Source organism: Pyxicephalus adspersus, chromosome 5, assembly GCF_032062135.1.
Source record: "Pyxicephalus adspersus chromosome 5, UCB_Pads_2.0, whole genome shotgun sequence".
Classification (NCBI taxonomy): Eukaryota; Metazoa; Chordata; class Amphibia; order Anura; family Pyxicephalidae; genus Pyxicephalus; species Pyxicephalus adspersus.
This window is the reverse complement of record NC_092862.1, coordinates 28,812,724-28,956,902: the sequence shown is the minus strand read 5'-3', so window position 1 is coordinate 28,956,902 and position 144,179 is coordinate 28,812,724. Positions and strand designations below refer to the sequence as shown.

Below are 144,179 nucleotides of genomic sequence, written 5' to 3'. Positions count from 1 at the left end.
ACTGCAAATCAGAAAAAGGGGCCTTAGGCTTTGTACACATGCAGATAATTGTTTCCCAAGATGAATAGTCGTGCTCTTCCCAGGTGAAAATGTAAACAGCGATCCCCAATGTTGTCCATCAATCTCCTCTGGGGCTGGCTGATGAACAACCGATTGGGAATGACAACTGTGCTTTTCTATGGAGGGGAGCACAGTGGGGAGCCACTCACTCATCACCCCCCCTTCATGGAACAGAGTGATACTTGTTCATTCATCTGTCAATGGAAAAGTCTTGAAAGATTGTTTCCAGAGACACTAATCTGACATGTGTATGTAGCTTTGATCTTTGTGTCTGATCACCCTCATCCCAGCTCCTTGTGTTACAATTTACCTATCCATGATAATGATTTGGCTGCCCATGCTGATCACCAATTTTCACAAATATGGGTGATCAGTAAAATCAATAAAAATTTTGTCCAATGGACCATGATGCAATAAGCATTAATTTGCACCTCTTATTATTACCCTCTCTGGCGGTAACCCCAAGTGTGGCTCGGGGTGGAAAAAAACCTGCTGAAAAGGGTAACTTAGAGCCACACTTAGGGTAGCTGAAAACATAAAAAATAAACACTTACCTTGTCCTACCAGCGTCCTCCGGAGTCCTGCGTGTCGGGTCCCATCCTCTGGCCGTGTCCTCTACCTCTGATCTTCCCCCAGAGAAAGCACTGATGTTCCCCGGGAGTTCCCGGTGATGTTGGTGCGTGCGAGGGAGCGTGGTGGGAATTTCAATTTATTTTGTATTGGATTCAATACAAAATACCTGTATTGATCCAATACAAAGCAATCATTATATTTTTATATATATAATTTTGTATTGAGTTCCTTTGCATTGAACTCAATACAAAAAAGCTGTATTGAGTCCAATACAAAGAAATCCTCATATAATATATATATAATTGTATTATATATATATATTATATATGCTGCTGTACATTTATATTACAGGTTTCAGTATTTTTGATTTATTTATTTAAGCAGCCTTGTTTTAACAGATTTTTGTGTTTTTTTTATTTTAAGTTTATTATTAAATTTATTAAATATTGTACATATTTTGGTGAGTTATGCCTAAGAATTACAGGCCTACAATGTAAAATACATTTTCATGAAAGACAATGTACCGCTTTTATAGATATAAATCGAAACAGAAATGAACTGCCCAGGAGATTAAAGTGGAAATAAAATTCTTTTTTGAAAATTTCAGGCAAGTCTTAATTGTAGAAAGGGAAGCTCAGTGCATCATGCTGGGAATGTTCTGGGTATCCTAGGACCTTCAGGGTAGCAGGGACTGAATGAATTCCCATGCAAATGCGCATGAGTTACATCATCATTCCAGCCCGGAAAGTTTTGATGACCAAGAACCAGGAAGAAAAGAAGAAAGAAGATGGTAATGAAGATGTAATGAGGACAGGTGAGTGGAATAAAACATTGCGATCTGGCAAAAGAGACATTGCCTGGTTGTAATTTTTTTTCTAGAGTTCTGCTTTAAAGTGTTTTCTTAGTTTTGCTTTACCACTTCCAGAAAATATAAAAATATCAGATGTGGGGGTGCCTTCCCCTGAGACAATGTCACCTTGCCCTCTAGGGTGTCAGTTTGTCCAAAATGTCCAAAATGTGTAATAAATATTTAATGAAATCTAAATGTATCACACAGCTTTCTAAGCAATGCCATAGAGTTAGGCTCAGTGTGTTTTTCCTAAAACAACCCAGTCTTGTTTTAAATGTTAAATCTGAGCTATTTATATAAAACCCGCTACCAAGAACACCCTGAGCATGTCTGTTTACTGGAATAATCTCTGTGAAGGTTCCTGAAGCCATAAAAATCAAATCATGAAAGTGAAGCTCTGGTTCATGCTTTTCAATCCTTAATTCAGCACTGTTACCAGTATTGATGTTCATTATAAAGTCATTTTGTTACATGAACAAAGTGCTGCAGAGCAGGGGAATAATGCAGATGCAGTTTTAACTTTGGGAGCTTTTGACAGAAACCTGTCCCTGAGATCTCTCAATACGTTCGGTATCCAAAAAACTGACTTACATTTAGTTTGCTAAAGCACTGTGTACGTTCAATAACGTCCCTTTTTAAATATAAAGCATTTTACTGATTACTGCATCTCATTGATGCTCATCTCCTGCAATCTCTTTGCAGACACTAAAGCTTCGTACACACTTCCAATGGTTCTCACCCGATAATCGGCACAGGGCTGATATCGGATGAGAAGTGTGTACAGCGTGCGCCGTTCATCGTCCGAACGACCGTCCTGGCAGATCCAGGGACGATGAACGATGAACGAACGTAATGCAAGGGAAGGGAGAGCCAGCAGCGGGGTGCAGCTCCTTCGTTCTCCCCCTCCCCTCTCCATAGACCAGAACGGTGATGTATGTACAGCACTCATTCATGCATCATGCAGTGCTAGTCGTTGGAAAGGATTATGAAAGATCCTTTTCAACGACTATAATTAGAAGTGAGTACGCGGCATAACTATTGATATGCATTCACTCCAATAATGATACATACCTTTATCAGGACAGACTTCATGAGAATGGTGGATCATACCTGTGCAATGTCTCTATCAGGGGCATATGATACAGCAGCAGTACAGTTAGGGGACAGATGTTCTAATGGCTGGATAACCAGGTATTACTTAAATGAGGAATACAGTTTAAAATTATATTGCCAACATTGCCACATTATCCAGATTACCCCATTAATAATTGTCTCACTGAGGGGCAGTGCTGAAAAATCCATAGCAAATCTCAGCATGTCATGTCAACCAGGGAGCAAACAAAGTCTGCTGGGACTTATAAGCGGCAGGTTAGTTTCTCAGTGCAATTCCTTCATTGTGTCCCTGACTCCACTTGGTCTTGTAAATCAGAACAATACCTTTTGAATATATTAGCCTTACAAGTACTTGTTAATATATTCAAAAGTTATTGTTCTGATTTACAGGGCATCTTTCATAGACAAAACACAGTGTCACATAAATCTTTTCTAAAACAATAATTTAAGTAAACATTAAAAATCTGAAAAATGTCTTTATCACAAATGTGTCAATGTACAAATTCAGTCCCAATATATTGGACACCTTTCGCAAATTCTGCTTCCTCAGGAACCACTGGACTGACATCAAAATAAATTGTTGAATCCCATCTCTATAGAAGGGTCTGAAATGGATCACAAAGGATGCCAATGGGTTTTACCAATACCCTTTGACTGTCATCATTGGAATGATTGAGGAGTTCAATACAAAGCACTCTTTCAACATTGCCCCATTGTTGGACATGCATGATATTTACTTGTATTGCCATATGTTCAGTCCTCACTTGCACTCCCCATTGGTAATCCCAAACATTCTAAAACAACTGAAAGAAAATTCAATTTAAAAAACTTGGGGAAATTAGGGAAAGAAACAGTGAATTACCTCTATTACCTGATCTAGATATCCCTCAGGATCTTCAGGGTACTGCATGGTGAGCCTATCGCCAAATACAACGCTATGTGACTTTCCTAAACCCTATATCTAATGTTAACAGATGACCAAGAGCTTTTGAAAAGCTTCTGTTTCAAGTGACTAAGGCTGCATACACACGTCCAATGGTTCTCGTCTGATATTCGTCTCATGGCTGATATCGGATGAGAACCTGGCATGTGTACAGTGCCTGTCATCTATTGTCTGAACGACCATCCTGGTGGATCCAAGGTTGATGGACGACAAATGATCTTAATGGAAGCGAAGGGGGAGAGCTCGCAGCAGGGTGCCGCTCCGTCGTTCTCCCCCTTCCCCTTCTCCATAGAGCAGAGCGGTGCTGTATGTCGTTGGAAAGTATCGTGAAAGATCAAACGACAATTATTGCACGTGTGTATGTAGCTTAAGGTTGTACATGGGTTGTACAATTTTACTGAGCGAACACAGGCAGGAACATCCCTCTTTTAAAAAGATGCTGGGAAAGAGATCTGGGCCTCTCTTTTACAGAAGAAAGCCTGTAAAAATCCGAAAATGTAATACATAAATTGTCCGGATCTAATAAAGACCAGGTGAGATGTTACAAATTATTTAGTAGGGGGTATAGATGCCCCATGGATATCCATCAGTTTGATTCTACATACCCAGCAAAATGCCGGAGATGTGATCACCCCCAGGGCTCTATGCTTCATATCTGGAGCTCCTGCCCAGAAATAGAAAGCTAATGGGATAAGATATTTAAAATCTACAATCATATTATGGGACCGAATATTCAACTGCACCCGAATATCACACTCTTGCCTATGTTACCTGGCTACTATAAAGCTATTAAAAAGAGGTCTCCTTCAACATTTTATTATAGCAGGCCAGAGGGGAATAGCTAGACATTAAGGCTCTACGATAGCTTCCACTATTGCTGAATAGATGTGTGAAATGAATGAACTTGAAGCTATGGAATCTCAAATAATATGGGAAATACATGGTTCTAAAGATATGTCATGGTACTCTTGGACCCATTATAAAAACCCTCCTGCAATCCAAGCTTATCTGAACTAAATCGGTTTTCAGATATTAACTGTAAATATGTGTACATATAAGGAAAAGTGTACTTACCTTTGTGTTTTTGGATGAGAAATGAAAGGTTGTGTTTTGTGCTATTTTGTCTTTTTGTTCCGCCCTTTTGTTTTATACTGTATTTCTCTTTTTCTGATTCTTCTATTTTTTATGATGTGTTATTAAATTCTTGTTTATCATTCAATAAAAAGGTATTATACATAAAAAATTGAATGCGTTTGGTGCCCCTCAACTCCTTCTGGGGTTTAGGACAGTAAGGTCACTATGCAGTCATTTAGCTATCTGCCACCGAAGATTGGTAAATGACATTGGGTGACTGCTGTACACACCCTTGATTTTTGCCTTATACTGGTGGTCCATGGAAAGAACGTCCTCCTTACAGATAGATAAAAGAAGCTCCCATCCTACTGACTATTCCAAGTGACAATGATACTATGAGGTTATCATCACACATGAGGTAAGTGAGCCAACGCTCAAGGAACCCATACCAACCTCTGGAGGAACCATAGGGATCCATGGACCCCTGGTTGAGAATGGGAGTTAGAAGTTCAGGCATCACAAATGTTGGGTGATCCTATTTGGAGCGTACAATTAGGCTATAGTGATTCCTCTTTCTCCTATTCATTTGCTTTTGTAAACCAGGCCCACTGATGTAAACAGATATTCTTCCTCTCAGTCCTTGTCTTCAGTTATAGTGCTGACACCGACAGGTAAATATAAACAATGGAATGTTTACACAAGGCAGGGGGAAGAGGTAACAAAGCTGCTTCATACCCCCAGATACGTTTCAAAGAAACAATGTATATATAAAAGTACAGATATCTTTTTATCTATCTGCTTGAAAGCTGTGACATTTATTTTGTTTTTATTTTAAGTTCTCTGGTTCCTTGTTTCTCCATTGATCAAAATGCTTAGAAAAATATTTCAAAAAGTTTTTTTTCCTTTACATTCCCCATTTTAGACTCCATGACATCATAACTAGGCCTTTGTACTCTGTGCAATGCAGGCATAATGTTCAACCCAGAAATTGTCTTAGGCTGGACAGGAAGAAATTGTAGGCGTGTGGCAGCCCCTGTATTGTGTCCAGACTTTTCAGTAACTACCCAAAAACAACCGGATGAAAAGTGCTGGGTGGTGCACCCGGTTGAAAGGTAGCTAGGGAGAACCCTGCAGGCAGATCATTTCTAGAGGGATGAGCCAGTATGTCCTATACATGGCTTCCTGATAACTGGAAGTGGTGGCAACACCTACATATTGGGCCTGATTTATTAAAGCTCCTCAGAACTGGAGAAGATAGACTATCATGGGAGAAAGTGATCCAGCAAGCCTGATATGGATCTAATTAGAAATGAAAACATTTGCTAAATAAGCAAATGATTTGTAAGAAATCCATTCCAGGATTGCTGGATCACCCAGACTGTCCCAAGATAGTTCATTTTCTCCAGTCTTGGAGAGCTTTCATAAATCAGGCCCATAATGCTGAGCTTGCAAAATGGAAAGAGCTGACATACAATTAATAAAATGATTGTAAGCTCTTCAGCGTAGGGTCCTCTCCTCCTCCTGTGTCACTGTCTGTATTTGTCTGTCATTTGCAACCCCTATTTAATGTACAGCGCTGCGTAATATGTTGGCGCTATATAAATCCTGTTTATTAATATTATTATTATTATTATTATTAATAATAATAATAATAATAATAATAGTAAAGCTAGACAGAAAGGATTAAATGCTGTTGAATGTCCCACAGCCAGAAAATAAGGTGAGTTCTATCTTACTTTGTGCACACTTTGAAAAGCTCATAGAATGCACCTAAATCAGAGTGTAACAAACGAAGTTTAGCATTAAGACCAAATGCCCACAACACAGGTATGATACTTTTGTCATAGCGTGGTATGCTTAATCTTTTATGGATTCTTTTATCTCTGGGGGTAAAATATCAAAGAAATCTTGTATCAGCGACAGCAGGTGAACATAAATGTAAAAGAAGCTCACCAGGTATGTGAATACAATGTGCCTTCTGTGGAGCTTTATACCTTGGAAATAACAATGTCCCAAAGTTCTCCCCCCTCAGGATGTTTCTGAAGGTGGCCCTCGGCTCTCCCCCTCTTTCCAGCCTCCTTTAACCTCTGCACTGAGGGGTGAAAGAACTAATTGCTTTTCAGTAGTGATTAGGATAATAAGAGAACATTGTTTCTAAGCCGGCCACAAAAGTAGAGGTTTTCCTTGAAAATAAACACAGGAGAGGAAATTTGAAGAAAACCGTGAGGCATTTTCTCTGATCTCAGACTTCTCAAGCCTTGCGTGTGAAAGTTGATTCCTTTCTCAACATGGCCGACAGCATAAAAGAGACATGGGGTCAAAGGGCAGGAAACGAAGGGGAAAAAATGGTTTTCATTAGGAGAAGAAGGCAGGAAAATAAAGGCAACCTAATAAAATCATACATGGTATTTAGTGTGGGATCTCTGGCTAATAATAAATAGGTTTAAAAAAATCCTTAGCAGAATATTTAATATCATCTACACGCACAATGATATATTGGTTCTGAGTGAACACCAAAGGGATGAACTACCCATTGACATCTCCCTGAAAGAGCCTCCATTTAGTTTTCATTGCACATCTGGATAGTCCAACACCTTTTGGGTTCCAATTCATTGATCTGTGTCCAGCATTTATAGGTTCTTCACTTGGAAAAAAAAGTTTTAGATAAATACTTTTAATTTCATATTTTGTTAACTTTGCATATAGGAAACTTGAAGTGATAAAAATTGAGAGCAGGTAGATAACATTGCAGAAGAGGCAGCCTATGTTCTTTCTGTAATAAAACAAACTTACCTAGCTCTTCACAGTCCTTTGTTGAATGCATGCACATGAATGCATGAAATAATTCTGGCATACCTAGGTGCCAGGAATGAATTCCCATAACAGTTTATCTTTAATAAACCAGGCCCTTGGTTGTATATTTGTTGGAATCTGGGTCCATGTATAGAAAGGGCCTGATTTATGACAGCTCTTCAAGGCTGGAAAAGATACACTTTATTTAATCAGTGAAGCTAAGTGATCCAGCAAACCTGGAATGGATCTGATCTAGGATTGAAAACAGTTGCTAACAAATAGCAATCTACTTTTCGGAAATCCATTACAGGTTTGCTGGATCACCCAGCTTCACAGCTGAAAGTGTATCCTCGCCAGCCTTGTAGGGCTTTAATAAATCAGGCCAATGGCTGGGTCCACGTATTCACACAGTCATGGCTGAATTTACTATTAGGAGCAGTAGGTTGGGGCCTATAGGTGGCAGAGGTAAAGAGGTGACTAGCAGGCAGAAGAAACTCTGCCTGTCCTTTCTTTTTCTTCCTTGCCAGCTGCATTCTTTTTTTAACCATTTATTTTGACATGTGCAGCTCAGTCAACAATCTTGGCATGCCATGGGTGCCAGGACAAAGTCATTCATGGAAGGCCATTTAAGATAGCTGAAGACTCTGTACCATAAGAAACCTGGAGAATATATCAGCTGTGGTGACAAAGTAATGATGGGGAGCTGGAACTGGCCACTTTGGGAGGTGAGCAAAAATGCTGAGCCTACTTTATACATTAAGTTTTATACTTTATAATATTAAGCCTTATAGCTGAATCAAAGCTTAGCACACAGGCCATTCAGGCCCTACCACTCCCTATTTAAAGAAACCTTGTCATTAAGAGAAAAAGGGCTGACATTGCTGACCTTTCCTACTGAAAATACTGGTTGCCTGGCTGTCATGCTGGCCCTCTCTGTACCTATATTATTTAACTAAATTTCTGGTCATTGACTCAAGATATTGAGCAATTGTTCAGGGAAGAATATTTTAATTGAGGGCAAATAGCAGAAGGATCAGAGCTTATCATGTAACTGGCCAGTTGTGCCAATCCTCCTGCCCAGCAGCTGGTGACACCATCTACCCTGTGCACAGGAAGAGAATGAAAGAGTAATCTCTGTCCTCCAGCTTCCTCTATAGGAGATGTACACCAGCTTGGTCATTAAAGTAGCCGGGGATTTAGGAATTTTATTTGCAAGACATGACATTTGACATGACAGCTGTTCGGTAGCTTTATATTTGTTGAGATTTTTCATATCTTTATGACTGTCTCCTTTTCTGAATAACCACAGCAAATCTTGACTGAATCGCCTGGATTCTAGTGGCTTATAATAAGTATGGATAGTTTATTTCTTATCACTACTAAAATAATGTTTAGAGCTGAATGCCTTCACCATCTGAATGTGAGCCCTAATTTTTAAATCCAAGAGTTGCCCAATGGGCATTTCCAAGCCCTTAGTAGGTGTGCATGTAAAAACATTTAAAGAAGGAATAATGTGGCTCCCATTGTTGTCCTTATTTTGTCTCTAAATGTATTACCTTCTGAGTCTGTAGATCAGAACAAGTATGTGGCAAGTAAATTCTGAACTCCTAGGTTGTATATATGTATGAAGAATATTGAAGCCACTTTTTCAGCAAGCTAGCCCAGGCCTCATCCATCTTACCCCATGTATTTATCTCAGCACGGGTTGTCTTTCAGTAAAGGAAATCAGTTTATCTTATTCTACACAGAGTTTGGATTTCAGCACAGACAACAGAATTCCATGACGGCCGGCAATGACCCTTACATGAAAAAAATGTCTTTGTTTTCACCTGCACACTTGTTGCTATTTATGTGCATCCTGAGAACTGAAGCTTTCAAGGGCCACCAAGCATGAAAAGCACAAGTGCCTGCCCTAGTTTCAACAGCTGAGTGTTTCAATAGGGATACTCACCTCGTCAGCACAGTTAATCTCATGTTTCCACAAGCTGACAGCGTGTCTAAGTTTCTAGCAAACATGATCATCTGAGAAAGTGGACTTCGTGTTTCCAGCAGCCGAGCAAATGCTAAAGGATTTATTCTTTGTGATAAAAAAAATGGGAAAAACCTTTTCCAAGAAGCAGTTAGAAGCAGCCAATCATTGGTGAAAAAACATTTCTGAAATAAAATATGTACACGTCTTAACTGTGTTATCTGCAGATAAGATTATAGAATAAAGTCAGTCAACAGTTTGTGTTGTAAGAAAACATGAATGTAAGGAAGAATTCCATCTCTTTGCTTGTCATTCACTATTGATATTCAGCTGCGAGTTCAGCAGAGGGTCAGACACTCACAGGAACAAAGTAGAATTAGGAATGTGGTGACAGCAGCAGGTGCTAAAATTCTATGGCTTGTGCTGATAGGACCTTGGGTATCAAAACTGAAGGAAAAGTGGAGCTTTGCCCATAGCGATCAATCATTGCTCTCATTTTTCTAAGCCAGGTGAGAACATTAAAGTGAGCACGTATGATTCCTTGGTGTAGACAATGAAAATTTTCTAGCAGAGCCGCACATTTGTTTTCATGCCCCCTGCATGATTGACCCATCACTTGAAAGTTGATCACCTTTGTTGGATTCTTCCAACTGATCTATACATTTACATTATAGGTTAGTTCAAGGGATTTTATCGGTAGTCATTTTCCATGGGGAAAAAAAGTCCTGGTTGAAGTGCTTGATCAACCATCATTTCTAAGAAAAAAAAGTCTGTAGCCTACTTATGGGTGACCAAGAGAAAAGCCAACACTGCAATCTCTGACACAAGTATATTAAATTTATTATCTCTATACAATGGCACCTGTCAGATGGTAACATATATAAGAAAGTGAACAGTTAGTGGGACTATCACTAAAAAAACAAATACGACTTACCTTTACAGGCAGAAAGCCCTCAATCCCTGTGATCCTAGTCAAGTCAGCCCAGCACTGTCTCGTCTTCCTCCTTCATCCTGGCATGGGCTGGACACCAGGTGCTGCCATCTTCTTCCATCTTTTCTGGGTTCTTATTTCTATATCACCCGATCTCGCACTATGCAGGCATGACATCAGGTGACACGCTCCCAGAAAAATGTAAAAATAAAGTGCTGATCTTATTGTGCATGCGTGACGTATGCATCCAATGAAGCTGTGGGCTCCCCATTCAGTCTTTACCACTGCAGCAGTTGGGACAGAAGGGGGCTCCCCTTCAAATGGTAAAATAAAACAAAATTACCTTATAACCAAACGAACCAATAATTACCAATATAAAATATCTACCCTATCTAGCTTGTTGTATAAAATAAAAGAAATTAGATGACAGGCCCCGTTTAAAGGTTATGTGCCAGAAACTGTAAAAATCGGCAAGCACAAGGATCGGAACAACCTTGACCATGGCCAAAGTATGATGGATATATGATTGGATATGGGCATCTTCAAACAAGCAGATCTTGTAGGGTGTTGGCATGCTATGGGTAGTATCTACCAAAAGTGGACCATAGACTAATTCATAACGAGAGGGTCATATGCACCCATGGTTCATCGATGTGCACAGGAAGGGGGAAGGCTAACCTGTCTAGTTAGATTTCAGAATAGATGCATTGCAGAACTAATTGCTGAAAAATGTGATGCTGGTCATGAGAGAAATCAGGACACAGAGGGCCTGATTTATTAAAGCTCTCCAAAGCTGGACAAGATACACATACGACATTGAAGCTTGGTGATCCAGCAAACCTGGAATGGATCTGCTCCAGAATTCAAATCTTACTTTGAAGAAATCCATTCCAGGTTTGATGGATCTCCCAGCTTCACTGATGAAAGTGTATCCTCTCCAGCCTTTGAAAGCCATAATACATCAGGCCCACAATGTATTGCTGCTTGCTACGTATGGGTTGCGTAGTTGCTGGCCGGGGGGCCCATTCTAATACCTATTTACTGTTAAAAAGAACCTACAATGGCACTGATAGTCAGTACTGGACCATGGAGCAATAGAAAGTGGTGGTCTGCAGAATCACATTTCCTTTTGGATCATATTGATAGCTGGGTGCGTGTGCATTGTTGCAGAGATAACAAGATGCAATACGTTGGAGGCAGTGTGACTATAAGGATCTCCTACTACCATCTTGTTGCCACATATTAGCGGGACATCTTTAGAAGTCTTGTGAAGTCCATGTCCTAACTGGTCAGAGCTGTTTTGGCATCACAACGGGGACCTACACAATATTAGGCAGATGGTTTTCATGGTTTGGCTGATCAGTGTATGAGAGGGGTGAGAGTTGGAGAGGAAATGTTTTATGTAAAAGTAACTCCCAGCTTGTCATTCCCTGGCCTACAGAGCATCCACAACTGAACGAAACATCTTTTTATATGTATCTAACCCCACTGGACCTGAGCTCTGAGCCAGCAGAGGTTTTTATCAGGAATCAGATGGAAATCTGAGATGGCAGCCACTTGATAATTCCAATAAAACCCCCAAAGAACAGTGGGGACCAGGAAAAGTTGAAATATTTACAAATTTGCTTGATATGTCAGAATCTACTAAAGGAGCCAAGGTACTTTAAAGGCGCCTATTGTTTTTAACCATGTTTCCGAATTTCCCCCCCAAGGCATGTGGGAGTCTATAGCTACAAAGATACAATAAACTGAAGGAAATCGAGCCCTGTACACTTCTGTGCAAACACCATAGACCTGCAGTGAGGAAAAACACAGGCAGGCTGGAGCAGTGTTGACATGTCCAATTTCTCTTTGATGAATAGACCCCTCAGACATGAAAGGACACCGTCTGAGACTGCAGGCTAATTCCTGAACATGTTGTAGTCACGTGCAGCGCAGCATAAAGTTCACAGATATAATTATGGATGTCTGAAATTGATCATTTCCCGGGGAAAATTAGGACAATTTTGATAATAATAGACGGCTGACTCTTATCTTGGGAAGCATCTCTTCAAGAATTTTCGGCTGAATCTCACATATGTTATGTTTTGTGTTTCTGGTTTATTATTATGTCCTCTCCCAGCCATGTATTTTACAGTGACTGGCCTAATTACCCAAGAAGTGTCTGTTCTGCAGCTGTCAGTGCCCCGCCACCTCATTGGCTGAACACAGAGACATGCAGGGGTAGTAAATATTAACCCTTACATCACTAGATGCCTTTATAACATCTGGAGGACCTCCAGGCACAATAAAAAAAGAAAGAAACAATAATACTGTATAATGCCGAGTTACCTGGTGCTTCTTTTTAATGAGCCATAGCAAGCAGTGCACGGAAGGATTCAAATCACTTCTTGGCCGAGGGATTTAAGGAGCCTGCTCTGTTAAAGAATATAAAAAAATCCCTATTGTCTGCTCATCACTTTTGTTTATGAATGCATCCATTATGATTTCTGGGAAACGATCTGCAGTAGGTAAAGGTGGCACTTTACATCTGCCCTTACCCTTTCCAGGCTTCTAAAGCAAGCACATGTACTTTATTATTACTTATTAATTATGTTTGATACCGTCCATTGTTGCCATGATATTGGCGTTGTTTGCAGGAAGCGTGAAGCTGAAATCTGACCTTTCAGTTGCTAGTTATAATTGATGATGGATAACATCAGCACACCGCACATAAATATATATTTCTGTAGAAGGGGAAGGCAAAGGGGGCACTGAATTTCCTACACACTCAATTACACCAAAATGCACCAAGCTTTCCTGAAACTTCCCTGGTCTTGGGGTATGAAGCTATGGCCGATGGGTAAAAAAAATATTTTTTTTTTTAAAAGTATAGAAAATTTTAAATGATACCATAACTAGGATTTTACCTTAACAAGGGTGGTTATTGTCAAAAAGGCAAAAGTAAGCAAAGGGGGTTCTGGCCCACTTCTGTAAAATATTACATTTATATCTGAAATAGCACAAATCAAAGCACATATGGTGTAAATGGAACGCAATTTAGTTTTGTCCCCAGTGAAGAAGTGTCTGGAAATTCCCATTTTCTTGTAATAACTGGATATATAAAACATACCATTAAAAATTTTTTCCTATACCTGTTCAATATATGCCAAATTTTCATAATAGGTTAAGCCTACAAAAAACTTCTGCCTGTGATCGGTTATCATTGTTTCCTCTTTGTTATAGAGATGAGGGTGGTGGAGGTTTTCTTTAGTGAATGCTTTGAGTGTATTACTGGCAATATAACAGGGAGAAATAAAAAAGGAAAATAATAAAATAATGTTTCATGTCATCCTTTTTTGGGTTATGTTTTAAAATTAAGACACCCAGCACTGCATTGTAAGAGGTGGAGAGCGGGGAGCCTGATAACCCCTATACCCAAATGTATGGGTCTTCACAGGATACCTTAAGGTTCACCCTATACAGCATCATTGTTATATTTCTAAAACTGTACACTGAAAATTTAAAAAGACTGATAATCAGCCTTTTACTTTACATATTATTGAATATTGTGCTTTTGTTTCTGGAGTCCTTCTTTAAGAGCAGCCCAGTCCATCATACAGCATATGGAGATTGCTGATTTGATTAGATTTCCATTCATTTCCACCACAGGAGGGAGAAGCAGGGACTGTGATGGGGAGGAGGGGGTGAACAAAATAATCCCAGCAGTTTTCATACAGTCATATAATTGCGCCTAGTCTTGCTGTCTGCACCAGCGCTGACAACACAAACCAGCAATTAGCAATAATGCACTGTGGCAACTGGATCCCAGTTCCTAAAGAGACTGGAGGTTTCACCATTTGCATTCAATAAATTATTAAAGGTTGTCAGCTGTTGAGATGAGAGTGGGTAATAATGTGGTTAAAGGCCTACCACATGTCTAATTTGATGTATGCGCACCGAGCCTCGTTACCCTACAAGCCTATTCACATCTGTGGAGCCGGAGCTCCGGCCTAATAGCTAATAGCTGCACAATGAAGAGTACATTAGTTGGATTAGGGGCTAGTTCAAGGTGATTATTAAACCACATGCGAGAAAACAGAAAGGAACAAAGGACCGTCATGTTTTACTGACATGTAATAACAGGTTCTTTTATTAATTGTACTGAATAAAGTATAGGCAACTTTACACTAGTACGGTAAATGCCAGCACCACTGGAGACCTGGAGAATACACGTGGCTGAGTACGTTCATGTGCGGGTCTCTTATTCCAGGCTATGCCAGGGAAAGGGGGGCTGTGCTTTGTCCGACCATTTCTACCTGGAAAAGTAGAATTTCCTCATATTCTCTCAGGAATAAAAAAAAGTGCAGAGACACAAAAGACATCCATTGATATAAATATGTTCCATGTTAAACCTCAAATAAGGGGGTATTTAAGGTCGGTAACTTGATGACAATGAGAGGCCATTAAAACTCCGCAATTCCGCAGATACAATTTTTACTATCTCATTCGTTTTAAATGGCATCCGAAAACACTACAACAATACAATTGTCCTGTAGTGTACAGAAAAACAGGGCCATTTTTTATTATGGCATGTAAGGGGACATTTATAATCAATGGGATGTCCTAATGCAATGTGCATTACACACTCCAAACAATGAAATGGTGTCTATTTATAAATATGTTCACACAACAGTCACACAGCTTTCACGCAGGAATCAGACTTTTGTAATAAAAATCAATTGGAATGTGATTTGTTTATAAATAGACCCTTAGTGTCTTGTGGGTTTTCCTCATTTTGATGTCTGATCAGTTTTGTGTATTGCTGTTTTATATGTTTTAGTTTATGCTACTACTTTTGAATATCATGTTTTTCTTTCATTGAAAAAAAAAAGAAAAAAGGATTAGAGGATAATGAGGAGAGAGGAGGTTCTGTAAACCTTTGTGCTTATTTGCATGATTTTACAGTACATATACCTAAAGCAGATTTTGCACCTCAAAAACAAGATCTGTGGTTTGTTTTGCCCTCTCCCCCACATTGGGAACACTCACCTTGCTTTCAGGATCTCCCAACTGGTGAAATCTGGGGAACATTACTGAGATTTAAAGTACTCACCGTTCTCCTAGACCTCATGGAAGGATGATTACATCCTGCAGCATGGAAATCAGAGGGGATAAGTGCAATTTTATGCAAGTGTACTTACAGCATTTAATAAGGAGGAGGACAGAAAGTAAACAGGGGACCCTGCATGTAGTGTCTCCTTTAACCATGTTTGGTATGGATTTTGACTCTTTATATTTTGTAACTTAAGTCAAGACCTTTGGGTGAAAATAGTTACCACACATTTCCAAATTTTACTACTGCTTTCCATTTACTTTTTTAACCCAGTGATACAACAGAAAGGATGTGTAAATCTCCTGAAAATAAAGGGAGCCTCTGAAAGCTGTCACTAGAACAGATATTCCGGAATTTTTTTCATGTTAGATGTAAGTTATTCAATAGCCTGGATCATTTCTCAACCAGTGTTCAGTGGAACCATAGTATGTTCATAGGGGTTCCTTGAGCAATGAGCACTTTGTGCTTCTCAAGTCAATTTAGGTGACACTAATGATGTTTTTGGCTATCTGCAAGGGAGACATTCTTCCCACCAACCACCACAATAATATACTGTAAACTTAAAGTTATTTCAGGAGTTACCCCATGTTAAAAGGGTAGAAAAAAGCCTGGCATAGACGCCTAAAAGGTATGGAAATTGTGGAAATGTGTTTCACTGTATATTACAAGAATTTTCATTTACGCATATGGAGGTCAAATCAGATAATAAAATGCAGAATTCTATATTTTTCACATCACACTGAAAAGCTAGACCCTGGTGAGAATGACATTTATGAAATGAGATTTTTACTTGTGTTGCAGGTAATGCATGCACTGTGAAGGTGTCTACATTAAAATTTGGGCAAAATATTAGTATTGACCCCTCCCCTCCTGGAGAACAGAAATGAATCCTGGTTAGTCTGCTATCACTGAAATTGGCATCTCTGTTTGGTAGATTCTGTACAAAATCACCATGCAGGAGTAGTAGTCTGGCAGAAAGCACCATTCACCCTCTATGACATTTTTACAAAGCTGACAGAATAAGGACAAGAGGGGTGTGGGAGCAGGTGGCCTAATTGAATGAGGGACGGTTCCAGTGCCTAATGCATGTGACATAATGAGGTGAAAGTACAGCAGAAGGTACATCCTCACTTACACCCCCCATTACCCAGATTTACTAACTGCTTAACTGTGAGCATATTGGTAATTTCAACCTACCTTGTAGCAGCAAAGGAAAGGCAAAGAGCAGCATCAGGGGCCAATCTGATGCTCTGCATTCACACATTCTGGAGCAGAGAGCAGAGAGATGCCCCTATCTGTTAGGATGAATTTCAGCGGTGAAAGTTCTGCACCTTTTCTCCATACTATGAAGGGTTATGGAGAATGCAGCAGGTAGAAAATCTTCTGGGTGTGCAGCAACAGAGCTAGGAGTTTAGCACCGATACCCTCACACTGTATGGAAAGCCAATATGCTTTGTATTTTAGGCTTAGATAGAGTAGGAAATATTTGAAAGATCCGAACTCTGGAAGCTATTTTCATAACTAGGCAAGAGCACAAAGGACTAGGCACCAGTATTACTTTTGGTCTCCTCCAACTGCTCTTTTACTCATCACCAATTCGTAGCTCCTTGTTCTGCACTGAGCCCATTTATGGCTGCAAATTGTGGTAGAGGAAGGGAACTGAGCTGCACTGTAGTGACAACACCAAAAGTCACAAGACTATCAGTCCGAGGCCACAGTACCTTGGGCTAGGTACACACATGCAATGGTTCTCGTCAAAATTGACTCAGGGCTGATATCGGACGGGAGTCTTGCATGTGTACAGTGCTCATCGTCCATCATCTGAACGACCGTCCTGGCGGGTCCACGGACAATGGATGACCAACGATCGTAACGGAAGTGAAGGGAGGGAGGGCGCAGCGGGATGCCGCTCCATCGTTCTTCCCCTCCCTTATCTGTAGAGGAGAGCGGTGCTGTATGTACAGTGCTGGTTCATGCATCGTGCAGTCATTTGTTGTTGGAAAGGATCATGAAAGATCCTTTCCAACGATCATTATCTCACATGTGTACATATCTTTGGATCCCACACTCCACAGGTAAGAAGTTGTTTGCATGGGGTTGCCTAGGCACAGTCACAATGCCAGGAAATGATTGCTAAGTATCAGGAAAAAGTAGTGACATGGTTTTATGTAACACTACTTGCTTGGTATTTTCATTTTCTGCCCCTAATACTTTAAACATTTCTGACTCAGAATGGGTATACAGCTCAGGTGTTTGGCTAATTTCAGAATAACTTGTCACCCAGTTACCTTCGTGCTTCTTTGAAGCGTGTCACAAAATACTGACACCAAAAGATCAACTTTACATCCCGGCAATTCGTTTTTGTAATGCTGTGTCGTTAGAGAGATTTCCCTTCCTAGAAGGTAACAAAAAGTTGGAGGAACTCTTCTCAACAGATGTCCCCACTGAAGGATTGACCTCATCTTAGGGTGAAGAAACAGAGCAGAGTGGCTGCAATGTCAGCTTCTGCCAAAAACAAATTACTTTTCCTATGATTCCTTATGTGAGTTTATGTCATGGATCTGGGTGAAAACATTCATAGTCTCAGGTCTCATAGGGTGGCTACAAATGAAGATCTTCTGAGTAAAGCATGAGTTGTAGCCAGAAGCATTAGGAATTTCTAGTTCTCTGCTAAATATTTAATGTATTTCTGGGGAGTAATACATTTTTTTAGAAAAACTGTAGAAATCAATTATGAGTAAGACATAAAGGGTTCTCTTTTTAAAACATTCCCTGGTGGGAATCAATCACTGTCATTGAAACACATGGACTAGGAAGATTCCCTTTTTATAAATAAAACCTAAATTTTTTTTTTAGTGACACTTACACATGGACCAGATGCACGAGAAGAGGAAGAGAACAAAGTGCTGAAATGTAACAAGCAACTTCAGAAATAACGTTCTAAAAGATTTGAAAATAGTTTTACAGCAACTCCAGCTACAAAGGTCAGGGAAGTCTTCTTTTAAAGCCTATATACGTGTTTGATAAAACTGTGTACATATTGAAAATCCATAGCTTGTCTCCAGCTTTACAACTAGGCTAAGCTATGCCATTGCAGAGGTGCCTGCCTGTATTTACTTCTGTCTCACTGCAGTATATGCATAGAGATATCTGGCATCCCTTACAAGCTATTCTGTAAAGAAATGAACTGTAAAAACAAACCAGTAGTCACTGTAGCAAACATAAAAAATTACAGGTCAGCATTACAAAGTATTTTTTTTTAGTGGCTACACTCCACATTGCCTTCTTGTTACCCTAAAGAGAATAGATAATGAAGAGGACAAGTCTCCAATCCTCTTAATTAGATTAGGGCTCATTAGATTGTGAGCCCCTTTGAGGGACAGCTAGTGACATGACTATGAACTTCGTAAAAAGCTGCTTAATATTATAGCGCTATATAAATACTGTATAATAATATTTACCTAAAATATGTTTTTATTTTGTTTTAGAATAGATCAGCAGGACAGTACAGTGACTGAGGAGTTATTGCTACTTATTTCTGGATTTTTGCAGTTACTAGACCACCATCTAAGAGCTCCTGGCTCTTGGAATTTCAGCCGCCACCAGTCAGATTGTCAATGACAGCCTTGACAGGGCAATGTACATAAGTGCACAGGTTGTGAATGCCTGTGAGCCCAGCTGCTACTACTGCAACACCCAATCCTGCTGGGAAGGTATTAGAAAAGCGTGCAGCATTTGTTTATTGTTCTTGAGATAATGGCATACTTCCGCAGACTCCCATGAAATGTCAAGGTGCGCGAGTTTGCAATCAAAAGGGGCGCATTCCCATCGGCTAGCATCAACTTTCATCAGTGCAAACAGGTGAAAAATGAGATGGAGGAATGAAAGGCATTAGGGTTGCAGAAATGCACTCCATGTACTGTGAGCACATATAACAAAGTATATATAAACTCAATCTCCAAAATTTCATATAAATTTTATAATATTGAAGCAACTTCATAATTAATTATTTTATGTTAAAATACACCGCTGGAGCAATATCTCCCTGTGCTGTGTATGACAGCAATCTGCCCCTGCAGTGGGCTACCAGCACAGGGTATTTTAACTCTTGTTGCAGCATTTGTTATATAAAAAATAACATAAGTCAGAAAAGCATTTTTACATAACTATATATGCCAGTATATAAATTTCCATTTTTATTTGTCATGGGGGAACTTCTACTATAATTACTTTATTCACAGCTAACAGTACATTAGCATGGAGCCCAAAAAGATCATTGGCATCAGTTAAACTGAGAGTTACAAATTGCTTAATGCTCAAGGAACCCCTACCTAATGTACTGTGCTACATAATATGTTGGTACTGTTTAAAAAAATATTAACCTCTGGAAGAACCCTAGTTAAAAAACACTGATATATACTATATTCAAATTCCTGTATTTGTAGCCTGACTATATTATAGTAACGTGTTGAGACTACCTGGACTTAATTTTATAAAACAGCATTATGAATGTGCTATGGATACAAATGTGATTTGGAGGAAGTGTTATAGAGATTGTAGAAGATACTCAGTTTTTTGGGATACATTTTTGTCCTGAATGGGGCTCAAATAGAACACCCAGCTATCCTCTAACTTCTGTTGCTACAATGACAAACAGTATAAAGGCTATAAGGGATACTATTTCCCAAGGCATATCTTTATTTATGATCGCTGTGGATAAAGTCCCACAACATGTAGGGATAATTATCTACACCTATACCCGGAGGCTGGAATCAGATGGATCAAAAGGGAACCTTTCCAAGCAAGTCAGGCTAATTATCCAGTAAAGGAGCAGTCAAAGGAGGATGTTGCGGGGCTGAGGCTTTGAACTTTACTCAGTAGGATTTTCGGAACGTCTCACTTTTTCCTCTGTATTTATGTGTTACATTTTTATTGTCAGAAAGGTGTGATAATTACACAATACTTTCATTAGCAGACAATCCAACTCCATGCCATATAGCAGACTAGAAAATGTCTAATGTACCAGAAAAAAAAAAATTCAGTCTTTAATTTATCATGCACAAATTCCTAAATATGCAAAGCATTGTGTTGCACTGTGGTACTATGCAGTGCTCAGACACCAAGTCCAGGAGCTGCCAATGATAGCTGGTGTTTTCAGAACTAAACATTACAAGTTCCACTGAGATTCAAAAACCCTTCTGATGGGACTCCAGTGATTAAAGAGGAGGAATAAATCATCATGAGACACAGATTACATGGAGCTGGCTAGGAAAGTGGTCTCTAATGGTCAGCACTGCAGCTGAAATAAATGCATATGCTCATCCAACATAGAACCAAACTCAAACTTTCTCTTAGTGGTCAGTTCTTCTCAAGTTCCTGCCAACTTCCTTTTCTCCAGAATATTCATATTTATACTTTTAGGTATTCCTTGCACCTTCTTGCCTTTAAACTGAAGCATTCCATATGTAGCTTGCCCATTACTAATGCACTGGTAATACCTCCAAAACTCCTGTAATATTTATATAGCGCCATCATATTATGCAGCTCTATACAAAGTCCATAGTCATGTCACTAACTGTCCCTCAAAGGAGCTCACAATCTAATGTCCCTACCATAGTCATATGTCATTAATGTAGTCTAAGGTCAATTTTGGGGAGAAGCCAATTAACCTCAGTGCATTTTTCTTGGGATGTGGGAGGAAACCCACGCAGACACGGGGAGAATTTGCAAACTCCATATAGATATTTACTGTCACTAAAATTGTATTCACATTCCATCACATCTGCCAATCTCCCTTCTTTATGCGACAGGGCTGGGGTATGGTTGCCCAGGGTCCTGAATGGTAATGTGAGAAACAGGGAAAAATACCATGGGGTTTTAAATAGTGCTAGGTACTGTATTTCTCAGGGGGCTGATGGTGGAGGAGGGCACATATAGAATGCTTAAAGTTCCTGCTCCAAACCAAATATCCACCCCAAGTAAAAATATCTTTAAATGTGTAAGATTGTAGAACTATAACGAAAGTAAACCAAAGATATGGGAGTATCAAACCTGTCCTGGGTCAAAACTGACCAGAATATTATAAAACATGTATTTAAAAAGTAGTAGAATCATGGCTACCAGATGCAGTGTAAAAAAATCTGTAGGCAAATTATACAAACATAATGAAAATCTGAAAAAAAGGAATGTCATTGTTAACACTTCTAAAATACTGATAGACTGAAAGGTATGACTTCCAATTACAGGTAGTCCCAGGGTTACATACGGGATAGGGACTGTAGGTTTGTTCTTAAGTTGAATTTGTATGTAAGTCGGAACAGTTACATTATTTTAATAAATGCAATTAGGACAGATGTTTGTCTCAACATATTATTTGGCAGCGTGGTGTAAGTTACTGTATAAAATCCTTACTGTGAGTTAAAAAAAAACAAAGCAAATAAAGAAAACAACTTTATGGAGCCTAAACATTCATCAACTTCTGGAGCAAACTGTGCTTTGATATGCAAAAAAACAACTGCAGTTTGTCTTGGTCATGAAGGAGTGACAAAAGGTTGCAGAAGTACTCAGTCCTTATTATTTCTTCTGCACGTCATGCAACCCCCCCCCCCTCAAGCCTCTGTCCTGCACACGAGCGAGCAGGAAAGCCCGTTCTTATCTAGGAGTCTTCCGTATGTCGGATGTTCTTAACTTGGGGAGTACCTGTACTAGTTTTAGGCCATTCAATGATAATGAAACCCAACCACTACAACTAAACAAAACAAGAACGTGCGTACTTTACTCTGGATAAACGTATTAGCTTTAAATGGCAGCTAAGCAAGATTCCCTCTGTAAATCTGAATACATTTCAATGTCTTGAACAAATAATCATAAATCATAATTTTGAATAGTAATCAGGATCTGGAAAGAAGTGCCTGTAAAACACTTGCTAAGTTTGTTAATATTAACATCAGAAAAGTCTTCAGGACAGGTGGGTATGACAGAGTAATTTATAGTGTTTAATAACAGTGTAAATATATATATGCATACCTTTCTCTCATAGCCAACATTCATTTTAGCAATTTTTGCAAGATTAGTTCTCCTGTAGGATTGGATCAGATGGGACAGCCACCTCCACCACCCCCATCCACCTTGTGCACCCATGACCCTGTTTGCCAGTTGTCCTTCCTTGGACCATGTTTGGTATGTAAAAGCCATTGTATACCAGAAACAACCCACAAGGGTTGCTGTTTTGGAGATGCCTAGTGGTCTAGCCATAAAAAATGTTTCTGTGGTCAAAGGAGCTCCTATTTTTCCCCAGTTCCAGAACAACGCCTTCCAGAAGTCCCATTTCTGCCTAAAATACCTGAAGTTAAAGACAAGTTATGAGATAGTCAACTATGTTGGATGCACCTGTCTTGGCCGCTCATTATAAATAGATATATATATGATCTTTCTTTCATTTTTAATTCGCTCTGGCCCAGGGGTGGCTTCTGACACGCCAGCGGCGCCAAGGCTTTCATCGTTAAAGGCAAGTCTAATTTCCCCAATTAAGCTGGTTGACAAGCAATATGACACGTGCCTAGGAGGGAAATCTCTCCTTCACATTTTATCAACATTTCTCATGACTAGAGCGGCCTTTCTATAACTTACAGCTGAGCAGTGCACTTTCCCATGCCGTCAGGGGTGAGGAGGTTAGGACTGAAGCATTGTGCCAGTTGTTTTTCACACAAGAATTCCTGCACACTGCAGTTCAGCTGAAAGAATCCAGCCTGTTGAAAGAGAAGGAGCCCCCTTCTTTGCTCCCACCATCTCTTTAATAAATGCAACGCCCACCACTTGAGTAGGCAGCTCAGTTTAACCCGACATTGATCTGGACAAGTTGCAACACTAATTGGGGAAGGGGAGACCCCCCTCCTCTATTTACCAAAGCATAGAGTCTGTAAATGAAACTTCTCCCTTGCACAAGCAAGTGTTCATGGAGAATGGGGCTCAAAGCGTGATATCACAGACTGCTCTCTAACCCCTGTAGAGATGGAGGGGACACAAGTGGCTAACATGAAGCTGCTATTTACATTTGTCGCACCCAAAACACAGCCGGCTGTTTCCCATGAGAATTTATTTAACCTCACCTAAGAACTACCTAAGGTTGAAGGGGGGCAATACCAACTCATGAGACAAAGCATGTTCTTTCCTTTTCTACAATACACCATAGTAGCTTCTGGTTTTATTTATTGTATATATATATATATATATATATATATATATATATATATAGGCTTTATTTACTTTCTGAGCTATAAAGAAAACTTACACGAATATTCTTCAGGATGGTAAATTCTTTAAGGATTCTGCTATAGATCATCAAGTTGTGGGAACATAATAAATGGCCTGTACATAGGGGTGAAAGGAGATGTTCTGCATGTGCACAGAGGCAGCAACCAGCCAACCCAAAATTTGCAGAGGCAGCTGGGCAGCTTTTAAAGAAGATACAGTGTAATGAGGACAGGAACAATTATTATTTTTTTTGGTGGGGGCTTACTTTAAAGATTTGTGAAAAAAAAGCTTTGGGTTTGCATCAATTTACCAACAGATTTACAGACTTGTAAAATATTTAAAATTCATTGCCAGGCACAACTGAACTGCAGGTGACCTGCATGAAAATGCACAACCTATTTAAAGCAAACAAAGCCCAAGTCCTAAAACTTTTATGGGTATTGAATATAGATTTAGCTCAGAACATGATGGCACTTATGCTAGGTACTAAAAGGATAATTTGAGGAATATCTCTACCTAGTCATTTACCAATCCAAAAAATGACCATGCATTGCTTTTACCAGACATTGCCATGTCCTGAGGGGTTTTATGGCTGAAATGATGATACAAATTCCCATCTCTTAATAAATATTTTCCACCTGGAATTTCCTCCAATTGCTTTACCCCTGTAATTCCTTGTCTGTAAATTTATGGGACAGACAACACTGAGGATGGGACATACTGTCCAGCTGTTACTCACCTTTAATATTTATTAGCCGTTGTTTAAAGAAAATCACCAATTAAACAAGCCAATTAAAGTAATTATGGTGTGTATGGTCAATTGACCTCCGAGTACAGATCTTTAGCAGTACACACAGGAACACAAGAACAACAGGTCAGGTATGATTATCGCAAAACAGACTATGTCTACTTGTGATTTATGAATTATTGGACAGATATCTACTATATAATAAAATTCTACTATAACTGTGCTTGTCTGCTGATATTCTGCATCCAAAGACACTGATGAGCCAAAACATTAAAACCACCATTCTAACATTGAGTAGGTCCTCATTGTGCCATCAAAACAGCATTTCCCCATGATTTAGACACTAATGTCCCCTTTATATGTGCTTTATTGGCAGCTATGCAGTTCCACAGCAATCTTTGATGCACTGAGTATTCCTCTCATGGCCAGCATTACATTTTCAAGCAATTGGTGGGCAGCATTGTGGCTAGAACTCTTCCCTAGTGCAAAAGAAACCAGGAGTAAATTTCAGCTGGACACGGTCTGCATGGAATATGTAAGTTTGCCCTTTTGTATTGGTTCCCTTGAATACTTATTATCAGGTTTGCTCTCTTCCCCCACAAGAAAACGGCCTGTGTTAATTACCTGACTATAGTATGGGCAATGGATTGTAAGCTTCTCTAGGGGGGACAGTTCGTGAAATGACTAGGGGCATTGTAATATTTGTTGACTGTGTTTTCTCAGAACTAAAATGAAGCCAATGTAAAATCATTGTTAATTTACCAATATTTTAGGTGATGCATAGCATTAGACAAATTGGGGGGGAAATGGTTTCAAATGTATCACCAACTGGCAGCTGATTGATGTGCACGGAAACTCTAAAATAGTTGAAGCTTTGAGTGTGTCAATTATACAAGCTGTAACCCCAGTAATTTATACAAAGGAGCAGGGCCTAACAATCACATTCCCTTCATTTTCAGTGGTAGCTGAAAGATAGTACAAAAAAACATTTTCCAGTTAATCATATGGCTCTGAATATCCAAATAACAGTCACACAGACATTCCAAATACATGAATATTTATTGCTGCTTTTCAGATTTCTGCTGCAATGTCCCCAATAGAACAGCGTCTGCTTCCAGCAAGGTTGTATCAGTAACGGCTCCTAGGAATCTCGAAGTCAGCTCCAAGTCAACCAGCTTCAGGCGCACTTTTGTTCCTTTTTGGTATTTTCTGTAAAATACAATTAAAAGAATCAATAAATATGATAAACTCTGAGAAATTTAAATTGTGAAATCCTAAAACTGAACATCATGTTTATTTAAAAAAACAGTATTTATATAGTGCCAACATATTTTGCAGTGCTGTACAATAAATAGGGTAATGGCTTAAATGCATATCAAGGAATGGTTTTAACAGTATGAAAATTTAAAACTTCCTGTCATCCAATCCTAAAATATACATAGTCCTGTGAGATAGCACAGTCAACCTGGTGACTGGACTTTGCTGTATACAAAAAATAGTCAGTTCACCTGCCTACATGTGGGCATGCGAGTGCATTTAAACTAAAGTACATGTAGCTCACCTCATCTCACCTCCCAGTGCCAACCAGGGTTCTCCCCAAACCTTTTAGCTGGGTGCACCACCCGGCACTTTTCAGAAGCCACCCAGCTGTCATCACACAACCAATTAGGCATCTCCTTCAATCTTTGGCCATCTTGATTGGTTGGGATGGCGAAGTTGAAGTTGAAATTATTAGGTCCACTCAGGTCCATTTTCCTTTTCAATTTCAACAATTTTTTTTTTTTTTTTTGGGGGGGGGGGGGCACTTTTATGAGGGGAAACAATTATCCATGATAAAGAAAATTGTGAAAATGAAAAAAAAAAAACTCAGGGAGTTTAAGTACCATAAGGCAACACGGTGGATCAGTGGTTAGCACTCTGGCCTTTGCAGCGCTGGGTTCTAGGTTCCCATCTTGGCCAAGACACTATCTGCATGGAGTTTGCAGGTTCTCCTCGTGTTTGTGTGGGTTTCCTCTGGGTCCTCCGGTTTCCTCCCACATTCCAAAAACATGCAGTTAGGTTAACTGGCTTCCCCCCAAATTGACCTTAGACTGTATGAAAGGCATATGATTATGGTAGGGACATGAAAATTGTGAGCCCCTTTGAGGGACAGCTAATGACGTGACTATTGTACAGCGTTGCGTAATATGTTGGCGCTATATAAATACTGGCTAATCATAATAAGGCTATAATTAGTGGTGCGGTTACCGCTTTCTTAGGCAAGTGAACGTTGCCTCTGTAGATGTTACAAGTGACCTTTTGCCATGGTAGCCCCATAGAGAACAAACGCTTTGAGAAGGAAGGTTGATCTAATTCTGCTCAGGAAGTGGTACCAAAAGAGAAAAAAAAATATGGGGTTACACAAAACCACCACCCCCATCTTTCTATGTATACCTTGTCTCCCCCCCCCACTCTCGTTCATGCATCGTGCAGTTGTTTGTTGTTGGAAAGAACTGTGAAAGATCCTTTCCAAGGACAAATATTGCACGTGTGTGATCGTGTGTAGCCTGAGTGTTAGATGTAGTATGCTCCGCGGTGCAAAAGTGAAAAAAAATTAAATGCATTCATAACCTCACTAGACAATTATGGAAACTAATCCTAATTCCTTAATGTTTCTCTGAGATAGAAAGTAACATAAAATCTCCCCAATCGTACACAATCATAAAATTGATCCGATGTGGCTTTTGATTTTCACATCCAAAAACGTTTTGGTTATGTGTATACTTTATTTATGAGGACGACATGAGCTGTACTCATACAGGTAGCAGGAACCTAGAACCTCCATATACACATCACATTTTATATTTGGTAAATTATGAATGAAGCCAGATCATACGAATCTTAAGAACCTGGATGCCACCATGACCATTTCCAAGTGAGCACATTACAGAGCAAGCTTCAGCATAGGTAGGGGCACATACCACAACATTGTACAAACTGGACTTGCCGAACTAATTTTACAAAACAGTTTGTGTTTTCACATTTTAGTTCAAAAGCCAATTCAGGAGTAATATAAACAAACATTACCAATATTTTCATGCCTATCCTACTAAATCTGTAACATTCTCAGTGCTGACTCCAGACAGCTTTACAAAAAAAAAAAAAGTTTTGAAGAGCACAAATGTTACACACAAATATGTGCACAAAGTATTTTTTCCTCAGTAAATGCCAGGCTTTCATCTCCTTACTCAATTGTTAAATATTTTCCTTGCAATGTTCAGGGATCAAAACAGGCCTGTTTTGCAGCACGTTGCAATTCTGGAACATGAATGACAATTATGCTCACATCTTCCAGCAGAATGGACTTTCTAGCAGTAGCGGATCAAAGTGCTGCTTAGTGGTTTCCTTTTGATCCACAAACAAGGAATAACATGCAATAGAGTGCACATTAAGAGATTATTTAACACCCCCAAGTCTTACAGGATTTATAGGTTGATTTTAAACACACAAAAAAAAAGAAAGAAAAAAAAAAAAGTTTTCTCACTGTGGAAACATAAATAAATGAACTTTTGATCTTGCCATAGTCAAGTGTAGATCCTAGAATTCCTGCTGTAGTGTGTCAAGCAAGTACACTTAAGGCTACGTACACACGTCAGATGATTCTCGTCCGATAATCGCCTGAGGGCTGATATCTGACAAGAATCTGGCGTGCGTACAGCGCTCGTCATCCCGTTCTGGTGGAACCACTGAGGATGAATGATAAACGATCATAATGAAAGTGAAGGGGAGAGAGCGCAGCAAGTGCCAATCTGTCATTCTCCCCCTTCCCTCGCCACAGAGCAGAACGGTGCTGTATGTACAGCGTCGGTTTATTCATCTTTCAGTCTTTTGTCGTTGGAAAGGATCGTGAAGGATCTTTTCCAATGACAATTATTGCACGTGTGTACATGGCCTAACATCCAAGATTATTCAGGGCAGTCATTTATCTGATTAAACTGCAGAGAGTTCATTTCTAAAGCCCTGTACAGACATTCAAGGGATATCAGAAAACATTGCTAAAAACAATCTTTTGTGATGGCTTTCAGTGACAGATGAGCAACAAGTTATGCACACGCACAGGAGTCCTTCCCAATCGGTTGTTCACCAATCCACTGTGGTGGACTGATGAACAGCATCATAGTGGGGATATGGTTACCAAAAGCTTGTTTTGTCCACCAGGGATACAATCAGGATGACTTTCCCTGTGTCTGTCTAGGTTCGAGGTATGGCTGTGTGCGCTTTCTCTTCCTATCTAGAATGTAAATCGATTGGTAACTTGTACTCTTCCTTAGGCTGTGTACACATGTGCAATTTGAGTCTTTTAACACAATCTTTCGTGGTCGATTCCAGCTACAAAGAGAATGAAGGAAAAAACGCTGTACACAGAGTGTCCGTTCTCTTCTTTGAAGAGGGGGAGGATTAGTGATCGGCACTTGGCTGTGCTCCCGTCCCTCGACTTGTATAGTGGTCCTTCCCCATCGGTCATTCATGGATCTGTCCCAATAGATCCATGAACAACGTCAGACGACGTCAGATTCTTGCCACTGACCATTCATATCAGGAGAGAATCCTCGGATGTGTGTAATCTGTCAGACTGTAAGAAGCAGACATCAGATTACATTTAAGTACTTTCTCCACTTGCATAAAAAATACAATTTTATTATTAATATTAGAAAAATAAATATTAAAAATTACAGCGCTGCATTCATTCTTTTTTTGTATCTGCCCCCAGTGTGTATGTAACCAAAATGGAGGGAATAGTCAGGCAATGATGGCACCAAATCACTAAATCAGTTGGGGTCAAAAAGTAATTGGTAAACAGTGAAAGGATGAAATTACATTGAAATATAAATGGTTTAATATTATTGGTTTTGTAAGCCAATTTTTCCAAGGTTGAAATCAAACTAGAAGCTGCCTACAAGCGCTGCAATTATTACTTTCTTTAGCACACACTCTACAACGTGGGATCACACGGATAAAAATTCCTTTTTGATCAAGTAGCAAGTTAGGAGGAAAAGAAAACCAAAGTATTAAATAACCAATGTTTTGACCAGTCATATAAATGTGTACAGAAAGACCTGTTTGGTTTAAAAAGGCGTGAAATACACATTGTATGAGAGGTGTGCAGGTGTTCACAGACCAATGCTTATTAGATTTAACAAATCACAACTCACACAACAGCTGAAAAAAAGGACAGAACCCAATTGGATTTTGTAGTTGATATCTGCCAAATTCATTCTAGGTGTATTAAAAACAAAAAACTATTCAAAAGCTTATAGTTTTTATAGTTTAGGATTATAGTCACAACCTAAGAAGAAAAGACACCAAGTTGTAGAGTAGCACCCTTGTTCTTAGCAAGCAAGAACAAGAAAAAAAGACCCATCAAGTTCAACCACTGGGGAAATAAAAATATCCCAGATATAAACCCCCTATGGACATATGGACATAGTTGATATAGAGGAAGGCAAAAAAAACCCTGGTTCGATTTGCTCCTTTCTGACTCCATGAGGCAGTCTGATTTTTTTTTTTATGTTGAGGAGTTAGGCTGCGTACACACACTCAATACTTGTCGTTAGGAAGGATCTTTCACAATCCTTTTCAACGACAAAAGACTGAAAAATGAATGAACAATGTACATACAGCACCGTTCTACTCTATGGAGAGGGGAGAGAACAAAGGAGCGACACCCCGCTGCCCTTTTTCTCCTTAACTTGCATTACGATCATTGTGGATCCGCCAGGACAGATGCATGAAGGACGTCAGATAAGCGCTGTACACATGCCAGATTTTCATCCGATATCAGCCCTGAGGTGATTATCGAATGAGAATCATCTGACGTGTGTACGTAGCCTTATGGAAGCACCCCGCTCAGTGAAAGAATGTGAGGCATGTGCACACAATCCAAAGATTTACGTTTCCAGAAAAGTTGGTAATTTTTTTTTTTTTTTATAAAAAAGGGGGTTTTGATACATAGCTACTTAAAGGAGCTTAGTGGATTTCTCTACAGTTACCTGGAAGTAGTCCAAACATTATAATGAGGGCGGTTTTATTGCTCAGCCCCCTCCTCAATGAGGGAAAAAAAAAATTCCCCAAACTGTTCTAACAGCAGCAAAACACGGAACAATGGTGGTGAAAGTTGTTCGGCTGTCTGTGTGTGCCTGCGGGGAAGATTATTTTCAATGAAAAGAACAGGCAATTACCGTGTGATACCAGTGTCACCGGCTCTAACTACTGCTCCTTGTAATTTGAACACAAACCCTCAGATACTTTAATCACATCTAATCCAATTTATTAAAGAAATTCTTCAACAGCCTTGTCGCACCTGCATATAAAGACATCCTGAAAATGGTGCTCATGAAAGGCATCTGACATGTCTGTCAGGTAATGTGGGGTATAAACACTGCCCTTTATGACAGATGTTGCCTGCAGCTAAAACATTTGTGGACGGGAGATCAATAGGGAGAGAAAAGCGGAAATGTGGATGCTGCTTATACAGACTCCCATCGCAGGCGTTCAGAGACAAACACAAATGATAGGTTGCTGTAGGCATGGTAATCGTACATAAACCTGTCATTATACCCCGGCACCAAAGTGCTAATCCTTAACACAACTCAGCCTGTCCTGTATTTGAAAAGTGGAAGCTTTAAATCTGGAGATGTTTTCATTAATAAATCCATGGTGTTTAGCCACCAATACTTTTGTGGTCCATCGCCGGTGAATGGATTGTAATGTACAGGTAGCCAATGGAATGATGGAGAACCACAGACCACACATCTGACAAGTTTAGGATAGGGCTATGTACAACACAAAACAAAATATTTTCCTTTTTGTGTGTCTTATATCACCATCTGCTAGGGCACCTATCAAACAATAATCTATATTAATAGTAATTATAATTTCCAGCTGCATTTTTCGTGGGCGGATTACATATCTTGAAGAAACAGAGAAACGGACAAGGGTTTTCTTGGGAGCTATTTATCTTATATTGCAATCACAAACAACAAATATTTCCAATTCTTTTTTAAAAGCGATTAAATATTCTTTGTTGCCTCCACCTCTTTCCAAACACAAGGTAAATGGGGTATTATTCTATACAAACCACCCCTTTTTCTGTAGTAACATCATGAGGATCAGTTACTTGAAACAATAGAGTAACAGTTCTTAAAGCTTTTATCCCAACACGTTTCGCCTTAATGGCTTCCTCAGGGGAACTTGAGAAAGGTAAAATTGGGTCTGCTTATAATCAGAGAAGGAGAGAAGAGAAATGGGTTAAAGCCAAAGGCTTTTAGGAGTCTAGCTTTTATTATTATAAAAACATTCATATGGACAAGGTAAATGTTTCTTGATATAAGTAGGGTAACACAGGGTAATGCCTGTTAGGAAATATGACAATGTGTAAACTGCTGGGGACATATTGTGGAACAACATCCCTTATACCTGAGACTCAGACCTGGCACACTGACAACAGTCCTACTAATTGCAAAGCAGCAGCTTAGTGTTGTCAGCCTGTAACAGAAGTGTGGATACTTCACAAAAACTGTACACAGTGAAGGAAACTGAAAACCAAAAGTATCTATTAAAAAAAAACTTGCTGTGGGCTGTGATAGGTCTAAAAGCAAAAAAAGTTACATATTTTTGTTGAGAAAGAGTACCGGTAATTAGAAAAGAGGAATCTATTAGAATCTAAATTGGGTAATAAACATGCAAAAAGCCAAAAGGCAAAACAAAAAAAATCTTTAAACAAATTCAACCAAAGAAAACTTGAAATAACAAAGAATCAAAGTGGGCTAATTTAATGTTTCCTAATGACACAATTTCTTTTACCTAAAAAAAATAAAAAGTGAAAGAGGCATTCATCTCTGCCATGACAGTCCAAGTTTTTCTTTTCTACCCAGCAACCTCTATTTAAATTTTGAATGCTGCTTGGGGTGTGCTCTTTAAACTCTTTCCAGATTCATGCAAATACAAATAATGTAATTATATATTTAATGTTTTATGTTAATACATTAAAACTGTTCTGTAAATAAAACTAGTGGCACCCCCTGCATATAACACAGACTGGAGGAGGGAGGGCAGAATGATCAGCTAATCAGGCTATGCTGCAGTTCATGTACTAACAGAACATAGAGATGGGGGAGCAGAATGTGAATAGGTTAGCCAGCATGCTGCTGCACTTTCACTGTCCAAAACTAGGAAAGGGGGCCAAGGAGATGACAAAGCTGTATTAGTCTGTCATTTGCAATCCCTATTTAATGTACAGCGCTGCGTAATATCTTGGCGCTATATAAATCCTGTTTAATATTAAAAGCTGTATTGTTTTTATGGAGTAAAGAAAGGACAGGTCAACAACCTGGCTGTGCTTTCTGGCCAGGCAATGCAAATCCCAGGACAGGATGTACAGGAATGCAACTTCCACGGCAGGTAATACAGCTTTCATCTGTGCATTTAGCTGTAACTGTAAACCTCTATAGGCAGTTCAGAAGTAGAGATATTTAAGCTGCAATTGTTAAACATGCACAAATCTGTAAAAAATGTTATTTAAAATAGAACAATTATATATTAATATTGGCTTGTAACAAAGCTCACTGCATATGTAATAGTCATTACACAGGTATGAGTGGTCATATATCAGAATGATAAATATGAGCACTGGAAACAATTTCAGCATTGCTTGCACTATCCACAAACGTGGGATCATATAGACAGCAATAAGCCGATCTCATTATAAGATACGGGCCTTCTCTCCAATTACTGTAACACATCTACATCCAGTATTGTTCTTTATTCTCCTGACAAGGAACAGTCCTTTTACTATGTATGATCCACACTGTAACACTGGTCAGGGATCATAACAGGTGTTGGAAATTCTACATTGCAGTAAAGCTAGGCAGATCACCAATCATTTCTGGGACAGATCTTTTAGTCTGTGGACATCCTGGTGAATGTCACATTGACAAAAACAATGAAGTGAAAGAGGCTTTCATCCTACTCTATTATAGCACAATGTCATCCAAACCAGCACAAGCCCCTTTAGCAAAAATGTGTAGGTGAATAGTAGTCACAAAACTATATTTGTGAGAGCAGACATAAGAACTCTTGGGAACAAATTATGGGGATACAAAAGAATCACTGAAACCCTTGTGACCTTTGGAGCAGGTATTGTTCTGGCTGTGTCAGAGGGCAAAGGTGGGGAGAATTCATTTTATGAATGATAAAACTTTGGTTCAATACAATGATCTATGAAAAACGAAACCCTTATAGCACCCTTCCATGACTCTCAGGGATCAGTTTATCTAGTAATCACTATTTCCAACCAAAATGTCTTAACTTCTAGAATTCTGGGGTTATTAGGCAAATTTCAGAACCCGTGACCTATTAACAAGCATGTAGTATATAACGTCAGAAATCAATTTATATATTGCTTGCAGGTTGACCCCAATAATGAAGCCACTAGATCAGCATGACTGCTACACAACTAATGTCCATCTCCAGGTATTATCTCAGTACAGGTTCCCCTCAGAAAGTCCCAACTGATGTCCACTGGAAATAAACACACATTACAAATTTCTCAGCCATATTGAAAAATAATTAAGATTGACAACCTTCACCTGCTACAGATATTCATTTACAGCTTCATAAGCTTCCAGTTATAGATTTCATAATTATGTGGACAGGCAAAGTTTTCCAATTGTGATTTGGTTTAGGTTAAAAAGTGTAGCACAGCACACTTTACGTGTTACCATGTGTTGCCGTAGCCTGCCAAGGTGCACGAATGAATAATGCTGCATAGACAATCCTTCTATGTAAGGTAAAAATGTTTTTTTTTTTTTTAATGGAACACTGAGGCGATCAAGACTTAACGGGAGCACAGAGCCTCCCAGGATACGTACCTCACGCATCCCGAGATGCTCTTGCTGCTCCTTCTGTGCATTCCCGAGAACAGAACATTTTTCCTCCTAGAGGAAAGAGATGCTGATCTCCCGCATGCGCAGCGAGATTGCCTCTTTTTTTCCCCCTTCACAGCGGTTACGTCACCCAATCGTGCACCTATGAAGACCGAAGAAGACGACATAGATGAAGTTTGAAGATGGTGGCGCCCAGCACTTCCTCTGCACCAGGATGAAAAGGAATTCCAGGACAACGCAGGACCAGATCGTGGGAAGGACCAGCGCCATCGAGGGACCTGCTGGATTAAAGTGCCATTTATTTGTTTTTAGTTTATCTCTGCTTTAATTTACCTGCATGTTTTTGGAATGTGGGAGGAAACCCACTCAAACACGGGGAGAACCTGCAAACTCCATGCAGAAAGTGTCCTGGCCGAAATTCCAACCTGGGACCTAGCGCTGCAAAGGCCACAGTGCTAACCACTGAGCCACCAGGCTTCCCAATATATCATATTTTGTTTGAGATGCACTTTAAGAATGAACTATGACTAATCCGGTTTCCCCCCTTCCCCACAATAAGGTCACCCACCTTTTTCCAGTCTCATAATGTAAAATAAAAGCACAACATTAGCCCATTCTCTTCCATGTCTTTTATTAGACAGGAAAGTAACACTTGAGACACTGCTACCTCGTGGGACCTCCATGACGTCAGAACAGGCATCTTACTGCATGTACAATGCTTCCAATCTATCTGCTCAAAGAGCCAAGGTAACCCATTAGGAAGCTATCCAAAGAGCATATCCCATTGTATGTGTGAGCAGGAGTCCCTTTCTCACCATCTCCCAAGGTGGCTCCACACTTTCCCACAGTATCGTATTGCTGGCACAAACACACGCACGCAGCCAGCCAGCCTAGGTGATAATTCACTCTAACTTAAACCACTTTTTTTTTCTAACTTCTTCTCCAAACAAGGTATTATCTGCGTTTGAAATAGTGGCTGAAATTCCACCGCCTCTCCTGAGAAAAGAACAGGGAGGTTTATTGTGTCCCACAAAGGATTCTTGAGATGTATTGACAGTGCAAGCAATCCACAGCCCTCTCGAGGGTGGAAGGGATTGTTAGCAAAGTTTTCTCACAGAAAAATAAAACGAAGAGAAAGTGGCGCATAGGAAACTTAGCTTGGCGACATACATACTATCAAAACAGACAGACACCTGACAACAACAACAGGCTACAGTGCCCAGCACAAAGCACGACTTTCATAAGTAATCACAAAGAAACACAAACAAAACATGTCCTATTGTGTGGTGATAGTCCAACCACATTCTGGTCTCCCATATGCACATATTTACAGCTCACTGTTTAAACATAGGTGATGGTCTATCAGAAAATTATGTACATTGCATGCTTATTCTGATGGTCAGTCCATGGCTAGCACGATGGCATTGTGGAGCTGGAGCCAAAAGTTTAAATCTCTTTGAGGCTCCACTAAGTGATATTCAGGGAGTCCATAGCCACAATGATGATGATGACGACGAGGCAGGCAGTTGAGCGTTTCTTGACCTTTTTTTATGAGGGTAACCCTGAACAAACGTTCAGGTCTTCAGGGAACCCCCTGCTATAATTACATTGCTCAATAAACAATAGCTTGATGATTAGTGCAGTGGTTGCCAACCTTTTTGGACTGGCGGACCACTAAATTTACCGACTCTGGACTGCGCATGTGAGGAGAGCGGGGTGTCACTCAAATGGGAAGAAACTTCCCCCTCAGTTATGTCATGATGCCAGAACCCGTCCACTCTCCCATCGCAGGTCTGAGCCTGCAGTGGGAGAGTGGGACGGTCGTGTCCAGAGGCAGATTCCGCCCACTTCCTTGAGCCTTCCGTCTGTACAGGGTACGTGGTTCGTGGCTCTGGTGCGTCCGTCCACTGGGGTCTTTCTCCTGACCCCTCTCAGAGGTTCACTGGCCAGTCCACTGGGGTCCTTCTCCTGACCCCTCTCAGGGGTTCACTGGCCAGTGCCATGAACTACCAAAATTTTCTTGGTTGGCGACTGCTGGATTAGTGGGAATAATGCCTGTTACATTGCTGGCCAGTGGGAAGATTGTCACCCTTACAGATAGCCAAAAAGATCACTGGTGTCACCTAAACTCACCTGAAAAGAGCATATTGCTCATTGGAGGAACCCCGAAGCAAGCTAAAAGATGCTCATACTCATGTAAATGTATGAGCAAATTTCCCCTCTTTCCCTCCTATGTGGCCAATGTTTCGGAGACAGGGCACACAGACATTCTATTACTCCATGTCAAAGTTTCTTAAACATCTTTGTACAGGAGGAGGCGTTCTCCGGATGTATTTCTACACCTTTTTACAACCCTTTTTTTAAAAAAAAATAAATACACAAACACACACATTTTAGAAAAATAATAAAACCATTGAAAAAACATATTTTGAATAATAACAAATATAAAACTAACCTCAAAGCTATTTTAGGTTTCTTGTAAGTGTATGGCAATAAGCACATGTAACCTAGCACATGACGCAGAGGTGGGGGAAGGACCCATTCTCCACATTCTTACCCAAGTTGTCTAGTCCACATTAAAGTATATTAGGATGCATTAGAAAGAGCATTTGTTTTTGGTGCCAAAACTTATAAAAGTTTGACCAAATGGGGCTGTTTTATATCCTTTGACAAGCAGTAGGAAGTCGGAAAATTGCAATGTGTCTTTTTTTTTTTTTTTTTTTTTTTTTGAAGCACCCAGGGATGGCTTGATGCTCCCATAGACCTAAATTGAAACTACTCGTCGACATTTTGCTTTTTTTAGTTTTTTTTTTTTTGCAATAGGTTCAAGGAGGAAAAATGTTAGGATTTTGCAGGCATTTGCAAATACCTAAAAAAGCCTAGCAGCAAACTCATATTACCAGTTCCAACTGTTAACAATAGGCAACCAGGAGTGGTAAACTCGTCAGTAAAATGCCCCCTGAACATGCCTTTACTCCAGGGAACTAGTAAAACACCTTTCAGTCATACAATTGTTAAAATCAGTGAACTAATAAGGCAATCCAAATAACACAGTAACTAAGCTAAAGCTAGGAAAGTTTATTCAGTTTACAGTGACATTTTTGTTCTTTACATACAGCTAGTACTAATATCTCACACGGCGTTTTTTTTAGATTCATGTAATCTGGGGGTGGAGAAGTAAAACCAATGTATGGCTGCAATATGGAGACCTCTTGTGACCTTTTAGGCTATGCTGTGTTTTTGCAATTACAAATATTTTAGAAGGGAAACTGTTCACATAAATGTTTTATATTATATTCAGCTCCTTGGCTAGAGGTCTACTTAACATACTGGAAAGTAAATGCGGCTTCCATGCAAGAGAGTGTGAACCAAAGTCAAACATCTGCAGGCAAGAAACAGTTTTATTCTAGAAAAATGTATTACTTCATGGCTGTAACTAGTATTGCTAAAATTTGTATCAGATTAGTTTTGGGTCTGAATGGCTGAACTAGTCCTAAAGTTCTGGATCCTAACACCATTGAAATCAATAGTGGAAAATTTTTAATGGTTTGCTTTGTTCTCCTGGACATTAAGTAAAAATAGCTAAACACACCAAAAAGGACATGAGAAGACCATCAAATAATAATGGAACAATATGCCATTTTGAAAAAAAGGAGCAGCATGTAATGTGCAGAACAATGCTTTCTATTGTACTGAATACTGAATACTACTGCAATGAGCCCCAGTGATGGTAGAAAATGATGATGAAAAAAGTCATGTATTTTCCCAAATGTCTGAAAAGTAAAGTAATTTTTTACTAACCTGTACTAACAGAACTACTTATCCACCCTTACCCTTTAATCAGTGTTTCTCAACCATTTTAACATGCTGCTGGCCATTGGTAATAAAGTCACCCTTACAGATAGCCAAAATGATCATTGGTGACAGGTATACTGTTCGGAGAGGCACAAATTGCCCATTGCTCAAGGAACCCCTAGCAACCTCTGGTGTGGTGTTCCACAAGACCCCAGTTGAGAAACACTGCCCTAAATGAACAAAAGTAAGCTTAAAAATGTGTATGTAAATGGACTATATTATGTATATTTTAAAAAAAAATTATATATACTTCCATGCTGAGGTCTACAAACAGTTTATTTGCTGTATTTATTCTAAAGCCCTCATCCTATAGTCTACATTCCCTCATAAGCAAGAAAAACTGGGCACAGAAAAAGCCAAAATGCTGCACTGCCAGCATCGCCCCTTTTAGATCTGATTCCAACAGATTATCTTGTACTTGCACAAGAGAAAGCAGCTGTATGCAAGATGTTCTTAAGCATACACAGAAGTTGTCATGATTGCCTACACATCATCACTATTGATGAGAGGAAGCATGGACTTTAGTCCTTTGAAATTGCAACAAAAGGACTTGGGTCACTTAAAAAAAAAAGGCCAAGCGGCGGCACTGGATAAGTGCAGCTTAAGCAGCGCTATTTATGTGAACGATGAGCAGAAGAGTGTCAGTGGTGAACAGTTATCTGATGTAAATACAAACTGGCCAATAATCAGTCAGTCGTAGAAACAGCACTAGGTTGGGCTAAATATTACTGGAAACAAAATGATCTTCCATCACACAAAATGAAAGTTCCAATTTTAAGACAGCTCTAAACAATAACTGGGCTGCAGTAGAGATGTAAGCAAGGTCAATACCTTTTCAGCTCTCTGCTGTGACCTGAATTTCCCCAGAAAGGCCATTTCAACAAAAAATCTTATTATAAAGTATGTGCATTTAACAGATCCATGCCTAAAGCTGCCAAGTAGAGTGACTGAAAGCAGAGGAAGAAAAGCAGTGTGTTCGGGTCAGAAAAGTAAAAAAAAAAAAGTATTGGTGGATATTTTCTTTATCTTCCATGAAAAATTATTTCTGGGGAGAACACTGAATATCATTAAGCTGGGTGGGAAGGAGCTGTAGGTGGGTGGTAGCCCCTGTATTGTGACCCAGATTTTTGGTAACCACCCAAAACAAGTCGGGTGGTTACTGAAAAGTGCTGGGTGGTGCACCCGGCTCAAATAGGCTGGGGAGAACACTGATTTTTATTAAGAAGGTATGCCATAATTTGTTCATTTTGCAAAAGCTTCATGCCAGTCCCAAATGTGTATTGCGCATGAAAACCCTAAATGAATGACACTGTTTAAAGTGGAACTTTAGTCAAAGTCCCACTTTGAAAAATCCTTGATCAGACAGATGGTTATTGCAGAGAGGGACAGGAAATGTCCCTTCTACAATAACTATTCTTACCTGCCTGATCACAGCCTAGCTGTCAAACTTTGCTGACCTGGATGTGCACAGCTCAGCTTTGGATGCAAGGGAAACCCAGCAATTCCAGCTTTCCTTGCACATGCCGGGAATGAATGAACTCCCATGCAGGAGTGGCACAGCCAATGGAGATGGCCAAATATTACAGTCAGGAAAGAAAAAAAAGGAAGATGGTGGCACCCTGTTATAGAACAGGGATAGACAAGTATCGTTGGTTTAGTTCTGCTGGAGGTGTTGTGCGTCAACAACGGTCATTATTCTAAAGTGAAGTTCTTGTTTTAACAATGGTAATTTCTTTGTGGTATCTCAGTACTGCTGAAATTCTTCTTGCATACAAGCGCTCACGCAATGGCTGCACAACATATCTTAGGGGTGGTTTCCTGGTAGTGATATTAAAGGGCCAAGTCGGCATCAGAAGGCCATGTGGCTAGGCGTTAATCTAGAAACACAATTGGGTGACAGGGCCGGGATCATTATCACTTTAAAAGAGGAAGTGCCTAAACAAGAAACTTCATGGTAGGATGTCCATATATTATCTGGAATGCCCTGCTAAGATACAACTGTTGTCACTTTCAGGAAGTCAAACTAAAGCAACAAAGTGCAACTGATGCTGGAACTTCATGCTTCAGAGGGGATCCACAACTTGTAAGTACAAGAAAATTATTATTAGAGCATTGCATGATGATCATTGAAATTTAACACCATTTCCTAATACATGATCTACTTTATTTATTACTAACAGGGCAGACAGAAACCAGACACGCATTCCAGTGCTAACTAATATTTGCAAATAATTAAAATTATTTTAAGATTTCTTCAGAACAACAATTAACTTCAATGGCAATAATGTGCAGTATATCCAAGTCACAATTCTGCTGCTAATCGAGTTTCTTTCAACAAAATTTTAAAGTCAAAAAGGACTACTGCTTCCCTGGAGGATTGGCTGTGAATTATAACACAATTTTACTTTGTTATTAAGTTTAAACTTTCTGAAATGTTTTACAAACAGGCAGATCTGGTCCAGTGGCCAAGAAGTGGAAGCAATCGGTGAGGAATGTGCTATATCAAAACAAAAAAAACCTTAGCTCAAAAATAGTCTTATCTTGGGATGTAATCCATGAAAAAATTCCCACAGCACAACCAAGAAACGTATAGATTGTTACTTAGAGACTCTGACCTATCTACAACCTCAAACTATGCCAAAGAACCACTCAACAATGTTTATGACATAGAGATCTTGTATGATTCTAGCTTCTATCTGTAACTTCTACTATAATATTATTACACAGTATTTATCTAGAGCCATCATATTACGCAGTGCTTTAGAGTCCATAGTCATGTCACTAGCTGTCCCTCAAAGGGGCTCACAATCTAATGCCCCTACCTTAGTCATATGTCTTGAATACAGTCCAAGGTCAATTTTGAGGGGGAAGCCAATTAGCCTAACTGCATGTTTTTGGAATGGGGGAGGAAACCAGACTACCTGGAGGAAACCCACCCAAACACAGGGAGACCTGCAAAGGCCAGAACGCTAACCACTGAGCCACCATGCTGTCCATATTCACAATTCACTAAAGAAACAGCAAGCTGCTTTTCCTGCCAAACACGGAGGGTACACTACCTGTCAACACAGCAATATACAATACTATGGAATGAACTTCAGCAGCTATAATGGACACCATGATTTAACACAAACCTGAAGTACACACAATAAAAGACCCGGAGAAAGACCAGGTGAGGATGGAAGCACCAGAAACCAGGAGTGCAGAGACCAAAGCATTCGATGTGATGTAAGTCAGCCATAATGTCCATATATGCAGACCATCCTTGACCATTAAGGCACTAGGTTTCTGGGGGCCCAAAAATGAGCATTCGTTGTGGCAGTGTAAGGGAAAATCTCTGGGACAGTCTGAGAACCCCGCTGCTCACCTCTAGATCAAAGCCTTTGGCAGAATTCTCACTAGAATTGTTTTTGGGTGGGAAGAGACTGTAGGTGGTTTTTGGCCCCATACTGTGTCCCAATTTTTAAGTAACCACTGAAAAAAGGCCTGGGGGGTTACTGAGAAGTGCCGGATGGTGCACCCAGCTCAAATGGCTGGAGAAAACACTGCTTCTGTATCTATGAAGAGACAAATTATGACAGGATATGTAGTCCTAGCAGTGGCCCTACATTAATCTAAAGTGATAAAAACAACATATATTCTGCTTGTCATCGTGTAACTTTCTTGTTGATGGAAATTTCCAACATAAAACTGAAGCAAGTGAAGGTGTTGGTAAGGAAGGGAAAGTATTCCTTTACAAGAACCTGTCAGAATATCTTTAAAACTGTTAATGCTGTGATTGCTCTACCTGTTTTGCAGAGAACGGAGACATATAAGAGGTTAAACTCCACGTGTCAGAAATACAGAGTAGGCTGTAAATGAAGGCTTTTTTCCCTCCCAACTACAATGAGAATCAGTGAGCTGGGCTATCAATTACTCATACAGTACAGTTTGTTTCCTCTGCAGCTTCTCAAGTTACTGTGAACAATGGCTTCGTTGTTCGAACTCCACTGTACAGGTGCAGCCCCCCAATGAACCAGCCAATGTGTCAATGCACTTCCCAATGAAATGAGAACACCAAACTACCAAATGTGGGGTCTAATAAATAAAGGGACAAGCTAAGAGGACAGTTGGTTACCATGGAGGAATGATAAAAGGGCTTTTGAGGCCATTGGCCTCTGCAGGGAAGAGTAAGAGTTACTGGGAATGGGCCAGTTGCACTTGTCAGCTCCTGTCAACAGCTGGGTAAACCAGGGGGCACAAATGAGCTTCAATGCTAATCCTGGACTTAAGGTTTCCTTTACCTCATCATCTACCAGTCACGCTCCCATGTAAGCACTCATTTTTTAATACATTTTCCCAGTGCTGTCAAACTGTTATGATCAAATTGTGTGTGTCACAGTAATTAACTGCAATAGGTCTAGGAAACTATACACAGCTTTCAGTACATGTTGGAAACACAGCATTCTGAACATACAATTTTTTTGGGGAAAGGAAAGAAGAAAAGTAAAAATTCTATACCTATAAATTAACGCAGATGACTTGTTTGTACTGTTATACTGTCCAATGTCTTCAAACGTTAGATGAAATAAGTTGCCACCCTCTCCCACAGGCCATGATCTGCCTATATAGCATGGTAAAACACAGAGGATCCAATGTGTTCCAAAAGCTTGTGTCTTCATTAAATTAATTTGATAAAGAGTGAAATGTTACCCAAAAAAGGTTACCACCTAAACTCTAACCTTTCCACAAAAATATGATACAAAGTATATCAAGATATATATATATTCAAATATACATTAAGTAGAAATTTCCCTTATATTCCTGTTAGAGGCAGTGTATCCAAAACTTATATTTGAGTTCCAGGTAGATGATAGGTTGTTAAACCACCTAACAATTTAGTATACTACTTGGAGACAAGAGTTCCTGGGTCTGCAAATCTGCAGTAGGTATTACAAGATGTTCCCTTTCCCTGTTAGATGAATTACTTTCCTTTACCAGCAAATGATGAAACATATAAAATACTGTTACATACATTGCATACCGGTACGGTGCAGATGGCACACAAATTTACCTGTCAACCCCTTATTTGTTTGCCTTCATTCTGGATAAAGTTTCATGATACTATCAGTATCTGCAACTCAAATTAAGATACATGTGAACTCCTCGTCATCTTCTCCTATCCCCTCCTCATTTCGACACTTCTCTGGCAATGACATTTTTTCTTCACAACCCAGAGGCTCTCTTTTAGTATCATCTTTGATTAGAAAGACCACGTTCTTCTCTTCACAGACCAAACTCCCTATACATTCTCTTAAGTATTGCAGAATCCTCTTATCTGATATTCCACTAACTAGACTCCCCACTACTACTACCTAGACTTGCCTTCTCAGTCCTTCTCAGTACTCCAGGTCTGCTGCTCCACTTCAAAAAACCTCCAGATCTTTTCACTGGCTTTCTTTGAACCTTAGAATCAAATTTAAGCCACCATGCTTTTGTCATCTCGCCCCTTTGGTTGTACCCCAGTTACATAATAATAATAGTTACATTAATATTAATAATAATTAATAATAATAAACAGGATCTACATTTTACGTAGCACTGTACTTTAAATAGGGGTTGCAAACAACAGACAACTACAGACATGGGAGGAGAAGAGAACCCTGGCCAGGAGAGCTTACAATCTATATCATGAGGTACCTCACAACACTTGAGGGCAGCAAACCAAGAAGCAGGTGTCATAATTAACAAAACCTCAAAAGGTCATTACCCACCTTGATTTAATACTACTTTTACAATCACTAATTAGCCATGGTTCTATTTACCTGATTTATTGTTTAATATGCTCCCACATATCTAAGAATGTAACATCGATAGTTATGTATGCAGGTTTGTCATTTGCTGCTCCTATTTTTTGCTCAGCACCACATAATACAAAGCCATACAATATTAAAAAAAGCTCCTTACAATTATTTTGCTTAACAAGTGGATAGAACAATATCCTTTTTAAAACCAAATGCATTTTACCAATTTTCATGTTTTGCTGCACATGAGCACTTGTGCTATTAATATTAATTGGGAGACAAGGACAGGACCCTTTAAAACTTTTTTAAATAAAGTTATCTAAGGTTAAAAAAAAAACAATAAAAGCTACATAAACCTGTTGAAGCTTCATGAGACTTTGGTGACAGATATGAATGTATACTTGAAATATAAAAGTAAAAATACTTAAGAAAGTGTTAAGGAAATGAAGATGGTGTAGCCAATAGTTGTTATCCTTGCCATCAGATGACACTACACTTGCCGAGATCCCCACTTTAACCCTCTTGTGTGCTCATTAACCTCCTGACATGGAAGGCATTATTACAGATCTGTCCAACAGGTGACTAGCTATAGATTAATGGCTGATAAATTACCCTTGTGCCCATCTTCTCAGCAAGAGAGCTTCTGCCCTACGTCTAAATGAGCAAAGGGAAAGACATGCAAATTGAAGGCCACAGACTGAACATGTCCCTTCTGATAACACTACTCAGGAGTTGTGGCTGGTGTTCCCCGGGAGTGCAGCTGTCAGTGCGGGTAAACTGGACTCTCTGTCCTAATCCTCTGCTGACCTTAGAGCTGAGCCTGAGAACTTGTCAGGAAGGTGCTCTCACACTCCTAGACAGCACACAGCAGCTGCTGGGGCTTAGCGAGCTGCAGCCACTGATGTTTAAAGGCTTCTCTTTTATTGTCATTACACTGATGCCAACTGCGTGCTGCATGCAAACTGTCATACAGTAAGAAGGCAGCCCACAAGGTGACAGGCCACAAGCTCCTGACATCCATTAATCTCATATGACATGTTAGAATATCTGTGCACTCAGACTAGATACTTAACTTTCTCTGTGTAATCAGAAACTTCAAGCACTGACCTATAACTATTAAAGTTAAGGTGTTGCTCTTAACAACCAATAATATTCTCCAGGAGAAACAGAAATAAAAACAATTCATATACCTTGCAAGGAATGTATCTTTAAAAAATTAGAAAGGTAAACAACATGTGTTCTTTTCTACAGAAAACTGCCAGACTTCTTGTTATGCCACAGATACCCCCCAGTTGTGGGTGACCTCCGAATGTTTTCCCTTTCAGATATTCTCTACAGTAACTGACTTTAAGACATAAAGTAACTGGTGAAATTCTAATCTTGTTTGTGTGATTGACAGTATGATATATTATGTGAGAAGCAGGAATTATAGTCTTTCCCTGAAGAAACAGCTTTTATGAAAAGCATTGGGAACTAAGGCTGTACAAGTGAACTTCTCTGACTCCCCAAATCCTCTTAAGTAGACTGATCTCACATAATACAGTGTTACTACATATTCTATGTGTGCAATGTGTTTAGTCATCTACAACTGATAAAACTTTACATTGGTTTATTTCTTGCTCAAATATGTTTTGAATACAGCCAATCTATCCTTCCCACCGCTCTTCTTCTACTGCCTCTCTTTGTAGATCTCTTCATTGGCTTCCATTTCAGAATTTTTAGAATCAAATTCAAGCTCCTGTGCTTTGCCTTCAAATCCCTGCGCAGTTCTTGTCCCACTTACATTTCTGACCTGGTAGAAAAATACTCCTAGCCGCTTTCTTGACTACTCCAATGACCTACTACTGACTTCTTCACTCATAACCTCATCACACGCACGGCTCCAAGACGTTTCTAGAGCTGCCCCGACTCTCTAGAATGGTCTTCATCGTCCTATTCGGCTTGCTCCTACTTTCTGCTCATTTAAAGAGCCCTCAGAACCCGTTTTTTTTTTTTCAAACTCGCCTACCTCTTCTTTGGTCTCTTAAAACCCTCACTACTTCCCACTATTCCATATCTCCCCTCCTATTGCGTGATAACTCCCCCACCTCCTAGAGTGTAAGCTCTTCGGGTCAGGGTCCTCTCCTCCTCCTGTGTCACAGTCTGTCTCTGTCTGTCATTTGCAACCCCTATTTATTGTACAGCGGTGTGTAATATGTTGGTGCTACCGTATATAAATCCTGCTTATTTTAATAATAATAATATTAATAAATAAGCGTTCACTTATTACTTGCTACCTTGGTATAAGCTTTTATCCTTTAATTATTTAAGGCAGAAGAAAGTTCATGACCCCCCCCCCCCCCCACCACCACCACCACCACCACCACTTATCTTGTACAAAGTTGCAAAATATTACTAGCCTATTTCTAATAATGCCATTTTACACAAGTGTAAAGTGCTAAGTGTTTGACCTTGGCCCTGCCCTCTTTACCCATCAGGACATGGGTACAACTCAAGGATCATTAGGGAGATAAGCAGCAGCTTAGTAGTCCCCAGAGTACCACAAGGAAGGCAGGGCACAGCCCCAGCCATGATGCAGTGTTCTAGGACTGGCCAATCATCTGACCCAAACAGTCATACGCAAGCTTGAATGTATTAATACATTAACTCATTAAAACAATGAGTTATTAGACCTCAGCAAACTTCCTGTGTGAAATGTAGCTTTTGTTTTTCCCTTTTACACAACATTAGCTGTATTTTGCCAAAATAAAAACCTCTTTTTGCTCTTAAAGAAGGAAGCCAAAAATAGATTTTCACAGTATAACAAAGCTTCTTTAAGACACAGAAGATCATTTAATTGTTAAGTGCATTGTAAGTTCCACAAAGTGAGAAGTGTCCCCACTAATCATGGTTGAGAGTGACACAGAACCTGAGGAATCCACGCTATCTGCATACCTAAGAATTACTTATATGTTCTTGAATGGAATTTTCCAAGTCTCATCTTTCCTTCTCGCACCTGGTTTAATTGTGTCACCTAAACAAATGGATTTTGCAGGTCTAGATGAACAAAGCGCAAGACATGTGAAAGCACCAGCCCAAGACACTGCAACATTCATAATTTCAACTTAAATTACAGAAAATTTAACAAGTGTGTTAGATTGGCAATGTTATTACAATGAAATCTGTAGTTAAAAATTATGTCATAATTGTAGACTAACCTATAGAATCATAACAATAAAACCACATTTTAATTGCTTCAATTCTAACCTTGATGGAAAAGCTCCGCTATGTGTTATTTGCAGATGACACACAACCAAATACCTTCGAGAAGAAGAGAAATGGACAAGGGTTTTTTAAAGGCTATTTCATCCTATTTTTTGCAGAACATACAATAATTTTTTTTGAAAAGGTAAAATACAGTTAGGTGTTCATAGTTAGCCCCACCTTGTTTTCATAAACAAGCTATAAAGGGGTGTTATCTTTAGCATATATTACTATAGACAATCCTGTTTTTACGATGACATCATCCTATTTTAGTTCTTGATGACCAATAGGTTACCTGTCTCAAGTTCCCCTGAGGAAGCCAATAAGGCGAAACGTGTCAGGTTAAAAAAACAGGCTTAAGGACCATATCTGTATTGTTCCAAGTAACTGATGATCTTTTTGTATTAAATAGGATAATGTCACCAAAAAATTGGAGTGTCTTTCATAGATAAACACTCCTTTATACTTTGTGTATGGAAATAATCTGGGGCTAACTATGAACACCTAACTGTATGTTACTTTTTCAAAAATAAAAATTATTGTATGTTCTGCAAAAAAAAAAGATAAAATAACCTACAATAAAAAAAAACCCTTGTTGGTTTCTCCTCTTCTCTAAGATATTTTGAAATGACCACACAGTCAAGAAAAACAAAATACACACATATATACTTTTCAGTAATCTCCCCAGCCCCTTTTAGTCAGGCGCACCATCCGGCACTTTTTAGTAACCACTTGGCTGTTTTTGGCACATCAATAGAAATGTTAGAGGCATAATCAGACTCAGCTTGCCAATATCACCTTATGTACAAAGAATATTTTCTATTCAAGGATGGTTTAGGATCAGCTTTGAAACTTCACACAATCCTTCGACTCTCTAGGTTTTTACACAAAGTACCCATCTCAGGGCATGGATGTACAGAACTAGCTGTTGTGTTACATGGAGACCTCAGAAAAAGTTGGTGTTCCTTTTAAGTTGATAAACCACTAAGAATACTTGGTCTTGCCTATAAAGTCTTGGTGCCTAAGTCACCAATACCAATATACTTCCAACTGGTATTAATTCAGAATAAAACAAGGATTTTGATTGGTTGATATGGGAAAACAAGGCATTTTCCTGTTGCAACATTTTTTTTTTTAATACACAAGCGCCTTGACAATGTTTGAGATGCGTAAGGAGCCTTGAGTGTATAATGCATTGTATAGGGACCTCTATAGGGACCCCAACAGCCCTTATTAGAAGTCATGACAAATGCATGCATATTTGAATCTTTAAGACAAGCTCATCTCAGTTGGAAATGTAAGGAGCAATAGACAGCAGAGGGATAATGGACATAAAGGAGTAATAAAGTCAGCTGGATCAGGAAACAAGGAGCAGTAATTGATGGAGAAATAGGGCATCACCATCATTCTCAGCTGGCCTAGGTGTTAATCTCATCAGACAGCGAGGCCATGCGTTCCCAAGAATATAATTTATTTGTCAGTTTATTGCTGACAAGTGCCTATTTGAGGCCCAGCTAAGCCCAATGTCCACCAAACAGCTGCAGTATCATTCCTCCAAAATATGTTTCCACGGCAGGAGGCTCCAAAGACAAACATTAAGACGCACTCACAAACTATTTATAACAAAACCGACATCTTTTAAAACCTCCAGGAGGACAAGGATGTCATAGCTCAAATTCCATACATCAACATTACTTGTATGTAAAAAGACAGCTTGAGAAAAGGCTGGATAAACTGCTCCAAAGTCAGCAGCTACTAAATCTGAAAGATAGGAAAAAATGAAGAGGGGGTACAAGATAGATATAGAATAAAAACATACAGCCATGTATGTAAGAGACATGAAATAACCCATAACTACCGGTATGTACTCAATATATTTCTAACATCCGAAATATAATTTGCTGGATACACTGTAGTACTGTTCAAATGCTCTTTGGTTGGTAATGTCCTCTTTTTGCACTCTGTATCACTAGGAAGGAAATGCTTTCTCTGGCCAAACAATAAACTTTATGATTGTAGCAGCCAGACTCATCCATCCTTCCCACGGCTCCTCTTCTGCTCCCTCTCTTTCTAGTTCTCTTCATTGGCTTCCATTTCACCTTGGAATCAAATTGAAGCTCCTGTACTTTGCCTTCAAATCCCACCACAGTTTTTGTCCAACTTACCTTTTTGATCTGGTAAAAAAAATACTCCCCTAGCTGCGCTCTTCACTCCTCCAATGACTTCCTCACTCATAACCTCATCACATGAGTAGCTCCAAGACTTTTCTAGAGCTGCCCCAACTCTCTAGAATGGTCTTCCTCGTCCTATTCGGCTTGCTCCTACTTTCTGTTCGTTTAAAAGAGCACTCAAAACACATTTTGTTTAAACTTGCTCACCCATCTTCTTCTGTCTTTTGGAACCCTCACTACCTCCCATCACTCCATATCCCCCTCCTATTGTGTGATACATCCCTATCTCTTAGATTGTAAGCTCTTCTGGGTAGGATCCTCTCCTCTCCTGTCACTCACTGTATCTGTCATTTGCAACCCCTAATTAATGTACTGCGCTGCAAAATATGTTGGAGCTATATAAATACTGTTTAATAATATTAGTTTAATGCAACCTCCTTTAAATCTACCGTGACCTATGTAGTACATGGGTCTAGCTAATTTATCAAATTTATTGTACCACATTGTTTTGGTAAATTTAAATCATATTGTACAAAGATAGTCAAAATAAGAATTGTATTTAAGCAACTTAAAAAAACATGTCAAGATTTAATTGTTACATGTCACCCCTTAGAGAGATTTAGGGAGTCAATATACCACCGTCCTAACAAGATTTGGAAGATTTCCCATTACTTCCTGTTGTGGATTTGTGGTTGTGTATTTCCACAAAGAAATAGGAAGAATGAAGATAGCAGAAAATCCAATGATGACTTTAAATCTCCCCCCCTCCCAAAATAAATTAAAAAAAATAAATATACTAGACCAGCCTTTCCCTACATGGGGGAACCCTTGAAATAACTTTCAGGTCCTCCCCTACTTCCCTGCTATAATTACTATATACACAGCACGGTAGTATGCTGGCCAGTGGGAGGAATGTCACCCTTACAGATAGCCAAAAAGTTTATTGGCGTCAGGAATAACTGACCTGAGAGTCACAGATTGCTCATGGATTAAGGAACCCCTCCCTAGCACCTCTGAAGGAACTCTAGGGCTTCATGGAACACTATACTAAACAGTAAAGCACCTAGAAAAGAAAAAAAGTAAAAAAAAAAAAAAACACTAAAGTATACAAACTTGTTCAAAAGGAAAGGAAATATTTAAAGCAAGCAAACATCAGATGGCCATAAATACCACAAATCGATGCCTTCTATACTGATGTTCCTAGAAGTTTTACACATTCTTTATTGATAACTAATCATATCTATTGCTCTTTAATCTGAAAAACTATTTAGTCCTATAATAATAGTATATCAGGGACATCAAGTGAGATGTTTACACAAATATAAATTAAAAATATTTTTTTATTTGATTCCTACTCCAGTCATAAGAAACCACATGGTGGTAAGAAAAGATCACTGAAAAAATGTACATTTGGGGAAACCGATTGCTCACAGACCCCATTCATGGTTCCAAAACATCCCAGTGTCATTTTCAGCACCAAATGCTGGATTTATGACACAGCTCCCTCTAGTGTTTGCAAACATGTACTGAAACTAAATAATTTAACAGGGATGGTAGTAGACAAACATTTATATGTGCAAAAAACATACTTCACAATCATTGTTTATAGGAAACTATTATCAGGCTGAAAGGTAGCCCGTGTATAGTCATACAACACAATATTTGACTTACATCATGGAAATGTTCAGCTATTATTCTAACTTATATGTTGATGTCTGTGATTTGTACCTGTTGAGATAGTGTTTTGATAAATTATGGATAAACAAATAAGAACTCTTGTCAGGAATTAGCTCTATTTGAAGAGTTTCCCTTATTTTCTGCCCAAGAGAAAGTTTAAAGGAATTTTTGCAATGCAAGATTAGTTGTCTCAACTATAAGATTTGCCTTGCACCCTTTTTCTCAGGAACCGTTGGTGGTAGCATTTCCATTACATTTTGTCTTTGTGTCTTATGTCATTAGAACCAGAATGTGATCTCACCAGAAGGCAAGAAAGAAACAAGTTTAATAGAGGTCCTATACTTTTTCTGCCCAGTCAAAAAAGTTTTTGGTGGAGTTCCAGTTTTAAAGGGTACTACAATAAAAGAACAATGAACGCCATCATTTGTTTTGAGAATGTTCATTCTCAGACCATCCCGCCCACGTTTTGGCAGAAATGTGGAGTCACTAGCCCACAAGTATAGATATTCTTATATCATGCTTCAATATTCCTTCCAGACAGCTGGGCGGGAAGAAGCTGTAGGTGGGTCCAAGTACTGTGACCCAACTTTGTTCATGAGTGGTTATTGAAAGGTGCTGGGTGGTGCACCCATCTAAAAGAGCTAGGGAGAACACTGTACTTTTTAACCTAAGTTACACACAGCCAGTAAACTAGCCAAGACAGAGGGAGGATAGAATTGTAGCCTCCATACTTTAAAGCAGAACTACACCCTTCAAACTCACCTGTTCGTTCTCCAACTGGGAGCTGCCATCTTCCTCTTTCACCATTACCCAGAGATGATTTTCAGCCATCTTGATTGGCTTGGTAAGGATGACATAGCTCCTGTGCATAGCTCCTGTGCAGGAGTTCCTTCATTCCTGCAATGCGCAAGGGAAACCAGAATTGCAGAACATACTGGCAACCAAAGCTGAAGCTACACATGCACAGCTCAGCTTTTTTGACAGATACCAGGAGCGATCAGACAGGCAGCAGAGATTATAGCAAAAGGGATATCCCCTGTCCCTTTTTACATTATGACCTGACTGAGGATTTTTAAAAATGGATCTTTAGGTCAGCTTTAAGGAAGCAATTTCAAAAAACTGTTGTAGTTGTTTGTTTTGGGCTGAAAGTATCATGCCAGTCAAATTTTAATTGCCATTTATGCCCCTGGGGGAAATTTCTCTTCACTTCTGGTCTAAAAGACAACAGAAAAAACATAATGCAAATCTTACCTTCAACCCTAAATCAGAGTTCCATTTTAACCCTACAAAGCCCCTAATCGTTTAAGGGTGTGACAAACAGGAATTGCAGCTACAAAGTCTTTGCATGGAATGCCATTGGAGTTATCTGGTCTGCCAAACCATGGCTTATACTGGATTTCTGTGAACAATATGGCTCAGGCGCTCTTTTCTTCCTCGTTATTTGTAATTACTACATGTAAAATGTATCCTTTGAAAGGGTAATTAAGAGGGAAGTCCTACTAATTTTCCAACTGCCAGCCCAAACATCTGCTTGTGCACCAAAACATGTCATTTTGTTTAGTGGGTTTTTTCATTCAATGACAGAAAGGAAATATGTGGAGCAAACAGCCGCCACATTCCATGCCGGGGGAGCGGCGATATTTGGGTTTGATGAACAAAACCCTCCGCCTCAACATTCAGACTAATATACACATACGCAAGGGACAATTTAAAACATTGGTGGGTGTACTATAAAGCTCTGTAAAATGAAATCCCAATTATAAAGTTCGCTGGTTAACAACTTGCACAGATGTTCTTCTGAATGCTAATAATTCTGTACCAGTATTTCACACTCTGCAATGGTGCACATTAAATATGTCAAATCATTTTCCAACACAGCCATGATGATTTGATGTATCCGATTTCTGTCTACCACATGATACACCGAACAGGTAAAACATTAAAACCACAGACAGGTAAAGCACATACACTCTCATTGCATTTATAGTTAAGGGTGGGATATATTAGACAGCATGTGGTCAGTTCTTGAAGGTGACATGTTGGAAGCAGGAAAAACAGGTAGGTGTAAGAAACGTGAAAGAGTGAAAATGAGAAAAGCCAAATTGATGACTTGGGTCACAGCATTTTCAAAATTGCAGATCTTGTGGGGATCTCTTGGAATTCCATGGTTAGTACCTACCAAGTGTGATCCCAGGAAGAATAACCAATGAACCAGCAAAAGGGTCATGGGCATACCAAATGATATGCATAGGGGAAGGCTAGCCTGATTCCACAAAAGAGCTACTGTAGCACCAGTTGCTGAAAAACAATGCTGGCCATGAAAGGTGTTGTTTGGCACATAGACCAGTCGGAGTACCAATGCTGACCCATTCCCTGCCTAAATGGCCCAATGCACAATGTTAGCATCTGAAATTAACTATGAAGCAAAGGACGAGGTGGCCTGGTTTTCTTATTTTTATCTATTAGATTATGTAGATGGCCAGGTTCATGTGTTTTGCTTATCTGAATGAGGGAAGGCCAATATGACCCAAATCCACTTCTAAAAGGCCCACAATGGGTATGAAAGCATTCAAAATTACCTATGAACCAATGGGAAGTGGTGGCTTTGTATGATAGATCAAGTTTGCTATTAGATTATGTAGATGACCAAGTTCATGGGTAAAGCTTATCTGAATAGGAGATGGCAGCAGATGTACTATGGGAAAAAGGCAGTCCAATGTGACTACTAACTTCTTAGGGTCAGATACAACAGAACACCTATTAAAGGTTTTGTAGAGTTCATGTCTTGATGGGTTGGAGCCATTTTGAAAGCCCAAGGGGGACCTATACTGTTCTAGGCAAGTGGTTTTAATGCTTTGGCTAATCAGTGCATAGGTAGTACCTGATTTATAAAGATTGATTACTTGATAATTACTTGAAAAGGTCTACAGCCCAACATTAGTTTCTCCTCTTTTACGGCGTTTCATTGTGACATTCACTCTTTTCTTTTTTTATTAATTAAATATTCATTTATGTTCAAGTGTCAATAGCCTATGCACAGGTGAACATCATTTAAACTGTAGAAAGGCTATGTTTTGACATTTAAAATATTGGAATAATCGGCATAATACTTTATGCATATTATATTTATACATGCTGTAGCTCTTTATGCACACCAAACAATCTCCTTGTTATTTGAATGAAGCCATTCAGAAACAACCTGTGGCACTCGCCCAAATTTTGCTAAGGCATTAAACACAGAGAACCTGTTAAAGCAATATTACATTGCTACTACAGCTTTTTGCTTTTTAAAAGGAACAGGATCAGTGTATGTCTTCCTCAATGACCAATTCAGCTGTTGAAGATAGAACTTCCAAACTTACATGTCCCTTTCCAGCAAATCATCAAATAGCAAACATTGACAAAAACTTAAAATTCCAAAGTTTGCACCTTGAAAGAAAGTCAATAACGACTACCATATTTCAGCTACGTTTTCCTTTAAAACAACCAGAAAAACTTATTTGGAATGGCACCTTTAAGCTCTTGTGCAGGCAGTGCTATTCACATTGCCGGTCTCAAGATGCTTTGCTCTTTCAAGTCCGATCTGGTGTCAATGAGTGCAGCTGTGACTAGATCGCTGTTTGCTGTACTGTGAATACCAGTTTAGCTAGAATAGGATGACAATATATTAAGTATTATAATGATCACTGCGGCCTCTTCCATCCCCTCTCCCCCTGCACGCATTCCCTTGCTCCTAACTTCGACCCTGGGAACATTGCAGGCACAGACTTAGGTCAATAAGAAACACTGGCCGGCACAATGGGCCTCGCCTCAAACAGTGCTGTTGACAGACACCAGCACAAAGAAAGTGAATAGAGTCCCCCTCAGTTCTCACACAGAGCGAAGAATGAGTCAGTGTACTGCCGCTTTGCTGCCCTGTTTGTACAGTGTATACAGCTTTTGTCCTCCGTCACTGTTTCCAGCTCAATGGGGGCAAGAGAGCCAGGGAAGTGCAGGCGGAAGAATGACTCCTCTTCGCTCCTGTACTGTGTGTCATGGGCATTGGTTGAAAAGAACGGCTCAGTCCAAAGCTTAAAGTTAATGGTAAAAGTTTACTGGCGGTCGTTTAAGCAAATAAATCACAGGGAAATAGGGATGAAGGAAGTGAGACACATCACTCTCACAGGGATACAGCAAATCCTTCAACCGTCCTTTTATCAAGACATAAATCACTTCAGAATTTCCCAGTAATCTCTGAAACCCTGACCACACACATCTGAAACTTTATTTGATTGTAATTTTCCCATATAACTCATTCTGTCTTTATGATAGGGAATCACTTGTGATGTTTTGTCAATGTGCTTATGAAGAAAAAAAATATCCAATACAAATTAATCTCAGAAATAAAACCATGAACTTGACTGCAAATATGAAAAGATATAATATTCAATATGAATATAGGTAACCAACTAAATTTATCAAAAATATAACCAAATGTTTTAAAATAGTTTAATGGTAACCTTAGAAAAATGATCAAAATGCCAAAAGCAGACTCTTTAAGACAGCCACAGATTGGGTGGAATCATCTGAGGAAAGCAAACAATACCAATGTGAATTCACAATCAATGTGGTTTGCTGTAAAAGTATATCTAGAAGAAAATTCCTACATTACTGAACAGCATTCAGTGCGTAATCAGTGAACTGATTACCTTTCTCCAGCCTACTATTATATATGAAAAAAGTATTGACATATATTGGAACATTTAGGTGCCATATATTTAGATTGATGCCCTAAGAATTACTTGCATCATTCAGAGCAGCCTTTCCCAACCCCTGCTATAATTAATACACTGGGGAACAACTTTGAACACATTTTCACAAAAATTTGAAGGTCATGGAAGGACAGTATCAGGGTAGATGGGATGTACATATGATGACTAACTATTGTTGGAGCATCCAGCGGGATTGTCCCAACACTGAACACTCCGGGAAAAGCTATAAGCATAAATTTTTACCTTAACTGCTTTCCCAATTCATTTTCAAATGTTTTAATGTAAAAAAAATGTTGGAGTAACAAAAATTTAAATAAACAGTACAGTCAAGTTATTTCATTATATGTAAAACTTGTATGTTTTTTGACAAAAATGGAGGGTACCCTGTATCGTAAAAATTGGATGTGACAGCAAAAACTGGGGTCATTTCTGGATTCACCACCCAAAAATTAGTAAAAAACAAGTGTAAGATCTAACTGAACAAAAAATGTATTCCCCAATCTTGTATCCACCGCTCACAGTATTTTAGCATGGTGGTCAGTAGGAAGAAATCCCTTCTACTTACTTGCAGACTTACAGATCGCCTAAAGATCATTGGTGTCAGGGTAACTGACCTGAGAGCAAAAAAATGATCATTGGGGATTTATTGATCTGGTCAAGCCACAAAAATAAATGCACAGAGATATTAAGCTGGCTGGCCAGCAGAAGATATACAGTATAATACAAGTGTGAAAAACACACTGTTAAGAAACCTTCCACTATGGCATTCTCATTTCAACATGTAATACATAATAGAAGAAATTCAGCCAATGTTCCACACAGGTGTGCAAACCCTGAATACAAAGACTGAACACCAAGAGCTTTTCTGTTTTTTTCTTTTTAACGTTAGATTAGAAGTCAAAGTATTTCTATACCTTCTGTGACTGAAAACACTGAACTTCTTGACAGGCATACAAAATATTTAAAGCAGACCTAAACACAAATGTTTACTTTACACAGCAGGGTAGACAACCCTTATAAATAAAAAAAAAAAAAAACAACAACTATAAGATGGAATGGGAGCGCAGAGCCTACGTCCTATGTACGCATTCCAGGAGGCTCTTGGCTGATCCTTTTATGCATGCCCAATCTTGGGCATGCGCAGAAGAGGCATTTTCCTTTACTGAGGGAAAAGAGATGCGGATCTCATGCATTTCCCCTTTTACAGCGGGCTAAGTCACCCAATCTTGTGCCTGTGCAGTGCGAGATTGGATGAAGAATTAGAGGACGACGCGGTACCAGATTGAGAACTTACCCAGCGTGAGGGATCTCCGGAATTAAAAGGTAAGTATGATTTTTTTTATTTCTCAGTTTAGTTATGCTTTAACTTAGGCTAAAACAATCATGTAGATACTACTTGGTCATTAAGTTCAATACCTTTCAAAAGCAAAAACTAAATGCAATTTATATTTTATACAGAAGTATAGCTAAAAAAGGTGATAATAAATTCAAATTCAAAGCAACTCCATAGTAAAGAATAAAAACATTAATTTTGCATTAGGATAATTGGCAATTTATATTTCCAGAAGCTTTACGAATCTTTGTTGATATGTCAAAATGGCAACTGGGAAATTTTGCTAAAAGCTCAACTGGACAATTTGCTTGACATGCAACCTGCAACACTGTGTACCCTGCTGAAATGAGGGATATAGCTTCTCCTTTATTGCCTAGATTATGAAATGTATGATCAATGATTACCTCTGTATCTAGTTGCTGTAAGGTATAACACTTGATACTAATATACCACATGAGTCAGGGACTGGAAATCACCATATATATTGCATGCTTGACAGCTGTTGTACTGTCTATGGGGTAAACAACTTGCTGCTACTGGTCCTGTAATTATATTATAATCTTTGGATGATTTTGTGTAAGGTTGACTTATATTCACATGTAACCATTAAAAGTTATTTTAAGTCAAAAACAAAGGGACTCTAGCTATCTCATACTTTCCTAAAGAGAGAAAAAAACATTTCTATGAAGAGTAGAGTTATTTTCATTTGCTGTGTGATAAAACTTTGTCAGCAGAACAGAAAGCAAAGAAAAATCTCTCTAATGCCGATCGACACTAAATGTTTTGTATTTATGGGTAAATGTGTTAAAAAGTAAAACTGCAAGAATATTTTATTAAAAGGTAGAATCAAAAAGAAAAATAAATCAGGAAAGAACACATTTCTACATAGTGTCTTGATGTTATGATAACTGTTTATACAATGCACCTAATTTTAATACTAAATAATAGAATATGGATTACAGCACTTCGGCATCCCAGCACACAAATGTGATTGCAGAATTATCACAAACAGATTTACGAATATTACTTGTCAACATGAAAAGGCAAACAACTATTTTGTACTGTATTTCATGGCAATATAATTACTAAAATCAAACACAGGATTTAAAGTCCATATATTATTGCCAACAGAAAAAGGTTTTACACTGTGTGACCCATGTTATGCGATAACGCCATAGGGAGCCCTCATTTTATATTCCAAACCAATAACCATCCATCAATTTTAATTGTAACATGTGGTTACAGACGGCAATACCAGACAGTCCGTAGAAGTCCAAGAGGAACCACCGCATGACAGAAAGGGTTAACCCATTCTCTGAAAGCAATCATGAAAACTTCTACAGAAAAAGTGGCGTGGCAGACACAGTGGCACCATCCACATCCACAAAAGGCAGCGTGAATTATAAAGTACAAAATACTGCACGCTAAAAACAATATTCCCTAACCTCAATCTTCTGTAAACTGAATCCAGAAACAGATTGGAGAATTATACCAGGCTGGCTCTTCAGTAGTGTCTTCAATGAAATGGAAGGAGACAAAAATCTGCTGCTCGCTGCTTTTAAGAGGCGCAAGTGATACATAGAAAAAAATCCAAGTTTAAATATTAAATCAGGCATTAGAGGTTATCATTATGTAAAACAAAAGGTACCCTGGGGCTATTTGACTAGGGGTTGCTTCAAAGCCCTACTGCTCTTAGATTTGGTGTAATTGTTAAAGGGTAACCAAGCCATGTTTTAGTTTCAGTTGGAGGGTGGAAGGCTGAGCCGGACCCTCAATTCTCATGTGTATTGAATACTCTAGTTGCAAAAACAGTATTTGGAAATACAGAATTTGAGATCAATAATGGCAGCTCTGATTTCTCTCCCTTTGAGTAAAGGTTATACCTGTGCTGGACAGACCAAGCAAGGTGCCAAAAATGTTTTGCTGGTGGACAACAGGTGGTAAAGGTGTCAGAACTGTTATCTACCCTGTATATAGGACAAAAGTTGGATTTGACATCACAGTCCTACCCACAAGAATAAAGCCAACCAAATCAAAGACAATTTGCAATTTTGCTATGGAATTTGCATTCTTCAGGATAATTGCCAGAAAGTAGGTGGTGTAACACCCAATGAGGAGTAAGGAGTTGGCTAGGGAAGAATAAATCTTTCTGTGTGTACCTTTTAAAATATTAAGTGATAGTAATTTTTACTAAAGTAAGGGTCCTGGAAATTACAAGTGGACCTTGCCTTAGACTAAAAGCTCTGCTTTAAATGTTCAGTATAAGCAAGCACCTGAATTTGATCTGGTATCACTCTATTATATTGCCTCTTAGGCAGTGTTGTAGTGTAAGAGGTCAAGCAAAAGGGGCCAATCAGTTCAGGAAAACCAATGAGAAGCATGCAGAGGAGGAAGTAACAGAAAGATGAGCTCACTACTCCTCTACTTCTGGTTCACTGTCCTGTGACCTAGGACAGCCTGGGCTCAGAAGAAGAAGGCTTAAGTAATGCTGACCAAAAGACAGGGAACATGAAGGCGAAAAGAAGAAAGGAAGTATTGTACCAAAAGCCAACTTGATTTATCTTTCAATAAGCTAATCCATTTATTATTGTTTTTTTCTACTTAAAATAGTGTGCTGACATATGTACACCTCAAATGTCACAATGTAAAAAAGTAATTCCAATCCAGCTCAATCTTAAAAGCAACAGGTTCCCTTTAAAGCCTTTATTCTTTACATTCTTTCCTTCGCTCTTCTGTTTCTAAAAGCAAGACAATACCCAGTACAATACAATACAATACAATACAACTCACTCTCATTCCCCATACTTATGGAGCTGGTGCTTGGTGATTGACCTATCAATGTCACACGGAAGTGAAGGAAATACTAGTATGTGCAACTGGCAGGGGGCATAAAATATCGCTGCAGCTTTGTCCTGCAAAACACAAGATTGATCTATGAATCCTATAATATGCTGTAGATAAACGCCATGAAACATTGTAAAAATGTGCTGCTTGTCATACAGCAATCCTTTATCATGCACATGTGAGAAAACTATTTGAGACAGGGCAGCCAAAGTTGAAACCCTGTAAATAAAACAGAAAACAAGCAGGTGACAGAGGATCCAATCAGGAACATGTTGTATTCTGTTAGGAAACTCGGGAAAGAATCAGTCAGGGTTCAGGCTGCTGTCAGCAACCTCTCAGGCAAAATTAACTTGAAGAATCAGTGTCACGGGTTTCACAACAAACAAGTCTCCTGAGGATTACAGCGCTGCCTGTTGCAGAACGGCTGCTTTGTACCTTGGCACACAATACAAAGGGTGAGAAGGAAAAGTGCCATAGGACTTGCTGGAGACGTGCAGCAGCTGCAGTATGTGCTAACTAACATAGGTAGCTCTGACTCAAACACTGGGCACCTAGAGCCAAAGATTTATTAACCGCTGTCAATATTAACTGTACAGCACAGCGCTGAAAGATTTGCTATTCATTTAGCGTGGATAGAGCGACAGTGTGCAGTACAAAAAGAACTTTCCTGCATGCATTTGTCAAACTGTTGTTGGTAACACGTCTTGGCTGTGGCGTGTATGTGTGCCCTCTTAACCTCACAACCAAACCCAGGTTTAAGTGAACCTTTTCTTCATTGTAAAGTACACTGATCAGCCAAACATTAAAACCAGAAGCCTTTTCCTTGCCCACATATCTTCACACAAAGTACCACTTATCAGCAACTGGGATTTACACTCCTTCCAGGATGGCCCCACCACTCCTCCATGGTATATATCCAGAGGTTACCGACAGATGCAGGCAATGTGGCACTAAGCTAGACTCACGACTTCATATTTTATGGGATCGTCTTAAAATTAAGCCATTTTGACAGCAAGTACATCATATTAATAAGAAATGTACACATCTCCAGGTACCGTATGAGCCTGCATTCTACCTTCAGCAACACTCAGACTTCCCCAAACAGAAGTACCCTATAAAATGCTCTAACAGAATGGTAGATGCAGTTAGAGCATGTATCTTATAGCTCTGAATACAGCCGCAACCTGTGATTTTCCTGAATTAAGTTAAAGGTCACGAACACCTCACTATGACCCCAAGAGGGTCGTCAGATAAGTTTGGGAACCATTGGTACTATTGGATAATGTTAAGATCGCCTCATGAATACCGATAAATTATTGGGAATGGTTAAAATAAAAGTGGAACTAAACGCAAAATAAAAAAAATACACTTACCTTTGATTCCGCAGATCCGTTGATCCATTGGGAGGTTTCTTCGTTTGAGTCTTGCGTAGTCCAGGTATCCTTCGGCCTGGCTAAAGAAGGGGCTCTTACTGTGCAGAAGGAGAAGCCAAGAGCCTTCGTCCGCTCCCTCTCTGCCTTAAGTCCTATCAAGACAAAAAAGGGGGGGTGCTTCACCCTTTTTTTGGTGTTGCACTTAAATATAAATAAAAAAGAATTTTTATATTAATAGTATATTCTCACTGGAAATTTTGTACATATTGTTATTTGTATTATGATATTGAAGAAATCTTGTATGCTTCCCTGTTTGCACTATTTTGTAAAATTTGCTTTAGTCCAGTCCTTTCAATACAAAAAAAAAAAAAAAAAAAAAAAAAAAAAAAAAAAACAGCAGCCTCCTATTCCACTACAACTAATCAGAGCCTTCAAGACAAAGTTGAATTGCATACATGCAAGCTGTTTCACTAGCCAAAATATCTGAAATTCAAAAAGGAAATTACATTTGTTACCTTTGCATAACCAAGTGATCATAAGATCAAATGTTATAAACATTTGACCAGTTTGATTCTTGTGCAGAGTTAATGTTAATCAAAAATCTGACAAGACTTGTCAATGTATTTTTGCCAACTTCTAGGCAAACACCATTACATTCTTGCTAAAGGAGCAACTGTGCATTTTAAGGTACCCGGACACACTCATAAGAGGATGAGAAATAGTTTAGAAGAGCATAAGTGTCTGTGTTGAGAGGCTTTGGGCTTGTGTCAATGGCATTAGCTTGACACACATTTAGGGTCATTTAGAATTCATTGACTAGCACATTATCCCTGAAGCTGATCTATATGTGCTCACATTTGTCCTGCTTTAAGGGAAGCATTGAAAAAAAAATAAATAAATAAACAAAATTAAAGAACACAATAAAAACCACTTCATATGGGTCATTACACGGAACAAGATCAACTGGAGTCAAAGAGTAAGGCCAGTAGAGGTTCAAATATATCTTGAGCAATCATTAGGGAAATTACCGATCTAAAATGTTTTATTTGCTACAACGTCATCAAAAGCGATACATTAAACCAGGTATGTTTCAATTTTTAGGTTTAGCGCACTAATGTTAGACTGAAGTGTACAACTGCAATTTAATTTATTAATTGCACATCTGCAAGTAGAAATTTGTTCTTATAAAGGACACGATTGCATTAGATTTCCTTGTGTACATAAATATAAAAAACCCACAGGAACCATAGTGACATGAAAGGTAAATATCAATGTCTCAGATTGCACGGCTGGCTGGCGCTTTCCGTGTCAGACACTTGACAGAACTAATCCTTTGGCACTGTCTGTAGAGATCAGGGTTCAGGTGGCAGAGACAAGACGTGCAGGGAAGGCTCCTCTGAGAACAAGTGCAGACAGCCCGTGTATTACACAAGCAATTCAGTAAAGTGATCCCACAGAGTAGGCACTGTGCTGCTTCCAAACTAAAAGGTACCCATATACATAAAATGAAAATGGCGACAATTTCATGTCCACAAGGTACCTTTTGAAACTGGACAGATGAAAAAATGATATTGTTTTCTTCCTTATAAGCTTCTACTAGAGCTGCCCAAGTTGAGCTTCACCCATCTATCTCCATGGACACATATTGGGATAACTTGTACAAAAATAGGACTCACAAGAGGGTGCCCTAGGATGGTGACTGCACATCAATAGAGGTGATTTACTTAAAATGTACCCTCACATAAAAAAAAAAAAAAAAATACCTCCAGCAATATCCCAAACAATGTTTGCACATAGAAAAGCCACACCTTTTTTCCATTGCTAGCTCAATGAAAGTCAAGACTCCCATTCATTAAGGCCCCACTGTTGGTTATACTCAACATTTTCTGCTTTCTATGGTAAAACAGTTTTTAGGGTTTTTATTATTATTTACAGGTACTAGTAGGATCCCATTTGAAATTTCCTCATCCAACTGTGAAATAAAAAAAACAAAAATGTTGACCTTTTTTATAGCAATACTTTTTAATAAGTGAAAAGCATATTTTCCATGTGAAACCCAAAACCTTTAGATTTTTAGGTTTTTTTTTGCAAGGCAAGAATAACAGGTATATCATATGTGAGCAGTATGCGTAGGTAAATATTGGATATTACAAATGAGGGCTCAGGACCCTAAAGAGAAATAGAGCACAAGATTTGCATAAATGTCCTGACACACCTCATCTAGTTGTGATTAAAAACAGAAAAGGAAGCCTCTGAAATAAAACATGAAACCTACTGCATTATGCTAGAGCCACAAAGGCACACACAGGGAGTCTTCTTCTGCCTATAGTAATGTTGGGCTTCAGGTTTTTCTGCTGTATTGCCCTATAAATCACATTGTTGGGATTAGGATTAAATTAAGAGACCAGGCCAAATTTTAAAGGTGCCTAGATGGAGCAGTGTGGTTTTACATGTATTTGTAAATATATGCAATAAAACTAAAATAATTGTCATTAGTAACATATGAGCCTGTCAACATTTGGCCCTTAAAAGAGTAGGCAATCACCTGAAGAAAAACGTTCCTCAATAGTTCTAATAGTACATATACTTTATAGTAATACAAATAGTTATGTGGCAATAAAGCATGATCACACAAGTTCATTACGAAACGCATGGAGTCACTGCCAATCTTAACATCCTGCACTGATCACTGTGGACTCCCAACATTTACTAGATTGCTTGCTCAAACTAGAAGGGAAAAACTTTTCATTAAAATTAAACCCAAAAAATGGGATGAAATAAATTCCAAGTAGATTTCATAGGGCAGAAGTAAAAAAAGGTGCAGAATGTAGCTTCAATATCCCCATCTGTACTTACTCCCCATCTTGCTCAGGCCTCTTGCACACACAGTGAAATTTGCCCCCAAAATCAATGTACAGGTCATCATCGACGGCAAGGAAAATCGTTCCAACAACTATCTTGTCCTTTACTGGACCCATCTGAATAAGTGAGGAATGCCGAAGTAAAGAGGCAAAGGTTTCCTTCTCCTTGGGGGCCGTCTGCAAATACAAAATGACAAAAAAATTACACATTTTACAGGAAATGGTCATCAAGTTAAAGTGTCATTCCTAAGGTCAAAGAAAAAAAAAGTGTTCTGAGTTGTAATATTGAAACTCTCAAAATGCTTTTCAAAATTTTTTCAGGAAATTCCTTTCAACACATTCAGAATGCTATAGGTTTAAGTTGTATGAAAAATATATTTTGTAATCATAGCCCATGTGAACAAGACATTATACTACATTTTCTAGAATTGGCTACCAAACTTTTTTTTTTCTTTTTTAGTGAAACTCTTAATCATCTATTCAGTTGTATAATAGGAATTCCTTCTTTTGGTCACTAAAGTGCTCTTAGTATAGAGATGGAGGTTCTGTGGTGCTCAGTTCAGATGTCAGTGAAATTAAAGCATACCTTTGCTCAGAATTGTTTTTACATTGAAGGGTAGACAACCCTTTTATTTAGGGTAAAATTTTTCCTTGTGTTAAAGAAAAAAAAAAGGGTGCAGCACCACCTTCTTAATTCTTGATCAAGAACTAATCGGAGCGCAGAGCCTCCTGGGACAATCTTGGCTGCTCCTTCTGCGCATGCCCAGGCATCTTGGAAATGCGCAGAAGAGTCCTTTTTTGTATTCCGAGAGGACCCCAGTGCAGGGCAACCAATCGAAATTACCTCAGGCAGGTAGTGACAGACATCAGACCCCACCTCCTGTACATGAGCAGAAAAAGAACGTCACATGGCTGAATATTAAGATGAAAGCAAGTGGCATTTAGGCATTTTTCCCCCTTTATTTGTCCTTAATTAGTTAAAAGAAGGGTAGGGGCAGAGGAAGCTCAGATTTAAAGCTGCTGATAAGTTTTTTTTAAAGTTTAAACTCAGATCCCAGGAACTCAACTCACAGCCATAACTTCTGAATATGCCACCAGCTGACTTCAACATTGTCTAAAATACAGATTACAGACAGAAATCTGCTGTGTGATCATCAGCATTTTTTGTCAAACTTCACCAACATAAAATAGCAATGCTTACAGCATATTAGTGTTTTGTCTATAAGCCTTTTTTCGGTTTTAGGGAAAATTATAGCCACGAGCAGGAAATGGCTCTTGAAGATCAGAGTGGATTTTAGCACTCTAAAAAAGAAAGTTTTAGCGCTTTTAAGAATTTCTGCCCTTAAAAAACTAACTAATAAGACCTAGTACATAGAGAAGAAGCGGAGGAAAACATCCATATCACACACTCTATGACACTCGTCAAATATGAACATCTCCAAAGAGGAAGTGGAACTTGTTCCTTTCAGAAAAATGCACAGGTATCAGGGCAATGAGAAATCAAATCACCATGGAGACTGAAGTAAAGGCCATTAGAAGCAGATATTCTGTCACCATGCAATCTCACATAACCCCTCATTAGCACTGTGAATGCTGATCTCGGCTCAAGAGAGTGCAGTCCAAAAAAAATAAAGAACGGAGGACACCCATTTCCTTCTAAGAGTCTGCAGTGCAATGTCCATGCTGATAACAAAAGTTCTTTCTTCATATCAATCATAAATTTAGGATCTACTCCACTCAAAACATGAAAATCTGTAAAGAGAAGAAATGGAAGCTTGTCTAATTAGAGCTCCCATCACGATCTAGGTCAGGGATTCACAAACTTTTCTATCCGAGGACCTAAAGAACTTTGTTACTGTACTAGGACCTAGGAGGGGATTTTCACTGAAATGTCGGCAAAGCCATAAAATGACAAAATACAAATCCGCTAAATAATATTATATCACAGAAACCGTTAACATATTTGTTTCTTTTAATAAATACAAATTTAACTAAATTGGAATATATTTCCAATTATCCTGTCAAAGAAAAAGCTCACCTGAAAGGAAGTCCTGAGCAGGGCTGTGGAGTCGGAGGAAAAACCCTTCGACTCGGACTCATTTTATGGTACCACCGGCTTCGACTCCTCTAACTTAAATATGTTGATGTGTGCTAATGTTCCATATTAATTGAAACACAACATACACAGCCATTTCATTACTGCCGAAGCTCAGCCAACATAAAGCTATATGAAGACGGGGTCTGCTTCTGGGAACAAAAATTCCTGGCCAGGAAGCTGACATTCCACTCTACTGACCAGCCTGTAAACCAGTAAAGTGTATGTCTAAATTGTAAAACTAAACACGAAAATGAAAACTTAATTTAACTTTAATTTAACTAAATTTATTTATTGTTTTTATCAAGAGGTTCTACATTTTAAAATACTTAAAGTACGTAAACTAAGTTCACTTGTGCAAAATTATACACTTCATCATATGCTGCTTTAAAACCATCGATTATCCTACATAACCTAAAAAACACAATTGCAAATCCTAAAACAGCATAAATGTTAATTAAGTAGCATATAGCTGTAGAATAGTTGGTAAATTAAAATAATTAAGTGCAGACAGGTGTGTGAAGCCATTATGGGGTGATAAACAACACCTCTGTTATTTGACAACATATATAATATATATATATATATATATATATATATATATATATATATATATATATATATATTGTGCCTCAATTTTTATGCAATCTTTTTGTTCAACCCATCCAATTATTCGTGGTAATGTACAGAACCAAAATTAGAAAAAAGTTGTCTGTCCAAATATTTATGGACCTAACTGTATATATAGGATACAATCCTACTGTATAACTCTAAATTATATTATCACTAAGCAAAATTTTCATAATCCTGTCTATTGAATATTTTTCATGAGCCAATTTTTACCTAGATTACAAAGATACCGGTATATAAAATGTTAGGCTGCAGAATAGCTCAGCGTCATACTAATGACAACTCGACAATGGGCTTCATTAATACAGCAGTGATCTACTTCATCATGACTGTCATCTTTGATACGAGACATTTTTATATACTTTGTCTTCACAACAGTTTACATTTAGTAGGAGTCAGTACATTTTTTGCCAGCTCCGACTCCACACCCCTGCCTCTGAATGCTTAAAGGGGAGCACAGTATGTGCCCCCCTTGTAAATATTCGGTCATACTTCATTGACTATCAGGGTCTTAAATGAGAACTGGTACATAAGAACTGGAGCATACACCAAATAAGTTCAACAGTCCTTGAATCCACAATTACGTACAAATACGTATTAGTCAACAAAAGTCTCAAACATTCTTAAAATCTGAAATGCATCTATTATACCCATAAGGAGTCCACCACTAACATCTGCAGCTCTTGTCCACCATTAAACTCCTACGCACCACTTTCTCCCCAGAAATTTTTTTAAGCAGGATGGGAAGAAATGTTAGGTGGATGCAGCCGTCTCATGACCCAACTCATCAGTAACTACCCGGAAACAGCCGAGTGCTGCGCCCAGCTAAAAGGGGCCGGGGAAAACACTGTCCTCTATTACTGTTCAACTCTGCACTCCTTACTCCATTAATGCTTAACCCTGCACCTCTACTTTCCCTGCTGGTCACCCCAACACTCCCCCCGCCTACCATTTTTCACCACTGATGCAAAGATGACAAGTTTCACCCGTGCTCCACAACTGGTTGCAATTACAACTTCCTGCGCCCATCAGTCCCATCTGCCAGTGGGTAGTCTGCTATCAGCTATCAGTTTGACAGCTCAGTCATGCACGCACAGTTTTTTCTGGCTCTAAAAGTATGTAATAGGAGGGTGTGTGGAAGCAAAAACCCAAAACAAAAGTTACACGGGGTAGCCAATTGTAATAATACATACTATGATATATTTCTTGTACAATTATGTATTTTTTGTTGACATACAGAGCCTGTATGTCCTAAATCTGGAATTAAAATAGATTTTTGTCCAGGAAATTAGGTAATTGACCTAACAATATTGGCTAAGTTGGTGAAGTGGAATAAAGATTAAATACCATAACAAAACCAAGTAGAAAATGAGAAAAATTTCCATTTTAAATGCTGGTTGTAATGTGACAAAACAGGACGAACGATGAGGGGATGGATAAAATGGATGATGAAAGACTGTATGATTATGATCTGTGTGTTTAATCATGAACTGATGTCATAAAAAAATTATTAATATTAAACAGTATTTACATAGTGCCAACATATTACGCAGCGCTGTACATTAATAAGGGGTAGCAAATGACAGACAGTGACACAGGAGGAGGAGAGGACCCTGCCCCCAAGAGCTTACAATCTAGGAGATAAAACCAATTTATAAATGAACCTATACACGACAACCACACACTTATCGGGTAACATTGCCTACTATTAAACCAATTATTTTTAAGATGTTATGCAGCTTTTATTAAAAAGTGCTAAAGGTAGCGACCAAAATATCATTCTTTTACACTATACAGTGAATTGTAAATTTCTTTAAAGATTTTCTTGTCTTGATAAATGGGCAATCTGTTGACCTTAATGCTAGTTCTGGAGTCAATAGGCAATCAGAAAGCAAAGCCAACAAAATATATCCAGCAAGAGAGCAGAATGATTAGGCCGCAGTATTTATTGCACATCTTTCTCTGTATCAGAAAAATGTCTACACAAAATATGATAATATGCCGAATAAGTGATCATGCATTAAAGGTAAGAAGACATCTGTAGCACTCCAAATTCAGCTGGAAGCCATTAACTTTAAAGTAACTGTAGCCTATCCTAACCTGAGATGCATTCTCTTTCATTGCATTGGAAATGGGAATTTTGTATGTCAAGACACTTGGCTCTTGATTTGAATGAAATATCGCCACCTTGTGGCTGTGTGTGATAGCTACACCAAAATATAAAACACATCAACACCCTTCTCTATAAATAAAGGTAAATGAAAGGGAAACCTTAAAACTAATACTGAGCATACATAAAATAATTACCAGGCAATTTAATTACTCATTTGTAAAATGACCAACATTCTAAGTGTCACAATGTGTGCTCAGTCTTCCTGGTCGAATGAGGTCCAATGGCAGTCAACCAAGAAGACTGATGATATCTTGAGATGATTGTTGCAGCAAAACAATATTTTACAATTTTTTCATGGGCACCGATAAAAATGAGTCTGTGGTTATCAATCAAACATTATTACAAAGGAAATGAACACAGGGGGAAGTCCACATCAGTGTGCTGCTGCCCTTTCATTGCCCTATATATAGGCAGGGTAAGGAAAGGGAATCAACAGAGCAAAACTTCAGCAGCCATTTTTACCTAAAATCTCCTATTAGATGGACGGGGGGTTCAATTATTAGGATTTAAGGGTGAGAAGACCATATGAAAGCAGGCAAAGGATGTCTCCAGCCATAGGAGGTAAGCAGGACGTATATTTAGGATCCTTACATTATGATTGTATTTCTTTTACAAAGAATTGTCTTGTTAAACTGTGATGTCTGTGAGAAGCCGGTAAATGTAGACACCTACAGCAATCTGCACATAGCATTCCTTACAAATCTTGGCTTCAGGATCAGTAGCTGAGCTCAGATCAGAACGTCTCTATTGGGTCCATTACTCTGATCTCTGGCCACACTGACCAGCAGCAAGCCATGGCTAGGCTCGGGTTTAATGTCAATTCTTCAAGTCAATATTTGTAGGTTAGAAAGTCCAGAGTATGACGGATCGACGGATAAAGCAGCGGTTGCCAACCTTTTGGACCTCCCGGACCACTAAATTCATAACTTCAAATCCTACAGTCCATTAATCTAAAATTTTTTAACCTCCCGGGCAGTTCATTTCTGTTTGGATTTACATGTGTAAAAGCGGTACATTGTCTTTCATGAAAATTTATTTTACAGTATAATCTTAGTATGAGTATTACAAAGTTGGAAACAGAAACTCATCAACATGTCAAAATAATAAATTAAATAAATTTAATAATAAACTTAGACATGATTTTGTGTTTCAAACTTTTTTTATACTTTTACTATCTTGTTATAGACAGCATATTAATTTAGAATATTTATATCTACAACATAATACTTGTACTGGTTATTCTAAGATTCAAGTTAAATGTTTATTGATTAGGTACAACTCATGCAAGTAACCAACGCATGTTGTCAAAAACACCCCTGAAGAAGCCACACTTGGCAAAACGCGTCGGGTATACTAAATAACATGTTTTGATGGTTAAATACTCTGTATGGTTAACAATTTATATGCTGAGGAGTTGTTGTATGTCTAGTGCCTATTTTTGGCCTATGGTGAACCCCAAGAAAATATTGTGGTCAATTCAACCATTGATTACTATGCACTGTTTTGAGCAGTTATAAGGCTCCAATCATTTTTTCTGACCACTAGTCTGTTTAGTGGCCCTTTTTTTTTTGATAAGCTTTATTATATATATTGTATATATGTTTACGAATACATTGTTTGTGCCAAAAACCATGCTCAAATCTCTGTCTCTGTTTCTATAATCTATTTAATTATGAGGGTAGGCACTTTACTGTTCTTTCTAACACAACTGTGATACATTACCACCATAAACATACCCTACTTATACTATTATATTATACTGTAAAGTAAATTTTCATGAAAGAATATTTTTAGACATTCAAGTTCAGTGTATTGCACTTAATACAGGTATTTTGTATTGAATGCCATACAAAATATTTTGAAATTCCCGCTGCGCCCCTAGCAACGGCCACGCGCACCAACATTCCTGGGAACTCCCAGGTACGTCAGCGCACTTGCCGGGGGACAAATCGAGGCAGAGGGTGCAGCAAGAGGATGGCAGGACACTGGAGGACGCAGATGGGACCAGGTAAGTGTTTATTTTTTACTTTTTTTTTTTTTAACTAGCCCAAGTATGACTCGAGGTTACCGCTTTCAGCTTTTTTTTTCGCCCCCGAGTCACACTCGGGCTTACCACTCAGGAGGTTAAAAAGATAAATACATTTGTAAAATGATGATCTTCCTAATGGTGCCCGACGAGGACTGTGGAGTCTCTGATTCATTGATCAGCTCAGGGTTGAGTAAAGTATTACTATTGTTACTGTTATCATTAGTTGCATTATCTTTGGTATTACTAAAGAAATGCAAAATATTTGTTTGCTTTTTCTCACGTATTATGAGTCTATTTCATTCCAATCTAAGACCAAACAAGAAATATTAGTTATCAAAGTGAAACTATTTGCTTCCAAAAAATATACCAGTTAAATAAAATACACAGTTGAGGTCATAATTACCTAAAAGAGCATCTGAGAAATAAACAAAAAAAAAAAAACAATCGGATAAGAATCGAAATTCTTGGAGTGGGGTGACTGTTGTAATGGTGGAAACAATACTGAAGCGGTTCACTTCTGTTCGGATTTATAAGTATAAAAGCGGTACATTGTCTTTCATGAAAATTTATTTTACATCGTAGGGCTGTAATTCTTAGGCATAACTCACCTAAATATGTCCAATAATTAATACATTTATTAATAAACTTTAAAAAAAAAAAAAGGGTGCAAAAAAACTGAAACCTGTAATATATATATATATATATATATATATATATATATATAAAATATATGATTACTTTGTATTGGCTTCAATAAAGTTATTTTGTATTGAATTCAATACAAAACAATTTGAAATTCCTGCCATGCTCCCTCGCACGTACCAACAACTCCCAGGGAACGTCAGCGCACTCGCTGGGGGATGATCGGAGGTAGAGGACTCTACAGTTCATGAATTCAGTGCAATATAAAGGTGAAAATTGTCATTCAGAATATAAGAATTTATTACAATAACTTTTTTGTTTTATTATTATAAAACATAAACATTGCAAATAATGTCCAAATTGTTCTGTAGACCACCAGTTGGTGACTGCTGTTTAGACCACCCACCAATCACCTGATTCTTTAGGAGCCAGCAGGGCAGTGAAAGCTGCCAGCCACCAAAGCAATGCAGGAATACCTCATTCCAACCTTAGATCTGACACTTCAGATACTTAGCTAAACCCAAGATACCCTCACACACCAGAAGGGGCGCTGCTGTTATAAAGGAAACCGATGAGCTCATCTCTCAGCTCTCTCCTTCTGTCAGCATGACTGGTTTTCTGTCTCAGTCTGATCTGCTGATACCAATGTCAGATTCTGGCACTTACATGTCTTAAATTTATACATAAGATACATAATAATGAATTAAAGAGCTGTATTATCATCTGCCTGGAGCTCAGCCTCACTCAGGCCTGCCATGCTATCTGTACATGTCAGTCACACAGGGCATGTCAGCAGCTTTGGTTCACTCATTGCAGTAACCCCTAGCAACCAGACAAATCTCAGCATTACTATGACAGCTCGGTGGAGCTCTGTAGTAGTAGAGGCTTTGTACTCTCCAGGGCAGGGTTCTCCCCTTATATATACAGAATGTCTCCTGTGCCCGGATCTATAACCGAGGAGCCTCCGCCTCACCTTCACTGCTGTCCCCAGGGGACTCCCCGACACTTCATTAGCTGCACTCTGCCCGGGCTCATCTTCTCCTGTCACTGCCGTACTGAACGGACGCCCCAAACTCCGCACCGGAGCCCGCAACCTGCACAGCCACCGGCAGGCATGTCTGACACAGGGCGCCGCCATCATGCCTGTCATACGTCTAATGTTGTGACCTCCAAATATCATAGAGAGCAGGCATGAGGGGAGAGAGAGACAGGAAAAGCACAACAGCGGCCTCTACTGGGAAGAGTGGCTCATCATATGTACTGGATGACCTGGAGGGGAACATGAATAATATTATTATGATTAATATTATTATTATTACACAGTATTTATATAGCGCCATCATATTACGCAGCACTGTACAAAGTCATGTCACTACCTGTCCCTCAAAGAAGCTCACAATCTAATGCCCCTACCATAGTCATATGTCTTGACCACAGTCAAAAGTTAATTTTGGGCGCTAGACAATTAGCCTAACTGCAAGATTTTTGAAAGAATAAGGCTGAGTGAGGTTATCCTCTGTCCCTGATTTCCAAGAAGACTTTGGAGGATTTCTTTACAAAATGTCTTCCATGGTTATACACACTGATCACAATCACAATAAAATTACTGGAATGCAGAACTTCAATCTTTGCTGGTTTCCAGGAACTATTATTAGAATCTTTCTCATCCTTCTTCCTACACATTAGAAAAAGCTCATAAAACTCATCTTTTCAAACTTGCCTAGCCGTCTTGTTCTGTCTCCTAAAACTCTCACTACTCGCCCAACAATCCATGAGCCCCCCCTATTGTGTGCTACTTCCCTAGCTCTTAGATTGTAAGCTCTTCAGGGCAGGGTCCTCTCCTCTTGTGTCACTGTCTGTATCTGTCAGTCAATTGCAACCCCTATTTAATGTACAGCACTGCGTAATATGTTGGTGCTATATAAATCATGTTTAATATTAATAATAATAATAATAATATAATTACAAGTGAAAGGTATCTGTTGGGGAACGTTATGCTGAATCTGGGTATACATAACACAATCTCATTGTACAATTATTTAATCTTCTTCATCTCTACCAAACCTCTTTTCCCAACCATGCACCATGTCTATTTTCAGCATTGCTTGATTGTCCAGAAAGAAGAAAAGTTCCAGGATGATGCGAATGTTACATTATCAGTAGTTATTTAATGGCGGACAAGCTGGATTCTCACATTTTCTGGGGAAAATCTGCAGACCAAAAATGATAATTTAACGGCTGTTTGTTGATCCAATGGCTTTAAAGCAAAACTAGTCCTGCATTCCAAAACTGTGAGCAGGCGAGATTGTTATGGGACAGGTGTTGTCCCTTCCGGAATAAAACGTGCGTGTCTGCCTGTAACCTTCTTTTCCAGATACACCAAGCTGCACATACAGTCCTGGAACAGAATAAGTGACGTCACCCCGGCATGGACAAGCATGATGGCCAGAGACACAACACCCGGAAGAGGTGCAGATAAAGATGGCGGTGATTGTGATGGACTGAGGACAGGTGAGTGTAAATAAAAAACATCATCCAGGTAAGTTTATCTTACTGCAGAAGTGACAGGCGATACAACAGGGGACCTGCCTGCTCACAATGTTTTATTATTTACATTTAGTTCCACTTCAAATCCCAACCAAACCTAAAATTAAACAAGTTAATTCTTTTAGTGATCAGGATGATAAGTGAATACAAATGAGTGTAGAAGCAAAGTAGTGAAAAGAAAATCTGATAAAGAGTAAAATATTCCTGCACACTGCGTTACAGCTATTTCCTCCCATTACTGAATTCAACTGGATGGAGAGTCAATAAGAAAGCCACCATGTGACACCCAAAGTGTAATGAACAATAGATGCAAGGCTATTATATATTATATTCCCAGCATGCTTGCTGTAAAGATCACGGGGTTGGTTTACTAAAGAAATAGGGGCTGTTCACATAGCAAACTGAATGATCATCTTTTTTTAGTAAATGAGATGAAGCCCTGCTGACTTCAACCATCCAATTATGTGAAACTATCATTTTTTTTTAGAGATCCTTGCACACAATTGGGTGTTCTCTGCTGGGTGATCTATCACCACATTCACTAAGCTAGGTGAATTATTCTTTCCAAGGCGATAAATCATCTTCATAAGTAAACAGACTAAATTCCTTTAGTGAACCATTCTCTATGTGTCTACATGATTAACCCCCAGGTAAAGGCCAACATACCTGGGAGTCTTCCATTGACCTTCTTGTCTCCCGGATCCGCTATGGTGTGGATGGAGTGACTTATTCTGCATATTAATACTGTAGTGAGTCAGTGGTGTAGTCAGCAGAAGAGGTAAGTATACATTTTCATCTTTGCAGGAACAGATATTGATATCATATGACATACCTACCATGCAGGTTTCGGTGTATACACAGTCATGCAGAATATGCCCCCCGGTAGAGTTGAACAAGTCTGGAACATTGCAGTAACTAATAGCAGCCAATCACAACTTTTATAGGAAAGCTGCAGAGAAGTGATAGGTGATCCATAGAACTCTGCAGCAGCTCCAGCTGGGTTCCCTTCCCTCTATAATGTGCCCTCTGCCCATATCTGTGAAATATGGCAGCAGGTAAGGTCTTTTGCTAGAAGAGATTTATCTGTTAGCAAACATTATATTCTCTGTAACATGACTGAAGCACTTGTACAGTATGGTGCACAGTCCCTGTATCTTGTATATGCCAGGAATAAATCCTGGTCCTGGGATACCACCAGGCTACTACCCGGGCACCTGTAAAATGGGTGAAGCAAGAAGATGCCACAGCCAGAAGTAGAGAAGAGATGGCAGTAATATGGACTGTGTGGATGCAGGAAGTGAGAAACCAATTATTTCTGGAGGGGGAAAGGGTGTCATAATGTGCCAGTATGCTGGCTGCCCCCATGGCCAATAAATACCACTTAAAGACCTTATTGGGGGTTTCCAGCTCATTGGCACTACAGGTGAAAGAGGTCTGGATCCTGGACTTTAATAAAATGTAATGGTTGATGTTTTTTCCTTTCTTTACACCTCATCATTTCTTTGCACCACATCAGGTGCCCATCCAACAAAAGTTTTAGAAGTGGGCACAGGTTTGAGAAGCTCACAATGATGTCCATGCTGTGTTATACATACCTACCATAAAACTGAATTCCAGGCATATATAAAACACAAGCTGTGTACCCATCAATGATCAGACATTGACATACAACTAGCAGTATTGCTGAGTCTATGCTGATATCAGCTTTTCATACCCTGTACATATAACAGCATTTAGACAAAGAATTATTGGAGGTGGAGAAGCAGCACCAAGAGCCAGTCAGGAACTGCAGCAGTGCATGTGTGTTGTCTGGAAACATGCAGAAAGAAGTGACAATTAGTGACTTATAGTGTATTACTGCTTCTTCCTTATCCAATCCATGTGCTGTGAGCAAGAATCTGGGGTCACTGTATAGCACTCTGCTATATAATACAAGAGGCTGATACCAAGGCCAATTCAGGTGCATGGTGTGAATTTAAAAAAAATACACCAACCCAAAAATTGCAGGAAAATAAAAAAAGTATGCATCTCTTTGCAGTTCTCTAAACTGGCTTCCATTTCACCTTAGAATCAAATTCAAGCTCCTGTGCTTTGCCTTCAAATCCCGCCACACTTCTTGTTCTGCTTACCTTTCTGACCTGATAGAAAAATACTCCCCCAGCCACTCTCTCCGCTCCTCCAATGACCTACTAATGACTTCCTCACTCATAACCTCATCACATGCACGGCTCCAAGACTTTTCCAGAGCTGCCCCAACTCTCTGGAATGGTCTTTCCCGTCCTATTCGGCTTGCTCCTACTTTCTGCTCATTTAAAAGAGCACTCAAAACCCATTTTTTCAAACTTGCATACCCATCTTCTTCTGTCTTTTGAAACCACCACTACTTCCCACCAATACATATCCCCCTCCGATTGTGTGTTACTTCCCCCACCTCCCAGATTGTAAGCTATTTGGGGCAGCGTCCTCTCCTCCTGTGTCACTGTCTGTATTTGTCATTTGCAACCCCTATTTACTGTACAGCGCTGCGTAATATGTTAGCGCTATATAAATCCTGTTTATTAATAATAACAATAATAATAATATTTTACCGGTTACTTGCAGAGTTTTTTTTTCTTTACAATAATGTTCTTTTATTCTGTTGGATGTCCACACAAATGAGGTTTTTACATGTAAATAACATGCATGAAATACATTAAATCACATATATTCTTATGGGATGAATTTGCTAAAATCAATGTTCTAGTGACTTGGTCTCTTAAAAATACTCCCATAAATCAGTGCTGCTCACCAGCTCCCCCAGGTGTCCAACAGAGGGTGGTGCTCATCAACACTTCTTTCAGTGCAGTTCCAGTAATTCTCAAATACAAGCACTAAATATTTATTTACCATGCTGTATAAAAGGGAGATTTATGGGTGGGGATTTTTATCTGCTCATGTATGTAAGATGAATTAATTGAAGCGGCAATAATTTGTTCTATTTCTATTTGCTTGTTTTAGGTCATCCGTCCAGTACAGGATCCAAGGGCTCCTTAAACCTAATTTTATTAATATTAATAAACAGGATAACAACATATTACACAGCGCTGTATATTAAATAGGGGTTGACTGTGACACAGGAGGAGGCGAGGTCCTGCCCCGAAGAGCTTACATATATATATAATACAGCATAAGAATGTAGGATGTCCTGAATCTGTACTAAAGGGATTTTGGTAAGCGTAGAAAGGAGATTATCCAAATTCTTTGTTCTTTCCATTTTTCTGTCTTTTTTACTCGGACTGCAAGCTGGTACAAGCAAAGCTGCTCTACAGTCCAAATGACTGATATTTATTATACACACTGTCATACAATTGAATATACCCATCATCTGACATACACTTGCAAACCTGTATTATCCCCTTCTGTGTATAGTAAGGCGTCATTTGGGATGATGTTGCTACTTAATACAATTTTATATATATATTTATATAAACGGAGTAATGAACACAAATAAACATTAATATTACAAATAATCAAGAAGTCCATTGACATGGAAAACATGTATTTATTCAAAAATCTTCTCACCTCCCTTTCAAACAACTGTCATAGAAACATTTATTTCAAGGCATAGGGCTGTGTGGAAGTAACAGTTTTCCGGACACAACAAATGCAGAATCACAGAATTAAAGCTCTATAGCACACAGACTATGTCCATTGGGTTCTGGCCACATTTTATATATTTAGTGTCTACGCATTAAATAAAGAATCCAGTGTTACAAAACATATTGGCAGTTACAGAGGAATAATATGCATAAAAATCCCTTTATCTTCCCGCCCCACCAATTATTGTTTATTTTTGGCTGGATGTGCTTGGGAGGTTTCTAGCACAGAATGTAAAAACCATCTCTTCCCTCTGCTAACAGGGGGTCTTATCTAAGATCAGGTGGGAGACACAAAGCAGTGAGAACAGGACATACAGAAATGCCTGGTGAAGACACAGGGGGGCGCTCTGGATGTGCTTTTTAATTTCTTGCAGCTTCTTTAATTTTTGGCTGTATGTATTGTAATCTCAATGACTTTCCTCGTCCTTCTCTGTCAGGTCTTCTGTGGCACTGGCATTGGCTGCAGAGTTCAACACTTCTTCAAAATCTCCAGCTGGCTGTTTGGTGCCACCGACTTTTGACTATAATTAAAAAAAATAAAGTGGGTATTATATTGATGAATCTGAAGCTCTGTGAAAGACAAAACATGTAGAGCACTGAAATGGGGGAGTGCAAGAGAAACAGTACCATGCAGTGCCCGCGTATACATTGTAACATATACACTTAGTATACAACGGAGTACTGTGCGGCATCCATACATACAGAATAGGAACAGATGTAGAATTAGATTGGGCAAAGAGAAGGAGAGAAGCTGTACTGTGCAGCACTCATACAGAATTTACAGAAATAGGATTTGTACCCAACATAAAGGACAAGACAAGTGGGGGGGGGGTCTATTTATAAATGATTTTACCAAATGAATATTCACCCAACGTTTACCCAAAATGTACATATTTTCACACTGGATTCAATTAGAAAATGTTTGCACCAACTTTTACTCATAGTTCATTCATCAATCTAAAAACGATTCCTTTTAGCCGGGCACACCCCCCGGCACTTTTCAGTAACCACCCGGCTGTTTTTAGGTAGTTACTGAAGAGTTGGATCACAAAATAGGGGCTTCCACCTGCCTACAATTTCTTATCATCCAGCTCAAAATAATTTCTGGGTTGAGCACCCAGCTTCACCCAGCATACAGAGACAGAACTAACACGCACTATTCAAATATATATGAAATACAAGCAGATCCTAAGTATTACATCCAGAATACAGAACAAGATAAGTGTTACAATGCACTGTCTATATATACCGAATAAGAATATATACCACAAATTACACCCATAAAAAGAACAGGATAAGTGGTACTATGCAGCATTCATGCATATAGAATATTATGCAATAGGAATTGTACCCGAAACAAAAAAACAAATAAGTGACACAATGCAGTGTCCTATAAACAGAATAAGAAGAGATACTGGGAATTGCACACAACATACATAACAAGAGAAGTGCTGGTGTAGATGCCAAAATGCTAACAGTTCCTGAGAATTACATCCAGAATACAGAGAAGTGTTAGTATGCACTGTCTATATATATAGAATAAGAACAGATAACGAGAATTACACCCAGCACAAAGGACAAGAGAAGTGGTACTGTGCACAGTCCATGTATATAGAAAAGGAAGAGATACTGAGAATTACAAGAGAAATGATACTATGAAGTGTCCTAAATACAGGATAATGTACAATATATCAATCCTTCCATTCACCGGAGACCTGATCCAGCCTAGGCCCTGCATACATACATACATACAAGACATTTATGATATGCTAACTGCTGTTTTTTAAAGGTTGGCAACATTTACATACAGACATTACTTAGGTTTACTCGCTGGGGTCAGTATAGACTACCTATATATACAGAATAAGAACAGATACCGAGAATTATACCCAGCATACAGAGATAACATGCACTATCCAAATTATTATTATTATTTACCAGGATTTATATAGGGCCAACATATTCCGCAAGAGCTTACAATATAGGAGATATATGGAATACAAGCAGATCCTGAATATTAAACCCAGCTCATATGACAATACCAGGTCACATTTACATACAATGAACAAAAACAAATATTTTAATATATATATTACATTTGGATTACAAAAAGCTGCACTATGCAATGTCTATGTAAATGTTACCAAACAGTTGTTAGCTATCAGAAACATTTTGCACCACCTGGCAACTCTGCAGGGCCGAGGGTAGGTCAGGTTTCTGGTGAATTTGGGAATGGTAGGAGATTTGTACATTGTGTACCCAGAGGGAAAAACTGGATAATGTCCTAGATTTTATGAATGGCGGGTATTGGGTAATTTTTTAATAGAGGAATTTAGGGAAACTAGATACATGCAGATTATACGGTTTTCCATATAACCAGGTGAAGTGTAATTAGTATCCATCCAATGTATTAATCAATCAGCTGCTGGCTTGTCTTTTTTTAACCTTTGCTAGAAAATTAACCTCGGGTATTTCATTGACTGAATTGCTAACATCTCATTTGTCATTCTGACATCTTTAATTAAAGAGGGCACACTATTTGCCACTAAACAAATCACAACCCCAATGAATTTCAGAAAAACAACCTTGTCTGAAACAAATCAACACGTGTTTATTTATTAAAGGTCAAACCATTTTCTCACTGTATTTTTGCCAACAAGTGTTTTGGAGTGAAAGTGATTTATAGTTTGTTTTTATTATTTGATTGGCAATTTCTCCATGCTATTTATTCTGTTTTCCATAAAATAAGTATTTACTGCCTTTATAATCAAAGAGCTTATTTTACAAGGGAGACATATAGGGATGAGCGAAAATGCTTCTGGGATTCTCACAAAAATTTCCTCCAAGTTCCGATGGGTCCGCAAAATTTCGCGAAACCATCGGAAATCACTATAGGAGGGTTATCGCGGCTGCATTCATAAATACAGCAGTGGGAATCCTCCTGTCAGTGAGCGATCCCCGGGCACTACAGGTCAGAATGAGAGAAAGCCCGGTGCCCGGGGATTTCTCACCGAGAGGTAGATTCTCACAGCTCCATTCATAAATGCAGCCGCGGAACTCCTCTTCTCAGAGTGAGTCATGCAACTTGCGTTTATGAATGAGCACGGCCGTGGGAAAAATCAGAGGATTTTTCCCACGCTGCATTCATTCATAACCAGCCAGTGAGACTCACACAGTTTTCCTGGATAGAGAAACTCTATTCAGGAACACATAGTACAGGACAAAAATTTGGTCTCGCCGGGCTAATTTACAAAGGCCGTTCTCGCCTACATGTTTGGTAAGCGAGTACGGCCCAATCTGCCGCAAGACTGAATTTAATAAATTCGATCGCTCATCGCTAGAGACATATTTCCACACACCTTGGCTTAAAGTGGAACACCAGGTAAATATATTGGACACAAATCAATGCAGTTCTGTATTCATTACTTCATATTTAAATTACCTAAATATAATGAGGCATCAGCCTATTGGAGTCCAAAAGAGCTCAGACTAGAGGAAGGAGAAGCAACACAAAAAGCAAATTGGTTCAGCAGGTTGAATTTCATTTGAGTAGTTTGCATGGAGTTCAATTTCAAGACTATACCAGTTTTACCTATTTACCTAAACTTGAGCACAGCACCATTCTGCTCTATGGACAGCGACAAGGAGAACGACGGAGCAGCAACCCAGTGCGCTCTCCTCCCTTCACTTTTATTGCGATCATTCCTCGTCCGCGGATCCGCCAGGGCGATGGAGAACGAGCGCTTTACACACGCCAGATTCTTGTACAATATCAGCCCTGAGGCGATTATCAGACAAGAATCATCTGACGTGTGTAGGAGAATATTAATCAACAATAAAGTAAAGAATAGCGCTGTACCTTTAGGTTTTCCACCTTTTCTTCGAAAGACTTGAATGTAGGTGAATTCCTAAAAAAGAAAACAGAAGTCAGAATTCTATTAAATACCATGATTACTACATGACATGAATACTAAACCCCCACAAGTCTCTGGAGATGTTTGGAATATTATTTGGTGTTTTTAGTTTTATTTTCCTAGTCCCTAAAATTACTTGGATTTTATTTTTCTGCTTTCCTATCCCAATATGGACATTGGGCTTGATATATTCAGACTAAGAAGTAGCAACTAGACCCCACCTGCAAAGAATGGAATGGATGAATAATAAATTGTATAATGGATAATAAAGGCATGCAGACTTCTCACTAAACCTACAACCCAATACTTTACCTCATAGCAGGCATACTAATGGAATGTTGTATAGAGCGTATACTAATGTGCAGCAGTAAGGGAAAGAGAGAAAGAGTTAGTCAAAGTTAATAAACGTCACAGCTGAAATAGGATGCAATACATTCATTTATATTGCATGAGTAGCATTTATGTTAAATACTACTGAACATCTCTGTAGAGAACGGACTTAAAGCATATACAAACCCAAAAACAAACTAATACAGCCACAACATTTAAGGATTGGTAAGCAGCAATACATTTTATTACTGGTTATTACATTTGTGGTTTTGGGTTTGAATTTGCTTTAAACTTTATGATCCTGCAAATGTTAAAGCAAAATTATTCTCAATGTTTACTTTTATTAAAAGAATTGCGTGTCAATCTGTTAATCTTAGGTCTGTTCAGTGTAGAAGCCATGTTCACTTATTTTTAATTGAAACGGAATAAAATGAAGCAAATGTTTATTATATCCAGGGGTGGCCATAATTCTGCACACATGTATCCCACACATGTTAACAGCATTCATCCAAGTCATGACATTTAGTTTTGAAGTTTACAAACAACTTTGCCTTTCAAGCTATTCATACATTTACACTGTAGTAATAATCTAAACGAAACATACAATAAAAAAAGAATATGCTAAACCCTGTCCAGGAACATACAAATAACACAGACAATGCCTGGCTGAAGACACATGGCCTAATCACAGATCATTGATTCCGGATAGTTTTATTTCTCTGCAGAGTATAAAATCATTCTATAAAACTACAGGGAATCTGTTTATCAATGCATAAGGAATTTGTAAGACAAAAGCATGTATGCATGTTTCTAGAATACACAGCATGCATTCAAATCAACCAACACTGATCATTTTGGAGCTCTGATGGAAACATTTGTGGGATGATATGACATTGGTGACATTGCCATACAAATGCCCAGAGGTATGGCTGGGAGACCTCTCATGATGGCATGAGATTTAACATTATCTGTTCACCTATTGTATTAGACGATTGTCAACTCCAAGTGAAAACATCATTCCCTCTTCTATGGAGAAAGAACAGTAAACCTACTAGTGGGTGAGATTTTCGCAAATACTTGAACAATTCTGCTACCACTAATGTGCACAAATGACATTCACTCATTATCATTTCATGTGCAACCTTAAAATACCTGATGATAAGCAATGCTTGGATCGATTATATTGACTGCAAACATTATGTATTTCCCCAAGCTCTTACATGCCTATGATAAGGTATCTAATCCTTGACCACTTCAAATAGTCTTCAGTTAATGTTTGTGACAATATTATTACCCGGTCTTCACATTTTGTTAGCAGTTAGATTGATTCTGACACAGGAGGAATACACTTAGCACAACATTGTTGCTCTTTGAAGTAAATATCCAAATTGAACTGAAAGTATAAAGATTACAAGCCCCACAAAAGCTAAAGAACACAAAAGCTAATTAAAATGTCACATTGTGTTAGCAGTTTGGGTCATGTTCTGTCAAACATAAAAAGAACAATCAAACACAGTGTGTTCTGAAAGTGGTATAAAAATCAGCAGCAACCTAATTTTACCAATTCGATAAGGCGTAAGAACAATACTTGTCCAAAAACAGCATGACTACAGTGAGACCTGCAACAAGTAAAGTAAAAAACTGAAATCCTAGAATATTCACAATTAAATGCTCCATTTAGCCTTTGACTTTTGGCTTGCAAATTAAGTCCAAAAAAGTTTAGAAACTCAACTTAGAAAAGCAATGCAGAAATGTTACTGTCACATTGCATTTCCCTTGTGAATAATGATCGTTACATCCAAAGACTGCTAAGAAAAAGTTTGGTTTTTCAGCTTAGAAACACTTAAAAATACAGGAAAATCATCTTCAGTGTTTTACTGGGGATTTTTTTGGAAAGGATTTAAGGTAAGTAAAACAAGTTATGATATATACCATGCAATCTGCAAGTAGAGGTATGGGACTAAAAAGTGAAAATAGGGAAACTAAGTAGCTAGAGGATAAAACAGTTGGTAAATGCACAGAATGGATCCACCATAGAAAACTATTAACCAGGCACACATAGCATTCTAGTTCATACTCATTTATGTGAATGTACAGTAAATGTGCAGTCTTCAGTGAAATATGCTAATTTTTTAAGGATTATATTAATGCAGAATACAGTCGGGAAACTGCTAAATTTAAAATTATGATCAAAGATGAGTATTTCACCCATACGTGCACAATTCTTTATTGCTTGTGCAGTTGTCTGTACCTGCTGGTAATGGCTTCATATTCTCTTCATTTTGTGTCAGCAACAATGCAATGAGACAGACATTAAGTAAGAAAGGGATAAAGGATTGCGCAGTAAGAAATATATGCTATGAAGATAAAGAAGACATACAGAAAACTGACAATGGTGTGCCAGCTGCTTTAAGTATTGCTGTACTTTTTTTAGGTTCTGCCCACTGAGGTTTAATAAGTTCTGCCCAATAAATTGTGCCCGCTATATTTTTATCTTTATTCTCTAGCTATTCCCCGTGCAGTCTTTATCCTATTTTTTTTTCAGAAATAGTAAATGCATTTATTACTGCAGAAACCATGAGGAGAGTATGACTTTTAAATCTCATAACGTAAGTGGTGATCAATTGTAAGCCCTCAATGAGGAATCAGGAAGCTAAAATGATTGAGAGGCCGGGGCCATGTTGGTAGATGCACTGCTACCAGAAAGTGAGTTTTTTTTTTTAATTTGAGAAGTTAATTTCCAAAAGTAATACTTATAATTTACACATCATCAAGACTGCTTTAGGAATTTGCCTAGTCAATTTTAGGTTTAGTTTGGATCTAAGTTTTGGAGGCCTGCAAATAATTGGACAGCTTCCCTTCTTTGAGGAAATTCATTCAGCAAAATTCATCCAAAATATTCAAATGTAATAATAATCTGATTAAAAAAATTCAGCACTCAGTTACCTGACATGAATATATACTTACTTTACATCTTCCAATTTTTTTGTAATGACAGAACCAACTGTGGAGATGGCTGCTGAGGCTTTCTGTCCAGCACTTGACAGGGTCTCCGAGGTTTTTCTGTACCTGAAAATGGGATAAAATAGTGAGATGGAGGTCATAGTAACAAGGCTGACCACTGTATAGCTTCAGAAGACTGTCAAATCCAAGGTCATAACATACTGACAAAACGCAAACTTTTAGCATTCTATCATCTTGCATGCTGCTTAGTGACTAGCACTCTCCATGCAGAACTAGGGTCCGACGTTCAGGTCCTGGAAATAACATTATCTGCATTACATATGCTCTTTCCATGTTTGTGTAAATTTTCTACTGGCACTACAAATTCCTCCCTCATACCAAAAACATATTGGTATGTTAAATGACTTCTCCCAAATTCAACCTTAGACTTATGTTAAGGACATTAGATTGTGAGCTCCTCTGAGGGACAGTTAGTGAAACGACTATGGACTTTGTAAAAGTTGTGTAATAGTTAGTGCTATTTATATATTTTTAGGTTTAGATATACTACATAAGCAGACATTATAAATGATGGTGGGACATTTTGACAGACTAAGCTTGGCATAAACATCTCCCATACGTTGATTATATTATATACCTATTCTTAATCTTCCAAATAATCAGAACAGGGCCACCATCAGTCTTGTAAAGAAAGAAACATAATGCTGATATAAAGATCTTCCTTTGCAGACCATTTCATCTTCAAACTTAGGCAACGATCTATAACCACAATCAATGTATAAAGAACTGTAGGAATAAAATGCATGGAAAGACGGCTCCTAATATATGAAATCTGATACTCAGATTATAATTACTACACAGCAGAACACAACTAAATATCAATATTTATAAATGGAAAAACTCTGAAGTTAGTTATGTTCAACCCTCAGACTAATAGGAGTAATGTGTTCATCTCATGTGACATTAGAACAGTACAAATCTTATAAACCAATGACTCCGCTATAATTATGCCTGGATATTAAACAGACTGCTGGAATGGTTTACAACCAACACACTACATGGGAATATTAAAAAATCAGTGCAGATACAATTAATCAGCCTTTATCAAATTATATCCACTTTGTTTCATATAAGAGCTGAAAAAGTCCTTGCATAGGGCTGGTGGCTGGTGCAGTGTTAGGAGAGCCAGAAGCACAGTGTCCGCCTTTGTTACACTTAGGAATATTCTATAGCTGCTGCAAACAGAATGTCATGACTATAACAAGCTACAGCAAAGAGCTTGGCAGTACGCCCTGCAGGGGATGTGGCTCTGGTCTCTGTATTCCTCTCGAAGCAGCTCTGCTCACCCCACTAGCATTGCCATTATTACTGTATACAAAGTCATTTGCAGCTTCTATCTATAAAGACTGAAAATGATCCTATTATTATTATTATTATTACACATATTTATATAGCGCTGACATATTACGCAGCGCTTTACAAAGTCCATAGTCATGTCACTAATCTAATGTCCGTACCATAGTCATATGTCTTTATTACAGTCTAAGGTCAATTTTTGGGGGGCAACCAATTACCTAACTGCATATTTTTGGAATTCAAATGAAAGTCCCTTTTCAGGCGAAGTTAGAAAACCATGTCAATAAAATGCATCAGATTCCCAAACCTCCTGTAAGGGCTTTCTATATTTAGTTCTTTAAAATCCTTTCATATTAATGTCTGAAGTCTGGGTCTGGAAGTGATTTCAAGGTGTTTTCCTCCATTTCTCCTGGAAAAGAGGATAAAGGGCCTGATAAGGCTGCAAATATATATTTGGTATCCAGATCCAAAGTGTCTTAGTGGGAATGGGATGGCCAAGCACTCCATCCCTCTCCCAGGACAGGACTGGAGGTGGCTTGGAAGCACCTGGCTAGTGATGATAAAAGTGAATGTGTATTTGAAACAGGTGGAGTTGGAGCCTGAGCCAGGTGGCTCTGGAAAAAATGCATGTAGGGAGTGCCAAGGAGGTCTCCTAAAAACCTTAGGTCCATTAGACAGTAACTCTGAAGAGAGGGTTTGTTGGAGCCTGGAGACAAAACTCATATTTTTGCTGCTGAATAGTGATGTTAATGATCCCCTGTAAGGGAAAACCTTATTTGTTTATTTTCTTTTTTTGTATTGGAGATGAATAAAGGTGGCCCTGGAATCCCAACTGGGGTCAAGAATACCTCTGTACAAGCAGTGTGTTTGATGTTAATCCCTTACACTGCTTTGTAAACAATTGGTTGATCATGAACAACTCAAAAAAAAAAATAATACAATGCAAAAAATATACATACATGGCATATAAAAAAAACAAGTTTGCCAATGTTAAATAGATTTTTTCTAGAAATGATGGTTCCAGATAGAAATTAGATGACAAATTAGCAGACTAGAGTCATTTTCATGGAAAAAATTGGGCAGCATTACCATTAGGATAAGTATTCTACAAAAATGACATATCTACATAAATTCTACAATGGTCATTTTGCATTGTTGTAGACAGCAGCTGGCCCACTGAGTACAAAGAACTAAACTTACACATTGGTGGAGGCAACATCTTGTAGGCCTTTGGAAATGTTTTGCTTTAGTTCACTCAATGGAGTTACTCCGAGTTTTCTTTTCAGTTCCGCTAAATACTTCTCCTTTGCTGCTAGCACATGACTGAGTGTTTGGATTTCTTCTTCTACCTGAAAAGTAATTGAATGTTACATTACAAACACAGTCAATTGTTATAAAAGATGCAACTTGTGTGCACATTTGTGAGAATCTGGTCGCTCCCTGTGTACATTATGAACTGAACACATAAACATGTTTTTATTTTTTTTAAAACTTAAACATACATTGATAAGATATATTTAATAATGTTGATCTCTTTTACATAAGGAGAAAAACAAAAAAAAACACACAATTAAAAGGACTAAACATCATCATTTTTCTATCCATTGGTTGGTATATCCATTTACAAGGGTATGCAGGGCAAATAATAAAACATTCTGTTATCCAGGCTAATTTGTCTATTGTACCATAAGAGAGCCCCACATAGTCACATTTACCCTACATACAAATAGATCTAGAAGTAATTTTTTATTCCCAAGCCAATCTACCTTGTATCACCTCTTCCCCAACAACTGCTTTGGACATGGTCCCTCCTCTCCAACACATGCACTATTCTATATAAAGAAAGTATATACTGTGAAATGACAATTGTCTACACAACGGTACAAGGTATCAGAAGGGACACGTTCCATAGTATTGTGACACAACCAGGAACCTGTTCACAGAGACATAATGAGTAAACATATTGATACACCAAAGACATGTCCGCAGAGACACAATCACTTCTGTACCCACACATACAAAACATGATTTCCTTTTTTGGCTTTTGTTTCAATTTGTATATTTAAAAAAAGAGAAGAGAGAAGGTTTCCCTAGCATGGTCTGTAAACCTGTAAGTAGCATTAGCCATTATAAATTTAAAGTGGCCTAGACAGGCCTGTGCTACCATTGGTAGCTATGGCTTATGTGGTCTGGTGATTAGCCTTTACAAGGCCTTTCACAGGGCTCAAACAATTTTCCTATTGCAGCTTTTCACTCTAGTCTAAGAGCCCTGAACATGGGAGTCTTGCTTGTAGATTTAGGTAAGTTTTAAGGTCTTGGCAGGTTTTTTTGTATTCCCAAAGAAGAAGAAAGATGGGGGCACCTTGTGATGGAATGGGGATACGTGAGTAGTCTGGGGTTTACTCTGTGTCAAGCTTCAGTATGGCAGATTGTCAATTAGATTTAACAATTCAAAATGAAATCGAACTCATCATATTTGGTTACCTTGTCTAGTTCTCTTCTGAGGTTTTCCTGCTCTTCATCTGATAATGCGTCCTTTATTGTCCCAGCTGCATCTTCCCCCTCTGGTACACTTTCAGGTTTCAGCAAATCTATATACATAAAGATAAAATACAACTGTTGTTACTTTAAATGGCTTTAAATTAACAAATAATAGTTTAATAAGAGTTTAATATGTACCAGGAACTTGATTTAAGAGCTGTATGTCTATAGAAATATATTTTTTACTGTTCAGCCAGCCATGGTAAGAAAACAACCATTTTACAGACCATGGCAGTATGGAAATATTGGTCCATGGCTCCAAAGTTGGATGCTAAGCCATTGTTTCCGTTGAAAGAAAGCCAACCAGTCTAGGAGTCATTTTGTGATTCTTTTGAAGGGTCAGCATGGGAGAAGCTTCCACTCTTATATAAATCAATAAAAAGCCGATCTGCATATTCTATGCCAAATACACCAGAAGACTTCATATGCCAGTAATAAATCTTAGTAAATTCCACAGAAATGATCCATTCATTTCTAATAGCTAAAGTGTTTTAACTGGTTCAACTTAGTTTCTGCAGTTTACCACCAATTCCACATCATCACCATCCTGTGCCCTTTACTCAATACTCTTCAAAATGTCCCACAATCACAAGGGTATTTAAATTATTCACATCTGATGAATGCCTGTATATGGGCAGACTTCACAACAATATGATGACTTTGAATTACCAGACCTCTTGTAAGTGAACACATTGTTGAAATACTATCCTAAACATTTCCTGTAATTTTTATGACTTAGGCTCAATTCAAGTCACTGAAATGTGTGTTAAAGGCATTGCTGCACCACGGTGCCATTAATAATAAATACAGCCTTACAAAGAAATAGTGCAGCAAGGTGGCTCAGAGGTTAGCACTCTTGCAGCACTAGGTCCCAGGTTCGAATCTGGGCAAGGACACTATCTGCATGGAGTTTGCAGGTTCTCCCTGTGTCTGTGTGGGTTTCCTCTGATTTCCTCCCACATTCCAAAAACATTCAGTTAGGTAATTGGCTACCCCCAAAATTGACCTTAGACTGTATTAAAGACATATGACTATGGTAGGTACATTACATTGTGAGGGACAGCTAGTGACATGACTATGGACTTTGTACAGGGCTGCATAATATGATGGCGCTCTATAAAAACCGTATAATAATATTAATAACAATTAAGTGCAGGCACCATGAACACTGCTGGAGGGCAATACAAAATAACGTACACTGTAATGTGCATTAAAGCCCTTGTAATCCTAAATATTGTAATGTAACCTTCGGCAACGAAATATTGTCAGAAAAGCTGGAGAAACATTTTATCTCTTAGTAGCCAAGTAATATATTTGTACTGAGAATATTATAATCTGCATCCATGAATCTTGCAGAAAGTGCTTTGAGTTGTTGGTTAATACGAGCACAAGAAATGTGAAGGTTCAGGAAACCTAGATAGCTGAAGGCAGATCAAATCACGAGCTGGCATGTTACGTCTTTTGGGGATTCCAGTGTCAAGATTTGTACATTTCAGTTCACAAGTTCGCACACCTATGCTTCCTGTTTGTTTTGTTGGGATAACATTTAAAATGCAGATATACACAAGGACTGTAAATATAATACCCAAAGTCATATAAAGCTCATACCCATCTTATACATGTGAATAAAACATAAGCAGTATTAAAGTCGAACAAAAGATAAAACTACATTTACAATGGAGGAGCCATCTGCCTGCATAAACAATACATAAATATAAGGAATGCCAGGGTGCTAAGCATGGGGTCTTTCTAGCTGTAAACAAATGGTGGCGGTGGCGGATAAATGGAAATCGGATTACCGTTCTAATAGATTTTCATGAATTATACAGCAAATATAAACTGCCGCAGGCAGAGATCATATAATGAATTCCTAGAGCTGACCCTGAACAGATTACGTCATTTAATAGAAACATAGTAGAAATATGCACTGTAGAATTACCCCAGGGACTGGAACTAATATTACAGAAATGATTTTCATAAACGCAATTTACTGTCAGCTGTCGATTCATGCTACAGGGGCCGAGAACCTGGACAAAAACCAAAAGGCAGTGATGTGTGAGCGTGCATGACAGGTCGCAACTTCTGCATGTTGGTATTTCATTAGCGGGAAATCATTCCAATCCCGCATTTCATACAGGTGCCCCGAGATTACTAATGATTCACCAGCAAGTGTGCGGAGACACTGTCGTTGCAACATGCTAATGAAATGACCCAGAGGAAAATAATGATTACATCTCAGATCATCACTTGCAAGTCAGCAGCATCCAAGTACAAAAAAATGATGGTCTTGCTTCAAAAAGAGGAATAACCCTTTCCTGGAAAATGCTGCATCTCAAAGTATGAAATTACAGGATCGGAGTGATTTTTGGCTCATTTATTCCCACAACATTCCCACAACAGCTTGAATTTGGTTCCTCGGGGGCAACCAACCTACCTATCTTCTAACCATTTTGAATAAATCTTATTTTTTTACCTTTATTTTAGGCAACTGTGATATTTCTTCCAGTTGTAGGCAGCAATTACATCTGAAAACCAATTAAAAAGATTTTGGGAAGCAGAAAAATCTATTTTGAGGTTTCCAATTCTCTATAATGTTTATGCACCAAAATAAATTTGCTGTTCTATTTCATAGTGTAACTCAGTCAGCTCAAAGTAAAACCTGTCTGAATGACAGATGTTTTTTTAAGCAGTATGTACCATACAGACATGAATTTCAATCTGAAATTTTCTTTTTTTTTTTTCACTTTCTTTTTCCATTTCAGTGCCTCTGATCCCCTGCAGCCTCTTTCAAAGATGTCTTCTCTACAAGCATGCTCTTCACCGTTCACTGCACACCATTGCTCTGGACTGGATTTCCATGAACCAGGCCTATACAATATGTTTAATGGGTAGTGCCTGAACACGGACCTTTTTGGCAGAGGCACTAGTAATTTGGGTATAAAGCAAGATTTTACCTTAAAATGCCATTAGAAAAACAATCTTGGTTTATACTCAGGTCTTACCTTGTTACAGTGCAAACTACACACCATATTAACTGCACTTGTCTAGAGTTTGTTACACACTTTACATGAGGACACAGCACCATCTACTGGTGTCCTACGATAATGCACCAAAGAATTTACAAACAAGTGACTCATCATAACCAACTCAAAAGTACAAAATAATGTACCCTGTGCCACAGGGGATGGACGGACAGAGTCCATGTGATTTTTTTTTTTTTCCAATTTAAAGGAACACATTCAAAATAACACTATGAATGTATCAGTAGCAGTGATGCGCACATTTTACGTATTTCTTTACACACAATAATCTTTTTGACTCAACAACAGGAATAAAGTGCCTTTGGAAAAAAACTAAACTCTAATTATGATACAGAATATCAAGTCAGGGTTGTTATAATAAAAATGGTATCATAGAATATAAAACTGCATGAAGCACTTCAATATTATAAATAACTGGACCAACTCTCAGAGTTTATTTACCAATCGTTCATCCTAGAGGTCTATTTTTATTAAAGCAGTGAATCTGACATTCACTGAAAAATTACCTGGTGCAGAATCAAGCACTGAAAATTAATTACATGAACCTGGAAAATTCTCCATCACAGAATATTTCAGTGAATGTTAGACTCACTGCTTTATAACTAGACCCCTTTGTAATTGTTTTTATTATTAGAGGAGCCTTATTCCACAATATCTACAGGGTCTGGTTGACAGAGGTTAGCACTGCAAAAAAAAAACATTTTCATTGACATTAAACTAATGAGAACCAGAAGAATCCATCATAGCGCAGAGTCTGCATAAAGCTGGACTCCAGGCAGATATAAAAGAAACCAATTAATGAAGCTCTGGATTCATTAACATTTTTAATACAAGCACTGTAACTATCTGGGAGACTTTAGGGCACCACAAAAAAAGAATTCTTCATCTCAAAGGACCTACTGATGGAAGGAGAAAGCAGAGTGGCAGAGAGTTCAGCTCATCAGTCTGCTATTCCTCCTTTAAATGTCTAGCTGGAGACTGGACAAGATTATTATTTACCAGTATTCATATAGCGCCAACATATTACGCAGCGCTGTACATTAAATAAGGGGTTGCAAATGATAGACAGATACAATGACACGGGGAGGATCTGTGATACTTACCTATGCTTAAGCCTAATTATCTATGACACACTTTTACTTTTTACTTTTGTAGAACTTCTGATACTTTTTAAATATGTTGTTTTCAAATGAAATCTATTTCCCAAACTTTTGTTTAATGTGTATTTCCAGCCACATCTCCTTATAACTCTGGACAGAGCTGATAATTAATAGAACTTCTCAGGTTTTTCATGATGTATTTGCCCCTGTTGGGTAGATTACCCTCACTTGCCCCTGCCCTAACTTTCTTATTGCTGTGCCGCTATTCTGGAAAATTACACTTCCCGCACCGCAAACCACCATCAGTATGGCAGGAAGTAAGGGCATGTTTTCCTGATAGGGAACAGACAGCAATAACAAGGTGACCGATGATGCAACCTTTTCCTGATTAATTAAAAGAACTAATATTATCATTAATATTATTTTGTATAATAATAATAGTAATAATCAACATTATTTGTTTATAGCGCCAACAAATAACGCAGCCCTGTACATTAAAAAGGAGCTGCATATGACAGACAGATACAGACAGTGACACAAAAGGAGGAGAGGACCCTGCCCCAAAGAGCTTACATTCTAAAGTTAAACTTTTACCGTGATCTACATGTATGTGGTGTGTTACAGCACCCATGTTTCTGTGGTATGTTGCACATTGGCATGTGTTGCAGTAAGGCAGCTTGTTCTTTCCAAATGGGCTGCCAATGCACCATAACAGACATTAGCTGCACCTAATTAACTCCAGATTTCTTTTACAGCTCACAGATGGTTCACATCTGTGCAGTGTGATCTGTTACAATACAGATCCATTGTAATGCATTATGGTATCATTTAAAACAATTGGCAATACCATGTATGTAACACATGCATTTTACTTTGCATCATAGCTCTGGTCCTATGGTAAGAAAGCTCACTCACAATGATATTTATGGAGGATTGGGGTTGTCAGCCCAACACAAGACATACCTACATAGGTAGGTGGTCTGTAGTTCTTATTAGAGAATAATGCTAATTGATAACAGTCAGCAAAGGCAGACAGTGCAAACCATTATCAGTTCAAAAGGTTTTTGGTAGGATCAAAAGGGATTGCACATACTATGCACATATTATAGCAAACAATTGAACTTCATATTTACCAACCCATAAGACTGCTAATACAAAAGGTTCATTGTAAAGGAATACATACAATTTAAATGGTTTTCCTAGAGGAATCCTACAGATTTGTACTATGAGAATATAACTATATTCACCTAGGTATAATCTCTCACCACCTTTACGGATAATGCATCGCACACAGCACAACCCCCAGCACCTTTACGGTTATCTTACAAAGTAAATGCCATATTACCGTTGCTGAACCGAGTGGGAGAATCCGGTGGAGTGTTGCTCAGTCGAGGTGACAGGAACAAATAATTCCTATTGACCCCACAGTCAAAGTTAAATGGTGACTTGTACTCATCCTGCAGATCGAAGTCCCTGGAATCCATCGCAGTTGTTCTAGACGGTCATCGCGGTCAAGCAGATAAAAGATCTTTTTAGTTTTCAAACTCTCTCAGTCACTTCACTGCTTTTCTCTTTAACTTATACGGAAATACTTTTATTTTTTTCTTTCCAGATCATCTAACAAGGCCACAATACATTCCTTCATTTGCCTGAAGATCCATCCCAGCTCACATGACTAGCGTTCCAAGCAGTTTAATGAGTTACTGAAATTGTACAAAGTGGACAACCCTAGGCTTAGCCTGAACCAATGAACACAAAAAAAAACTCAATGCAAAAAAATAAAATAGAAATAAATTTTTGGATAATTATGATGCAAAATCAAACTGCATGATCTCTCCATTCTTTCCCATCATCATGGCAGAGGGGTTTGGGAACCATACACTGCGGACAATTAATTTTGTGAAAATATGAGCCGTTTCACATAGAAGCCCAGCCGCTTCTTAATCTTCTAGGGCACAAACAGATTACTGGCCAATATTGTTTGTCGCACACCATCTGTGCACTAACGGTCATGAGTGATGAGGCTGCTTGCAGAGGCAATGTGTAATGTAGACCCTTCACTTTACTTCTAATGTTCGGAAAAAAAAGAACTATAGATCTCGATAGCCTTTCCAACAAGGACACATCCCGGATGCCCTACAGGAAAGTGCTTTTCAAATCAATCCATTACTACTTAATGCATTCTGGCCTGCAAACCTCTGAGCCATGGGAATTATCTGTCTCTTAGACTGGGGCTCTGTACATAATGCTCGGCGGTGTTCGGTGACAGCCATTAGCTGGTTTTAGTGACCTGGTTTTCTAGGCCACTTGGAGGAGCTGCAACACAGGACAAGTTCAACGTAAACAATCGTAACTTGGAACATATGGAAGTGATTGGGAGCACGTGGATGCACTCCACACTTTGACTCCATTTTAATAACCTTTCAGCACCGTCATAAAGACTATCATCACATTAACACGTTTTTTATGCTTCACAAATATAAAACATTCCTGCTGTATGCTGCTCCATGAATTCTCACAGGGGTTTCACTCTGCTAGTACAAGGCAAGACAAAGGCAGATGATAGGATATTGAACAGTACTCAATTCTAAAATCTTGAAATTACACTTTCTTGTTTTTTTTTCTTAGTAGGAAAAAAACGTCATCTAACAAATAATCCAGCTATGCTTACATAGCCGCTTTTAAAGGAATAGTAAAGTATATTTTTAGTAAGAATGTTATTACTGGCAGCACGGTGGCCCAGAGGAAACACTCTTTGTAGCTTTTGCAGCACCGGGTCCCAGGTTCGAATATCAACCAGGACACTATCTGCATGGAGTTTGTAGGTTCTCCCCGTGTCTGCATGGGTTTCCTCCGGGTACTCCGGTTTCCTTCCACATTACAAAAACATGCAGTTAGGTTAATTGCCCCCCCCCCCCCCCAAAAAAAAATTGCCTTTGGACTCTAATAAAGACATATGAGGTAGGGACATTAGATTGTGAGCCTCTTTGAGGGACAGCTATTGACATGACTATAGACTTTGTACAAATACTGTGTAATAATAAAAATAATTATTACAGCACCATTTACATTTACATTTTACAAGTAAAAGCAAGAGCCGACATACGGAGGTGTTGCTGTCTGAGGTTCCTGACAGCAACAGGGGCTCCAAGTCAGTTCTGCACAGGGGTCCAGTGTTGGCTATGTCCACCACCGATTAAAAGTTCCACCTATCTGCAGACACTCCAAAATATTATTAATATAAAGTATTTATAAAGCACCAACATATTACACAGCGCTGTACATTAAATAGGGGTTGCAAATGACAGACAGATACAAACAATAACACGGGAGGAGGAGAAGACCCTGCCCCGAAGAGCTTACAATCTAGTAACCCTTAACAACCCCACACATACTCACATACAGACCTTTTTTCAGGAGTATTCTTGCAGTCTGATGTCACAAGTCATTGCAGTGGGGGTCAGTCCTTCATCTGCACTAAATGGTGCTACACTAATGAATTTGGTGCATTTCTACAACATTTTGTTTCCAGAAACTGCACATAATATACTTTTATCTGCATGCAATATAATAATGTGTCACCGATATAAAAAACTTAATCACAGTTATGTATTTTGAAATATATTACAGAGCAATATATTTTAAAGTACAATTCCGGGTTTAGGGGGCACACATGATCACTGAATACCCCTACCTTTAAAGTATAACTGATTTAAAATTCTTTTTTCCCATATTGTCCTTTTTTACAACATCACATTTAACTTAGTTATTATTTAACAAATATCAGTTGCTGACAAATGTCCGCATGTGGTAATCAATGACTTTGTTCCAGGATATTGAATTGTCCTGGACTGGGGAAACACAATCCGAACAATGAAGCGGTGGAACATTAACCCAAAACTGTTGGGCTGCCTTTGAAGCATAATGGGAGCTGAAGATTACACATTTCTCTACCCTAAAATACATAAAAATAGATTGGTTTAATATTACCCATCCATTAGCTGCCAATTGCTGTTTATGAAATGCAACATTTTTAAAAATTCTATTACACTTGAACAGCAGCAACCAGGAAATGAGAATCTGTGGGTCAATATGTTTCTGTATAATATGAGCCCGGTGACTTCACCGGTAAACACTTACCCATAAATACACACTGGTAATAACATGCCAATTCTGAGCACAGGAGGGACCGGGAAAAAGAGAATAACATGTATTTATAGTGTGAGTAGCTACATGCATTTTGTGATGTTAAAATAAAAATTTAAAGGAAAACTAAAAGAAAATTGTTTTTAAGGTACGGTAAGGTGTAGATGCTTAGGCGGGGAATTACCCCACTTCTGGGCTAAGGAGAAATCTCTCAAACAAGATCATAGACCAGCTTCTATATCTCTATAGGTCTAGGTCCCCCCACACCTCCAATAACATACAGGTAAAGTACAGTGGGGGAAGGAAGTATTTGATCCCCTGCTGATTTTGTACATTTGCCCTCTGACAAAGAAATGACCCATCTATAATTGTAATGGTAGGTTTATTGTGGGAGACAGAATAACAACAAAAGAACCCTCAAAAACCCAGTGCTCAAAAGTCAGAGCTTGATGTGCATTGTAATTATTGATATACGTATTTGATCAACTGGCTAGGCCAGGACCTTCATGTGCTTCTTCTTGAGCCACTACTTTGTTGCCTTCGCCGTGTGTTTTGGGTTATTGTCATGCTGGAATACCCATCCACAACCCATTTTAAATGCCCTGGCTAAGGGAAGGAGGTGCTCACCCAAGATTTGACAGTACATGGCCCCGTCCATTGCCCTTTGATGCAGTGAAGGTGTCCTGAAAAACACCCCCAAACCAAAGCATAATGTGTCCACCTCCATGTTTGGCAGTGGGGATGGTGTTCTTGGGATCATAGGCAGCATTCCTCCTCCTAAAAACACGGCGAGATGAGTTGATACCAAAGAGCTCAATTTTGGTCCCATCTGACTACAACACTTTCACCCAGTTCCCCTCTGGATCATTCAGATGTTCATTGGCAAACTGCAGACGGGCCTGTACATGTGTAATGTTTTCTATTCATTAAAAAAAATGTTGAATAGATCATGACAAGTGCTTTTCTATTGATCTTTACTGATCCATATTTGGATATTTGGATTAGGTTTTTTTCAATACAGATCACTGATCAAACAAATGGATAGCACACTGAAAACTTGCAGTCAATTACAAAGGATTGATTTATATACAGTATGTTGATGGTGACACCAATGAAACTGAAGCTGTGTACACACTTGCAATAATTATCGTCGGAAACAAATGACTAACGACCGATCATCTGATAATCGTTAACAAAAAAGTGCACAACGGCATCGTTCAAAGGATCGTATCTAGCGTGTGTACACTATTGGTGGATTATATTTGAACAAGCATATTGTTTAAACATGTGCAGAATTGTGCACAATACGATTGTTCAAAAAAAGGTGCATAATCGTTAGTTGCTCGTTTTCTAACGATAATTATTGCAAGTCTGTACCTAGCTTTAAGGTACCATATGAATAAAACTGAATACAGGGGAAACAAAAATTTGATCTGCACTGAACATGGCCTAAAACTAATTTCTCTACAGAGACCCCAAATGTTTATTGCAGTAAGTATAATGGAATCAAGGAAATAAACAAGTCCCAGATCGGGATGCATGATAGGAACACAAATTCATTTCACTGTTTCTTCATGAAAAAATATACATGGATATTTATATTGTATACATATTATATCTATAAATATAACATTATATGTGCCAGTTACTAAGCAAATGACATCACAAGTCACTAAAGGACTTGTAAAAAAGTCAGTGAACATAAGTTACAACTAGGTATAGGTGCTGGATGTCTACATTGGTAAGATTTGGTTGTAGACACATGAATGGACAGATTTACAATGCTAGGTCATTCCGTAATACAACTGCGAAAACCAGGCCACCGGCACAGCCAGATCCCCAACCACCATGGTAGCAAGAACATGGCTTGGACAATAACGTTCTGCCAGTCTTCTGACTACATAACAAATGAGCTGTAACAAGATCTTCCCCCAACATGGCAGCTCGTGGCTCCAAGGATAGCACTCTGGCCTTTGCAGCGCTAGGTCCCAGGTTTGAATCTCAGCCAGGACACTATCTGTTTGCAGGTTTTCCCTGTGTTTGCGTGAGTTTCCTCCGGGTACTCCCGTTTCTTTCCCCATTCCAAAAACATGCAGTTAGGTTAATTGTCTTCCCCCAAAAAATGGATCTTAGACTGTATTAAAGACAGGGACAGTTAGTGGTATGACTATAGACTTTGTAAAGCGCTGCGTAATATGTCGTCACTATATAAATACTGTGTAATAATAATAATATTAACATATGCTGCCAATCCCCTTGCTAGCACATGTGCACTACTTCACACTGGTTGGCGCCTAGTGCTTCCCATTCCCTTTTCCAGCCTGTTGCACAGGGTAATTTAGAAGGCTGTTATCGAGGCAAATTCACATAATAATGCTAGCTGTGTGTACAACTACATGTATTTTTTAATATGATGCAAGTCCAATATTTGATATATTTTACTTTGCTTTACATTATATAATCTTGATTTAAAAAAAACAAAAAGGTAACCACAGGTAAACAGCTTTATTTGTTTCCTTGTTACAGAAACCTGTAATAAGTTTATAGTTTGTATTTGCTGTCAGCTGTGACACAGACATAATTACTGCGTCCGGGCTTTGTTTCTGCTCTCTTAGAAGTGCATTATCCCTGTACTTTTTAGGAGATTTTAAAAATGCAAGTGCAGCACTTCTAAAAAAAAAAGCGCTCAGGGATAATAACATCAAATGTGCATGAGGTCATAGGTAGGTAGCCACGTCTCTCCTAAAGTCTCCCAGCCATAATCTGTAGAAAGGAATTCAAATAAGAGAACTGCTGGATGTCTCTGTTCAGGGCTGGGATATTACAGGATGTGCTCCGTCACACAGCAGGATCTGGGCTGCTCCAGGATCTTGTTTGAATAGGCAGAGTACACGTCTTGTTCCCCGCCTGTGTTACCTGTGTTTATTTAATGCCTGCCTTAGCTCACATTAGCATAAAGTCACCTGAACCGATCAAAGCAGACACCATCTGTTAACATATGATCATTCATAACCTGGCTGCAAACAGCTGTCAAGTGTCTGCACAGCACAAATGTTTCATATTTCAACAGATTAAAGTTTGGCAATGGCTGGTATAAGAAGCATGGGCAATATTAAAGGGTACAAAACTCCCCTTGGGAATCAGAATTTGGAAATAATTTTCCGCCTCTCCTTGGCATGTTGATTTATTAATTCAGTAGAGAAGTGGATAACATGCAGTGAAAGCTTCGATCCCTCTAACCCTTCACCCCAAGCCTTAAAGAAGCCGTTCTCAACCAGAGTTTCATAGAACCCAAGGCTTCCTTTAAAATTTTTCAAGGTTTTCTTTGCGCTGTTGCGGACTGACCTAGCAAAGGATGATGCCTACATAAGGGCCAACGTCACTTGGCAGAGCCAACTGCTGAAACCAAGGACCTTTCTATAAATATGGCATTCTGACCACTACTGTAATTAATGGCATTCTTCACTGACAACCATTACATATTATATATAAAATTATTTTTATTGAATAATTATATTCAGAATCCTGAAAATCACTTTAAAGTTTTGGGGTACAAAAAAAAGACTGGCTGACAGGTATAATATCCATTTACTTAAATTACTGTTTGGCAGACAAGCAGTAAATTAATACATGAAATTCTTAACATCTATTAGGAGGAAAGAGAAATCTTCAACAACCACTGCTATCGAATAGTTGAATTTGCCTCTGTTGAGTTTGCCAACAGTTTTTGCAAATTGACCCCAATGTTAAGTAGCCAGATTTAAATCTCATTGAAACCAATGGGGGAAAAAAATCTAATTTACAGTGCATTTAGACTATTAAACCTCAGGTACAGCAAATGGCTTAGCCAATCCAGCCAGTTACCATCGTCAGCCTGTCAATGTCTGGAGTGGCTGAGCTGTACACTATATTCATTGACAGGTATAGAGGCGTACATCACCTAGCAAATCTAGCTAGCAGACAATGACAGGGACAACATACACCTGTGAATCTGATCGCTGAAAATCAGTGATAGTTGGCTATATTAGCTTTGTGCTGAATGATTGATGTCCGGATCTGACTTACCGTAATACAGATACAAATCTTAAAAGGAAGCTACTGAATACCTCCAGTTGTGTTTTAAAGTGGCGTAGGGTTCAGAAGAAAAAAAAAAGAAAAAGTAAATCAATAAGCAAATGTTCTGATTTACTTTTTTATTGAGACAGGGTCATGTTGCCTATTCTCTGTCCTTATAAAGGCTCCAACCACAGCAAATCTCTCACTTCTTACCTTGCCACTGGTGCCTTGGCTACATTGCTTCCATCAAAGCTATTGACAGTACACCTATAGGTATAGGCGAGCATTTCACAAATACAAAGGTGCTCAAAGGAACTTACTTTACTCTAAATGGGCAAGGTGACAGTGCATCTCTAAGTAACTTTTGGTGTTCTTGCATTCCTGCTATTGCAAACTGTTGTTTTATTTATAGGTATACAGATTAATGCCGTAAACACTGTAGGCATAGTTGATCATTTACTAAAATTACTTTGCATTCGTTATTACTGAAGCTGCCTAACTGCTTAATAAATGCTGAGCTAAGATATCAGCCACACAGCAAGTGCTTTGTTTTCAATGGCTTAGACTTTTATTATGGGAGGAAACAGTGAAGAACAGATAGTATATAGCACTGCAAAGCCTGAGAATGTATTTGGATCATTGGAAAATATTTGGAAGAATACTCAAGCTGATCTTTTTCAAATGTGTACCTAAAAAGTAGACTAACTCTAGAAATTCTCTTTTGCACTGATATTTCAGTTCTATAGATCACTGTTATTCATCCTATTTTTTAAGACTAACATTTTTTCAGAAGGGTTTTTTTTTTTACAGTACAAGCCTTATTTTATCAGCACACCATTGTGATCATTACACTTAACAAATTCTGTTCCTCTGAGATCTTCACTCTGAACAAGGTTCATGCACGGTACATATGAAACAATTGTCATAGTGTACTGGAACCATTTATTTTTAATGGCATCCCAGTGCACCAAGGGAACATAGACAATGTAGTGTGCCATATCATAGTAACCTGTTTTGTTGTGCACTGTGTTTAAAAAAGTGAGTTTTTAGAAGTCTTGCAACCTTGGCAGCTTAATTATCCTAATGTATTTGCTTAATACAATGCATGTAACATATGTAAAAATGCACTGAAACACCATAAAATGAATGGAGCCTTAATGCATTTCAGGTAGGTATAATCTACTGTAAAACGTGATTACAGCAGGGTGGAGGACTAATACTATAATATAGTCTTATCATTTAAGGAGCCAATGTAATGATACATGGATTATTCTAATGACAAGCTCCATACTGTGCTATATAACCAAACTACAGAGTTTATACAGCAATAGCCCTAAGCTATGTAGCAAAGCCAACATTGGAGTCTACTGCCTAAATGGCAAACTGCAAACACAGAAATCTAAATGTAGACTCCAGCCAAAATTAAATTCCTTTGTGTGGAGCATCTGCTTATCATCCAGGTGTACAGCTGCAGTGGATCACACTTCTTCTGCTTGGATGACAGTAATATGGTGTTCTGGGATTTGCTTAAATATATGAGTGTACAGCCCTGAAATTCTCGTTCCTGCTCATTGTACACCCCATTCCTTTACAGCACGACTACAAATTGTGTGTTGAAAAGCTGGAGGCCTCCAAAGAAGCCTCCAATTATCAATAATATTATTATTTTTATTATTAAACAGAATTTATATGGCGCCAACATATTATGGAGCGTTGTACAATAAATAACAGACAGTGACACGGAAGGAGGTGAGGATTCCTTTTTTCTCTCCATGTTGGGGAGATTTTTTCACTTTCTGCCCCCAGAAAGTTGGTGGGAACATATTGAAAATGAGGGGAATCAATTTATAGACAATTGTCTTTGGACCTGGGGTTCAAGATTTCTCCTGTTCTAGTAACAATTGTAAAATACTCCATCACCTTTTATCCTGATGACAAACGGGAAATCACTCCAGCAGGGACACAGAGGGCAATAAAATCCTTTACAGGTCCACATACAACACTGTCTAAGATGACATTCCCTTCATTTTGGAGATATTTCTGCTCACTTTCTTGTGTCTCCAGTGCAGGATATAAAGCAATATACCCCTAAACAGGACACAGACTGACAAAATATGCTACAGCATATAAAGTACATCTAAACTCAAGAATAAAATAGTAACATTGTGCAGCTTACCAGCCTAGAACAATATAACAGACAAAAGTGCAGCACAAGGTTTATGGAAGCATCAACGGCAATTTCTGGCACATATTCAACAAATATAACAAAATACTTTATATAGTATATATTTAACAAACCAAACAGAAGGTCATTTTAAGTGGTTTAGATTTTTTTTAATTATAAGTGCATGTAAACAGTTTTTCCTAGGTCAGTAAGCTAGTTGCCCACGAGTGGTCCGGGAGAAAATTTTGGTGGTCGACAGAAAAATGCAGACATTATTTGCAAAAATAATATTCTAATAAATTCTTATATTCTGTATAACAATTTTCACCCCTTTCACCCCTATTGAGCTGAAATTCATAAACTGTACTAGAGACAGAAAAACAAGAGAGGTGCAAAGTGACGTCAGTGTAGTCGTAAGTTGTATGAGGCGACTGTTGCTGAGCCGTACGCTTTAGTATTGTTTCCACCATTACAACAGTCACCCCGCTCCACAAATACTGATTCTCAACCAATTGTTTTATTTTATTTGTTTATTTCTCAGATCGTCTTTTAGGTAAGTATGACCTTTAACTGTGTATATTCTTTAACGGTTATATTTAATGGCATCAAATTTTTTGACTTATCTTAATAACTATCATTTCTTGTTTGGTCTTGGATTCCAATGAAATAAACTCATAATAGGTAAGAAAACGCAAACAAATATTTTGTCATTTCTTTAGTAATACCAAAGATAATACAACTAATGATAATAGTAACAATATTATTACTTCACTTAACGGTGAGCTGATCAATGAATCAGAGACTCCATTGTCCTTGTCAGGCACCATTAGGAAGATCATTATTTTACAAATGTATTTATCTTTTTAAAAAAAATTCATATTAATGGTCGTGGAATTTAAAATTTTGAACTTAGTGGTCCATGAGTTCTGAAAGGTTGGTGACTGCTGCTCTAGGTCACCCTGCAAAGTCCAAAAAATACCAGCCATTCAATGAAATGCACCTAATGCAACTTCCTGTGGGGTGGCAACAATGGCGTTCTGCTCCATAATTTAGAGCAGAGTCGTCACTTTTATGTAGGCTGTAGTGCAGTAAATTAGGATTCATAAAATGTTGCCAGGAGCATGTCTATTGGCATGATCACTGCTTTTCTAAAAGCCTCTAGCTTGTTAATCAGCCCCTGACCACTGCTTTCTGGACTGGCAGCATGGCCTCTGTTCCTGAAATCCTACCACCCTGATCATCAGTGTCCGGGAAGGAGGAGTGGCATGGGGGACGAAATAGGAAGGCTTTGGTTCATTCAGGAAAAGGTAATAGATTTTTTATCACATTATATTATGTCCTTCACAAACTGGATTTGATATTTATTTATACTGTCATAGTTATAGTTTTTTTTTATCCAAACCTAAAGAATAAAAGCTTGGATCATAAGATACACAAACACAGTAGGATCTACTTAAATTTTAAAAAAAAAATATTTGGATCCACCGCCAACAATAACAGCTCAGATTCCAGATGTAGAATTGCACAGGTAAAAAGGAATCAGACATTTGATTGGCTGCTATGAGTTACAGTTATACAACCGGCATCATAATATCACTGCAGTGCCGCTAGCAGCAGATTTAAACCGTAAAACAAAGACATGCTGAAACACAGCACCAATGTTTTATTTAGCTGATCTAGAGGAAGCATAAAGACAATATATGAACATAATCTCACTTATACCACTTGCAGAATTCCAGCTGCCTTCTCCTCCTTATTTACTTATATTTTAGTCATATTTTTACAGAAAATAACAAGATCTGACAAGTCAACGGCTTGAAATACAGCCAAGAGTAACATAGCTGTGCAGTCATACTATGATTCTCCAGGCAACGGGCTCGTCTGTTATACCAGCAATGGACAGGGATATTGCTTGTGCATGAGGCAGCATAGGAATGTGTTTGGACAGCACACAACACCAAGTTAACCTATGAGATGGGCAAACTATCATACATGAGCAACGTATGGCAGGTACTGCCTGGTAATATTACATTATATAGGAGGAGGAGGGCTTGTATGTCAGCAATAAACTAAAAGCTAAATACTTAGATCAGTATTTCTCCACCAGGGTTCCTCCAGAGGTTGCTAGGGGTTCCTTGTGCAATTAGCAATTTATCACTCTTAGGTTTGTTAACTGACAGCAACAATGTTTATGGTTATCTGTAAAGCTGGGACTACACAGACGTTTCTAAAAAAAAAAAAAAAAAAAAAGCATGTAAACGCTCCTAATGCGTTTATTTGCACTTTTATTACGCTGGAAAAAGTCTAAACGTATTTCCCAGATTTTTCTGCATTTTTAACACGTTTACCTTTCAAGTACTTATAAATGCGGGAAAACGCCCCATTAAAATCAATGAAAGTGTTTACTTAAGTTTTTGGGCGTTTTTCAACGATTTAATTTTTTAAACGTTGCAAGCAACGTTATAGATAATGCTCATAAACGTGCCTCAAGGAAACGTCCTGGTGTAGATTAGCCCATTGGAAAGCATGGGGATTTCAAACATGGGCTTTTAAAGCCTCAGGGTAAATGCTGGGGAAAACGTCTGTGTAGACCCAGCCTAAGGGTGACTTTCTTCCCACTGACCACCACACTAACGTATTGTGAGTTGTGGACATAGTAATTATAGAAGGGTTTCCCCAAAGAAGTTATTTCAAGGGCTCCCAATGTTAAAAAGGTCAAAAACCACTTACTTAAATGCTAATTATTTGTAATTTTACATAGCTATATAAATCCTGTTTATTATAATTATTATTATTATGAATAATAATAATAGCAGCTGTTACACCCCTCACACAATGAATAGCCAGAAAGGTCACTTTCTATTTTCTGTGCAACTTTACAGATTCTTAGCATCACTTTTACAAAGTGTATTGACATTAAACCAGTCAGGATTTGGCTTTTGCTTTATAACATTTTACATATAAATTGATGGCTGTGCATCTATATTGTGGGTTGTTGTGTGTTATTGGACATCTTGTCAACTGCCTACTCTATACACATTTAAAGGCCATGATAAAAAAATTAGTTGTCTATATGAACAGGAATCCTGACATTTCTGGAATTTATTTCTAGAACTAACTCAAACCAAACTTTACTAGAAAGGCTTTTCTGATCACACATGTCAAATCAAGTGAGTAAAAAACATAAAGTATAGATCCACTTGGTTATACCAGACCTGGGTAATCATAATAATATTTATGATCAATAAAGTAATTATTTTTCACCTAGATAATAAACTGTGAAACTTTACCTTACCATTTTTTTTTCAATCGTTCCCCAGGAGTTAAACTTTGAGAATGGCTGTATTAACCAGACCTTGTAATTTACCGATCTGATTTAACTGCAGCAGAGAAGAAACATGTTATCTGTCCTTACAGACCTCCTCCACCATGGCTGTCACTTTCACAGCAAACACTCCTCATACCCTTACATTTTCGGTGCACTGTGTAGACTAAATTTGGAATCCTCATTGTAGAGACTCTTATTATATAAGACATTTGACATGTCTTTCATAAAAAATGAATACGCTCTATATCCGCACAAATGAAGATCATTCATGATTCAGCATATTTGATAAACTGGACAATACAGAACAAGGCAGGTAGATGTACATAGTGGGGGATTGCAGAGGCGATATGTAAGGCAGTCACTGGATATCTCCCCAGACACAGGACAGATAATAATACCTTTTAGGGGAAAATGATGAAGCCAGAAAAGCTAGAGAAACATGAAAAAATAAACAGAATGTTTAAAAAAATGCTCCAGGATTTGTTGCAGAAAATCATTCTATAATCAGAAGATAACAATATGTTTTATATAGCCAAGAAACAATTTCCATAAACATAAAAGATGAAAAAAGAAAAAAAGATAATGAAAACTAAAGGAAAGTGAAATAGATTCCAGCTGTCATTTCTATTGCAGTACATTTATGGGCTAATGTATTAAAAAGGCACCAAAGGTAAACATTCTTGTTGCAAACAACCAAAATCCTTTTCTCTTACTTTTAAAGCAGAACTAAAGTTCGAAGATGGTATTGAGAAAGTTCTTCTTTAAATTTGGAATACAAAAAAAAGCTGTTCCTGTAAGTTCTACTTTGCACTCTACCTTTTGCCTTGTAACCAAAAAAATTTTTGGTAGAGTTGGTTTCTTTAGATGGATTATTATTCTTATCTGCTATTTACTGTAAATTATTATCACGCCACTTTGGATATTGCTTAGTTTCTGGTGGAAAGGTCATAGTGTGCTATCCCCCCTCCTCTTTTGGTTACTGTCCGGAGTTATATTTTTATAGATTATATTTGCATTTTATTTAGCTTTTCCCTGTTTTTCTTGTTCTCTATCTTTTGTAAATTACCTTAAAAAACAAAAACAAAAAAAAAAACAGATGAACTCAGGAGAGCAAGAGACCTTTTACTTTATACATCAATCCCATGGCTACTACTGGCAGCAAGGCAGAAAGTCCCAAGTGATGAGTTTCCCATTCTTCTTCCCCTTTGCCACAATAACATCTGATCCCACAGTTACAGTTTTAGATTTTTTGGAGAATACAAAATAAGCAATGGGAGCATGCTTAATAAAAGAGGAGGAGTGAGACTCCGAAGCTGGCTGGCACATTGAATTTGCTAGTTGTCAGTTCTCATCACTGAACTTTTAAAGCCATCAAATGACTCAGCTCAGTTCAACCATAACTGGCAAAGATCTTCTGTGATTGTTTTCAGCGTTATTTTGTTCTATGGAGAGGGAAGAGGACATATGATTGGCATCCCATTGTGCTCTACTCTATAGCAAAGTACAGAGGTCATCCGCACTCAGTTGTTCACTGATCTGCCAGGAAAATTGATAAATGATGTCAGGGGATCACTGTACACATGCTAGATTTTTGTCTAATATGAGCACAGCCATTTCTCTTTGGCAATTGATACTCTGGAGCAGGGGTGTTAAACTCTGGCCCGACTTGTCCTTTTTTTGGCCCCCAAAAGAAATCCTAATATAAATTGCAGCTGGCCTACCGCTACTGCAATCCGTAGTAACGACGGGCCAGCTGCAATTCATATTAAGCTGCTGTTCTATAGACGCGAGTACAATGCAGCTACTACAATTCCCAGCATCACTCACATCTCTAGACCAGCGGCCTCTCTGCCTATGCGTGGCCCCCCATTTTATAGACACAAGTGATGCCGGGAATTTTAGTAGCAGCAGCCTATGCGTGGACCCTGCAAAGTTTATACTGACAGGTAAATTCAATATTCAGGAATTATCATAGAGCTATTGCTATAATATTTGTTTTATTGTGCCAGAAAATGTACTGTGAAACCAAATGAATGCAGCAATCATGGCATAAATCATGGCATGGCAAAGTAAAACAAATAATCTCAATAAGAATCAACAAGAGCACATGAGAGGAACATGCAATATTATGCAGTGGATCGATCTAAATTATTAAATCAATCCACTGCATAATATTGCATGTTCTTCTCATGTGCTCTTGTTTCTTCTTATTGAGATTGTTTTTTCCAATAAATTTCAAGTTTGGCCTGCGACATGGTCTAAGTTTTTAATTTCGGCCCACCGTGTATTCTGGGTTTGACACCCCTGCTCTAGAGTGTTTATGTAGCTTTACTCTAATCTTCAAATGTTGATCACATCAATGTTATCACTAAACCAATTCTCACTGTGAACGTCTCCCGTAGCTAAAGAAATAGAGTTTAGCCACAAAACCTGAAAATGGTTTGCTTTTCAGAAATATCAGCACACTAGAAGTGTAATTATTAAATCAGAATTTATTAAAATCCCCCAAGCCTAGTTAGAAATTGCATTATCCGTTCAATGGCTGTGGGAGCACATTGTCTCCAGCCAGCAACAGGCCAGCTCATTAAAAATGGAAGATGCTTGGCTCTAGATACATTGTAGGGGAAAAGATGTGGATTATGTGAGGCTGGTTTTATTAGTTGGGTCTCATAAATAAAACATCCAATCATAAGCGGCTATTTCCCCAGCTGTAGGCCTGATCTCCAGTATGTGAATCAGAAATTCAGCAGTTTTAACCCTTAATCCTCAAAAATAATATAACCAGCTCAAATCACTCCAATGAGTCCAGGCTAAAGTAGCACAGACTTCATAGGATTCTGCCACACACCATGAAAAAGACAGAGGAACATGCACAAAACACAAGAAATCCCAGAAGCCAAGCCATAGCATGGGAAGCCGAATTTTGCACAAAACAGAATCCTAATCTTGTAATTTAATTGTACAATGTAATTGTAGTAGTGATTACATAAATGTACAGGTCAAACAGCAAACTGGTAAATCGTTACAAATGAGCAGGAACAGTATAATAAAGAAACAAAAGACTACAGTTGGTCTAAAACAGTGGTCGCCAACCTTCTAGAACATCACGGACCTCTAATTTCTCGACTCCGGACCGGGCATGCGCCGGGAGCCATGTGTCTCTCAAAAGGGAAGAACCCTTCTTTCTCCATAGTGACGCCATAATGCCAGAACTTGCCCACTCTCCCGTCGCAGGTCTTAGCCTGCACTGGAAGACTGGGCGGTTCGTGACAAAATCTGCCCACTGCCCTGAGCCTGCGATCCATATGGGAGCCATGGTCTGTGGCTCTGGCTGGTGCGCCCAACCCCCCCCCCCCCCCCCCCCCCCCCCCCCCCCCCTCCCCACGGGGCCAGAAGAAGGACCTATGCACTGGCCAGCCCTACGGACCAACAAAATTTTCTCGTGGACCAGACTACTGGTTGGCTACCGCTGGTCTTAAACCTTCCATCCTAACAAACATATATTTATACATTATACTGATAAAAAAAACGTCCGATGGAGACTTTTTTCATTTGAATTTATTACACATTATGATGTTGTCTGCTGAAGCTGGCTTAAGAGCCAGACAATAGCCACAAAAATGGAAACTTCACTTTTGCCTTGAGTCTTACACAGTATACAGGATCCTTTCCTGAACTGAAATTGTTTACTCTGATTTCTGGGAGCTTCTCACATTTTGCATTAGAAGTTGCAGCAAGTTAATTGCCACCAGCCTCATTTCCTAGATGGGGGACATCCAACCTCATCTAGCCTGTCTTCTACAACAAAGTACCCATTTTTTTATTTTCAGGTTTAGTTCCTCAATATGTGATAAACTTATTGCATACGGCGAAGCTGATACCCAGCCTTGTGTTGCCCAAGATAAGAAAAGCCGCAAAAAGTCTGCTGCATAACGTGTCGCACTATAATTTACTTCACGGGTTGGGTTCAGACCTGCAACAGGAACTGCTCTCCTTCTAGTGGTTGGCATCTTGCCAGCCGTTTGGCAGCCTCCATTAAAATGTGCCAAGTTTGGTTCTCTAAGAAGCAGCAGAGCGATACAAACTGACAACCACACAGGAATGCCTAGTATTGACTTGTCTGATTTAGTCTGATTTTCTTTTCTGCCCCCCATGGGGTGGAACGTTATGGGCTGCATGTAGTGTTTCACCTGAACAAGCAATTCAGAGGACTGGGGAAGTTGTAATGGAACTGCAACCCTACCATCAGTCTGTACATCAGCCTTACATATATATTCCAGTCAGAGACTTAGCAGAAAGCCAGCTATTACATTTTTTTTCTCCAACATTTAGAATAATGAAAGTATTAAAGAGTGTGACATTTGTTTAAATGTTTGGTTGCAAATGATCGAAATCCTTTATTAGATTGCTTGTACTGCATAACATCACAGCTATGCAGATTCATAAACATTGGCACTTGGTAACATACATATATAATATTTATTCACATGTTTCTTTCTATCACCATTAGTTATTTGTCTCATGCTCCCCTGAGGAACCCCAATAAGGTAAAACGGTGGCTCAGAGGTTAGCACTCTGGCCTTTGCAGCGCTAGGTCCCAGGTTCGAATCTCAGCCAGGACACTATCTGTGTGGAGTTTGCAGATTCTCTCCGTGTTTGCGTAGTTTCCTCCGGGTACTCGGGTTTCCTCCCACATTCCAAAAACATGCAGTTAGGTTATTTGGCTTTGCCCCAAAAATTACATTAGGGACATTGGATTGTGAGCCCCTTTGAGGGAAAGCTACTGACTATGAACTAATAATTAGAAACTAAACACATTGTTCTAAATTGCTTCAAGCAATGTGGGATTCATGAACTGTGACTTTAACACAGGAACTTTATGTCTAGTTGAAAATTTATAAGCTTTTTTGTTGTTATACTTTCGAATATATGTTTGCTTAAAAGACCTTTCTTATTTGCCTATCTTTTTTCATAATTCATAATTCGGATTCATAAACATCCAAGAATAGACAGAAGAACAAACAACATGTGATGAAATGCCAATTTCCCAATAGTTTTCTCCCTGAGAAGTTCAGGGAAGGACATATGTAAAAATGATGAAACAATGGACATTGTGCCATTGTCTTCCTCCCCTAAAACTTGGGAAATCAAGCACAAGAGTCACAGAGAAATATTTCTTTTGAAGTTCTTGGTTTTACATTGTAGGTGTAAGAGCCAATAAAGGCACACAGTATTGTCTGACACAATAAAAAGTTTTTTCCCCGACCCTGTTCTGGTATCATTCATTAAGTACAGGCACAATGGTATCTACTAATTGTCTGGTAGTTCCTAGGTTGGACTAACTGGCTACATAGGGGTGGCATTCTTCTCACTGGTCAGCAATGTAAGAGATATTTTTCCCACTGACCACCACACCAATTTACCTTAATACCATGATTTCCTCATATTAAAAGGTTGAGAGAAGCTGGTATACAGTGAGGAAGATTCATGAAGAGGGAGGGGGTATAATATGGTATATATGGTTTGTATTGAAAGTTTTTTAAAGTCCAGTACAAACAGGTTTTTCCTGTTGCTCCAGGCATCACCTGAAGGCAAAACCCATCCAAAATTTTTACCCCAGTATATACATTTTCTAATTTCTTGTTTGCCTACACTACAACTAAAACAAATACTAAAATCCCCAGAAAACAGAAACACAAGCAACTCAACAATTCTTCACTAAAGAACATCGCCTGACCTAATTTTCCCCAACTAAATTCAATTGCACTCATTTCCTTCTGCACATCCACAGCTACGGCCAATAATCAGATGACTACAGCCGTGTGACTCTTTTTCTGCTTTGCATCAGCTTAACATGAAGAACTAGTGGTGGAGATATGATTTTATTATTCTGTACCTTTATGTTTGTGTATAAAACTAACACAAATATACAAAATGCATCAAGTGAGCAGGGGCAGACAGATAATGTAATAGGCTAGTAAATGGAAAAATACAAACCGCCAGATATCTAAAGAATGGACTCCAAAATATCAATATACAGTAAAGTCTTTTATTATATACATGGAAAATATATTGGTTGATGTAAATTTTATTACCATTTGGTGAAGATGAACCCTTTGCAGCATCTTCCCTCCTTCTGAAAGCAAAGGGTGACAACGCAGCAATTTGTTGTTAGAGGAAGCTGCCATGCCACCCCATTGCAGGAAATACACCAGAAAGACTCGGCTGCTAGAATCACTAATTACCATCAATGCCTGGCCTGTGCAGAAAAAGTATATTGACCAAATGACAGTGATTTGCGATATACTGAATTTTTCTTTTAGACCATGATCAGATTGTTTTAATCACTGTTAGGTGCTTCTGAAGAACAATACATGCCTTTACCAAAACATTCCGGGATCAATTTCAAAAATGCAACAGGATACTTTTTAAATGCTCCACGCATTCAGATATACAAATTTTGTTCTGTAGTGCCGAATATTGTTTGTTCATAAAATGCAAAACCCATTACAAAAAAAATACAAGGACCCTGCATATGGATAAATTTTATTAATAAACTGAATTTATATAGCGCCAACATATTACGCAGCACTGTACAATAAATGACAGACAGGGGTGTAAATGACAGACAGATAGAGACAAGGACACAGGAGAAGGAGAGGACCCTGCTCAGAGGAGCTTACAATCTAAGAGGGGGAATATGTAGTGGTGGGTAAGTAGTGAGTGTTTTAGGAGACAGAAGAAGATGGGTAGGTAAGATTGAAAAGATGGGTTTGGGAACCATGGTCTAAAAGTAAAATACAGTACATCATTAATCTCTCTGTTGTTCAACATGTCTCTGTTACTTTGTGTTGAAACAAGTTGAAATTAGTAAATAACAAGCAATTCTTTAAATATAGAATATAGCTTGTGATCATACAACAATATCTGAATCCCTAAGGAGCTTTGGAAGGATCCCCAATGTATGAGCCTGGTCCTATGTATGTGCACCATGATCATCACTTAGATATTTGTGAATTATAACATAAATTATTGTAGCACATGAGATTTACCAGAATAATCAAAAACATTTAGAGAGGTTTGAAGCAAAATATGAAAACGATCCAAATTCTAAGCGATCTATAACACAGAGAATACCTGGGGAAAGGAAATAGCATGTGTTGGTGTATTCACCAGGTGGATCTTGACATAGGATGACTTAAATTCCTTATTCACACATACGCCCTTATTGAAGGGGGAGAACCAATCCCTCATTCCTTTCCACAAGGCCCTGTAGCCACAGAAGTAGGAGTGCCTGGTATGCAGGAAGAATTCCTCAGCTAGAACACATTACAGCCATAGCAAGAAGAAAGCAACATATAAACTGCCCGGGACAGAGATCGATGTCTGTGTCACCGACTGCCAAAGAAAAGATCTATACTGTCACCAGGCTCTTAACTACACAATGGGTTAGACAAGCAAGACAAATAGATTGCTGTCTTCACCCATGTCCTGTGCAGTGAAGTCATCATAAAGCTTGGCACGGCTAATATACATGGATGACAGCTTACACAAGCAGGGGGTATGGGGGTAATGACCTGAAAAAATGCATTCACTCAAAACAGAAAAATAAACCTTGACATGCACAGAGGAACCCAAACTGCCAGGCGGGATTTCTGTTGGGTTTTCTTGCACACAATGAAACATTGCATGACACCGCATATTGCTCTGTATGACCTTGTTAATGTTATATTCTGGGAAAACAATCAATTGTGTGAGCTGAATGTGTGAACTATGTATTCCTAAACTCTACTCATGGTTCATGTGAAGTTTCTTATCCCAAGGGCTCATTGCTCTCACTCCATTCATCCAGAATTCTTTATATTCATAACACTGTTTTTCCAATGTCATCCAGATGACCAAGATACAAAAATCTATAGTAAGCTGCGATAGTACCCACTGTTTCTATAAATACTGGTATTATCTAAAGCTCTTGGATGGATATCAGAGGATTGTCGCTGAAAATGAACATTTCCTGATCATTTTCAGCTCTACACACAGCACCCTTTGGTTCTATAGAGAAGGGAAGAGGAGCAAGGAGTTGTTCCTGACCAGTAGTTCATCAATACGCTGTGACAGTTGATAAACAATGTTGGGAGACCATTGTACGCATCAGATTTTCAGGAAAAAACGTTCGTCTCAGACGTGAATCATCTGATGTGTGTACATAGCTAAACGTGACCTCCTTTTTGCAAACCCATCACCCTTCATCTGGGTCCAGTGGATTGAAAACAAACTATATCTACACACAGAAATACCAAAACCACAGTGCCAGACTCTCTTTTGGCTCCAAGTTTTCATATTGTAACCTATTGCATCTGATAAGGAACACTGTGACAACCTGGTAAATGTTACACAGAACAAGAACAGGCAGTTGCTTTCCAACCAAGGAACACTATGAAAAGCCTGCAGTTTATGACAGCAAATTAATAAATATATTCATTGAAATCTCTGACAAAGCAAAGCTGCAGTATTTGTCGGACAGTATTAGTCAAGCTTGCATGGAATTGTGTGAAAATTCAAAATGCACATATGGAGCTCTGACAGCTCTACCTGTCCCCACTCTGCCCACATCTTTGCTGTTACGGTTATAGGAAGAGGTAATGCCGGTTTATTACAGGTTAATGTTAGGGTTATTTTTATTATCCAGTATTTATATAGTGCCAACATATTACACAGCACAAAGTCCATAGTCATGTCACTAATGTGTTAGGGTCAGTGTTCGCCTATATTTGGACTGGTGGAGAGCTACATGTGGCCTAAAGCTACGTACACACACGTAATAATTGTCATTTGAAACGAATGATTAACGGCCGATCGATAATCGTTAACAAAAAAAGGCCAACGATGCCGATGAATGAGGAATGTTCCTGGAAGCGAACAACCATCCTGCGGACCCGTTTGGGTGACAATCGTTCGCTATCTATTGTGTATACGGTCGTTCAGTGATTGTAGATGGCTCTGTGATACACTTTCTATGGTACATGTCACTTTCTGCATCGTTCAAACGACCGTATCTAGTGTGTGTACATTATTGGTGGATTATATTTGAACGATTGTATCGTTACAGCATGTACAGAATCGTGCACAATACAATCATTCAAAATAAATGTGAATAATCGTTGATCTGTCATTAGTTGTTTGTTTTCTAACAACAATTATTGCACGCGTGTACGTAGCCTAAAGCCACATACACACGTGCAATAATAGTCGTTAGAAAGGATTTTACACGATCCTTTACAACGACTATTATTGCACTATGCATGATTGATGCTGTACATACAGCACCATTCTGCTCCATGGAGAGGAGAGGAGGAGAATGACAGAGCAGCACCCCGCTGCTCGCTCTCTCCCTTCCCTTGCATTAGGATCGTTAGTCATCCATCGTCCGTGGATCCACCAGGATGGTCGTTCGGAAAATGGACGACTGGCGCTGTACACACGGCAGATTCTTGCCCAATATTGGCCCTGAGCTGATTATCGGGCGAGAACCGTTGGACGTGTGTACGCAGCCTAACACCTGTGGCTACCTTTGGAGAATGAATAGGGATGGCAGTGAGGGATTAGGAACCACTGCAGCAGTGTGGGCGTCAGAACGGCTGGCAAGGTGCCAGCCACCATGGAGCCACACAGGATTGTCTGTTCCTGCTGCCAGTCTGCCAGCCTCAGAGTCATTGCCAGGGGTCCTTAGTGTACGCTAGTACTGCATAAACAAAATTACCAGTGTTGGTAATTTGTAGATTTTGAAGAACTACATATCTAGTGACACAGAAGGTCAGCAGCTATACCTCTTTACTTGCAGCACTGGGATCCTAGGTTTGAATCTTAACCAGGACAATATTTGCATGGAGTTTGTATATTCTGTTCTGCTGTGTTTGCATGGGTTTCCTCTGGGCAATCTGGTTTCCTCTCACATCTCATAAACATTTTGGTAGGTTAATTAGTTTGCCCCCAGCATTCGCCTTGGACTATGCTAGGGAAATTAAACTATGACTAAACAAGTAACGTTAGTTTGAAAGCTCCTCTGAAAGGCAGAACAGACACAGCTACATAAAATGTAGCATACTATGTCAGCACTATATACATAACTGATAATATATAATTACTGCAACTAGCACCATAAATAACATCATCACACCACTAATCGAGTTATTATAAATCAAACACCTCTTCTGAGTTCTCAGCATTTTCTGTCCTGCCTGGAGTACTTTAAAAACCACAGTACTGTCAGATTTGTAGTACGGCGGAGTGTTTGTGTGCGGCTGTATTTTGTTATTTTTGACAAGTGGAAGCCACAAAGGCTCTTTCATTTGTATAAAGAGCAATCCTATCAGCTTGGCACAGTCTCACACTGGCACCTGACCCGCTCTCGGCCTGCTATGTAAATGATTAACAGTATGATAGGAAATGAAAGCGGCACGCTGCGCTAGGTTTCTGTTGCATTTAGTAGAGATGGAGTTTCTTTGATTTTGCAAAAATATTCTTTTTTTTTAGTTTTCTGTTTACAAGCTCAGATAAAGCAACCCTATCCTGCAAAATTGATACATTTCCCTGCCATATAGCCATGACTACCAGAGTCAGAGTTAGTTGGAACTTTTCAAAACTGTGACCTTAATATTGTCCTATTTAGAGTAGAGTACTCTCATCCATGTTATCTTACATTAATAGATTGTACATTATTTGAACAATAATAAGTGTAATAAATCCTAACAATAGCTGTTAAAATGGAAAGCAAGTTGATAAATCTGTTTAGGAAACAAAAATGTATAATTGATGCAAAAGCCTAAAATACAGAGCTATGACGTGTCTTCTGCACACTTCCTATGATGTGTCTTTCTTCAATCAGCTGTCCTAGTTATTATCATGGATTACAGAACATTTAGTCTTTATGTGGTAGGGATCTGATAGTAGTTATGATTGAGTGCTTATCAAAGGACACCAAGCAGGGCTGACAACATTCATTCTACAATGATTGTCAGCATACTACAGGACTAAGCATGTTTTCAAAAATCCATTCTAAACATTAAAAAATTTCTAGACTACACTAGAACAAGTGTATGTTAAAAAAAACTTATAGGAATATTAAATTACCTTGGTCACCAAAAGCTGAGCAATGCCACCAATTCAATCAGCGGTCATCAAGGTGACAAGACTCGCATTCAATTACATCATGTAGACACACTAAACATTGAGATACATAAGGACTCATCTGTGATCAGACAGGAAAACCAGAAACGTTACCTAAATGTAAAGGAAGATTACGTTTTATAGGTGCCAGCCACTGCACAGGACTGTCAGGTCCCATCAAGGTCTGAACAAGGCTCACACTCCCTGCTGACCTTGGCCTTCCTTCATGTCCGGGGTTCTTTGATGATCATGCACAATACGTTCATCCAAAATAAATGTGAATAATCATTGATGTCATGCGTTCGTTTTCCAACAACAATTATTGCACGTGTGTACGTAGCCTTAAGCCGCATACACACGTGCAATATTAGAAGTTGGAAAGGATTTTTCGCGATCCTTTCCAACTACTATTATAAAAATATTTATATTATAAAATATAAGGTCTGAACAAGGCTCACACTCCCTGCTGACCTTGGCCTTCTTTCATGTCCATGTCCTTGCATCAGGACCTCGCTAGGCACTGCTGATGTGAACAAGCCCCTAATCTATGAAAACATTTATATTTTTTCTAACATGGATAACAAAGTAAAAAGTTCCTTTAATAAAGAAATTGTGCAGTCAGTCGGCTTCATGAGTAGAAATAACAACTCAGATTCACATTCCACCAAGACTGCCAACTTTCTCAAAAGTAAAAGCTAAACATTGGCATCAGAAAGCTTGCCAGTGCAAGGCATCTGCTTCTTCGACCTCTCTTGGAGTCTGCCTGGAATGCTGAAAATATTTTATTATATCTCCGAATATAAAAACAACAAATCTTTGGCATGTCACGTTCTTCCATTTTCAACTATATAACGCACTACCTGTAACCAACCAAGAAAGGCAAACAGCAGCAACAATTACCCCCTGGTGATATTTATATCACCTTCGTGTTATAAAAAAAGAATATATGTTGGTTTGTTTACAACATAATTCATAGGTCAAACATAAATTTTTCCTTTTCCCAGCAAACTTGTTTAGTTTTAACAGAGAAAAGTCAAGCTGGAACTGGAAATGCTGAAAATAGGCAGATGTTTTGTTTTAATCTTATAATTACTTTAATAATAATTGGTTCACTGGGCGGCCACTTTCACCTTTAGAGCTGAACTCGGTTGAATTTTAACCCTGAAACATGTGATTGGTCTTTTCTGCCAAAGTAATTGTACCTCTGTCAATCCACTTTAGTGATTTATATACCTGCAACAGACAAAAATGTGACACTACTATATTTATTAGGGAACACAGAACGGTCACCCTTCCACCCTTGGCATGCTGAGTTTGGACAACTGTGTAAAAACCACCCAGTTGGCAACTCCCGGGAGCACAGCAAACTGCACATGGGTAACTGGATTTGCATGAAGCTGCTGCTGTAGTGCAAAACTTCTAGCAACAACCTCGTAGCCAAAACCAATGTGTCACTTTTGGGATATGTGCTGCAATCTGCCACAGCTGCATAAAAATATTTCTTTCCAAGCTCTCCCATTAAAATGGAACCAGGTTATGTCTCAGATCTGAAATGGCCCTAAATGAGCAGCGACACACTAATATGTCATCAACTGCTGTCTGTCATTCTCCTCTTAACTCTACAAGCACATAAGCATCCAACAGAGACAGGTTGCCCCTTAGTGAATAGGGCATGACGGAAGCTGAAACAGTGACAAATACAAGTAGTAATGGTATCTGTATGTAAACATAAAATACATATAAACAAATGGTAACAACCAGCATAACAACAAACGCAGAGAAACACACACTGATACTGAATGCAAAACAGCAAATACAAAATCCAAAGTGGGACGCATTTATTATTATTATGAAACAGGATTTATATAGCGCCAACATAATACGTAGTGCTGTACATTAAATATACAAGACAAATAACCCAACCTATAGTTGGATAGCTCAAGTGGAAGTAATGTAGTGTATGGAATTGTGAGCCCAAATGTATTCCAATGCTGAAATTTAAGTAAAACAATCAAAGGTGGTCCAGAGAGGTGACAGAGAAAAACAGAGAAGAGAAGAAGAACAAGAGGGGAAGATCAGGGTGAGGATGGGGGTTGAGGATTAAGGGAGTTGGGAAAGAGTACGAAAGAGGAAGGGGTAAAGCCACCACTATACTAAAGACCAAAATAAACTAGAACAAGAGTATGGTCTAAATGGTTGTGGTCAGCTGCTAATAATTTGTTCCATATATTGTATGCCATTAAAACTAAATTCTTTTTAAAGGAATTTACTATCTTAATAAATGCCTATATTTGTGCTTTAAGTAATAAATATATAAAATTTACTAAAAACTTCTGCTAATGACAGCAACTCTTTTTGTAATTAGCATTACGTTACAATGTTGCTTTATCACAGTCTACATAAAAGCCCATTGTTCACAGAAATATGAAGCTTGTTATGAATGAGCCACCAGTAGTCAGCTGTTTAGTGCAGAGTAACCCTCAGCTGCATAGTTATAACATTAAAACCAAAGTTTATTCTGCCCTCCTTAGTTCCTCCTTCCCCCACTTCCATCAACATGCCAATGATATTAAAAGAAACAAAAAATAACTTTAATTACCTTATGTTAGACCCAGATACAGAATCTTTTTGTCTCTGTACATAAAATCAGCGGGTGGGGGCGGCCCGCAGGGTTCTGTACATATTTTATAGAAAACATTAAATCAGCTTGCCCCTAGGTAATCACCAAACGTGAAGCACAGCATTCATGATTAAAAGGGCTACAATCCAATGTTAGATGTGGGCCAGGGACAAAAAAGCTGGAAGATGCTGATTTCACGTTTTTGGTGTCATTTTAGGTACTGGTGTGGTTGGAGACTAATCAGCAAGCCAGAAAATGAACGTAGAAAAGTTTCTGCTGGTAGCATCAGGTAGGTCGGATAAACCAAGGATAAGAACAAAGCATAAGTGAGATTGTCATCAAGCTTTGTCATACAACCAGGACTGTTGATCGGATGGAAAGTGAAGTGAGAAAGGAAATCTAGGGTAAACAAATAAAACCTGCAGTGCATCCGGAGAACAGACAGACTGTATACCAGGTAGAACACCCAGGGAGCAAAAAGTCTTTTTGAAGGCAACTCGCTGGAGCAGATAATTGTTTCTCAGTCACCTTGCATACACAGGTACCATCAAACAGTGTGCATGCCTAGTAGCAAACTGGAAGAAGCTATGGTGGCAAGAAAAGATTACATGTAGCCTTACATTAACCAACACTTCATTTAATGGTAGAATGATGTGATAAACACAAAGATCTAGATGCTGGGTTAGTAATGACATAATGGGAAGATGGCGGACATGTACAGTCTCATACTGGGTAGAGAGAGAAAACACTACAGGGAGCACATGGCAATAACAATTACAACTGCATTTCATGTATTTTTATTAAAAAGTATGTAAAGTAAAAATAAGGTATCAAGAAATTCAGAAATGACTGCTAGAAAATGTACCTGCATTGATGAGGCATTTTACCAAATGTCTATAGAAGTTGTGACATATCCCTTGGCCCGGGGCACTGTCCTTTTTATCGGTTTTCCCCATACAGACCTCAAGTTCCCTTTTCTGTCATTTTCTGTGACTTTTTATACTCACAGACTTTTGCATATTATTTTGACACATAGAAAAGAAACTCACAATAGCAGCCCCCCATAATCAAATGAACAAACTCCTTCACCCATGGGTAATAAAAGTATTATATGGTTTTCATTCTATTCTAATTCAGGGCTGTCCAAGCTGTATTTCACAGGCTGCATGAAGCCCAATGGGAACTCTTTTGTGGCCCATTTTCAGGTATAATACCACTGAACAGGGAAATATACTGATGAAGTGTTTATTTTTTACCATTAGTGACATCAGTGAATGGGGAGTATTCTGTAAAAAAAAATTCTGTTTTTAGCTTATAGATTATTGGTATGTCTTGTTGTGGTGTGTATATCCACTGGAGATGTCCTACATAGGGCACCAAAACTGTTGGCTAATTTTTTTTAGAAAACTGTATGATTAGCACCTCCTTTCATTTTCTTTTACCCCCTTGCTGTTTAAAGAATCCGGAGTACTTTACAAAATGTGCCCGGGTAAATACCTTTTTCCCTTTTATTGTTGCCGCTCCTTCCCACTTTCTCATTCCTTGCCTAGGCAATGATTATGTATCCCTTAGCCAGGCCCCCTTCTGATGCATAAGAAGGTAGACCCTTCAACAATCTCTCGTGCGAATAAGAGGGAGTTATATTACTCTGGTATGGCCAATCAAGATGACTGAAGATCTCGAACTAAGAAGAGGACTGGGTGAAGATGCCGGCAAAGGAGCGAGGAGACATGAGTATAGGTAAAACTTGCAAACAGGCAGGTAAGTTTATTTTATTACAGAAGAGACACTGCCTGTCCCTTCTGCAGGAACAATACATAGAATTGCTGACTTTAGTATTGGATATCCAGGTGTAAGGTCCTCGGGATATAGGTAACTAGTTCGATATCTCTAATAATCATTCTTGTGTTCATCTTTTGTACCAGAATCCCCCTGTTAGTTCTTGTACCCATATCTTCATAAAAGCTCTGAACATGAACCAGGCAAAAAAGCAGGCTTATTAGTGACTCCTCCTGCGGCCTCTTCAACACATGCTGCAACATAAGAGGGAGGTAGCATGTCATGTGATCATTGGCTGGAGACCCAACAAGAAGGTCTGTGATCTAACTCATGGATCTAGCTATTTGCAAAGTTTCTAGGACAGCATTTGCAGCTTTCAGACTGATGTCACTTGTGGCTGACTGTTGACTAATCCTTTCTCCACCTATACAAGGTGCAGTCAAGTGGAAAACAAATCACTTTTGTTTCATGGAGGGTAAAACTTGCCCAACAGGCCTGTGATAGACCAAGTGGAAACAAAGTGTGAAAGACTGGACACACAAGTAATGCAAGTCAAAAAACTGAGTTTATCTCACTGCTGTCAGACTTCCTGTCTACACAATATCATTACTGAATAGAAGAATTGTACAGCGTACAAACAATGATGAAACCAAGTGAGAGTGTAAACTTATCAGAAACACTTGTGTAGGTATATTGGACCGGGAATACGGGGCACAAAAGGATAACAGAACTGTTGGCAGCGTTAGGACTCCGAAATGAGGTGTTTTAATGTGTTTTTCCACAGCAGTATTCTGGACAATTTCCAGGTATCAAAATGCCTGCAGAAAAAAAGTTTTTGGGATATGGTAGTGCAGGAAACCCCAGATTCCATACAGATAATATCCTGGCTGTTATTTAAACGTGGGAGCAGGGTAATAACCCCAGCCAAATATAACAAGATAAAATGATAAAATAACAAAACAACTTGTGTTGCAAATTGTGTTGCAATATTCACCTTCACTTCAGAAATTTCCTCCATTTTTACTGCAACTAGATACGCTTAGGTTAGGTACACACGTGCAATAATTATAAATAGAAAACAAACAAATAACGTCCAATCAACGATTATGCACGAATATTTTGAACGATTGTATAGTGTACGATTCTGTACATGCTGTAACGATATGATCGTTCAAATATAATCCACCAATAATGTACACACACTAGATACGATCGTTTGAATGATGCAGGAAGTGACATGTACAAGAGAAAGTGTATCACAGAACAATCCACGATCAATGAACGACCGTACACACAATAGATAGTGAACGATCGTTGCCCAATCTGATCCGCCAGGATGGCTGTTCGTTTCCAGAGACATTGCTCGTTCATCGGCTTTGTTGGCCGATTGTTGTGGACTTTTTTTGTTAACCATTATTGGACGAACGGTCGTTGGTCGTTTATCTCCCACAATACCTATTGCACGTGTATACGTAGCCTTAGACTGATATACATGATTCAACCCACCCTGATCTTCATGGACTCACACCAGCCTGAGGTCATGTGGAAGGAGCCTTTATAATGCATTTACTAAGCATCAGAAGAATAACTGCAAATAGTAAAAGGGATCTCTAGCTGTTTAAGTCTGATGGCCTTGGTGACAAATTCACTTTAAAAACAGGAAGGATTTAATGTGTCTAGTTACCTGAGACTAATAATTATTTGATGATTATACCATGTTAACATGAAATACAAAATATTATACAAATAGCTGGAGAACATGGTGCTGCACATGATCACCCGAGCAAAACTCAGCCAGGAGGCAAAAGGCAGAAGTAAGCTTCACAGTGGTGACGTTCATCCTATGTTATCAGCCCCAGTTGAGACATGTCTGCTAAACCCACAACCCTCACATGACCGACCGATCAGCCACCTCCAAGCAATTCATGTGAGGAGAATCAAACAACAGCCTAAGAAACTTGCTTCTCTTCCTCACACCCGATCACTCATTTCCTGATCTCTGAATACTAACTTTGCTGCTGTGCCAGTTAAAAGCAAAGCGTATCTGACACCGGAGGCAGAATATTATTTAACACCCACGCCTCTATACAATAAAATTAAGTAAAGTAATTATAATAATTATAATAGCCAGAAACAATTGAAATCTCTATTACGTATAGTAGGCATGTATCTATAGGTGGAGGAAGCAAAGAGGTGGCTTTTTCTTCAATAACTATTGACCACATGATCACTGATTAATCATTTCATATAAGATCATTTACACATTACTACAATCTTCTAAACCAGGTTAGGAACAGCAGAACCAAGGAATGTTCTACGTAAAAGAGCTGGGCCAAGCAATGTATTATATAGTGCTGGATCCGGTGATGAATATCAAAGCTTTGGCCAGATAAAATACCCAATCCCATGCCTTTTTTTCCTTAATAATATAATTAAATATTTAGTCTAAACACAACGTCACCCCCTTTTTTTTTTTTACTAATATTCACTTTGCTACGTGAACACCTTGAATAAGGTTCATCCTATTCAAAGTAGAACTAAACATAACAAATAGAAAATTGTGAGCGGGCAGATCCTTTACTGAAGGTGATGTCCTTTCTGCAATAAAATAAACTTACCTGCCCAGTTGAAATTGTTTATTTACATTCACCTGTCCTCACTACATTGTGGGTGCTGCCATCTTTTTCCAGTCCCTTTCCGGGTGTCAGATGTTCAGCTGTCTTGATTGGCCAGGCCAGGAAAATGTAACCCCTGTGCATGCACGAGAAAGTTTAGTCCCTGTAGCTCTGGGGATACCGGGATAACCCGAATATCCCAGCATCTGACACTGAGCTGTGTACTTTTACAAAACAATTGTGAACAGGCAAGTAAATAGAGACTTCGTCTGTCTCTTTTGCAATAAAGGATCAGTTTGGTGGCAGTTTTCCATTGTAGAATAGAAGTTCCATTTTAATGAAAAACAACCTCTGGTTCTTTAGTAAATCAACGTGTGCGTAGCCTTTGGTTTGTTACTGGGTATAAATCAGATAATGTAATGGAAGCTAAATTGGAAAACTGTCCAATAAGTAAAAACGGTCCAACAATGCAGTCAATGTCACACTTTTCTGTTTTTGCTCTGTCCAAAAACCTTTTTCTGTTCTATGTATGTGATGTATATGAAAATAATGCACACTCAATTTTTGCCAATGCAGTGCATAGAAAAGTATATTTTTGTGCATTGCACTTTGCTACAATCTGTGCGCGCCCGGAAAGTGCATTGTGGTATTATTATTATACAGTATTTTTTTTAGCACTGACATATTACGCTGCACTGTACTAAGTCCATAGTCATGTCACATATTGGGAAGCAATAGCACTGCACAATGCACTGTATACACGTAATCACCTTACTACCTTATCACCTATGCACCAAAATGGGTTCCTAAAACTTTTAAGAAATTTATCATTACTTTACAGGATTTTGGCAAAGGTATTGTTGTTTCAACCTTTTTATTTCTGTACACAATTTCCAAGTTCATGATGTTCAGTTACTACATTTAAAAGCAGGGCAGCATCAAATATATTGGTTAGTGCTAGGCTACAAAGATATACAAAAAGCAGACTGCAGCACTTCACAGAGCAACCATCCATAGCCGTAAATGGTGCCGTCATGCCTCAGCTCCTGTGCCCAGTGATAGGAAGTAGAACAAAGTTAGAATACAGAACGGCTAGTCAGTACATCCCTCTTTCCATGTGCTCTAGGGGATAAAGAGCAAATAAAACTTGAGCCCAGGAAGCAAAAAGTACTCCGGAATGAAGAGGAACATTTTCAGAGTTAGTTCAGATTAATATTATTATTATTATTATTAATAATAATAATAAACAGGATCTACAAAGCTCCAACATATTACGCAGCGCTGTACATTAAATAGGGGTTGCAAATTAAAGATTTGCAACCCCTATTTAATGTACAGCGCTATTTAATGAAGAAAATGATACAGACAGTGACACACAAAGAGGAAAGGACCCTACCCTGTGGAGCTTACAATCTAGAAATTTCAGTATTGCAGATTCATTTTAATGCCATTTCTTTCACCTGGACAACTCCATCAAGAGCAAAGATTTGGGGAGGAAGGGGCTGGCTGTGTGCAGTATTTTATGATATATTTATTATTTTTAGAAGTTTTGAATTTTTTGGTAAATTTATTTGATATTGTAACTTCTCCTAATTTGCTTCACTGTCCCCAGCAATGCCTATGGTCTACAGATATGTTGCTGGTTGTTCTGTATCATACTGATTGTGTGTTTGAGCTTTGCGTGTTAATAGCAGGAAGGGGCACAAGTTAGCTGGCTTAGGGGGAAAAAAAAAACAAATCTAGTCCTGTGGAAGATGTGTCCCTCTTAGTTTTAACATCCCCAAATCATTAGGCTGCTATGCACCCATTAACCCTTTGGTCCTCAAGGTGGTAAAAAGTAATCAGCTCGGCCCCCTGATGAAAAATATTGAACAAGTGTGGTCCAACCTCCCCCAGTCTATCAAAAATAGTTTTGTGTAGAGAAACACTTTAAAATCAGCTACATGCATAAGCTCCTCCATAGTCATTTACAGTCATGTGAAAAAGGAAATTACGTTTTCCTTGAGCAAATTAGAACAGGCAATGTTAGCTATCCTGATTCCAACAGTGCCTACAGGTAAAGGTGATATACCAGAATAAGAGATGCATACAAATTGTCATGGAGTACTCATTCTCATATTCTAAATTAACCAAAATGGAAACTTCTCGTGTTAAACTAAGTACAACCTTACATTTACCAACATTTCAAATCCATGAATCAGATATTCCAGATTAGGGGACCACAAAAAAACCTCTTTAGGGAGTATGTTGGTGGGATTATACTTATTTAAATCTCTGTTATTGAAAGTTTGGTGTTCTCTTTGCTATAGATGTGTGTGATTTCATCATATAAAGATTTAAAGAGCTCTCTAAGGCCCTTTGGTTGTCAATGTTTGGCGTTTAGCAAAGGATTTTAAAGATTGCCTAATTATTTGAACTCAAACATTTTACCGCAAAGAAAATATTTTACAAGTGGCATGGATTCCAAATGACTGCTTATTTGTACAAGGCTGACTGGCCCAGCAAATTCAGTTCAAGAGCAGATAGATTGATGCTTAAAAAGGCCCCAAAGAACTCCAACATTATATTGCAAGATCTGCAGGTAACTCTTGTAATAGTTTGTGTTAAGGTCAATGCATATACAGTTAGAAAATGAATGCTCCGATTAAAACTACATGGGAGGTGTGCCAGGAAAAAGACATTGCTGTAATAAAAGAACATTGGAATAAAACTACAGTTTAAAAAGATCTGAAACAATGTACTGTGGACAGATGAATCATTTATAAAGTTGTTTATCCACAGCAACAATAGTTACATTTTATGCAAAGCACAGACAACATATAAGGAAAACCCCTTACCAACTTTAAGCCTGGTGATAGAAATGTTATACAGTAGTTACATAGCTAAATAGTCAGTCTGAAAAAAAATAAATCAATTAAATTCATCCTACAGATATAGAAAAAAGGTCTGCATTCAGAGAAAGGCTTGGGGGTCACAGCTTGTAATCATCGAGTCAACTATGAATTCTGCATTATATTAAAATGTGATTGATGAGAATGCAAGGCCATCTTTCCATTTGTTGGAAATAAAACATTGAACACAATAATGATAAATAATAATGATCTGAAACACAAAAGAAAATCCAACAAGGAATGGCTAACAAAGAAGAAATGAAGGGGTTAGAGAGTGGTGTAGTCAAAGTCCTGATTTGAATCCCAACGAAATGTTGTAGGGGATTTGGGGAAATGGCCAGTTCATGGAAAGAAACCTGCAAATGTATTTTAACTAAAAGAATTTTGTATAGAGGTGTGATCAAGCATTTTAAAAGTCAGTGTCACACATTGGTAAGAAGTCACACTTACTAGAAGTAATGTTTGCTAAAGGAGGCAAAGCCAGCTTAAGCTGCGTACACACTTCCAATTTTTATCGTTGGAAATGAACGACGAACGAACGACGAACGATCGATTGGGCAAAAATCGTTCGTAAAAAAAGTAACCAACGACGCCGACTAACGAGGATAGTCATTGGAAATGAACGACCGGACTGGCGGATCGGATTGGACGACGATCGTTGACCATCTATCGTGTGTACGGTCGTTCATTGATCGTTCATGGTCTGAGCATGCGCGGTGAACGAACGTTCGCTCACTTCCTGTGGTGCACGTCACTTCCTGTATTGTTCAAACGATCGCATCTATCGCGTGTACAATATCTGCGAACGATCGTGTCGTTATCTGTATGTACAGGATCAGTGCTATACGATCGTTCGCAGATATCGTGCAGGATCGTTCGTCTACCAACGATAATAATTGGAAGTGTGTACGTAGCTTTAGAGAGCCAAGAATGAACTTTATTTTTCTATATTACTCTAAATATTGGTAAATGTAGATAATATTTACATTTATATTAGTAAATAAATAATTTTCCTGATCTGTAGAAACCATTGGAATGAAAATCTAATGCTTGTTTAAATAGGTAGAAAGGGCAAAACATTTTCATCATGTGCATACTTTATATTATGTAAAAAATATGATAGTGACATCTTTAGGTTTGGCTAAAGACCTGAACTTTTGGGCAAATAGAATGCACTCCCTGCATGTGTCCATTATAGGGTGTTCTGAACACTGATTGATTATTATAGGAAAATATGTATCTAAAATAATCGATAGAAAAGTTCTTCTTCCAGATTACACATGTATGGTGGATGAGCATAATCAACAATTCTTGGAGAAGAAATAGGGCACCACAGGCTTCCTAGATCTTCCTTATAAAAATATGGCTCCATAATATCTAAAGCCGCATACACACTTCCAATTATAGTAGTTGGAAAGGATCTTTCACGATCCTTTCCAACGACTATGCACTGCACAATGCATGAACAAGTGCTGTACATACAGAGAGGCGAGGGGGAGAGCGATGGAGTGGCACCCCGCTGCACGCTCTCCCCCTTCCCTAGCATTATAGTAGTTCGTCGTTCATCGTCCGTGGATCCGCCAGGACAGTCATTTGGAGGATGAATGATGCACGCTGTACACACTTCAGATTCTCGTCCAATATCAGCCCTGTGCCGATTATCGGGCGAGAACCATTGGAAGTGTGTACGTAGCTTAAGAAAGTAAATGAATTATCCCTCCCAGAGAACAGCCTTCAGTAATCTTAGATAATCCTTTCAAGGAAAGAGATCAGGAATATCCTGTTGTGATAGAAAAGATAACAATCCAGAAGGATTATCTACATTTACATTTTTCTTCAAAAGTAAAATCTGTTTATAATGGGATTATTATCCTTTAAAATGTATTATTCTCATAACAAGCTATTTAATGAAAAAAAGAAGATTACAATGATGACTACCAATGATGAATTGTAAAAAGCAACACATAAACAGTGTTTCTGCAAATGTAAATGGTAAAAGTGCAGAACCTCCAGCTGTCACCTGAACAGGTGAGGGGAAGTCTTCCAATGGGATCCTTGTTCTCCTGACAAATGCCAAGGAGGGAACCTCTGAATGTAGTGAGGATTTCCTCTCACTTCCGGTTGAATCTCAAAAATCTCTTTTTTTCATTAAATAGCCCCAAATTCTCTCCAAACATGGGTGAACCCTTGAAATAGCTTTTATGTCCTCAGGGAACCTCTTCTATAATTACTATATTCACATATCACATATTCACTTGGTGGTCAGTGGGAAGAATGCCTCGTACATTGATAGTCCCAAGAAGGAAGAATGTCACCCTTACAGGTAGCCAAAAAGATCATCGGTTTTAGTTATACTGGCCTGAATTACATATTTTTGCTCCATGTTTAAGGAACCCCTAGCAACCTCTGGAGAAGCCCTATGGTTCCTGGTCTAAAACTATTAAAAAGTGAGATACATATAAAGATAAATTGAACTCTATATGATGCACTTGTAAGGAGCACAAATATATATTACAGAGAAATAAATGGTATTTTGTGGATTTTACAGCACAGTTAAATACTTACCTTGTCCTTTTCCAGCCACTCAGCATACTGGAAATTACAATTTCATAAACAACTTTGCATAAAACTTTTTTGATGGATGAATATGAAAAAGTTTTTTATGACATCACACAATGCTTTTCTAGGAGTAATATTTTTAAGCACTCAGCTCACTTCCGGTCCACCAGTCCTATAGTGGAAAGTAGCAGCTGTTATTTGCTGCCTATTTCTGTATTTCATGTCAGAGATCACAGAGCAAAATTCTGCACAGTAAAGTTATATCTCACATGCCATACGATCATTCTTATCTGTATATACAAAGGGGACATTATAAGGCTGAAAACAGGAGCTTAGTGCACTATCCTCATAGTGCAGCTGTTATTTTATGTATTATCCCAGACACTTATTACAACTTGCTTAATGATGAGGAAATGTGGAAAAATATTATCAATAAACATTTCATGAGTTTTTATAGAGAAGTAGCTGCATCTAACATGTAAATATTTATGAAGTGTTAGGATAGAAGTAAATCCAACCATGGAGTCGGCTCTACAAACACACTTAGGCCTGGAACACGTGAGCACATTCGTATTTCTGATCGGATAGAAAGGAAATTCAGCAGCAGATGGATTGGGAAGTACAGAGTTTTTGGGTTGTGAATAAATCGGTTGGAAGAATAAATGTAAATTGAGCTCTGTACAAGTATAAAGAGTAATTAAAAGTTATTGTGTGTTAACTAATGAATGACTACATCTCAGCGGAATCCAAATGAAATTCTAAATGCTTTCTGGGGAAAACAGAAAGAACATACATGTGTGTGCAGTGTTATGGACCTTCCGACTGATTGATTACTGATCAGAATATCAGATGTTGTTGGACTTTCAGCCAATCAATTACTGATGTGATGGGACTTCCAGCCAATCAATTACTGATGTGATAGGACTTCCAACCAATCAATTTCTGATGTGATAAGACTTCCAGCCAATCAATTACTGATGTGATAGGACTTCCAGCCAATCAATTACTGATGTGATGGGACTAACCCAACTATTACTAATCAGATGGTATGGGACTTCTAACCGATTACAATATCCATCAGATATTTTAGGATTTCCAATTGATTAATTACTGGTCTAATGTTTTGGGACTTCCGATCTATCCATGACTGATTAGAACATATATCTGATATTTTTAAAGTTCTGCCTATCTAAAAAATTCAGGTCAGTCAGATATTTTGGGATTTCTAACCAATCAATTACTGATGTGATGGGACTTCTAGCTGATCGATCACTGATCAGATGTTATGGGACTTCCAAACATTTAATTACTGATCAGATGTTATTGGACTTCTAACCGATTACAATATCCATCAGATATTTTGAGACTTTCAATAGATTGATTACTGATCTGATGTTTTAGGACTTCCAATCTATTGATTACTGATAATAACATCGGGTGATCAGAACATATATCTGATGATTTTGAAGATCTATCTAAAAATTCTTGACAATAATCACTCTGTTTTGGGACTTCTAATCGATCAATTATTAATCACAATATCCATCAGATTTTTTGTGACTTACAACTGATTGATTACTGATCAGAATATAAAATATTTTAGCACTTTTGACTAATCGATTACTGATCAGATTTTTTGGGGGGGCTTCTAACCGATCACCTACTGATAAGAATATCTGTGATATTTTTTTTAATTCTGATTGATCAGAATGAGTATTCAATGTTTGGTGATTTTGATCCATCAATTACTCATCACAGTACCAATCAGATGTTTTAGGACTTCCAACCAATTGATTATTGATAGCTATATCTATCAGATATTTTAGGACTTTTCACTGATTGATCACTAACGGATGATGGAAGATTTGTATCTTCATACTTTTCTATTACTGATCAGAATATCGATCACATGGGTTGATCAAAAACAAAATTGGTGGATCTTCTCCTGTACAGTATGTCAGACACCATTAGCCCCTACTAGGCAGCCCAGAGAGAGCTTGTCAGAGCAGAGCTGGAGGGGGTAATGGGTTGGATGAGCATGCAAGGAGCAGGTGCAAGGTACCAGAGGGGTTAAAGCAGAAAGGAGGGGCAGAGCAGCAATGTGCAGAGCTTGTCAGGGATATTGACATATGTTTCTTATACACTAACTTTGTCTGATCAGACACAGCCATACCAAACACTAGACAAACTCCTGCTGTGATCACTTGTATACACAACAAGATACAAAGTAACAGGCTGCCAATGCAGAATCTCCACCATCTGCACACCAGACACATGGCATCTGTATAAATGTGTGCAGCACATGTATGTAATGCTGATCATATGACAATAGCATGACATGTGTGTGCACAGAACATGGAAAGCACTTGTAGATCATGTATGCTAATCACACCTGTGTCTCTTACCTTGCTCAGCACTGTCCATGGTTCCTGGTATAAGAAGCAATGTGTAGCCCCAAGTCACAGTGTCAGCAACGATCCTTCCACTCCCAGCCTGATCCACACCTCCCGCCCGCCCCTCTGACACATGACTAGCTCGGCGCCCGCCCGCACTCATTTTTCTGACAACTCTTCTTGCACATCTGATGTGGGGACACAGCGGGGCCACACAGCTGGCTCATTTCCTCTGCAGCATCAGGAGCTCCCTGACTGCCATTACATCTCCTCATTGCATATTTATAGAATATAAAACAGAAAACAAGACTTGCATTAGCTGTGCATGCTTACTAGGTACAAAGGAGAGAGACTTGGAGGCTGTCATTAATGATCTTCTATAAAAAAATGTATTAGGTGCCTTATAATGATAACTGGGGGTAACCAGATTTACGCATAGCCATGCCGCAATCTTCAAACAGCAACTGCACACCAGTCGCTTTTAGGGGTCTGCACCACAATCTGGCACAGCTGAATGCAAACAATGGTTCCCAACCTCTGTCAGTCCTAGCTATTTGAATAGGAAACGCTGGGACTACAGTTGAGCCCATGGCAGAATGCAGCAACTTACCACGGGTCTGAAATGACCCTAAATCCCAACACGTTCGGAGCCACAGACCTGAAACTTGCATGCAGCAATGAAAAAAATCCAAACTGTTATTCTACATGCTTGTCCCAAGTTAGAACGTGGTGGCTTTAGATAGCCAGGAAATTGGCATGTTGAGTATTTGCAGTATTTATGGGGTCCACTTTCTTTGTGTCCATTGTTAAGGATGGGCAGTACCAATAACAACATAATGTGATTGCCATTCTGTTCAGCAGTACTTTGAGGTCAGGCGCCCTGGGGGTGGGTCCTTGACAGCCTGGACTCCCAGAAAGTGGGTCAAATAACACTGGACGTCATACAACCCAGACAAACAGCGCCATCTAGTGTAGAAGTGGCATTTCTGCGCATTAGAAATCCTTTCTACAGGTTGACATTCAAAAATCCGGCCATCGCGGCCCAAATTTCCCAATTTTCGCACTCTACTTTATGTAGGATTAAACCGCAATGGGTTTTTATGGAAGAGACAGCTATCACCAGGGGAACTATGGCATCACTGATGTGGATCCCCAAGAAACTTAAACAGTATAGGTGATGCCCAAACTTAACACATTCCCTGTTGATTTTGGACTAATCCGGGGAAAGATCTAACTAGTTTTTGCTGATGGTTCAATAAGGGGTTTGCAAGGATCCACGTGATATGCTTAGTATTGAGTATCTGGTCAGTAAAAAAGAGCTTTCCAGTACTGAATATTTCCATTATAGGCAACTCAGATCTTTTGTTTATTCTAAAATAAGCCTGGTTCCATGGCCCCTCCAAAACGCCCGCTGATACCAAGGGACAAATTTCCATAATATATAGTACACTGATTTCGTCCCCACATAAATTGAGATATATGTGTTCTTGGGAGGAGGATTCTCCAGGGAAGAATGGAGTGATTTGCCCTACTCTGTCGCGAAAATATCTCTCAACTCTGCCTTGGTAGAGGCAAATTATAGCGTTCTACTTTGCTGGTATTTGGTTCCAGAGCGGCTCTCTAAATATCATCCCTCAACATCCCCTTTTTGTTTTAGAGGCTCAGTGTTACATATGTGGTGGTCATGCCCAGTGGCCAAGTTTTTTGGAATGGTATATTTAATATATTCTCTAAGGCCTTGGTTAGAGAGGTGAGAAGCGGCTTTATTTAGCTGGTGTGATCTGGAAGCTCCCACATCCGTATTGAAACTGATCCTAGTGGCTCGGATTGCCCTGGCCTAAATCCTGGAAATTTACCATTCCGATAGGTCCACTTTATGCCAAAATCGACTGGATTTTGGTCAATGATAAGATGACCCATCCTTAAGAATACACCGGGGAAGTTTGATAGGATCTGGGACCCTTGGAATTCATACTGCTCATCCAATCCAGATGTTTAAAATGGTTTTATACTAAATTCATGTACCTAGTTTTGTGTTTTCTTATCCCCCCTTTTCCAGATGTGTCCTGTTTGTTCTTGTCTTGTGGTGTTGTGTCTCTTATGTTCGTGTTTTCTGTTGTCTTTTACTACTTTTTGGTTATATTACAGTGAAAATCTTTGCAGAGTGGCGGCTCACTCTGTTGCATCTGCCGGAGTCTCTTTCACAATGTTTTCTTTTATATATGTGATACACTCCGAGATGATTAATTAATTGTGTCGCCTGTTTGTTTTTGTTTTGTTTTTTTATTTCCACTGTAAATGTTATCTCCTGTACTTGGCTTTTATATGCCTGGTTTATGTCCTTTTCTTGTTATGTGAAAAAATCCCAAAAAACACTATTGAAATACTAAAATCTGGCCATCGATTATCCGGATTCAGTTTTCCAGCATGGATTTTGGAGCGCATTTACAAACTTACACTGTTTTCTGGAGGCACCGTTTATGTTTTGATGGTGCTGTACTCCAGAATAAGCTGTTGGGTCTTGCTTGCACATGCTTAGCTGCTCATTCCTTCTCATTTATTAGTTGCTGTATAGCCCCATTATGGATTCGGCATCCATTTAAGGGACTGTACAGGTAGTCATTTTCTGTTAAATACATACAGCATATATAACCGTAAAAAATCCGGAATTTTTGAAAATCCGTCACTCTTCAGGTCCGATCCAATTTTTGAATGTCAACCTGTATATTATTAGGTGCTAATTTTATTTCTTTTAATAATTTTGTGGAGTACAGCTTTAAATCTTTAATCAAGGCAGAATTTGAAGACACATACCATTATAATGCAGTTATAATAAAAGTAGTTTTACATATAACTAGCATAAGTACCTAAATCTTGCATGTGTTCTGTCAAGCATTGAGATTGGGGGAGAGGGGCAGCACTAAGAACTGATAGGGAATATGCTGACAGGAGGAGAGATTAATGTGCGGAATTGATGGTTTAGAGCGGGGGTGGGCAAACTTTTTTAGTCAGGGGCTACAATCAAAAAAAAATTGGCAGAGGGGCTGGGTCGATAGTGGAGTGGGCGGGGTTATGGCATCATGACGCCCCTGAACAAGACATCATGATGGCATAACCCCGCCCACTCTCCCAATACAGATCTGAGCTTGCAATGGGAAAGCGGGCGGGCTGTGTCACTGCACACAACCTGCTCATCCTGTTCTGTGGCTCTGGCCGGTGGCCCCCCCCTCAGCGGAGTCCTTGTCCTGACCTGGTGAAACACCCAAAGGGCCAGAGAAACATCCACGGGCCGTAGTTTGCCCATGCCTGGTTTAGAGTGTTGCTGCTACTTTGTTGTCTATTGTTCTGTATTGTCTTTGACAAAAGTTTAGCTTTTACTTGGACTTTTTTAGATTTTGGATAGAGAATGAAAAGCTTGAATCCTTGTCATTTTTTTTTTTTTTCATTTGTCCTGCAATTTTTTTTTTTTATTTCTTCTCTTAATGGGCCTGATTTAAAAAAGCTTTCCAAGGCTGGAGAGGATACACTTTCATCAGTGAAGTTGGGTGATCCAGTAAACCTGGAATGGATGTCCTAAAAGTCATTGGCTATTTGTTTTCAATTCTTAACCAGATCCATTCCAGGTTTGCTTGATCACACATATTCACTGATGAAAGTGTATCCTCTCCAGCCTTGGAGAGCTTTTATAAGTCAGGGCCATAGACTGAACAGGAAGTAAGATAAAATGTCAGCCAGCCAAGGTTATACAGGACTTACCATCTGTTCTGGTGGAACTCACATTTTTGGAATGTCGCAGACAGCAATAAAAACATGGCAGATGTACTTACCCCTTGCCAACCTATCCAAAACTTAAGGTTTAACTTTAGCAGAAACAAAGGTGTCACCTGACTGTGCTGTCTGACAAATAAATACATCACAAAATGGCTGAATTGTTTGAAATTCTTGTGGCACCTATGGTGACTGGTAAAACAAACCCAAGGCATTCAGAGTACACAATACAGAGAAAGCAGAAGTGGCTTATTCTAGGAATATTGCAGGTTGGAATAATACATACAAATACATTTTATGCAAGTTTCTGACTTCTCTTGACTTTGCTTTGTCCCTGCTGTAGTTTGTGTAATTTGAGGTCCTGCCATTCTAGTATATTCATATGCAGTTGAATGAGAAAGCTCAGAATTCCTCCTACTTCTAGCAGATCTACATTTCCAGCTGGAATCTACTCTGAGCAGCTTGTGCTGGGCTTTCTGTTCATAAAGCCCAGGATGCTCTAAGAGCACCAAATCATGGAATCATCTTGTACGTCTATTTGTAAAGGATTGAAAAAAAATCAAATCATGAATTTAACATGAAATATTACTGTTCAATTTCATGCAAGATTCTTCCTTTACAGCATTTTGAGATCTGGTTTTAATTATTTGTTAATAAATAATTTATCAGAGTAACGGCAATATTCCCATTTTATTTCCAATTTTCTGTACTGTGGCTCTGTAAATTTTTTATTAATGTTACATATAATTTAAAGGAATTGTACTGTTCAGATTATATACTGGGGATTTGTAGGAGGGGAGGTAGCACTCCGGCCTTTGCAGCACTAGGTCCCAGGTTTGAATCCCGGCCAGGACAATATCTGCATGGAGTTTGCAGGTTCTCTCCTAGTAGGTTTCCTCCGGGTACTCAGGTTTTCTCCCACATTCCAAAAACATGTGGTTAGGTTAGTTGGCTTCCCCAAAAATTGACCTTAGACTGTATTAAAGACATATGACTGTGGTAGGGACATTAGATTGTGAGTTCCTTTGAGGGACAGCTAGTGACATGGCTATGGACTTTGTACAGCACTGCGTACTATGTTGGCGCTAAATAAATACTGTGTAATAATAATAATCTGTGGTTTTTAGGTAACACAATCTATCACAATCATTTAGAATTACAAAAACACAAACGGTGAAAGATAAATATTTTATGTGGAAAATTACAGGGATTTGGCTGCCCTATTATAAGCGCGAACTCCTCTGGAATGCAGCAGGAATGTGAAGATATCAGACCTGTTAGGTTTGTGCTGCTGTATATATTGATAATCCAGGAAGCTCCTGGTCTACAATGCTGTGAGGGAGCAGCTCCGATCGTATAATTCTCATCCATTACAGAAACTGTTAAAGACATTAGGGGGCGCCCTCACTGGAGTGCTGCAGACCACATTATATTGAATATACTACTATTGAATTGATATGATTGTACGGAGAAGAGTGTGAGGTTTGGGTCAGCTTTACAGTGGAGCACTTCAACAATGGCTGGAGGCCAAGACAGGAACATAAAATAAGATCACCACCTTATCCAGCCACATAAGTCAACTGATTCATATCTATGGGCTGCCTAATGCTGTCTGGTGGGTGCATTATCAGGTCCATGATCACCCCCCCCCTAAGATATTGATTAATTTCCTGGCTGGTTACCACCATGCACCTGTTGCCCAGCCCTTTTCATTGTCCATCATGCCACTTCCCCAGCTCTGACCACGAATAGCCCATATAGACTTCCCTTACATTGAGTTACATTATTGGAGTTATTTAATATCGGTATAGAACTGAAATTCCTTATCAAACATTCCTGATTGGTTAGATTCAGTGATTTTACTGAATCTAACGTCAAACCTATTCAATATATTGACTAGTATGTGGCCAGTATTAGCAGTGTGAGTGTAGTAGACACCAAGAGATTTCTTTGTCCACCCCATAATCATAGGGGAGAGCATTCAGTATACAAAAAACAACTGGAGCCATGGATTTCCATAATAAATTCATGAGAAAATAAAGCTTTTAGGTATTTTATGGACACTTGGGGCCTATGTAGGGCCGAACCTGAGCTTACATTCCCCTGGTGGATTTTCTTATGCAATCAATGAAAACGTATCAGAACACATTTCAAAGTGCTTTGATGTGTTACTAAGTGTGTTCCAGCATCATCACCAAAGAATCAACCCGCTTTGATGTTGACCTGCACCATGATGGAAGTTGATTTGCCTTTTAATGCCTTTTCAACTACCAACAAAAATGCAAAGTTGGGAATTCAGCCTAAGGCTAGGTAGACACGTGGAATGGTTCTCGTACGATAATTGGCTCACGGCTAATATCGGACGAGAATCTTGCATGTGCACAGTGCCCCATCATCATTCAACGTCCGAACGACCAGCCTGGCATATCCATAGATGACGAACAATCATTTAGAGTAAATTGTGCCGTCACAGACCACAACAGGCACCCTCCTAATCCTTAAGGGTGCCTTAATCTAGATTTTTAGATTTTCAACATTCAAAACAGTGTTCATGATCATCTTGGATGAAACTTTTGTTTATGTGCAGCTGTTCCCAAATGACCATTGCTGCTTTGTTATGGGGAGGATGCAGTGAGGAGCCTCCAGCTTCCCTCTTCCTCTCTCTATAGTATAGAACAGCACTGTGTGCACAGCCCTTGTCCATTCTTGCTGGAATGTACCACCAGTTATTGCTTCAAAGGACTATCATTATGGTCTGTACAGTTAATCTGATTACCCCAATGTATCCAGCGTCAGGCTATATGCACATCATACTTAGGATAAGGGATCCATATAACCTTATATATATATATATATATATATATATATATATATCAAACAGATATAATGTTCTTATTTCAAAAGAATAATTATCATTTTTTAAACTCTGAAGCCTAACTGTCTGACACAACCCTGTCTGTGGTATCCATCACCAGGGTAAGAAATGAGTGGAAAGTTTTCCAATGGGACACGTATGCTCTATCCAACATATAAAAGCTTAATTACAGCTGTCTCTGGTCTCCGTGCTTTCTGACTTGCCAGGAACAAGCATCCATATTGGAAAATCGGAGTAAAGTCAGAACTCCAAATTTGCATATCTGTACCACATTAGAAAACATCGACACCATTGTATTATTGCAACAAACAGCCAGAGATCATTAAGGAAAGCCTCCAGTCAGTTCTGGTCTATCACTTGTGTCCCAAAAAAAGTGTGCCAATATTTCCCATGCCAAAAGTCCTGCAGAAAATAGGGGCACCCAGAGTACTACATCTACATTAGATTTAATGTGGGTTTGGGCTTTCAGAAATTTTCAAAAAATAAACACTTTATTTTCATGCAGGAACAATGAGCTACTTTTATATTGATCTGAATTCCTCCAGCTTTATGTCAGTTTCAGGAATATCATTAATATTGATTAAAACTAGGCCACTTCCTTCCTTTTACGGATAATTTACATTCATGGTAATTATTATAGGTTTACAATACTTTCCTTCCCATATATTATTAATATAATGTAATAAATCTGTACTGACTTTTCTTGAAACATCCTACAGCCTGAACAAAATGAAAACCCTTGCTTCTTGTGTGAGGGAGCTGTTGGGCACAAGTGGCAGTGGGTATGCAGGCAGTTTTTATCCAGCATACTGAAAAATAAATTTGAGTATTAAATGGGAGCCCGGGAGCCAAATCCATTATCCCAAGTGTAACCTTTAAAAACTCAAAAACCCTGGTTTGAACAATATCATTGCATACCATACATAGTATGAATCATGATAATTGTAAAGTGCCATAGAAGATCCAAGAGCTTTAGAAATCTATAATAATATTGAACCGGTAATGTTAACATCAGTTGGGTCAATAGAGGATGGAACCCAAGGGAAAATTCCACATTGCCGTAAATGGTTTTCCCCATCATTCAATAACATGATTCCTTAAGATTTTTTCCAAACAACATTGATAGTAATGGCACACAAAATCCGATTTCTACTATAACACAATGTAATGCCATTTAGTTTTTTCACTCTTTATTATTATCATTATTATTAATAAACAGGATTTATATAGCGCCAACATGTTACGCAGAGCTGTACATACTCTTGAGAAAAAGCACCTTGGGGTGGGATGGGGGGGTATGATCAGCTGGTATAAATATAAAAATTGCCCATATAGAACACCGTAAAGTCTGTTCATTTTGATGCCACTAAGACACTAAGGGGATTCCTTATACCTGGAAGAATAACATGTTGATCCAAGGAGGTATGGATTACCTCTACAGGTCATAAGATGATAATTTGACCCATAGTTTTTTGCCATCCTAATATTGCCTATGATCCTTGATTGAACCATGTTAATAATGTGTATGAACCATGTTAATAATGTGTATTATGTAATAGTGATAGTGTAAGTATGGAAAATGAATTCTATAAATTTAGGCTCATTAAAATTGTGCATTTTTGGTAAACAATAATTAGAAGTTGGCACCCCTGGTATACAGACTCAGTATGTCATGCGTTTACCACCACCCCCATTGACCCCTGCACCCAGAATACAAATACCAACAAATCACAGCTTTGTCTTGCCCCTCAGTACTACAATAAAAAGCCAGTACTTCTCATACACATACATAGATTATGAGTCTGATTTATGAAAGCTCTCCAAGGCTTTAGAGGATACTCTTTCATTAGTGAAGCTGGGTGATCCAGCAAACCTGGAAAAGATTTCTTCAAAGGCATTTGCTATTTTCTAGCAAATATTTTGAATCCTGGACTGGATCCATTTCAGGTTTGCTGGATCACTTTGCTTCACTGATGAAAGTGTATCCTCTTCATCCTTGAGAAAGCTTTAATAAATCAGGCCCAAAGTCTCTAAATGATGAAAATCAATAAAAAAATATGGAGACCGGGGGAAGAAAAGGGAAGTTGTGGGGAGAATTAATTAATTCCAAACAGGGAAAGTTTTTAATGAGTGATTTGTTAATAGATAAATATTTTACATTTCATCAGGGTCAACGAATGAAGACCTTTTTTTAGTAATTTTCAGCCCTGTACTGAGTGATTTGTGCTCTGCTGCCTGATTAAAGATTAAATCCTCTTTCCTCCGGGAATCTTTAGTCACCAGGGATGAATGACCCACTCTCCATCCTGCACCTGCACTCATGGAATTTGCTCTGGATTCTGTCATCAACCACTGCTCGTACAGACCCTTTGTCAGTAAACTATTCACGAGATGTAACCTAATGTATGCACAAACCTCCAAATACCAATTATCAGGAAAATCAGTTCTTTTCCATGTTACTTTGTTTTTCACTTCCATCAAGCACTACAACTTATATTTAGGCTGACAGCAGACCTGCTGAGTGGCTCTAATGTTCAGTCTTGCATTGAAGTGAAGCCATCATCCCTGAGTACAAAGACTTTAAATGCTCAGAGCAATCATAAAACAGTCATTGTGTTCTTGCAGTAAAAGAAGTATTGCTGTGTTCTGCTTTTTCTAATTTTTGGATCCTAAATAATGTGCATGCACAGGATCCTTCCCCCCAAATGGCATTATCAGACAGGACACATGGGGGTAGAAGGCTGACCAAAGTAAATATGGCACCAGCATCAAATGGGGAGAGGTAAAAAATGAGGGGGGAGTACAAATAACTCTCAATAGGTTTTTGTTGTTTTTATTTTATTTATAGACAGTTTACATTTTAGGTTTTTGTTATTATATTACAGTTCTGCTTGTATTTTGTGGCTCCATAAGGGCTGAAGCAGCACTGAGGTTGAAATGACAGATTATTTTTTTATGAAAGAAAGCATGATAATTGTTCATGATGTTGGTATAAGTACTTTATAAAATAAGGTCTACAGTATATGATAGGCATGCCAGAGCATGTTAGTACAGGTATATATTGAAATTCTCATGCTGATACAACATAGAAAATAAAGAAAAATATATAAGCATATTTCTTTTTTATCTCTTTAAAACAAGAACAACATTCATTTCAGTTCCTGCTTTTTTTATCTGAGCTGTGCAAGTCTGCAGAGTAGTTTAAGTAATGAAAAAAAAACTGAAAATATGCAAATAAATGAAAATCTCATACAATGCATAATACAATCATTCCGGCAAAACCATCTGGCAATGCAACACTGTAAATGAGTATAAAAGTAGCACTATTTAATGTTTTTTTATTTAAATAAATAATTCCTAATAACCACAAAGAATATAAATCCAGTTTGCAAACACCAAATCCCAGAGCCGCGGACCATGTCTCCTGTACGGATCGCAGGCTCAGGGCGGGTTGTGTCTCCCGCTGCGATGGGAGAGTTGGCGGTTTCTGGCTTTATGACATCACTCTGTGGGAAGTATCTTCTCCTTTGAGTGACACGCGGCTCCCCCCCGCGCATGTGCGGCCTGGAGTCTGTGAAATTAGTGGTCCGTGACGTCCAAAAGGTTGGCAACTACTGCTTTAGGCAGAACATGCTTGATGGTAACTGAAGAGGATACCACATTCTTGGAACAAATAATGCAGGAATACCAAGTAATTTAAACAAGTTAATAAGCATGATATTGCAGCTTCATAATGCTCAATGTCCAATAAAATGATGTATTAATGTTGAACCAAATCTGCCATTTTTCAGCCCTGCTACCTATCTTTTTTTTTCTTTTTACTAATTGATGTGGTCCTTAAATGTCCTATAAATCATCACATTTTACACCCTATCTGTTCAGTATATACACAAATATTCTTTGGAATGCTATACATGGTTGATCTTTACCAGAAATCTACATGGACTTTTCATGGACTGTTTATAATCACATTTCCAGCAAAAGAAGTCGGTGAGTAATCACATCTGTGCAAAGTCAGTGATATAAAATCATTATAGTTCCTTTCTTCTATTAATATACACTATTCTAAAAACAAGTTTTAGCATGATATATCAAAGATGTAACTTATTAACCAGATCAAAACAAATGAACAGCACAAGAAAGAAGATGTGTAGAAATGACATAACACAATATCTTTGTTAAAAAATGCATTTTATTAAATATCTTTATAATAGCAATACTCAGATCCTTTGTGAATTATTCAGCTCCTGTTTTTCATTGTAACAAGAGTAGCATCCAGTGGCCATAGGTATAACTGCACTGCCTGATTGAACACTTTCATGGCCACATTCACACATGGGGGTTTCATTCTTTCTGTAGATTCACAATTTGCACAGCAGGAGCCTGACAGTAGGGTGATGAAGGTGCATAGATCAGGGGTTACATTTTGCTAGGACATGGGCTATCCACAGCCACTGTCACTTTGGTATAAAGGGAATAATGACAGTGCCTTGGGATTGGAGTAATATTCCGCACTTTTATTAGTGTGTCTGAAGATTGTGTTTGGGAAAGAATAAGGGATAAAAATCTCTGGCTCAGAACAGCAGCAATTTTATAGCAGCAC

The 144,179-nt window shown here is 38.6% G+C and overlaps 1 protein-coding gene across 3 annotated transcripts; it reads right to left on the bottom strand.

Moving 5' to 3' along the window:
- Positions 1–25,442: 25,442 nt before the first annotated feature.
- Positions 25,443–133,040, bottom strand: TPD52 (tumor protein D52). Of its 3 annotated transcripts, XM_072411014.1 has the most exons (7): positions 94,562–95,013; positions 89,019–89,125; positions 87,735–87,883; positions 85,182–85,283; positions 81,830–81,878; positions 64,212–64,393; positions 25,443–25,611 (listed from the first exon to the last, which is right to left on the bottom strand). In XM_072411014.1, the coding sequence occupies exons 1-7, from the start codon at positions 94,698–94,700 to the stop codon at positions 25,461–25,463; spliced, it is 879 nt and encodes a 292-aa protein (XP_072267115.1). In that variant the 5' UTR covers positions 94,701–95,013; the 3' UTR covers positions 25,443–25,460. The 3 variants fall into 3 exon arrangements, with proteins under 3 accessions (XP_072267115.1, XP_072267114.1, XP_072267113.1); XM_072411013.1 differs by lacking the exons at positions 25,443–25,611; positions 64,212–64,393; positions 94,562–95,013 and adding exons at positions 77,854–78,491; positions 132,946–133,040; XM_072411012.1 differs by lacking the exons at positions 25,443–25,611; positions 64,212–64,393 and adding an exon at positions 77,854–78,491 and having other exon boundaries at positions 94,562–94,841.
- Between the last annotated feature and the right edge of the window lie 11,139 nt (positions 133,041–144,179).

Excerpts from the sequence above, each read along its gene's own strand:
- TPD52 (XM_072411014.1), bottom strand. The coding sequence starts at position 94,700 with ATGGATTCCAGGGACTTCGATCTGCAGGATGAGTACAAGTCACCATTT. Across the intron at positions 87,884-89,018 it reads TCAGAAGAGAACTAGACAAG|GTAGAAGAAGAAATCCAAAC; the intron begins GTAACCAAATAT and ends ATTACTTTTCAG. Across the intron at positions 81,879-85,181 it reads AAAAAATTGGAAGATGTAAA|GAATTCACCTACATTCAAGT; the intron begins GTAAGTATATAT and ends TTTCTTTTTTAG.